General features: G+C 50.8%; 2 protein-coding genes and 1 non-coding gene across 3 annotated transcripts; 1 reads left to right on the forward strand and 2 right to left on the reverse strand.

Annotated features, from left to right (window-relative positions):
- The first annotated feature begins 25,035 nt into the window (after positions 1-25,035).
- Positions 25,036-62,290, forward strand: IRAG2 (inositol 1,4,5-triphosphate receptor associated 2). The gene is made up of 17 exons (XM_056134625.1): positions 25,036-25,059; positions 36,814-36,860; positions 36,949-37,007; positions 37,165-37,272; positions 41,432-41,508; positions 44,588-44,645; positions 45,932-45,980; positions 46,071-46,098; positions 46,735-46,875; positions 48,917-49,051; positions 54,149-54,296; positions 55,501-55,544; positions 58,589-58,651; positions 58,765-58,814; positions 59,917-60,018; positions 61,108-61,215; positions 62,017-62,290. The coding sequence occupies exons 1-17, from the start codon at positions 25,036-25,038 to the stop codon at positions 62,255-62,257; spliced, it is 1,482 nt and encodes a 493-aa protein (XP_055990600.1). The 3' UTR covers positions 62,258-62,290.
- Positions 52,444-52,550, reverse strand: LOC130042485 (U6 spliceosomal RNA). The gene has a single exon (XR_008795234.1). It is a non-coding gene; the product is annotated as a U6 spliceosomal RNA (small nuclear RNA).
- A 253-nt stretch (positions 62,291-62,543) lies between the features above and the next one.
- On the reverse strand, positions 62,544-104,439 carry DNAI7 (dynein axonemal intermediate chain 7). The gene is made up of 17 exons (XM_056134600.1): positions 104,316-104,439; positions 103,816-103,907; positions 101,465-101,566; positions 97,321-97,458; positions 95,022-95,168; positions 91,700-91,803; positions 89,458-89,734; positions 89,320-89,367; positions 88,880-88,894; positions 83,349-83,357; positions 78,250-78,289; positions 75,266-75,426; positions 74,223-74,379; positions 68,241-68,455; positions 65,978-66,145; positions 64,044-64,162; positions 62,544-62,817 (listed from the first exon to the last, which is right to left on the reverse strand). The coding sequence occupies exons 1-17, from the start codon at positions 104,437-104,439 to the stop codon at positions 62,544-62,546; spliced, it is 2,190 nt and encodes a 729-aa protein (XP_055990575.1).
- Positions 104,440-114,166: the final 9,727 nt, after the last annotated feature.

Here is a 114,166-nt window from a genome sequence, read left to right on the forward strand (position 1 = left end):
CAAAGAGATCATGTATATATATTTATTCAAAAGTGTATTTTGAATATATATTTTTGAATACATATCACTGTCACTGTCATCCTGTTGTTCGTTGATTTCTTCAAGCAGGCACCAGTAACGTCTCCATTCGTCCCTGCCCTGAGATTTTAGCAAATGCCACATTGGAGGCTCCTTCAGGGTCAGGGGAATGAGACCCACCATTATTACGAGGTTTTGGCATATGCCAAAATACGCCACGGGGAGCTTGCCAGACTCTGCTGTGAGGGCAGGATACACTTGGTTGCCTGTCGGGTTCTCCAAGAGTGAGAACTAGACAATAAGAGGTCTAATTCTTATTCTAGCATGCTTCCAGGAGATGGGTTTTATCGTCCCTGGGTCTTGGCTGTTGATGGAATAACACGGTGCAGGGGTAGTTGGCAGGTGTAATGCCTAGCTACTAGAAGATGGGGGATCTGGGTGGAGATGGCCCAGTCCTGATCCGAGCAGGCTTGGAGATCTCAGCCCCGAGTCCCGCACACCTGGGTTCCTCCGCTGGTTCCTTCATGCATGAGGCTTGTCCGAATACATAAAAAATATATTTTGAATACATAAAAATATATTTATTCAAAAATCTGGACAGTTCAGAATTGGTATCTGTTCAGGTTGGAATTTAGGGTCCCATAACAGCAGATACTGTTGAGATGGGAACGGCCACTTTATCTTCTGTTGCGTTTGTCATTTGTTTGTTTTTAACACTTAAAGGCTGGGATTTGTTTTCTGACTTTTCTTGTAGGCATCTAAATGTATCACAGGAGAGAAGCTAAATATTTACATGTTTGTGCTGAACAGCTTGGGAAGGCACTGAAAATATCTCGATAAAGTGTTTGTCAAGTTGATAGCTATTTTTAAGGAATTCAGGCTAGACTATTTTTGTGTCCAAAGAGAATTTCTTTGCAGGTGAAGATCATTTATTTGCATATAAGCAACCACTGCTTTATATATCTGACATGTTGTGTAACTGTGCATGAACTGACTTTTCTTTTTTTGAGTTAAAGACATTGGCTTCAGATGAGTTTTCAGAAGTGTTTTGCCCACCAAATCTGCATTGTAAAAACTCCAAAGGTGTGTGTATGGGGGGAGGGGTGTTGGAAATTTCCTAGAGTCAGAGGATAGAATTCTTTTAACAAAAAGGGATCTTAGAGGACATAGTGTTCAACCATGTACTTTTTCAGAGAACTCAAGCATATGAATGCCCAGTGAATTAATCAAGACCTGGGTTATTGTTGGAGGGCATGAAAATATTTATTAATAGAAAAGTTTGGTGCTGAGTCTATAGAATCCTCTGGCTTCCAGTTCCATACATCGTGTCATAGCAAACAGCTGCCAATTGAATCGGGGTAAATGAAGTCGCAGGAAATGGAGGATTGTCAAATGGAAAGAAGAATCTTATCTTTCCTTTCACTTCAATCTTGAGAGCCTGGAAATTTTGAAACTTGTGCATTCTGTAAATCACATGCTAACAGGATTGAACTATTTTGACCACTCTTTATAGAACTTCTGGTACTATACATGCGCATTGTTCATTTTTGAGGCCACACTGGTTCACAGCTACACATTGGTTTTAACTGTACAGCCTTATGGTTCTACCTGTGTCCACGCTCCATTGTGATCTTGACCTAAAATCTAATTTTACCTACCACCAAGAATTGATTTCTTTTATCTGATTTGCCCCTATATGCCTACTTTACCTAGGATTATTACCTGTTATCAGAATTCTGTTATCAGAATGCAAGAATCTCTTGTGGGTTGTTTTTTTTTTTGTTGTTGTTTGTTTTGTTTTTTTTTTTATTTGCTTTGTTTTTTCCTTATTCACAGGAGTAAAAACATACAGTTTTGGTTTTTCCACCTGGCTTCTTTAACTGAGCATTAAACCCCAAGTTCCATCTGTGTGTTGCAAATGGAAGGACTTCATCTTTTCTTAGAGCTGGGTAGTAGTGCATTGTGTGGCCATATTTTCTTTATCTACTCATCTGTATGTGGGCACTTAGGTTGTTTCCAGCTCATGGCTATTGTCAACGATGTTGACCTGGGCACAGATGTGCGTCATCTCCTTGAATGACTGTTTTGTATTTTTTTTTTGTGCAAATACCCAGAAATGAAATAACCAGGTCACCATCTAGCTCTCGTGTTGGATGGACTGATTTGTCATCCACAGTCATGTGCAAGTATCTCCTTCATTCTGTTTGCACCCTAACTCTTGTTTTTGTTGTTGTTGTTGTTGATTAGAACCGTGCTAACAGGCATGAGACGTTATTTCATTGCTGTTGAGGCTGGCCTCTTTCTGAGAACAAGGGAGGACAAGCTTTTCCCCCACGTGCCTTTTTGACTATATATATATATATATATATATATATATATATATAATATATATATGTATATATATATCTCCTTTGTAGAAGTATCTGTGAATATTTTTTATTTGGAGGGAGGGAGATTTGGAGGCTACAACTCAAGGAGTAGTTCCTGAGTGCAGAGCCAGGAGTAACCCTGAGCATTTCCGGGGGTGACCCAAAAAGAAAAAGAAAAAGAAAAAGAAAGAAAGAAAGAAAGAAAGAAAGAAAGAAAGAATATAGAATATTCTAATTTCCTCCAAACAGGGGAACCAGATGCCTCGGGAAGGTTCATGTCAGGAGGAACTCTTGAGAAATCGTTCTTTCCCTAAGAAGCAGGAAGCCCACACTTCCTCCGAGTGGCGAAGGCGTGGAGACGGGACCCTGCTTCCTCACTCAGCTACCACCACCACAGAGAGACTGTTGCATGGTACTCTCCTGCAACCGAGAACTCTCTGGAAAGAGGCTGTGCCAGTCTCATCTCTGAGTAAGCAAATCTCATGTACAATCCTGCCAGACACACGGCAGCCCAGCTGAGAGAGAGGAGGTGCTGTGTGGGGGGCAGGCGGAGTTGGACGGGATGCAGCATTTTGACATATGGATTTCAGTAACTCTCCCGAGATCACCCAGCTGGGAAGAAGTGGCAGATGGGATTCAGCCCTAACTATTATGTTCGACCTATTATTTCAATTACAAGTTGCCTACGATTTTTTTTAAAAACTAAAATATGATTTTAAAGTCTTGATTAAAAAAATACCCTGCTAATAATTGGGTAGGATAAATGTGTCTTGGCCTTGTTTGCTTTCTGTGATGGAGGGTCTGAACCCAGGGCCCCACACGTGCAAGACAGGTGCTCTGCTATGAGCCACCTGCTCACTCCAAACTCCTCATTAATGGGCCAATGTTGGTGGCTGCCTTTTAAAGGTAAAAAAGGGAAAGGCCCTCCCGTTGATCGTCGATTTGCTCGAGCGGGCCCAGTAACGTCTCCATTGGAGACTTGGTTGTTACTGTGTTTGGCATATCGAATACTCTCGGTAGCTTGCCGGGCTCTCCGAGAGGGGCAGAGGAATCAAACTCGGGTCGGCCATGTTGGCCGCTTGTAAGGTGAACGCCCTACCACTGTGCTATCACTCCAGCCCTTTTAGAGGTGATTTAAAAGACACAACGCCTGGGGCCAGAGAGATAGTACAGTGGGGAGAGCATTTGCCTTACACACAGTGAACCAGGTTTGACCCCCGAGGGTCCTAGCAGTCCAGAAGTCATACTTGAGTCCAGGGCCAGAGTAAGCCCTGATCACAGTTGACTGTGATTAGAAAACCAACCAACCAACCAACCGACCAACCAACCAACCAACCAACCAACCACACAAACAAAAACCCACAAAAATCAAACAAAGTCATAGAGAGGCTAAAATGATTGAACTCTGGGCTTTTACTAAGAAAAACAAAATGAGCAGTGTGTTTCATGGGCAGAAGGAATTCTACATTTGCTTTGATCTTATTTATTTATTTAGTTTGGGGGACACACTTGGCAGTGTTTAGGGAACCAAGTGGTACTGGGGATCAAACCTGGGCCTCACTGCATACAGTGAAAAAAATCTATGTTTCAGTAGTATAAGAAATAATAATTTTTTAATAGTGGTGAATCTTTTATTGAAACAATGAATCTAATCAAAGCAGATAGAGTGTTAACTAGAATTCATTTGCCTCACAGGGACGGGGAGGGGTGGGGGGTGGGGTTTTATTGGGGTTCTTCATGGTAAAAAATAAGTATTGGTAAAGGGAAATGTGTTTGATATTTGCATGACTGAGACCTAAACCTGAAAGCTTTGTAACCTTTCCCACAGTGATTCAGTAAATAAATAAAAAAAAAAGAAAGAAATATTCTCCACACTGTAAAAAAAAAAAAAGAAATAATAATTTTTAAAGATTTCTACTTGTATTGATTTACCTTTAGTTCACAACTCTTTTTAAAAAATTTTTAGATTTTATTTTCATAAAGTTGGCAGGAGCGATAGCACAGTGGTAGGGCATTTGCCTTGCGTGCAGCCAGCCTGGCTGAGTCGGGTTCAATTCCTCCATCTCTCTCGAGAGCCCGGCAAGCTACCGAGAGTATCTCGCCCACAGAGCAAGGCTTGGCAAGCTCCCCGTGACATATTCAATATGCCAAACACAGTAACAACAAGTCTCACGATGGAGATGTTACTGGGCCCGCTCAAGCAAATCAATGAACAACGGGAGGACTGTGACTATAAAGTTGTTCATAGTAATTGATTACGTTCAATATCTCAACACCAATCCCACCACTCTTATAACTTCCCACCACCATTATTTCGAATTTTCCCAACCTCCACCCAAGCCTGCCCCACAGGCAGATGCTAAATAATTTATTTTGTATTGCTTGTTATGAATAGTATGAGATGTCTCCAGCCAAGTACTACTGGGATTCTAAAGTTTTAAATATTTTAAATATTTGGGGTCTTGAGGCATCTCTGTGGTGTGTTGCTTTCTTCTGATCCAGAGATTTATAAATCTCTGGATCATGGCCGCTAATGTGCTTAAATGGCGCCCAGAGACAGTTCATGGGCATGACTGCCAGGAATCCGGAAGGGCAGGGAGATGGGGGAGGTCGCCTCTTTCTGACTCTGTGAAGTCTGGAGTTTTCAGTCACTGGAGTTTTCAGTCACTGGTCCCGCATACCTGGGTTTTTCAGCAGATTCATTCTTATGCATGGGGGTTTCGGGACGAGCCTGTGAAGGTCGACCATGAGTGTAGCAGCGATTGGGTTCTGGAGGCTGCTGGAGTTCATTTGGGGCAGGTGGAAGGACACACCTGCACCACCACCCCCCGCCAAGGTGCCCAGATGAAATCAGCCTAGTGTGAGGTGGGGAGATATCTCTGTGCCTTGCTGCTTTCTTCTGAGACTCATTTGTGAGTAGTTTACAGCTCATTTTAAATGTGGGGAGTAGAGTTTTATTCCGTACTTTGTCTAGAGACCACATTGCACCCATTGCCAAAGTTCTAATGGCATCTATAGGATCAGATTGATCCCTTCTGCACAGAGATCTCACCTCCTTCCCCTCCGCTGACCATCGGAGGGCACTACTGTGAAAGATGGACTTTCAGGGGCTGCCTGCTGGGAAGAGAAGGTGTTTGTCTGCTACAGGATACACAGGTTCTGTATCTGGATCTCACTGTGGTAATAATCACGCCGTACTTGTCATTGATAAAACTTTTAAGGAAGTTCTGTGCTAATATATTTTGGAATTTACATGAAATAAGTAAGGCCTACTCATGTAAATCTTAGATTTCAGAGTTGAAAACTTAGTAATATGAATGAGAAGAAGCATTTCATTATATTGTATTAAAGGGTTTTATTTTCCTTGTTTATGTAGGTTAAAATCATATAGCAATCACAAATTAGCTCTCACTGATTTATTTTCTGTTCATCCTACTTGCCATTTCTTACATTTTTGTTGGAACAAGTAATATAAAGTAAATTAGTTGTGTGCCGAAGAGGGCAGATGGGGGATGGAAGGGGAAATGAGGACACTGATGGAGGGAAAGTCACACAACTGTGGTGCTGGGACACTAAATACCTAAAACAACTGTAAAATGAACAACTTTGTAAATCACAGAGTTTGAATAAAAATAAATTTTTAAAAAGATATGCATGTTCTAATGCTGAAGGATGAAAAATTTGGATGAACCAATGAGAAGGGAAAGAGTGAAATGTTCTAGGAGGACTCAAGAAACACATCATCATTTTTTCTGGCTCTTTGGGTCATACCCAGTGATACTTGGGGATTACTCCTGGCTCTGCACTCAGGAGTCACTCCTGTGGTGTGACCATAAGGGATGCCAGAGATCAAATTTTGATTGGCTGCTTGAGAGGCAAATGCCCTACTACTGTACTATTGCTCTGGCCCCAGTACATCATTATCCTTACAGTGTCCACCAAGGGCCAGCTCTTTGCCGGCCTTTCCCCCACCTAAGTGATGGTGAGTTGAGGGAATAAGGCAGAAATTCCTGCTTTTGTGAAACTAACTTCTATTAGGGACGTTGACAATGAACATAATAAAATGATAACATCAGAGACTGGTGAGTGACAAGAAGTAAGTGAAAGCAGGATCGAAAGACAATGACAGAAACTGGTGACCCCAGTTTTAGAAGAAATGGTCAGGAAAGGCCTTTCTGAGAAGCGGTGGAGAGGACTACATGAAAGCACTTCCGAACTCAATGAAAACATTTCAGGGCCAATCTCAATGCTAAGATGGTCAACCAGATACTAGAAAACTGGGAAGCCAGGGAGGCAGTATGGTGGAACCCTGCTTACCTTCTGGTTCTGAGGCCCAGGGTTCACTCTCTGGCATCACAGAAGCAACATACCAGCAATTCAGTTTCAGAGTTAAACAGATCCTACACCATGACCAAGTGGGATTTGTCCCTGGCATGCAAAGATGTTTGACATACAAATCACTCAGTGTGATATGCTATACCCAGACACAAATGATCATCTTTATAAATGCAGAAAAAAAAGTAAAGTAAAGGCCCTCCCGTTGATCATCGATTTGCTTGAGCGGGCCCAGTAACGTCTCCATTGGAGACTTTGTTGTTACTGTGTTTGGCATATCGAATACGTCACGGGGAGCTTGCCAGGCTCTGCCGTGCAGGCGAGATACTCTTGGTAGCTTGCCGGGCTCTCCGAGAGGGGCGAAGGAATCAAACTCGGGTTGGCCATGTTGGTTGCGTGCAAGGAAAAATTCAGCATCCTATCCTGTAAAAAAAATCCCAATCTAGGAATGAAAAGAAACATAATAAAGGTGATATAAGAAAAGCCCACAATTCACATCCTACTCATGGTGAAAAGCATACAAGTATTTCTCTAAGACCAGGAACATGACAAGTATGCCCACTCTCTCCATTGCTATTAAACACAGTCTTCAAAATTCTAACCAGAGAAATTAGGCAAGAAAAAAGAAGACATCCACATCAGAAAGGAAGAAAAAAAATGATTTGTTTGTAGATGTCATAATCTGTCGTGTAGAATCTTAAAGATTCTATAAAAAGCTGTTGAAAGTAATAAATTCAGTTAAGTTGTAAATACAGACGGAACATATAGAATCATATTGCATTTCTATATACAATGAAACAGTCAAAAAGAAAATTAAATGAACAGTTTTATTTACTTTAGCACCCAATAGAACGAAAGAAATTCTGAGTGCCCAAAAACCAAATTCTGGATAAAGAAACCATGGTGCATCTACACAATGGAATATTACATAACCACCAGGAAAAATGAGGTCATGAAATTCACTTATAAATGGAAGTACATGGAGAGTATCATGCTGAGTGAAATGAGTCAGAGAGAGAGGGACAGACATAGAATGATTACTCTCCAAGTCCATCCATTTTTTTTTGGGTCACACCCAGTGTTGCACAGGGGTTATTCCTGGCTCATGCACTCAGGAATTACTCCTGGCGGTGCTGGGGGACCATATGGGATGCTGGGAATTGAACCTGGGTTGGCCGCGTGCAAGGCAAATACCCTACCTGCTGTGCTATCATGCCAGCCCCAAGTCCATCCATTTTTAAGTGAATTTCATGACTTCATTTTTTCCGGTGTCTGCCTAGTGTTCCATTGTGTAGAGGTACCATGGTTACCTACTATTATATATATATATATATATATATACACACATATGTATATACGTATATATATGTAGTATGAGACTAATACAGTAGAAAGACAGTAGAAACAAGGGCCAGGAGGACTGGCCTGAGGTTGGAAGCCTGCCTCAAGGGGTTGGGGAAGAGGGCACTAAGGATAGAGAAGGGACCACTATGACAATGAGAGTTGGAAATGGTCGCTCTGGAGCAGAACTGAGTGCTGAAAGTAGGAAAAGGAACAAACATGATAACATCTCAGTACCCCTGTTCACCTCTGACTCACTTCACTCAGCATGATACTCTCCATTTATAAGTGAATTTCATGGCCTCATTTTTCCTGGTGGTTGCGTAGTATTCCATTGCGTAGATGTACCATGGTTTCTTTATCCTGTTTTCAGGCACTCAGAACTTCTTTCATTCTCTCGGGTGCTAACGTAAATAAAATCATTCATTTAATTTCCTTTTTGACTTTTTCAATGTATGTAGAAATGCAATATGATTCTATATGTTTAGCCTGTGGGCTGGAGCGATAGCACAGCGGGTAGGGCGTTCGCCTTACAAGCGGCCAACATGGCCGACCCGAGTTCGATTCCTCTGCTCCTCTCGGAGAGCCCAGCAAGCTACCGAGAGTATGGGATATGCCAGACACAGTAACAACAAAGTCTCCAATGGAGACGTTACTGGGCCCGCTCGAGCAAATCGACGATCAACGGGAGGGCCTTATGTTTAGCCTGTATTTAGAACTTAGCTCAGTTCCTGTGTTGCAAACCAGAATGCCCAAAAGGGGAGAGAGAGAAAGAGAGAGAGAGAGAGAGAGAGAAGAAAAGTGTCTTCCATAGAGGCAGGCTGGGGAGGCAGAGGTTGGTGGGAGGGAAACCGAGGACATTGGTGGTGGAAAATGTACACTGGTGAAGGCACGGGTGTTGGAACATTGGATCCTTACATCATAGAAAAAAATCAATTAAAAATGGACAACATTTAGCACATGTTGTATTTGATATGCCAAACCCAGTAACAACAAGTCTCACAATGTTACTGGGCCCGCTTGAGCAAATCGATGAACAACGGGAAGACATTGACAGTGACAGTGTATAACTCCTAGGAACAAATATGGGGAAAAGGCTTTCTGACATTGCTCTTGGCAATAATTTCTTAGATAGCAAACCAAAAATGTAAGCAAAAATAGGGGCTGGAGCAATAGCACAGCGGGTAGGGCGTTTTCCTTGCACTCGGCTGACCCGGGTTTGATTCCCAGCATCCCATATGATCCCCTGAGCACTGCCAGGAGTAACTACTGAGTGCAGAGCCAGGAGTAACCCCTGTGCATGGCCGGGTGTGACCCAAAAAGCAAAAAAAAAAAGCAAAAATAGATTATTTTTTAAAATGTTAGTTATTTTAATGTAAACAAAAGCCACACTGTTGATACAGTTCTAGGGTTGAGATTGATTAGATAGAAAAGCTCCAATGCTAAAAATCAGTAAGTATAAAATAATCAAATTTCCCTATTATTAAAAAATCAATTTTTATGTGAAAATTGTTACATCTAATCACGGGGTTGTTAATTCCTTGTCTAAGACTTCATTAAGCTGTTTGTTACTAGTTGAGACTGCTGGGTTATTGGTTTTGCTAGTTGAGTTTAGTTGGTGTCTGCGTTACTTTCCCATCTATTTGATGAGCTCCGGCTTAAATTTCAGTATTGAGGAATTAATGTGCGGTCCAGAGACTTTGGGATCTATGGTCTGGGCCAATGCGGTGACACGTGATGGATATGGGAGGTGAGCAGGGTTAGTGACCTCAGGAAGATGAGGGAGGTGACTGGGGCTGGCTGCCCATCCCAACTCCAAGAAGACCCCAGAGTTCTCAGCCTGAGCACTGGGGTACTGAGATTACGTGCAGTTGTGGGGTACTGACGTTATAAACAAACATTTGCAAACCATCTATTTGATAAGGGTTTTTTCTAAATGCAAATATATGAAAAAAAAACTCTTAAAATGTAGTAACAATATTTTTTCTGCAGAGAATATTCCTAAAGCCATGGAGTTGAGCCCTTGGTGTGACTGCAGGGGTGGGTGTAGTTGTGGTGGCTTCAGCACGGTGGGCACTCAGCCCACCCACCTCCCAAAGGCTCCCTGGAGTTTTCAGACTTGAGGACCGGTATTTCCATGCGCTTTAGTTGTTCAACTGCATTCTCTGGGAGTCGGTAGAGCAGGGTCAGTGTGGGAGTCAATTTGGTGGTGACTGTCAAAAATAGGTCATTTTACATGGGGATAAAAAGTTTTTGTGCAGCAAAGGAATGAGAAGGTAAGCTGGAGAATAAAAACAAACATTTGCAAGCCATCTAATTGATAGTTTTTTTTAAAAAATGCAAACGTATGAAAAAAAAACTCTTAAAATGTAATAACATTTTTAAGTGGTTAAAAAAAAAAAGATCCGCGCCCTCCCCCACCATGTCTTCATGTTGAAGACAACATGATGTTAACAGTGTATGAAAATGCACAGAACGTCACTCCTCAGCGGCATGCAAATCAAAACCACAATGAGTCACTGGAACAGTGATGAATGAACCCCACCTGTGAGGAAGGGCACTCTCAGGGCAGGAGATGCCAACTGTTGGTGAGAACGTCAAGAAGTAGAAACTCTTGTGACTCTTAGTGGGGAGGCCAAACAGTGCAAGTGCTATGGAAAAAAGGATAGAGGTACCTCAAAAAAAAAGAAAAAAGAACAAACAACCCAGCATCCTAGCACCTCATGATTCAGCAATTCCATTTCTGGGTATATATTCAAAGGAATGAAAGAACAAATTGCAGAGAGATATTTACACACCCACACTGGTTGTTGTGTAATTCGCAATAGCCACACTCTCAGAGGCAACCTAAATGCTGGTGGAGTGATGCGGAAAGATGAGATCCACACTCATGGCGGGGTATTGGTCTTGCAGAGAAGTTCCGCTACCTGTATGACCCGGATGAATCTGGAGGTGATTTTGCCAGTGAGATAAACTGGTCACAGCAGGATGGGTACCACATCCTTCGCTCCAGGGAGAAATCCCAAGTGATCTCAAGGCAAGGGCTAGAGTGGTGGTTTCCAGAACCCAAGAGAAGAGTGATGAGAGGTTGCTGGAAGTTTCCAAGATGAGTTTCAGACTGTCCTATATAGCACTCTGGCTTGTTGCTAGCAACTCTGGAAAAGGTGTTAAGCTCTATATTCAACATTCTCACTGCATTTAGAAAGAACACTGACTCTGGGCGATTGAACTCTGTGCCGCAGAATGCTGGCTTTGCCTTTATTTCTATTTTGGGGGTGGTTCTGTCCTCTTCCTTGGTAATTTTTGGTCCACTGGGCTAGTGGTTCCACATGAGGGGCTGGAACATTGGGTGTGGTGCTGGTTGAGCCCTACAGTGCTGGGGTTATCAGGGTCGCCTCCAGGGGGACTCGGGGGAACCATGCGGTGCTGGGGACTAAACCAGGGTCCGCTCTATACAAGGCGTGTGTCGTCCCCTCTGCTGCCTGTCTGGTCCCCAGTGTTCATCTGTGTTCGGGGTTTGGTTTAGCCAATGGCCAGTCATTCTCAGCCACCGTCCAGGTCTGCAGTCAGGACTGATGGCGCCTTGCACTCTGGGGTCCTGTCCTGAAGGAATGTGGGGAACAGGCGGAAGGGGGACACTGGAGAGCATGGCCCTCCCTGCTCTGAAGCACCCCACGCCAGGGCATCCACTCGAGGAGGCCGCAGAGGGGTCTGCCAACAATCCTCAGAGACTGGGGGTTCTGGTGACAGCGGGGAACCGAGTAAGGACAGCTTCCTGCCAGGCCTGCGGGAGCCTGTTCAATTTTCATCTCCTCATTTATTTATTTATTTATTTTGCTTTTTGGGTCACACCTGGCAATGCACAGGGGTTCCTCCTGGCTCTGCGCTCAGGAATTACCCCTGGCGGTGCTCAGGGGACCATATGGGATGCTGGGAATCGAACCCGGGGTGGCCGCGTGCAAGGCAAATGCCCCACCGCTATGCTGTTCGTCTTCTCTTTATACGGTGACCGACAACCCTGAGGAGAAAACTGACCCCAGGAAAGTGGCGATCACCTGTGCTGCCTTCTGCCTCTGCCTCCCTTCCCTTCCTCCCCTCTGAAAGCTGAACTTACCCCCTGGTCTCAGCACAAGCGCCCCATGGCAGCTGGCAACCACCAGTGTGAACCAAGACAGAGGGTCCCCCCACCTGGGGAAAGCCCCCCCTGCCCTTCCATCAGCAGGTGGTCAGGAGGCACCTTCCTCTCTGTGGGTGTCAGATGGGCAGCTTTGACACAACTTCCCCGGCTGACACTGCATGACACCGACAGCTTGGGGGTCTCAACTCCGGACAGAAACAACCAGAAGCCACGAAGCAATGGCAGGAAGATGCTTCTTCTCAGCCCAGAAATCATTCCCGGGGAGGTGCTGGTCCCCAGGAAGCCCCCCGCACCCCCCACAACCCCAACCCTGCAGCTGGAGGAGGAGGTGGGGGCCAACAAGATGTTCCAGGAAGTGTGTGATGGCCTCAAAAAAAAAAAAAAACCACCAAGTCAACACAGAGGAGGAACCAGTCGGACCAAGAGGAACTGCGCGTGGAGCTCCCGGCAGCAGCGGAGGAAGTCAGGGGGAGTTGTCAGAGGCGGTGTCAACCGCGGCTGATGAAAGCCCTTTGCAGGGGAGGCTGGTGCTCAGCGGGGCTGGGGAAGAAGCTTCTCCGGGAGCTGCAGGGGGCTGCTGTGCTGCAGAGAGGCACCGGCTGCCCCAGCTGAGCTGCTGACCCCGCTGGGGCCGTCTGCAGGAAGCCCCTGCTGCCTCTGCTGGCCAGGAAGCAGAGCTTTGCAGCATCAGTTGGAGGAAGCCACTTCAGAAGCCCCAGCCCTCCCGGACTATAAATACCAAGGACCTGGCAGCCCAGGAGAGCACAGGAAAGTGAGTAGCGGCGCTGCCAGGGTATGTGCCCCAAGACCCACGCTGGTGCTGCCTTTACCTTTCCTGCGGCTGCTGGTGGCTGAGATCAGGCCCTCAGCCGCCCTGGGGCCGGGCCTCGGGTCCAGGAGGTGAAAGGACCGGCTGCATGTGCTTGCAAAATGGAACTGCAAAATGGAACGAAACTTCCCACTCTCCATCCAAGTCCAGGGGGTCACTGCATCGCTGCCTGCATGCACACACTGTCTGAATTTGTAGGCTGTTTGCTTCTTGGGTCCTGATTTTTTAGGAGCTAGTCGGGATCCAACATGTGGTGGGAAAACCCGATTTCTCTCTTGTGGAAGTCGTTATTTTCGGGCCAGGCAGAACACTTTTGAATTCATGTGTACTACTGGATAGGTGTATACAGTTATTTTTCAGTTACAATGTGGTGTTGATTTGGCTTTGAAAATGTGAATATTTGTCATTTTTCTGTAGTAGCTTAGCGTTGGCTAAGGATTTCAGTGAGAAGATGATTGTCAAATTACAGATGGCAGATTATTTATAAACTGAATGTGGACTAGAAATACAGTTTGGCCAAAAAAGAGAGAAAAAGGTAAAGCTTATCGATTTGACCATTTCTTAGCCAACTGTGTTTGTTCACCAGCTTCTTGTTTGCAGCAATGCAAAGGGCCCTTTTATAGAAAGTTATTGGTTTGACTAAAAGCTTATGGTAAGCGCAAGATGAAACTGTTCATCCTTGTTCATCCTTGTGTTTGTGTTGGATTTATTGTACCATTTCTACCATCTGAGAGAGCTAAGACCTGAAAAGGAATTGGCTAGTTTGAAAATCATAATGGCTATTCTACGTTTTATTATTTTTCTAAACCTGGTGGAACTTGTTGGTTTCCCATAATTCTGAGTATCAGCTTATCTTGATCAGCTTATCTTTATTGGACAACAAGAGGCGTGCTTTCATTACATGAACTGGTGTTAATTCTTAGGGCAGTGCAGGAGTTAGTGGAGGTGCTTTTGTGATTATGAATGTCCCTAATGAAACATAAGTAACAAGGCACTTCAAGCTTAAATTTTTGTTTGTTTGGGGGCCACGCCCAGTGATGCTCAGGGGTTACTCCTGGCTCTGCACTCACGAATCACTCCTGGCAGTGCTCAGGGGACCAGGTGAGATGCCGGGGATCGAACCTGGGTCAGTTGTGTGCAAGCCAGATGCTCTCGCTGCTGTACTTTCACACCAGCTCTGGCATTCAAACTTGGTTTAAAGTGTGTTTGCCCTAGACACTACATGGAGGACTCATTTTTTTTTGCTCCAGTTATATTTGTTTTTTGATTAAATAAGCTTTATGTGATGTGATTTTAGAAAATGAAGATATAATACTTCCCATCCCTAGATTTTCTGGTAGCATTTATATTTATTTTCTGATTTAATAAGTTTTATGTGACGTGATTTTAGAAAATGAAGATATATTACTTCCCATCCCTAGATTTTCTGGTAGCATCTCCTTTGAAGAATAGACTTTTGTAACTTATCCCCAGAGGTTATATTCTGGATATCAGGAACTTTTTGCTCTCTCTCTTCTTAATCCTAAGGTTGCCAGTGGCCCAAATTATTGGGGGAAAAAGCCATGAAATATCATAGGGTGGATGCCTCCTTCTTGCTTTGAGTTGCATGCAGTGTCCAACTTTATGAATTCACTTTTTCGGGTGTCTTTTACAGCCCAGAGAAGTCATACATATCCAAGTCTTGTCCCAGGTCCTTTACTTATCTAGATCTCCCAAATGGGGCCCTTCAAAAGCAACCTTTGGGAGGCAGCAGGAAATTTAGGTGGCATTTGTTTCCAAAATCTCCTAGAGAGCAGATTTTCCACAGAGGTTTTGTACAAAGTCACTGAGGCAGGAGGGTGATGGCACAAAGCAGGCTCACACATGCTAGCATCTCGGCCCCCACACGCTGCTCGAATTCTGAGTCAAGAAATTAAAATCCTGAAGTTCTTTTGGCCCTCCTGAGTCTTCCCGGGTAACTTAATAAATTCACTAAGTGCCTAACAAATGCTTTCTGCTGCATCTCCGATTCGTTAGCGAGTGGGGGTGTATTCCTTCCAAATGTTCTGAGATTGACAGGCCTCCCAGATTGGAAGGAGGCAGCTCTCCATGACAGTCGATTAGAGGGAAGGCTATTGATCAGGTTTTCAGGTGGGTCTAGACTGAGGTGCACAACGCTTGTCTCCCTGAGTGTTGACAATAGCAGAGTTGAGCTTCTTGGATCGTTACACCTTTTCGTTCTTTGACTTCTTGGGGGGTGGGGGTGGACTTGAGCCATACCTACTAGTATTCAAGACTTAAACCTGGCTCTGCACTCAGGAATCACTCCCCATGGGCCCAGGGGACCATATGGGATGCCAGGGATGGAAACTGAGGCAGCCACGTGCAAGGCACGTGCCATCCCCACGGCGCTGCCACTCTGTTCAATTCTTTGACTTCTTATTTTCATACTTATCTATGTATCCTGCAAACAACGGCAATGCTGGATGTATAAAAGAATGTTGACTTTTAAGAGGAACAAAAGAGCTGGAGATAGTGCAGGGATAAAGCGCTTGCATCGCTCATGACTGATTTGGGTTCTGTTCCAGGCATCAGATATAGTCCCTTGAGCCTCACCAAAGCAGAGTAAGCCCTGCGCACCAATGGGTATGGCCCCAAAACTGAACAAATGAAAATAAATAGAAAAATACTCACGGGCCACGGGCCTCCCGTCGTTCATCAGTTTGCTCGAGCGGGCCCAGTAACGTCTCCATCATGAGACTTATTGTTACTGTGTTTGGCATATCGAATACATCACGGGTAGCTTGCCAGGCTCTGCCGTGTGGGTGAGATACTCTCGGTAGCTTGCTGGGCTCTCTGAGAGGGGCGGAGGAATCGAACTTGGGTCGGCCATGTTGGCCGCTTGTAAGGCAAACGCCCTACCGCTGTGCTATCGCTCCAGAAAGATAATAAGTAAATAAACCACTGACCAAGCCATGACAGGACTGTGCTGAGTATTGCTACTCTGTAAGCATCCATCACTTTGCTGGAAACATGAGTTTGAGCTCAAAAAAATCTCAAAATGAAAGCTGGGTCTTTTTATGGTAAAAATCCCAGGTTCCAGCCCTGGCCTTCAGCCATATGATTTAAGGAGAGTGACTCAGGTTCTCAGTGACTTTATTTCTGCGGTGCTTCATGGAGTAGAAGCGCATTCCTCAGAGAGAATCGTGTGAATGAATAAGAACTTGATCCAGGAAGGGCATAAGCCACAGAGAATATAGGACCTAGGATGCTTCCAGGTGACCCTGATGCCATGCACAGTGCCACATATGGTCCTCTGAACACTGTTAGGGGTCACTTCTGAGCGAAAATCCAGGAATAGCCTTTGAGCACTGCAGGGTATGGCCAAGTCCTCCACCTGTCAACAAACTCACACACACACACACACACACACACACACATACACACCAGGAGTTCTTGGAAATAAGAGGTTATATATTTTAGCCACTGATGTGATTTATCAATATGATTATGAATCACCTCACTGTCACTGTCACTGTCCTCCCGTTATTCATCGATTTGCTCGAGCGGGCCCAGTAACGTCTCCATTGTGACACTTGTTACTGTGTTTGGCATATCGAATAAGCCACAGAGAGCTTGCCAGGCTTTGCCATGTGGGCAAGATACTCTCAGTAGCTTGCCGGGCTCTCCGAGAGGGATGGAGGAATCGAACCTGGGTCAGCCAGATCGGCCCCGTGCAAGGCAAATGCCCTACCCACTATGCTATTGCTCCAACCCTCATCACAATAAAACTAATCACCTCATCACAATAAAACTAATGCATGGGGCTCAGTGTCTTACCTAGGGTCAATGAGCAAATAAGTAAGGAGCCCAGAAAGAGTTCCCAGGAGTTGTCTCCTGCTTGTGTTTCTCCACACAACAACTAAACTTCCAGTGAGTGTTTGGGAAAACTCAGGACCTGCATGAGAAGGAAAGTTGCTGAACCATCTGGTCAACCTTCTCATTTTGCAGTCTGAAAGATTCAGACCCAGCAGAAAAAAAAAAAACGTAAAAAATTTCTTAGAAAACTTCAGGGAGCATGTGGTGACTCTAATGCACTGGTATCATGGACTGATATGACATCTGATATGCTGAACTAACATATGATATAATTAACAGGTAATATACCGGTTCTGTAAATGAACTTGTGGTTAACAGCTAGTGTACTGGTTACATGAACTAACGTGTAATGTAACTAACATCCAGCGTGCCTATTCTGTGAACTAACTAACATCTAATTTACATGAATCAACTGATCTAATTCAAACTGTCTTTCACTTTTCATCTCTTTTGACCATAGCTACCAGTAAATCTTCATTGAACCATATTTAGTAGGTGATCAATTATCTTTAAGAACCCTCAATATGCAGAGAAGTTTCTGTGTATGGTCATTCTTTGAATATTTGGATACTGTATCGGTACATGAACTTAGTGGTTTGGGAGGGAGCTCATGAGACCATCTTGCTGGGCATCCATTCTCGACACAGATTCCTATGCAGAAGGCCTGAGGGCTGGAGCTCCGTGTGCTGCAGCCAGAGCTGGGACTAAAGGGAAGTAACCAAGGAGAGGTTCAAGGGACTGAGTCATTTAAAGCTGGGAGGAGCAGAGAAAGGAGGAGGGCCGGGAAGAGAACCTTCCCAGCCGGTAATGGCTAAACCATGCTTGGCATCCGTATCTGCAGGGTCTCTTGCTAGCCCTGTTTGACTCGTAAACCTGCTTGTTATTCATGCTTGTCATTTCAGTCCCTTTCATTGACCGGCATAATGGCATCACGAAGTGCTCAGTGGTATGCACGCCCAACCAACCTGCCAATGGCACACAAAAGCACAGAGCTTGTACGACCCAGCAAGTTTCCTTGTGCCATTTCCCGCCTCTCCCTCCCCGGCCATGGGGAGCAGCCCATGCTCTGATTTTTATCTAGAGTTGAGTTGTGGGCACTTTCTGTCCACTTTATCTTGGCGGTAGCAAGAGTTTTTGAGACCCAGCGACGTAGAATTTATGGTGCATATCCTTTCGAGGGTGGGGTTGTGTTTCTTGGACAAGCATTCCACTATTTGATCTTTTTTTCCCATTATTGGAAAATTATTATAACTTGAGTTACTGAGTCAGGGGTTTTATGGAGGAAGTTCTGTGAAGAAAGGGATATGAGTCTTTGTGAGGGCATCTGATCAGAGGCAGTGGTTGGGGTTGCAACAAAGCCCTGTATGCAAGGCAGGTCCCTTAACCCGTGCTAGCCCTCTGACCCAGTCTCTCCCCCTTGCCTGTCTGTGTTTTAGGGCCACACCTGGGGATGCTCAGTGTGGCTTATTCCTGACTCTGTGCTAGGAATCACTCCTGGCGTGGCTCGGGGAAGCATATGAGGTTCTGGGGATTGAACCCAGGTGGGCTGCATGCCAGGCAAGTGCCCTCCCCGCTGTCCTTTCTATTCAGTTCCTCTTAGTCCTTATTTTTAATGCATTGTTGTAGACATGGCCATACATATATTATGTCACGAAAATCCCACTCTCTAGATACCAAGCACATCTGCTAGCCAGTAAGATTTTTTTTTCTTTTTGGGTCACACCCGGCAAAGCACAGGGGCTACTCCTGGCCCTGCACTCAGGAATTACTCCTGCCGGTGCTTGGGGGACCATATGGGATGCTGAGAATCGAACCCGGGTCGGTCGCGTGCAAGGCAAATGCTCTACCCACTATGCTCCAGGCCCTGTAGTTGATTTTCAACAGGCAACTAACTGTAGGGCTTTTTCCTGCAAACCTCCCGGGATAGTCATTCAGAAAGCTATTTTCTCTCTGCTTCCTCCCAAGTGCTGTATCTGACGCACCTGGTCCCATCCTGTTCTCCAGTGGCAGGAGTCAAGGATGCTGTGGGCACTGTCTTATTTGTTTCTGTGAGACCTAAATGCCTGTCCCCCGGCAGACTTCGCTCCGAACACAGAGAGGGGAATGCAAAGGAGCAGACAAATCAGCACCATCAGCCAGCTTGCTTTGCCTGCAGAAGCATATGGAAATGGTTGCTACAGTCACACCCAGCTGCTGTTGGCAGCCAGGTTCAGCGCCTGAAGGTTTTAGTGATGGACGTTTCTAAAACTCAAGATTATTTAGATGCAGGGGGAGTACATGGACAGGTCGGGTTTACACTAACTTGGTTTCTCCGAAAATGCAGGCTGAACTGGGCAGCTGGGAGCCTTCAGGAGTCCCCCACACCTTCAGAGACGCCGTGTGACCCCCCTGAGCACTGGAAGGAGAGCCTACCCCCATTCCCGTGGTGTGGCTGATGCTTCTGCTTCTCTGCTGCCCGGGGCTGCTGTAGTTGGCTTGTAGTTGTGCACTTCTAATTGCAGTGGGCTCACATGCATGCTTGCTGGGTCACACACGTAAGCTGGGTGGGGTCACACACCAGTTGGGGTGTGTTAGGTTCTGTGCCTTCTCTCTGTGCCGGGGACCCCAAAGAGCAGAGACACTGAGATCTCTCCTGCAGACTCCTGGGCTTGGGAGCTCTCCCCAGGCCTCTGGGACTCTGTTCTCTTTTTTCTTTTATATTTTTCTTTTCTTTTGGTTTTGTTTTATTTTGGGGCCATGACCGGGGATGGCCATAGAGAGTCATCACTCCTGGCTCTGTGCTCAGAGATCACTCCTGGTGGGGTTCAGGGGACCATATGTGGTGCCAGGGATTGAACCCTGGTAGGCAAATGTGCAGGACAGATACCCTACATGCTAAAATATCTCTCCAGAGGCTGGAGCAATAGCACAGCAGGTAGGGCGTTTGCCTTGTATGCGGCCGACCCGGGTTCGATTCCCAGCATCCCATATGGTCTCCTGAGCACCAACAAGGATAATTCCTGAGTGCAGAGCCAGGAGTGACCCCTGTGCATCGCCGGGTGTGACCCAAAAAGCCAAAAAAATAAAATTTCTCCAGTCCAAAGGCCTCTCTGTTCTTAACCCATTTAAATTATGAAAAAAAAAATTCTTAATGTACACTTAAATTTATACGTTTAAATTGAAATGTCACTAGTAAAAGCAAATCAAAGTAAATCTTAATAAAATCAATTTGATCAACTAAAATTAAATTTAAAAAATTTTATTGCCTTAAGTAGAACTAGTTCTAAAGTATCTTTCCTCCTGTTGGAGACTAGTAACACTATATCAAGTTTGGTTGAAAAGGATCATTAAAAATGCTACAAACTAGAATTTGAAGGAGGTAAGGCACTTGTCTTGCATGTGGCCAGCCTGGATTTGATCCCCAGCACCCTCAAATGTCTCCTGACCACCACCAAGAGTGATCCCTGAGCACAGAGCCGGGAGTAAGCCCTGAGTACTGCAGGTGTGGCCCCAAAATAAACAAAAATAGTAAAATAGAATTTGGTACTTTTTTGGACATATGCTAGCATTATTCACATGACTCAGAATTTCTTCATGATTTTGAGATATGAAACTGTTGAGCTTGAACATAAGCCCCAGATTTTGAAGTGTTTTGGATACCAGCGTATCTGCTGGTAATTTTCCTGGCTGCTGGTGATTAAAAAAAAAAAATAGTGGCGGCTATTAATATGCTCCATCTAGCAGAGCTTCCCACAGCCTTCGGCTTTTGTTTTTCAGCCTCTGTGGGCTGAGTAGACAGCAGAGCTGTGGGCCCACAGTCCTCGGGGGAGAGCGAGCACTGGCCACGTGAGCGAGAAGGCCTTGGGCATTTGCATCTATTTTGGTGGTTTGGAAACTGGGACCTGGTTTCTGGTTCTTGGCTCTGTGTCCAAGAATGAACCTGAGCTGTCAAACAGGTGCTTTGCAATGGTGGAGCTCAGCCTCCAACAGGGATTTCTTTGGCACCTCTCTCCTTGCAGAGAAAACTGGGAGTCACCGATGAGGTGACTTCGGTTAAGTTGAGGGATCTATCTATATATCTATCTGTGTTTTTGTTGTTGTTGTTGTTGCTTTTTGGGGTTTTTTTGGGGGGAGGGTCACACTGGTGACGCACAGGGGTTACTCCCCTGGCTCATGCACTCAGGAATTACTCCTGGCGGTGCTCAGGGGACCATACGGGATGCTGGGAATCGAACCCAGGTTGGCCGCATGCAAGACAAACGCCCTACCTGCTGTGCTATTGCTCCAGCCCTGTGTTTGGTGTTTGGGCTACACCAGCAGTGCCTCTGTACTAAGCGATGGCTCCTGGTGGAGATCGAGGGACCACAGGAGATGCTGGGAATCGAACCCTGGTTGGCCCTGCAAGGCCAACTGTTCGGCTACCTGGCCTGCTTAGACTCTAAGTTGAAAGTGAGTAAGTTTACAATGGTTAATAGTGAAACGAGCAACAGTGCAGTGGCTATGGTTTCATCCTGGTGTTCCATATGGCCCCAGGAGTGATCCCTCAGGCAGGGCCAGGAATCAGCCCTGAGCACCACTCAGGGCCCAGATGCAGAACCAAAAGAAGTGAAATGAATAGAGAAAGAGAAGGGGGTGACAGTGTGTCCCTCTCTCCTTCTCACTTCTCCTTCTAGCAGCCCTTGGGGCGGTCGGAGAGAAGGTAAGCTCAGGACAGCTCCACAGATGCCTGCAGGCACACGAGTGTCACTGCATGTGCTGACCCTGTGGAGGTGTCCAGGTCATGCCAGGGCTTGGAGCTAATTGGTGATGTCTCATTCTGTAGTTGGGGGGCCGTTGCCCAGGGATGCTGGCAGGGCTGGGGGCAGGATTCACTCAGGACCAAGATAAGATGGAAGCCAGGACTCCCACTTCAAAAACCTGTGCTTCAGGCTGTGTGAGCTAACTCGCCAACCCTCTGCGACACACTCTCTCTTATTATGAAGTTGAATAAACACCTTTGACGGCCCCAAGACGCTGCTAGGGTGGACATTGCTCATTGGGAAATAGTGGAGGAGGTCTCATAGGGAGATGGGTCTGGGAGGAGCCCTGGAGATGTTCTGCCATTAGTCATGGGCGCACCTCTGGGCCTGGATACCTCCTGCCAATTGCTCCGACTGTGGCCATCTTGCCCATATCTCCCAGAGACGGTCTTTCTCTCCCGTTTGGACTGGATCTGAGCTCTCTCCAGTTCAAGAGTTCGGGTCTGAGTTCCACCTGAGTTTTTCTTGCAACCCTCCTAGATCTCTCTCTCGTTCCCTTTGTGGATCTCTCGTTCCTGTTCACCACCAAGGCACAGAGTTTGAGAAACGGTTGGAGCTGGAGGAGGAGGAGGAGGAGGAGGCAGGATGGGGACACTCGCTTGGACCTGCTTCCGGGGCAGAGGGAGGCTTGGGCGTTCAAACAGAACAGCCAGCAGAAAACCCGGCCATGGGGGCTGGAGACAGGCCGTGTCTGGGTTGTTTGTGTAAGGTGTGCCCAATAAACCTTTAGACCCAAGCATACGCGCATCACACCCAAGGCGCCAGCAGAAGCCTGCTCTTTCACAGAAGTCTGCTGGATAAAGATCTGCTTCTTGGAAAGAAACACAGTTTCTTTAGCATAAGATTTTCACTGAACCCATCCCCCTCTCCCCGCCCCTCTTATTTCTTGACTGCTCTGAGGCCTGTTATCTCCCATCATCTTCTTCGGGCCTCGGCCTAATGATTAGAACACTGAGATATTTGGGTTTCCTGTTCCTGTTCAATGCGTTTCATCAGCAGAATAAGGAATGGGGACACTGGGGGTGGGAGGGGGAGAGGTTGACACTTAAAATGTGTTCCTGGGGCTGGAGAAATAGTACGGCAGGAGGGAGGGCATTTGCCTTGCGTCCAGGCAACCCAGGTTTGATCCCCAGCACCCCAGATGGTCCCCTGAGCTCTGCAGGATGGATCTCTGAGCACCTCTGTGGCTGGCACAAAGAGCACCACAAAAAGGGTTTCTTTAATGTGGACTGCGGGATAGAGCGGGCAGTGTTCCCATGCTTGTAGCTCTTCTTAGTCTTGTGGTCCATGTCTCCGACCTGCTTCCTTCTGAGAACACAGCCAGCTTCCTTCTCAGCAGGGCTGTCCCCGGGGGCAATCCCTCCCCACACCTACTGGCCCGCACTTGCCTTGATTCATAGCCTCGGTAAGAGCTACTGGTCAGTTGAAACGTTTGGACAAAAGAACAAAAGAACCGACTGTGCCCAGATAGGAAGTACCGCTCGGGGACTGGAGCAATAGTACAGTGGGTAGGGCTTTTGCCTTGCACGCGGTCAACCCGGGTTCAGTTGCCGGCATCCCACATGGTCCCCTGAGCACCACCAGGAGTAATTCTTGAGTGCAGAGCCAGGAGCAACCCCTGTGCATCTCTGGGTGTGACCCAAAAAGAAAAAAAAGTACAGCTTGCTGTAGGGCCATCATCAGGCAGCTGAAGGATGGATTCTACTTGAGGCGTGAATAGTGAGCCCACAGATACCAGCTCTCTGTCGGGGTCTCACACATGAACCCTGTCCCGAAGGCCAGGAGAACCCTGAAAAGAGAGTACTGAGAGGCAGTAGTGCTGTGTGGGGAAGAGAGGGAGCCCTTCTTTCCTCACAGCCCGGCCGATGAGAGAGTGGTCCCCAGGAGCAGATGCAAATCCTCAGTTAAAACACTGAGCTGTGATTTTCCGTCAGGGTGACAAGACCGTTTGCTCACAAGCTTTTGAAGTTTTCTCCCTGGTGTTTCACGGGTCATTTGAGGCGAGCAAAGATGGTTTTTGCTGTGGAGAGGCGGAGTCGCTGAGGAGTTTTATGGTGTTGAACTTACCTTTGGTATCGAGAGAGAGAGAGAGAGAGAGAGAGAGAGAGAGAGAGAGAGAAGTTATGTACATAGGGTCGGTGACTTAGCATAGCGGGTAAGGCACTGGCCTCGCTCTCAGACAACTGGGGTTCAATCCCTGGCATACACGGGGTGCCCCAAGAACCACCAGGAGTGATCCCTGAGCACAGAGCTAGGGGTAAGCCCTGAGGAACTTCAGTGTGACCCCCAAACAAAAGACAGTAGAAGACTGTGTGTATATATAACCATATATAAGTACTTTCTCTCTGTATACGCACTGAGACCAGTTTGAACCCGGCCTGTCTCACTCCTTCCTCTCTGCTGCAGGAGCCTCACAGCTGGACAGCAGGACAGGAGCCACGTGGAGATCTGCTGGCCTTCCCATGAGGAGCCGGCTGGGCCCAGGCTTCCCGTGACAGACTAGCCCCGGGGAGCAGAGATCATGGTGCTGCGGAAGTGACCGGAAGACCCAGGTGAGCTCCGAGAGTGGGTGGCTGGGACCGACAGGTCCAGAGAACCTCTTTCTGCCTTCACCTCCCATCCTATGCCCCTCATGGAAAAGGCACCATTTTTCACTGAACTCATTCGATGTTCTGGGGCCACACTCAGTAGTCCTTGGGGGGGAGGGGGGATTTATGCTGTACCCGGGGATCGAACCCACAGCCCCTCACAGGGGAGCCCTTCTTGCTCTGCCCTTTGAGCCTCTGTCTTGGTTCCCTCATGGACCCTTTGAACCAGTATCTGTTGTCTCCTTGCAGTGTAAGCACGTTCGGCTATGTCCCATGGGCCCTATGTCTTGTAGGTCCCCTCCAGCCGAGTTAACTCAGAGAGGTGTCACTCATATTCCTACGCCTTCGGGTCGATGGGTCCTCAGGAACCTGCCTGGGTCCTGCAACCCTCCCCCTTCCGGAGCTCCCGCGCTGGTTCCCTTCCCCAGTGCACAAGCTTCCTTGGAAACCCTCAGGCGAGTCATGCCCACCCCACCCCATCCAGATGCCCTTTCTGTATTCCAGGGAGGAAACCGGGCTTTGACTTGCAAATTCTATATTTTCCTATTTGCAGTGAACTCTGGGACTCTCCACGCTCCCCTGGAGGGGAGCTGGGAGCTGGAGAACTCTTGTGTTGTGTCTTACTGAGCTGTCAGCGTTGTAGGGGAGCTCTGAGGTTCAGGGCTAGGATGTGTGAGAGGGAGAGACCCCTCACCTGTAGTAAGTGGCTGTGTTTCCTCTCCAGGTGCCCTGGTCCCCCTAACAGTCTCCCCCAGGAGTGCATCTTCCAGGTCACGTGAAGATGGATGAGGACCCCAGGATGGAAGTGAGTTGGGGCCCCGTTTCAGTTCCATGTCTGGGGCCTCTTTTGAGAAATAGCTCTCTCGCTCTCTCTCCTCTCTCTCTGTCTCTTTGTCTCTTTCTGTGTCTTTCTCTCTCCCTCTCTCTCTCTGTCTCTGTATGTCTCTCTCTGTCTCTCTCCATCTCTCAGTCTCTGTATGTCTCTCTGTATCTCTCTCCATCTCTCTGTCTCTGTATGTCTCTCTGTATCTCTCTCCATCTCTCTGTCTCTGTCTCTCTGTTTGTCTCTCTCTGTCTCTCTCCACTTCTCTCTCCATCTGTCTCTCTGTCTCTGTCTCTCTCTTTTTGTCTCTATCTCTGTCTCTCTCTCCCTCTCCCTCTCTCCCCCCTCTCTTCTCTGTCTTTCTGTCTATCTCTGTCTGTCTGTCTGTCTGTCTGTCTCTCTCTCTCTCTCTCTCTCTCTCTCTCTCTCTCATCTGATACCAAAGGTAAGTTCAACATCATAAGACTCAGGAACTCAGGTACAAGAGAAATGTTAGACAGGAAAAATCAAAATCAAAATACTGTCACAGGGGACTTTCCACTCTGTAGGTAGGAGAGAGTGGAGGCTGGAAAGTTCTGGAGGATTCCATGAACATGCGCATCTCAGGCTGGAGAGGACTGCAGGTCTGGGCTGAAGGTCCAGTGAAGGTTAGGCCAGCGTTGCAGTGCTGGCCCCTTGCAAGCGGCCTCAGAGGCATGCCTGGCAGTGTGTGGATCCACACAACCCCGATTATTTATGTTTCCCACAAGAGTAGAAGTTAGAAGCACTCAAGAGCAGAGAAGGCCTTGAGAAGCCCTGAGGGCTGGGGTCCTCTGGCTCTCCATTCTGAGCTCCAATCCCAAGGCCGTCCCCCCCGCCCCCCCAAGCGGAGATGGTAGTTGGGCTGTGGTTGTGCCAATAATTGTCCTTCAGGACGGGCCTCTCTGAACCAGGGTTCACAGACCATTCAAGCGCCCAGGTAAAGGCGAAGTACTCCCAAGCACACTCTGTCAACACGTCATCTGGAACCTTTCCATCACCCTAGAAAGAAAACCCACACCTCAGGGTGGTCTCTCTATGTAGCCACCCAGAGCCTGTCACCAACAACTGTCTCTCTGTCTCTAGAGAGACATTCACTCAGGGTGACTGATATCAATGGGATTGTGGGACATGTGACCAGCCATCACTGGGTTCTCTCGCCTCCTGAGCGTTTTCAGGGTCACACTGGAGCATGGTATGGCCACACTGTTCCTATTCCTGACTGATATGGACTCCACTGGAAAAGGCTACACCATACTGGTTTGTCCCCACGTCAGTGGATATGGGCGCTGAGGATAGACATTGTTTTCACTTAGAAAAATCACAGAACTCAAACAATTTTTGTAGTGGTGTTGTGATGGGCAATGGCATGAAAGGCACATTTTATCCACCAGTCCTGCCACTGGAGTTCAAGATCCCTCCAGCACTGCCCCGATCCCCTGCCCCCAACCCCTTTGCCTCCTCAGACCCCACTGCTATTGATCCTGTCCTATGGACTATTGTTTCCACTGGGACTGTCCTTCATATCTTTATATGCTGCCTATGAGTGAATGGTAGTTTACCACAACACAGCCAGTCCCGTTAAAGTCACTCGGGCCTCTGTCCAGCTGGGGACAGTGGCAGAGAATGAGATGAACACACAAGGAAACAAAAAATTCCCAAGGACTTTCCAAGCTTTAGTGTCACCTGAGCAACCACAAGTGGCCTCACAGACTGGCCACTTATTCCGTGCACTGTCACTCCCAACCGGACTCCCAATATGTGAGCCACTGATTAAGTCAACAGAGACATTATTTAACTTTCCCACTTTCTTAAAACACCAGAGTCTACAAAGTTGTTCATGACGATTTGTTACAGACATTCGATATCCCAACTCCAGTCTCACCTCCACTGTCACCTTCTCTCTACAGCTGCCACCTACCCATCACCACTGTCTCCATTTTTCCAATCACCCCTCAAACTTGCCCCCACAGCAGGCCCACAGTCATTTATTTTATATTGCTTGGTACCACTAAAAGGTCAACGGAATGATCAAAAAAATTATTTCCATAGACATAAATTTGTGAAAATTGCTGTGTCTCATCATGGGGCCAGTATGTCCTTGTCTGCAGGGTTACTAAGCTGCTGTTGTGTGTTAAGCCTTCTGTGTTAATGCTTTTGTTGGTCAACATTGGTTGGCTCCTGCCTTAGATCCCATACAACCTGGTGTGTTACTACTGGGATGTCACTGTTGTAGAGTTTGAAATGTCATGAGGCCACAAATGCAGCCACATGCTCCAGAAAATCCAGAATATTTAACTGGGCAGTTAGATATTTAACTAGGCATGGCTGCTGGGTCTTCCGGAATTACAGGGAGGTGAGGGGAGGTCGCCCACCCTGAGTCCAAGAAGGCCTGGAATTTTCAGCCGCAAAGACCTGTGTACCTTGAGAGTTGACAGAGACATTAAGGACAGTTAACAAGCACATCAAAATTCAATGGGCACATTGCATAGCCAGCCAACAGGTATCCTTACAGCATAGAGTAAAGTCGTGGCAATTTCCCACTCCACTTTGCCTGTTTTCCTCTTGTCTAAAAGACCTTAACTGTTTCATTCTGCCCATGCAGGCTTGCCACCATGGTTTGACCATGACTTATTCTACTCTTTCCTGGGCTCGTTTGCTTGTCCCTTTATTCTCTAATATTTTTTCCCAAGGGACTATCCTGATGTCGAGGTTTTAATCAGGGGACAATTTCCCACAAGTAAGATCATTTAGTATTTGTCTTTTACTGGCTGGGTCTCTTTACTGAGCTCTGTCCAAGCTGCATTATTTCATCTTCTCACTGCTGTATAGTATTCTCCTATGCACACCTACCTCAAGTCCTTTATCCGCTCATCCACTGTTGGGCACCTGGGCAGATCTTGACTACTTAACTAGTGTTGTGAGGAACATGGGTGTGCATATGTCTTTCTGACTTAACGCTTTTGTGCCCTTGGGATGCGATGCCGGGAGTGGAATCACTGGGTCTCATGGAAATTCAGTTTGTTCTGAGGAGCCTCCAAGCTGTTTTCTAAAGAGAATGAAGCAGACCACAGAGCCACCAGCAGCGAGCAAGTGTCCCTTTCTCACCACATCCCCACCAGCACTTATTGTCGTGAGTCTTTGTCACTTAGACCACACTGGCGGGTGTGACCACCAGTAGGCAAGGCTATGCTGAACGTTTTGAGGAACTGGAAAAGAGGTTTCCCAGGTGACCGTCCCGTTGTTCAGTTGCGTGTGAGGCAGAGGTGTGAATCCCGAACCCCATACCTTCACCAGCACCTGTCCAGCTGGATTTCAACCATCATGGTGGCATGAAGTGGTAACTCCTTGTGATTTTCCTATCGGCAAGGTGTTGAGTGTGGGTTGTTGTCTGTCTTTCCTAGGGAAGCAGCTACCCACATTTCTCTGTCTATTCCCACTTCCTGTTTGTTGTTGTTGTTGTTGTTGCTGTGACCACGTCTGTGTGTGTGTGTGTGTCTAACCTTTGACTGTGGTGCTGGGTGGACACCGGGAATCCCAATGGGCAGCCTTGTAGGGGAAGGAGTGATCTTCGACAGAGCCTCGGTCCCAGCCCTGGCCCATGTAAAATGGTTTTCCTTGTCCCTTTTCCTTTTACCAAGTGTATCTACCTTGTCTGTCCTCGGAGACAGCCCTGTTGAGTAACTAAGAAGAGGCGAGAAAAAGGAAGCGAATCTCTTTCGCTGTGGTTCAGCTGGTCTTGTACAGCCTTAGTAAAGGAAGTTGAGCCTGGAAGTCCCCCGATGGAGGGTTATTAGGGACCCCCCCCCCGGTACCTGGCAGAAAGCATGTCAGTGGTGTGTGGGGTCCCTCACCCTGCTGGGAATCCCCTTCCCATGCTGAGAGAAGGGAACATCTACATTTGCGGGTGAGGCCAGAAGCTCAGAGAGGGACCAGGGGCTGCCCGGGGTCACTAGTCTCAGCAGATTCCAGGGCCCATTTGTTTATCAGACTTCAAAGAATGAACCTTCCTCGGACCCGACAGAAAGCAAAGGGGTAAAGGATCTGCCTGGCATGTTGTCGATCTTGGTTCAATCCCTGGCATCCCATGGTCACTGAGCACAGCTGGGTAACCGCCAGCACCTCAGGACCTGGCATGAACCACCCACCAGGTTGACCTGATTGCTGGGAGGGCTGGGAGGGCCCCCCTCTGTCCTCACCTCTCCGGGCCTCATCAGAAAAAAAAAAATTGAACCTCTCTGAGCTCCCCCCCCACCTGCCCCTTCTTACTGAGCCCCCGGGAGCTAGAAGGGTCACTGCAGAAGCACCTGAGAAAGGCACCCAGGAACACGGAGAGACTCAGCAGGAAGGGCCCTGCCTCTCATCCCTCCCTTCCCCACCCCCATGCCACGTGGCTCCCGGGCATAGCCAGGCATGGCCTGCAGGCCTTCCACGCTGCTGGGGTCACCCAAGAAGCCACCCTCGGGCCCTGGCATCAAACTGACTGTCCAGTTGGCTAAGGCTCGCTGTGGGGATGCCTGGACCTCCTAAGCTTGGGAAGCCCCCCAGTTTTTAAAAGAAACATGTCAAGGGGAAGCAATAGCACAGCGAGTAAGGCGTTTGCCTTGCACACGGCCGACCCGGGTTCAATCCCCAGTATCCCATATGGTCCCCTGAGCACTGCCAGGAGTAATTCCTGAATGCAAAGCCAGAAGTAACCCCTGAGCATCGCTGGGTGTGACCCCCCCAAAAAAAATAAATAAAAGAAACGTGTCCCCTCTGATGGGCACTTGGTCTTGCAGCCCCCCTGATGGTCTCTTCCTTAGCATTGGCCATTTTACAGTGTGATGTCCAGTCTCTTTGAGGGGCTGAGTTGGGAAAGGCACCATCTGAAGATGCTGGCCCTCGGATGTCATGCCACTAGGCGTGAGGAAGGGCCGTCTGCGGGCTGCGGAGCTGACTGACCGCTGGGTCCTCAGTCTTCCACGGGCGTGTCCCGTCACTCCCAGGGTGCGGTGTCCTCGGAGGGACCAGCTGTCCTCTCTTGCTATGCGGTTCCCATTCTTTATTTGTTCTGCATTGGGGTTACACCCAGCAGTGCTCAGGACTTCCTCTGGGCTCTAAGCTCAGGACCACTCCCTACAGAGACCGGGGAACCCGGGCCGTTCGGGTTAAAGGCAAGCGTCCTATCCACAGTGTGGTCACTCTGGCGTCCATCATGTTCTGGCTCCTCTCGAACCCTGATAATGGCATGGGGCCGGGCTCAGGGCATTTGTCCTGAAGCGAGCATGAAGCCTCTCTGGACTCCTTGCTCAACTTCCTCCAGAAAATCATTGTTACTTGGCTAACGCAAGAGCTGACTTTGGCAACATGAGTGTTGATCAGTCCACGGATTTCTGATCGGGATGGGTGTTGGTTTCTGCTGACAGACGCCTGGCCTCCAGCTGGTGAATGCGAGCAGTCAAGGTGACTTCAATTCGAAGACTTTTTTTTTCCTTATCATTACTGTTTATTTCTGTCAGACCATATAAAGTGATCAGGGTGGTTATTTGTATTACTATTATCCCTGTTTCCTTTTATATATTTATTTTACATTTTTATTAGTGAGACACCATGAGTTATAGTTGTAGACTTACACATTTTTGTGCTTGGGTTTCAATTATACAATGATCAAATACCCATCCCTCCACCAGTGCCCATTTCCCACCACCACGGATCCCAGTATCCCTCCCACCCCTCGAAGATGTTTTTTCATCTAAAATGGTTTTGTCTTTTTGTTTTGTTTTGTTTGGTCATACCCAGCAATGCTCAGGGGTTACTCCTGGGTCTGCACTCAGGAATTACCCCTGGCGGTGCTCAGGGGACCCTATGGGATGCTGGGAATTGAACCCAGGTCTGCCGTGTGCCAGGCAAACGCCCTCCCCGCTGTGCTATCACTCCAGCCCCAAAGGTTTTGTCTTTTAAAAAAACTGAGTCACCACAAATGACCGAGTGATTCATGATCGAATTTCAGGCATGCGACGACGTTCCTACACGCCTTCCCACACCAGCGTCCAACTTCCCTTGCCAACTCCCCGTTTCCCACCGTCACCGCTCCCCACCTCTGTGTCAGGCACCATTTTTCTTTTCCTTTGTTTAATTTTTCTTTGCGGCACAGTGACCGAGAGGGCATCACACGTGTCACTTTGCCGCCTTCCAGCTCGGTCTTTGTCCAGAGTGACCACTTCCCTCAATGATTATGGGAGTGGTCCCTTCTCTGACCTGTCCCCTCACCCTATAAAATGTGGCGGGAGGAAGCCAGGCCTCTCCCGGGTGAGGAAGCAATGCTACTGGGGCACTGTAGGACCAGGGATTGCTCAGGTCATTCCTGGGGTGCTTGGGGCCCTCCAGGCTGCTGCGACAATGCTTGGGCGGCCCCTATGGTACCAGGGATTGGAGCAGACATGTGCCATCCCTCTAGCCCAGAAAACATTTCTCTTTTGGTTTTGGGCCACAGTGTACAGTGCTCAGGGTTTATTTTTTACTCCTGGTTCAGTGCTCAGTCTTCACTCCTGAAAGGGCTTGGGGGACCACATGCGGTGGCAGGGATGGACCCCGGGTCCGCTACATGCAGAACATGTATTTTGCCCCCGCCCCGGGCTATTTCTTTGGCCCCCAATTTTTTAAATCTGAAAAGTCCAATTTCGTCTGAAAGATCAGAAACAACAGCGGGGAGCCGAGACCCCGCCTGTCAGAGGCAGAGAGAGAATGAATCAAGGAAAGAGCAAACACGGCCGAGAGTTAATCATGCCCGATGCGTGCCCTTCCTCGGGTTGTGAGTTATTGCTCCCTCCTTTGTTCCCTCCGTTGTTATCTGTCAGCTGAACTCGCGCTGCACGGGTGCCAGGGTGCCCAGCCTCTGCCCCGCCCTCCCGAGCCCGGCTCTGTTCCGCCCCACCCAGCCCTCGGCCGCTCCTGCCTGAAGGGAGCGGGCCGGCCCCCCGCCCCAGGGAACCATGCAGGGGGTCATGTGGGGAGCGACGGGACAGACACCCCCCCTCTCGGCCACTCGGGCATGAAGCGTGTTCCTCCACCGCAGCTGCATCCAAGTAAGTTGGCCCTGGCTGGGCTCTTTCTTGCTCCTCGTTCTTTTCTGCTGGTCCCCTGACCCAGGTACACCACCCACCCCTGCAGTTTCTTGGCTTCCCTTCATGGAAAGTGCTTCTAGTGGACGGTCTCGGTGCTGCCCACCTCTGGTCTCTCTGCTGTCTGTGCTCGGGGCCTGGGACCGAGCTCTGGTTAGAACAGGGCGACTTCCCAACTGGCAGAGAAGTGGTCAGTCTTGGCCCAGCCACCTCCTCCCTACGGCATGTGGAGACATCCTCACCTCCCACCCACAGTACAGAGACACCCTCACCTCCCTCCACAGTACATGGAGAGGCCCTCACCTCCCACCCAGAAACATAAAGACACCCTCACCTCCCACCCATGCATGTAGAGACACCCTCACCTCACCCCCCACGGCACATAGAGACACCCTCATCTCCCCGCATGGCACATAGGGACACCCTCATCTCCAACCGCAGCACGGGCACAGACAGCCTGGCAGGCTGCATCTCCACCTGTCATTCACTGTGACCTCCCCAACTTAACAAGACAGAAACTTCTGGACTAGAGATGGTCCGGCTGGTTGGGCACTTGCCTTGCACGTGGCCGGCCCCAGTTTGATCCCCAGTACCATGTATGGTGTCCAGACCTTCGCCCTTTAGTGATCCCTGAACACAGGCCAGTGCTGTCACATAAACAACAATGACGACAACACCCCTAGCACTGCTTTTGCCTGTGTATCTTCGGAAGAGGGAACAGCTGCTGTGAGCCAGAGTTGTCAACCTGCAGGGCTGTGGGCACGGTGCCTGGCCTTGTTCTCTCATCACCCGGCTTGATGGGTAGAGTTTGAGGAGTGATCCTGATGGCCGGCCTCCTCGCTGGCCCCCGATGGTGGGCATAAACCACTGCTGGCATGTCCTGCCTGCATGTTGGGGGCCCTTTCTGGAAGATTCACCCAGGAGGTCCTAGAGCAGAGAAGGGCCACAGAGAGCCCCCCAAAAGGTCCCCCTAGCCTCTGCTACAGAGGAAGGGCCTTCACATCTCTCCTTGTTATTTCCTCTTTATAATAAAGGGGATCTTCCCATTTCCCACCCGAACCCGGGGCTGTCGCAAGCTGGCACTGTTCACACCTCCCGTGAAGGTGTTCTTGGCTGCCCCTGGCCTCCACGCTCCCCGGAGAAGCCAAGTCTAGAGAAACCAGGTACTTCCTGCTCCCATCGGGACCCCAGTTTCATGGCGCAGGGAGCAAGGCCGACACCCTCATCCCTGCGTCTGGACACACAACCCCACGTGTTGGCCGCACGGAGACGGCGTGCTCGTTCCGGCCCAGTGAGAGCCGTTGTTTCCAGCCACACAGAGCAGCGAGTGTGGAGTGTGTGGAATGGGGCCTCATTTCTGAGTTGAGTACACTGCTGGGTCCCCCCCCGCCCCACCCCACCCCCAGGTGCTCAGGAGGGTCGTGGCCTTGCCCAGGTAGAGACTCTGTTCAATGCAAAGCCCAGGAGTGTGGAACTGTCTGGCCCTATGGTGCTGGGGGGTCATCAGAGTCCTCCAGCCATGCTGGACCTGGTGATGCTCAGGGGCTCAGCAATGCTTGGGGGACCCTACACGGGGTCGGGAATCCAGGTATCCAGGTTGGGTTAGCTGCATGCAAAGTACACGCCTTATCCTCTCTCTCTCTGTCTCTGTCTCTCTCTCTCTCGTCCTGATATTTTATTATTAATTAAGGATACTGATACTGATATTGTCCTCCCATTGTTCATCGATTTGCTCAAGCGGGCACCAGTAATGTCTCACAACAAATTGTGAGACTTGTTGTTACTGTGTTTGGCATAGCGAATACGTCACGGGGAGCTTGCCAGGCTCTGCCGTGCGGGCGAGATACTCTCGGTAGCTTGCCAGGATCTCCGAGAGGGGTGGAGGAATTGAACTCGGGTTGGCCATATTGGCCGCTTGCAAGGCAAACGCCCTACCACTGTGCTATCGCTCCAGCCCATTAATTAAGGAATGAATGCTTATTTTTTTTTTTTGGCTTTTTGGGTCACACCCGGTGGCGGTGCTCAGGGGTTACTCCTGGCGGTGCTCAGGGGACTATATGGGATGCTGGGCATCAAACCCAGGTCAGCTGCGTGCAAGGCAAATGCCTGCCCACTGTACTATAATGCTCCAGCCCCCTAAATGCTTCATTTGTCATGAAGATAATGAAACTTACTTATTACCTATTTTCATAGCTTTCTCTCATAAGGGCTAGATGGATAAATGAAATAAAATGTGTAGTGATTCCGAACATGCTCTAGCGAACTATCTTAAATGTGGGATCAGCCTCAGATACCTGTTAGAACAGAAGCTGCAGAACTGCATACAGTCTTGCCTGTGGCTGACCTGGCGTTGATCCCATGTGGTTCCCTGAGCACTGCCAGGAGGAATTCCCGAGTACAGAGCCAGGAGTGAGCCCTGCACATCGCCGGGTATGGCCCAACTCCCGCCGCCCCTCCCCTCCAGTAGAAAATGCATTTCTCTTCTGAACCCGCTTCAAAGAGGACCCCAGTGTCCTGCACTGGCGCGCCTTTGCTGCTGGCCGTCATGAGTTTGATCCCGCCTCTGAGCACCTGGGGACAAGGGCTGTGATTCTGGGCGTGTGCAGGCTCACGTCTGCCCTTGAGTGCTGAGGCGGCGGTGAGGGTTGTAGACAGAGGAGCCAATGGGAGAAACGCTGGGGCACCTGTGGTCTGGGCCGGGCAGGAAGGCTGAGGGGGCTGGGGAGATCGAGAGAGAGAGAGAGAGAGAGAGAGAGAGAGAGCGCGAGAGAGAGAGCGTATGGTGGAGGGCAGTGTCTGCGGCTGCATGTTTGGGGGTTTTCTAACAGCCTGACAACGGCTCTGTTGAAGTTTCCTGCCCGTCCAAGAGCCTGGCTTGAAGGCTGTGGCTCGGCCCCTGCCGGGGAGCCTGGGTCAGGGGTGCCCTGGACAGCCTCTGCGAATTCTGAACCTGATGCATGACCTGAGCGTCTCCCTAGGGAGGAACCAACCAGGCTGGGTTGGGGGCAAGTCACAAGTTCTGTGGCTTTTGAAATTCTCAAATATCTTCATTTTTATGCATGATCTGCATGTGTAGGTTTTTTTAAAAATATATATGCACAGGATTTCTGTTTTAACAATTACCTTTTTATTTATTTTTATTTAATTGTTATTAGTGAAACACCATGAGTTACAGTTGTAGACTTACAAATTTTTGTGCTTGGGTTTCAATTATACAATGATAAAATACCCATCCCTCCACCAGTGCCCATTTTCCACCACCACGGGTTCCAGTATCCCTCCCACCCCCCATTCCCCCATCCCACCCTGCCTATGTAGCAGGGCATTCCCCTCTGTTCTCTCTCTCCTTTTGGGTGTTGTGGTTTGCAAAAGAGGCATTGAGTGGCAATCATGTTTGGTCTATAGTCTACTTTCAGCACGCTTCTCCCATCCTGGGAGGATCCTCCCAACACCCTTTATTTGGTGCTCCTTTCTCTACCTGAGCTCCCTTTTCCCCTAGCATGTGTGGCCGGCCTCCAACCCATGGAGCAAACCTCCTGGTACTAATCTGGCCACTCTTGGGTGTTAGTCTCCTATTTTGTTACTTTATAACAATTACCTTTTAATTCATTTTCTTAAGTAAAAGTAAAAATCAACCTAGAAGGACATTAGGGGTAGGAAGGGCAACTGTGATGCCTGAACACAGGTCCTGCGTGTGCGAACCCGACTCCACGCTGGGCAGGAGAGAAAGACCAATCATTAAAAAGGCGCCTTGCTCAGAGTGGCCAGCCCTGCCATGGGACACACCCTGTTTTCATCCCCTATGGTCCCCTGAGCACCACCAGGAGTGATCTCTGAGCACCTCTAGGAGTAAACCCTGACCACCTTCAGGTGGGACCAACCCCCCTACCCAAATAGACTAAATTAAAAAGTACCTATGACCTTTCCCCAAATTCAAAAACTATTTTTTTTAATATTTTCCCAAAATTCAAAAAGTATTTTTTTTGGGAACCTGAAGAAAGGAACTGGTCTGTCCGACAGCCAAGGAGCCCGTGACAGTCACAAAGTTCACGTGTGGGGACGTGTGAGGACAGGTTAGGGGCAGGGTCTTGTTCAGCTCGTTTGAACCCCAAGTTCTTGCCGCTGCCTTCGAGGTAATCTCCCAAATCTCCGAGAGAGCAGGATTAGCATGATATATGCCATGTCGAGCTAGACAATCGAGGGCCATTTAAATATCACTGGGTCAACAGTTTCAGGCTGAGTCACATTTCCAGAAATAGAAAGGTTGGGTCAAGCCCATGCAAAATGGGGGCCAGCTCAAGAGAACTTGACTGCATGTATGGAATAAACTCTCCCTGCCCTTTAGGTTTAGAATTTTTATCAGGTTTTCTTTAAATATCAGGCTGGAAGGATACTTAACACTGGATTTGCGGGGTCATGCCCACTTGCCAGGGCTGTATAGACGGCGACCTAGCCCCTCTCTCTCCTCATTTCCATCTTGGCTCCCAGAGAGCAAAGTCAACACCAGTCCATTTACATGCGTTTGAAAATACTCGCTTCAAACAAACCCTCTCTGGGATAGAAAATGTCAAATTGTTGATCTTGTTTCTCGCTCTCTTTTTCTCTCTTCCTTAAGGAGAATGGCGGGGAGCCCGCGGCTTCTGAGAGCGCCCTGCCATCCAGGTTTGCCTCTTGGGTGCAGTTTGTCCTTGTGTTGGGTTGGCTTTTAGGAGAATTCTTGGGGCCCAAGACTCTTGTACTCTCTCTGCAGGGAGCCCTCCACGGTGCCTGCACCATCTTCCTCCATAGAGGGCGTTGTCCCTGCCACTGGTGAGTACCCCTCAGCGTGCTGCCAGGACTCTGTGTGTGTGTGTGTGTGTGTGTGTGTGTGTGTGTGTGTGTGTGTACGTGCGCCAATCAAAGGCACGTAGGCAAATCCTCCTTTTGCAAAGTATTCAGGCAGCAGCGAGTTTCTTCCTGTTGCTAGGCTCAGGATCAGAAACTTTGAATATGGCATCTGGTGACCTTGATCGTAAATCACTCGGCGGTGAGAAACAGACTTCGAGATCAGCGGCGGCTGAGACAGAGATCAGAGGTAAGCTGCCGGGCTGGCTCAGTTTCCATCTGAAACCACCCCAGACGCGGGTTTAACTGGCTGGGTCGCTCAGTGGGAGACGGCGTTGGGGAACAAGGTATCCAAGCGCTGAGGGTCTCCGTCCAGCCTCCCAGGTGAGAATGTTAGCATCCCCCCTGAAGCTTTATTGTATTAATATTAATGTTAATATTGATGGGCTGGAATGATAGCACAGCAGGTAAGGCATTTGCCTTGCACACAGCTGACCTGGCTGACCCGGGTTCGATTCCTCTGCCCCTCTCGGAGAGCCCGGCAAGCTACTGAGAGTATCTTGCCCACACGGCAAAGCCTGGCAAGCTCCCCGTGACGTATTTGATATGCCAAAAAACAGTAACAACAAGTCTCACAATTTGTTGTGAGATGTTGCTGGTGCCCACTCAAGCAAATTGATGAACAACGGGAGGACAGTGCAGTTAATATCGATGGATGCATGTATTCTCTGGGTCTCCATCCAGCCTCACAGATGAGAATGTTAGCATCCCCCCTGAAGCTATATTGTATTAATATTAATGCTAATATTGATGGATGCATGTATTCTCTGGTGACAACAACAAAAAAAGTGAGTGGGAGTGTGGCTGGTTCTCAGCTGGTGGTCGGGAAGAGTCTCCTGCCTTGTAAAGTCTCAGAATCCATCAGCGCCTGTTCCCAGGTGGGGGACACTGCCCTCTGGTGGGTAGGGGGGTACGGAGCCACAGCGGGTGGGGAGCAGCCTCTGGTGCCACCGAATGACATTTCCTGTTTGTTCGTTTTGGGTTTTTTTTTTCCAAAGATGGATTTTGAGCTGGAGAGATAGTACAGGGGTCAAGGCGTTTGCCTGAAGCCCATCTGGGTTAGATCCCTGGCATAGGGTCCCCCAAGCCAGGCCAGGAGTGATCCCTGAGCACCACTGGGTGTGGCCCCAAACTCAAACCAACCAAACTCAAAAAAGCAGCTGTCCAGGTTCTGATCTTCTTCCTGACAAGGGGAACACAGACCCGGTAAGTCGGGAACCCCTGAAGCAGGAGGGCCGGGAGAGCACGGTGACCCGAGAACCAGGGGCTCAGAGCCTCCCTGCGCACCCACCCCAAAGCCATGCCAGGGAAATGCACCTGAGTTCTCATACTGGGCGTCGGGAGGGGCTGGAGCCATAGCACAGCGGCATTTGCCTGGCATGCGATCGACCCGGGTTCGATCCCCAGCATCCCATATGGTCCGCTGAGCTCCACCAGGGGTAATTCCTGAGTGCAGAGCCAGGAGAAACCCCTGAGCATCGCTGGATGTGACCCAAAAAGCAAAAACAAACAAACACAAACAACAATAACAAAAACCTGGTTGTTGAGAATTGAGATCCAGGCACTAAGGCAGATGTGCCGAGCTGTGGAAACGGAGCCCATCACTGAAGCAAACGCCTCACGCTGCCCGGATGGAAATCACGTCCAGAGCCCTTTCTCACGAGCCCCAGACAAAGACGCAAAACCGGCTCGCCACCCCTCCCTCGACAGCGGCCAGGAGGGCAACATTTCCATGCGTGTCTGGGGGAAATTTAGTTATTTGGTTTTGGGGGCTATTCCTTCTGGTGCTCGGGGGTTCCTCCTGGCTCTGCACTCAGGGATCACTCTGGGCAGTGCTCAAGGGAGACCACATAGGGTCCCGGTGATAGAACCCAGGTCAGCCCATGCCCTGGACTAGCTCTTTATCTCCTGGACTGTCTCTTTTGCCCTACTTAAATGGTTGTAATTATGTGGAGGAAAATGTGTCCCTGGCAGCCCTAATATTAAACATTTCTAGCTTGAGACCCAGCAGCTCGGCTTCTGTGAATTTATTCTGGATCTGCATATTTATAATTGCATGCTGTCAAGTCTCTTTACTGCAGCATTCTCTGTGATACAAAAATATTGATGCCAGTTCACTCTTCGTAGAAGAGTTAATAATCAGTAGTTTTATTGGCATAAAATGAAATATGGAACATATCTTAGGGAACTTTTCTCTTGTAATCATATCGGAGAATTGTTTTTTTTTTTTTTGGTTTTGTTTTAGAGTCACATCTGGTGGTGCTCAGGGCTGACTCCTGGCTCCCCATTAGAGGGATCACTTTTGGCAGGACTTGGGGGCCACATGGGGAACCAGAGATTGAAGCCCATTTGCCTCTGTACAAGGCTGCATACAACTTAACCCCTGTACTATTTCTCTGTCCTCAAGGAGCTATTTATTAAGAGAGAAAAGGTGCACATTTTATGAAAACTGGAAGGATAGGGAAGGGTTTTTTTTTTTTTGCTTTTTGGGGTTATACCTGGTGATGCACAGAGGTTCCTCCTGACTCTGAACTCAGGAATTACTCCTGGCCGTGCCCGGGGGACCGTATGGGAAGCTGGGAATCGAACCTGGGTTGGCCACGTGTAAGGCAAATGCCCTACCTGCTGTTCTATCACTCCAGCCCCAGATAGGGAAGTTTTTAAGTGAACATAAAATGTCTCTAGTAGGGGAAACAAAAATGATCAACATTGTCTGTAGGGTGCCTGAATGGGAAGAGAATTTTCACCATAGACATGTACTCTGTTTTATGAACCATATGATTTTTCAATAATGGGTCCTAAATTTTAAAGCACTGTAATACTGTCCTCCCATTGCTCATCAGTTTGCTTGAGCGGGCCCAGTAATATTGTGAGACTTCTTGTTACTGTGTTTGGCATATACAACTAAAAGAAAATGTCTGTAGGGAAAAGTTGTTTCTCTTCAAGAGAGATATGAACATGGTTACCAGTTTATTCTTTTCGGATTGTTGTTGGGGGTGGGGGTGGGCATACCAGACAGTGTCAGGGCTCGCTCCTGGCTCTGTGCTCAGAAATTTCTCAGGGACCACTTCGTGGGGACTATACAGGACTCCAGGGACTGAACCCAGGTTGGCTGTGTGCAAAGCAAGCTCCCTACCACTGTGCTAGCACGCTAGCCCCACGCCAGTTTATTCTTATGTTCTTATAAAATGTGTGAACTAAAAATAATAAATAAATAAAATGCCTCCTTTAATGACCATTTTCTTTAAAAGAGAGAGAAAAAAACAAAAAAGAAGTCAGGGGGCAGCTCAGGCCTCCCCGTACCGGCTTCCATCCCGGGTACCTCTGACCTCCTCACCCAAGGACCACCAGGTGTGGCCCCACAACAATAGCAAAAATCACAAAATAAGAGCAGAACCTGCCCCTGGCTGCTGGCCGCTGTGCTGACCTTCTGGCCCTTGCATTCACCTGTGTCCTTCTGGGGCTGGTGAAGGAGACCCCGGGAGCCGGCCGGGCAGGAAGGACCAGCAGGACCGGAAGCGGTTCCTTCTTGAGGGGCGTTTCCCGTGGGGCAGAGGCTGATTGGGAGGGGCTCGTGCTCTGGTACCCACCTTGACTTCATCATTCATACACACCCGTGTGTCAAGGTAACAAAAAGCCACTAACATCCCAAAGGCACGTCCGTCCTTCCCTGAGTCTCCCTAATTCCACTCATTCCGTTTCCTAAAAGAACACAAAGTCCCCTCCGAAAGGGACTGGAGAGGGCCCGGGGCGTGGAAGGAACATCGATGCCGGGAAGCCTGTGTCAGAGGAAGGTGGCAGCCAGCTGCCACTTGGTGGGAACATTCTTGCCCCCTCCCTTTCCCTCTGGCCTTTTAAGGAAAATCCTGATTCTGGGTTGTGGTGGTCTGGTGCAGGGTCCCAAGAGGTGCTCAGAAGTCCTGGGGCCCTCCAGGGCCACTCCTAGGGAGTGCTGGGAATCGAACCGGGTTGGTGTCTGCTGTACTTTCCCCAGCCCCTAGAGAAACTCTCTTCTGAATCCAGCCACCAACCACAGGACCTTCTAGGGCTCAGCGCCCCTGGAGGGGCAGAAGTGGAGCATCAGAACCACGAATGGGAGCAGCCACGAGACCCAAAGTATCGTTAAAAAAAAAAAAAAGTCATTTGGCCCCGTGGTGTATTCCATATGCCAAACACAGTAACAACAAGTCTCACGATGGAGACATTACTGGGTCCGCTCGGGCAAACCGATGAACAATGGGAGGACAGTGACAGTGACAGTCCCCCAGGGGCCTTTGCCATGACCCTTTGTGCGTCCCCTCCCCCTCTTCCTCCCCACCCCCCTGACGCGCCGGCTTCCTTTCTCACAGGCTGCAGTCCAGCGTCCAACGACGGCCGTGCCCTCCCGGTCTCCTCCGAGAGCGAGGCGGCAGCCACATCACCTCAGGTGAGGACACACGGGCACAGGCCAGGAAAGGTCCCAGCTTCTGGCTGAGTCTCAGCTGCGGGAGCCCCTCGCACCTTGCCCAGACGCTGGGCCTGGAGAGAGAGCGAGAGCCGGAGCACTTGGTTGCTGCCGCCCCATTGGGTTCCCAGCATTGGCCGCAGTGACCCCTGAGCACAGAGCCAGGAGTAACCCTGAGCAGCCGTGGCCCAAACACTGCACCCCTCACCCCCAATTCCCCTTCAAGAAAGCCTTTCAACAATACTAGGGGGTTCATCGGATGTTTCTTTAGTCTTTTTGGGTCACACCCGGCGATGCACAGGGGTTCCTCTTAGCTCTGAACTCAGGAATTACTCCTGGTGGTGCTCAGGGGACAATATGGGATGCTGGGAATCGAACCTGGGTTGGCCACATGCAAGGCAAATGCCCTACCCACTGTGTCATCACTCTTGCCCCACCTTAGTCATTTTTTGATAAAGCTTTGGGGTCACACCCAGTAGTGTTGGGTGGGAGTGGGGCGGAGAGGGTCTCCTGTGTGCCCAGCACAGAGTAGCCGGCAGGCCCGTGGAACTGTGTCCATATGTCGAAGTACCCTTGACTTGTTCAAGGTCATTTCATGCAATCAGAGCCAGAACTGGCTGATAGCAAACAGGTTATTCTTGCTCCCCTTGGCTCATTCAATTGTTCGTTCATTCATTGGCCCATGTGCGCATCAAAGGCCTACAGGGAATGAGTTCTTCAGTGTGGCTGGACAAGTGTTTCCAAGGACGAGTCATCCCATCCGTGAGAGGCGGCCCTCTTTGTCTTAAAAAGACGCTCAAGTTAGAGGAGAGAAACATTTACTCAGTGATGGAAATACTCAGGCAGGAAGAACCATGCCGGCCAGGCAGGGAAAGGTGTGGGGGCCATTTTCCCACCTGACCAACCTCCGTCAATTTTATACGGAGGGCGGCTGACTTAGTTTGGCTCCTTGTGGGTTCTGTTTTGCAAGCGTCACAGAGTGTCAATGTTTGTTTCCGGGGTCCACGTCATCGCACTAGGCCCACCACCGAAGTACCCGACCCTGCCACCACCAACCCCTTCCTCTGTGGTGTGGTCAGCATTCATCCCTTGTTTTCAGCACACGCCGTCCCCTCCCTCACCATGTCTCTGAGTTTCCTCATTTCCTCGCCCACCGTGAGGTCACTCTCTAGCTGTCTTTCTCCTTCAGACTTATTTCCCTTCAGTGACCCCCTGTGCCATCCATTCATCTTTCCTTTGAGGTGCGTGATGCCCCCACAACGCTTCTACCCACCCAGCTGCCTGGCACGTGGGTTGTTTCTGGATCCAGGTTGTGACTCTCTGTGAGGCTGGTTGTCGCTGCCATCAGAGTAGACCCACAGTAGCAGAGTGCTGGGTCACCCGGGAGGGTGAGACATCTCCACCCCGCTTTCCCACGCAGTCTCATTTGCATTCCCGTTAGCAGTATGTGGCAGCTTCTTCTACTGCCTGCCCCCACCAGCGCTGGATGTTTCTAGATTTTTCTAGATAGTCTGTTTCCAGGCCCTGAAAATGGACCTTCGAGATACCTCGGCGAGGTTGGTGGTGGGAGTTGGCTGTGCTGGGCCAGGCAGGTTCCTCAGGGTGCTGTGTGGTGCAGTGGTCACCCGCGGGAGGCGAGACCCCGCCCCCCCCGGGCTGCTCTGGGGATGCTGGGACAGCAAAGATAGGCAGAGGCGGGGAGGTTGAGGCTGGTTGAGACCTCACAGAGGGGGGTGAGGTGGGGTTCAGAAAACCTGAGACTTTTTCACTGGCCTTTGTAACGTTTGACCAAAATCTTTTTTGATGCGCTATCCACAGGGCGATGATGAAGGAATGTTGTCTTAGACTTATTGTTTATGGAATCTTCCTGAGAGCGTTGAATATTTATTTATTTATTTATTATTTATTTATTTATTTATTAATAGTTATTCCTGGGCTGAAGCGATAGCACAGTGGTAGGGCATCTGCCTTGCGCGCGGTCAGCCTGATTGAGCCAGGTTCGACTCCTCCGCCCCTCTTGGAGAGTTTGGCAAGCTACTGAGAGTATCTTGCCCGCGCAGCATGGCAAGCTCCCCATGACGTATTCGATATGCCAAACACAGTAACAAGTGTCACAATGGAGACGTTACTGGGCCCACTCGAGCAAATCGATGAACAACGGGAGGACAGTGACAGTGACAGTGACAATAGTGATTCCTATAAAGTTGTGGTATACCTTTTGCTTTTCCCGGGACACTGCCTAGATGCAGACTTCCCTTGCTATCCCAAAGTGGGGCGCTCCTATCAAGGCTGATGTGAGAGGTTCTTTGGGGTCTGAGAATGCTAACAGGCTGGGGCTCTGACCCAACTCACAGAGCAGGTGCCCAGTGTGGGTTGAAGCCCGGAGCTCAATTCCCAGCCCCTCCCTCCCCGGCTCCCCAGGGTGTGTCAGAAGGAGCCCAGGTGGCCCCGAGCATCTTCAGGAATGACCCTGGCAGCGCCCTTCAGTGGTTCCACGGCCTCTTTGTGGCCTCTTAGGAAAAGTCAGATGAACCATTTTGCACAGGAATCAATGGTAGCGGCACGCCTGACCCCCCACTTAGGAAATCACATGCAGTGAGTTTCAGCTTTGGATAGCGGGGGGCACGGTGTGGGTCGGCGAGCAGCCCAGTAGAACACCGTCTCAGAGTCTGCTTGCCCGTCCGAGATTCAGGAGGAGGCTGCAGCCCTGCTGATGCTCGGCCCTCCCCCACCGGCCCCCCAGCCCAGACGGGTGTCCGTGTCACGCTGTCTCCTTCTGCCAGCGAGGACTTACTTTCATCTCTCTTCTCTGGGGATGAACGTTGCCGACAGAACTTGAGTCCCATTTTCGGTCTCTGGTGGCTTTTCTGTCCTCCAGGCCTAGACTGGAGGCCCAGCCCTGGCCAGGCCTGTTTTCCCCGATGCCCCTGGGGACAGCCGCCTGCTGGCTGGGCAGGCCGGGGTAGGCAGGGACAGGAAGTGGGAACAGCAGCTCCCGAAAGATTTCTGTTCTCCGCACAGCCATAAAACGTTTGGAAAAAAATGGTTTTTATGGTTTTAGGAAGCCCAAGCGGAGCCTGGAACAATGGAGGAACCGAAAAAAGAAAGTGTGGTAGGAGGTAATGCCCGTTCTCCCCGCCCGGCCCCTGCACCCGTGGGAACTCGGCCCTGCGCTTCTGGGGGGTTTTCCCAAGGGCTGCGATGGCGCCTGCCAATCGGGTGTTTCTGTCTGTAAAGAACTGGTGTCACGGCCCTGGGGTCACCTGCAGAGACTGTCGGGTCCCTGAGGATCCAAGTGACTCGGGCCCTGTGGGAACTTGGATCTGTGCCAGCCCTGGCGGGGTGGGCACAAAGTCTAAGCTCTGCTTAGTGACCACTGTCATCTCTCCCCCGAGTGAACAAGCCAGAGAGAAGCAAGAACTCTAATTGGCTGCCCTCCCCGCCGAGCCTCCTTTATTTTATTTTATTTTATTTTATTTTATTCAATTTTTGCTTTTTGGGTTACACCCAACTCTGCTCAGGGGTTCCTCCTGGCTCTGCACTCAGGAACTACTTCTGGTGGTGCTTGGTGGGGGGGGGGACCATATGGGATGCTGGGAATCAAACCCAGGTGGGCCGCATGCAAGGCAAATGCCCTACCCACTGTACTATTGCTCTGGCCCATGGAGCCTCCTTCAGATGGGCTAGCGGGTTCAAGGCAGGCTTTGGGCTACCGGCTTGTGGACCCACCAAAACTTTGTAGAGTTCACACACTTCAAGTCACAGCCTGGTCATCAGCATAGCAGGAGGAATGAGTCACGGGGACAGAAGAATAACCTATCGGGGGGGAACACTTGCCCGGAGTCACCCCCCAGCACCACATACGGTCCCCTGAGCCCACCAGGAGGGAGCCCTGAGTGCAGAGTCAGGAGTCAGCTCCGAGTACTGCTGGCTGTGGCCCTCCAAAACAGGAAAGAATGAGCACACACACACACACACACACACACACACACACACACACACACAAACAAGTCCACCATGGAGGAAACGCTCAATGCCAAGTTTGAGGGCCTGGTTGTTGCTGCTACAATCCCCCTCCTCCCGCCCCCGGGGCTGGGCTCACTTCCGCTTCTAGCAAAGCCGGATCCCATGCCCAGTCAGCTGCAAGGGAGGGTGTGCGTGCCGCCCTGGCCTCTGGCACCCTCACGTTTCACACTGGCCACTGGCCACGTGTGAGCCTGAGGATGAAAGGTCACTGCCATCCTGCCCCCCAGGTTGTATTTTCCTGATGACGGCCTTCCTGCTGGTTAACGTCTCGGCCCGATTTCAATAAAGTGCCTTTGTGAAGGGCGAGGGCGGGTGGCATTCCACGCGGGCAGCTGGGACCCTGATCAACCAAACAACACATGTCACTGTCTTTCCCCAGACCCCGCCATCTCCCCTGCCAAGTCGGTTAACTTCAAGCCAAGTGACAAGTAAGTCCCCCTCCCAGGAGCGAGCGAGCGGGTTTTTTTTTTTTCTACCCAACAGCATTGCATTGCAATAAATCCCTTCTTATCTTGCAGCACCTCTGTGAATGAGAAGGAGGTGGAGGTGAGTCTGTTTTCCCCTTTAATTTGGAAGACGGTGTTTCGGGGGCGGGGTGGGGGGGGCTGGACTTGTGTTCTGTATGTGGAAAACCCAGGCTGGATCCCTGGCACTGCACGGACCCCTGAAGACCACCCGGTGAGCCCTGAGTTCTGAGTCACATGTTGCCACCAAGTATGGTCTGAAAACAGAAGAGAAAAACAAAAACGTTTTCTCAGACCCAGCTGTCAGTAGACCCCACTTTCGTTCAGTTGGTGCCTCTTGTCTTGGTGGCTGTGCAGTGTCAGGGGGCATCCTGTGTTGCTCAGACTGGCTCTGCACCCAGGAGTCACTCCTGGCCGGGCTCAGGGATCTCTCTAGGGGCTAGGGATCAAACCCAGGTCCCTGGAGGCAAGGCAGGTGCCTTACCCACTCTGCTAGCTCACTATCTCTCACCCTTACTTCTACTATTTTTTTTTTAATTTGGGCTACACCCAGCAGTGCTCAGAGCTCACTCCCAGTCCTGTACTCAGGGATCACTCCTGGCAGGCCTCAGGGGACCCTGTGTGGCGTCAGGGATTGAACCCAGGTCGGCCAGGCACAAGGCAAGCTCCCCACCCATTGTACTATCTCTCCGGCCCCTGTGTTTTATTTTGACAACAGGCCGAGTTTCTCAGATTATCTCTGGGCTTTAAGTGTGACGGGTTCACTTTGGAGAAAAGAGTGAAGCTTGAGGAAAGAGCCCGCGACCTGGCCGAAGAAAATCTGAAGAAGGAGATCACCAACTGCTTGGCGCTCCTAGGGGTGAGTGGTGGCACGGGTCTCTGAAGACCGTCTTATCAGCTTACCCTGCTCCTTCTAGCTCTAGTTAAACATTGTTTTATTATGACTTTTTTAAAATTATGGGATGTAATAAATCTCGTTAAATGCTTTTCCACATCAATTTGAATAATCGGGTCATTTTTGCCCTTTCTTCAGTGAGTTAGACTGGCCAGTTCTCACCTTTGAAACTTCCTTGAGTTCCAAGAGTGAGCCGTTTGCTAGTATTTTATGAGGATTTTTACATTTTTTTATTATTCATATCTGATTTTAGCCTATTTTTTTGGTATCATGTCTTTTTGGTTTTTTGGGAGGGGTGAATTTGGGAGTAGTCTCTGAGCACTACCAGAGACTACTCCCACTTCTGTGCTCAGGAGTAATCCTAAGCAGTGCTCAAAGAACCCCATGCACTGTTGGCTTAGTTGCATGCAAAGAAATTGCCCTAATCCTTGTACTTACTCCTCATTCTCACAAATTTGCTGGCTGTTAAAATTTTGTTTATTTGTTTTTAGACCACCCCGAGCAGTGCTCAGGGCTTACTCCTGCTCGATACTCATGGTTTGCTCCTGGCAGGCTCAGGGGATCACACAGGGTATCAGGGATTGAACCCAGGTCGGCTGTGTGCAAGGCAAGCTCCCTATAACAACCATCATCTCCTTGTCCCTTCCCCAGTGAAGGTGATTGTTTAACCATGGGTAGTAAAGTCCACGTCTAGTGATGCCCTTTCCAGTAGGTGACCAAGAGTCCAGCCACACCGCAGACACGTCTGTCTCAGAAGTGGCTACTACTTGTTGGGCACCTAATAGGTGATAACACATTTCCAGAGCTTACTTCTTCTATCGTAGTATCCCTGTCTCTGGGTGATGGAATCAGAAACAGCAAATCACTACGATTGGCATTGGAAACATTCCTACAATAGCTGTACAATGTACAATCAGTGTTTTTGTTGTCAGAACATACGTTTTTCTTTAATGATATACAAAATAATGATACCTCCCACCAATATTTTTGGTATTTTAGATCTGGGCAGGTCTAATACATTGGCTCGTGACCACACACCTAACAAGCCATCATTTGTTGGCATCCAAATTTGCTGTTCTTGCCTCCCTCCCTGCTCTGCTGAGAAGGCTGTTTCCCCTTCCGGGGAGCCGTCATTTGGGATCCGGGCACAAACTCGAGAGAAATGGGCTTACGGCAAAGAAGTGCACCCACCTCTCCAAGCCACATCAGACTCTATCCCCAGTGGAACATCGAGTAAAATTATCAGGACCATATCTAAACTGCAGCATAATTTTTGCAGCCGTTCTTCAAAGTTCAAACTCACAGAGTTCATGAATGCCATCCCTAAGCGTAACCTCATTTTTTTTTGCTTTTTGGGTCACACCCGGTGATGCTCAGGGGTTCCTCCTGGCGCATGCACTCAGGAATTACTCCTGGCAATGCTTGGGGTCCATATGGGATGCTGGGAATCAAACCTGGATAGGCAGCATGCAAGGCAAACGCCCTACCCGCTGTGCTATCGCTCCGGCAAAACTCGATGAAGATTTTTTTTCTTTTTTTTTTTTGGGGAGGGGTCACACCTGGAGATGCACAGGGGTTACTCCTGGCTCTGTACTCAGGAATTACCCCTGGCGGTGCTCGGGGGACCCTATGGGATGCTGGGGATCGAACCTGGGTCGGCAGCATACAAGGCAAAAACCTTACCTGCTATCACTCCAGCCCCCTAAGTGTGACCTCTTAAGGAGCATCCATGAGGCAGACCCCAGCCTCCTGCTTTGAGAAGAAACATGTTTAATGTATTTGGAAGAGGGGCCCATCTGGGGAGGAAGCAAGGGTGGAGATTGGCCGTACAAGGTACTGCGGCCGCCTGCTTGGTTTACAGCACAAGCAGCGTAGAGGGTCCTTATGCAGCTTCCTTCATTAGGGGTCCGGCAGCTGCTTTGCACCCTCCCTGGAGATCACTGACAATGTCCTGTCCTGTGTGTCTCTGCGGGTGTGGGAATTGCTGACCGGACTCTCTGTGCAGTCCTTAGCGCCGCTTTGTGAAGATGACCACCAGGCCCAGGAGATCGTCACGAAGCTGGAGAAGAGCATCGGGTTCCTCAGACAGTGCACGGAGCGGGTGGCCAGTCGGGCAGAGATGCTCGGGGCCATCAATCAGGTAATTGATCCCCGTTTCTCCCAGTCACGCTAACCGAGGCACTTATTTTCCTGGAGATGAAGGATTTTTTTTTTGTAGGAGAAAGTTTGAAAGGAACGCTTTTGGTATAAGACAGTCTTTTTAATACGGGAAAAAAAATTGAAAATACAAATGTAAATAAAATCTCTATCACTAGCCAGTGGTAGTTATTGTAAAAATTTTGTGGTGTTCTTTTCTTTTAAATTTTACTTTAAATTTTAAATCACCGTGATTTAAAAAGTCGTTCACAGTAGCTGTTTCAGGCATTCAGTGTCCCATGACCACCAGTGTGACCTAATCTCCACCAATGTCCCCAGTTTTCCTTCCAACCCAACCTGCCCTCTTAGACACATAGCAAATTCACTTTCTATGGCTTGCTCCAACAAAATGGAGAGAAACAGCAAATAGAACGATGAGAAAATAAATCAGTAAAAACCAATTTGTGATTGCTAAAATCTACTTTTCTCGAGCACTCACGCAATGGACTTTTTTTCATCCATAATTAATTCCCATGTGGTTATAAATATGTACACCATGATATTTTTTTAGTATCCTATATTGGTTCAATAGATCACAAATGATGCAAGCACTCCTCTATACATGATCAGTCTAGAACGTTTCTCTGCTGCACTCTACACCATCGAGAATAAACAGCCTATGTGTGCCTCTTCGCTGTATTATTCATAGAAAAAAATTTTAAATTCCTTTGAGGGCAGTTAGGGAATCTTTCATTGTTTCCCTCCAAATCCAAACAAACTTGTCACAATGTATTTCCTGAGAGGCCATTTTCCTGCTGTGGTCTGATGGTCGGTTACCCACAAGTATCCTAGTTCCTCTTTGAACCGCTTCCTAGAAGCTGATGTTGGTGCTGCCCTAAGGGTGGAGATGTGCACAATAAAATCAGGTTGTTGCTGAGGCCCGTTTCCTGCGTTTCCACAGCAACAGGCTGCCCTTCCTGAGTGCTGAGGAAAGAGCTGCTTCCACTGTCCCTCCGTGCCTTGCGGTCAGTTCTGGAGGGTCCTTGCAGGAAGTGCACCCCTGTCTGCCCGCCCTCCTTCTCTCTTCTTCCCTAGCCAAACCCTGTCTTCATGGCCCCGGGCCAGGCCCCTGCACCTGCCCTCGCATCTACTCCTCTTGCTGCTGGTGCAAATCCACTCTCTGCCTGGCACCCTGGAAGCGGTCCAGCCCAGCCAACGCGAGCTCTTCCTCCTCCGTGTCCGGCCTCCGGTGCCCCCATGGCCTTAACCCCCACTCTGGTCTTCTGAGAAGATCTCCCTGGCGCCAAGTGCAGCCCACATCCCCAACAGTCTCGGGGCTGGAGGAATCCCTGCAAAACACTCCCTGGCCCAAATGTCTTCCAGAGCTTCCCCTGTTGTTATTTTTTTTCTTTTGGGTCACACCCAGGGATGCTCAGGGGTTACTCCTGGCTCTGCACTCAGGAATTACTCCTGGCAGTGCTGGTGGGGAGGGACCATATGGGATGCTGGGAATTGAACCGGGGTCTGCCTCATGCAAGGCAGACACCCTCCCCACTGTGCTATCGCTCCAGCCCCTCCCTGCTGTTTGCAGAGGACCCAAACCCTTCCAAACAGGCCACCTCTCAACCCCTGCCCGCATGCCTCGTGCTGTTGACGCATCACAGGACCCCTTCCTTCTCTGTTCCCACTAGACTCCCTCCCCCAACTTCCCCGACAGCCTGGAGGGGCGCGCTCCCCACGGCACCTCTGACCCCCCGCCCCCCGCTGTTGCTCTCTCCCCACTTCCCCCCAGAATAAACATGGCATAAAGGCAGGGCCTGGTGGGGCCCACTGCTCTGGCCCCTGAGCACTGGTCACCCAACACACAGCAGGGATCGGTCAGTGCTTGCCTGAAGAGAGCGTGACCCCCCCAGCTCAGAACCCAGCAGCGGAGAGAGGCGTCAGCCGGGAAGGCTCTGTCTGCCAAGGACCCTCTAGAAAGTGAAGAGAACCTGCCCCCTGCCGAGGGAGAGTGGGGGGATTATGGAGAAGGACCCGGCAACTGAACAACAGAAAGACAAAGCCAACGGGCCTGGTGCTTGGTTGGACGTTTTCCCAAGGAAGATCTCCAAATACACGACAAGATGCTTGATCATTTTACAAACCCAGCTAGTAAGGTGGCACCGTGTCAGTCCAGGGATGGATGGCGTAAAGAAGGAAACTGGTGTTGCTGAGGCTGTCGAGGAGCTGTGATCATGGAATGAAGGTCCTAGGCCCTGAGGGGAACAGAGTGAGGGTGACACCACAGCAGCCTCGGAGGTGTGGCCAGGGCCACGCCCAGGGCGTCCAGAGCAGACACGGCACCAGGGACAGCGTTGGCTTCTTTGCACAAATTCATCCGGCGTTTCGTCACTGTGTTTTGCCAGGATTGTCATTTGCGTGGTGGCGATTTACGTATCTCTGCACCACTTTCAGCCTCTCCCGACGGCCCCTGTCCCGCAGTACTAAGCATCGGATTCTTCTCGGACCATCTCGGACACGCTTACGTGGACACTCCTGTCACTTGTGCTTCCCTCGTCCCTCCTCCTCCCCCCCCCCCAATTGTGGTGGAAATTCTCACCCAGGAACTTCCTGAGGGGGAAAGTGCAGGAGGGAGCCCTTTTGAGATGTTTCTGGAATAGTCTTCAGGGCCATGCTCAGTGGCGACCCGGGCTGGATCCAGGCAAGAGACGTTTCCTGGAGCACCTTACTTGCTTTGCTTCCTTTTTGCTAAACTTCTAGGGTTGCCATCAAAATCTGAAGCCATTCTGATTCTTGACCTTTTTTTCCCTATTTTCTCCCTTCTTCCCCAGGTGGATTATCACCCACTGAGTGGATTTTTAATTTTTTTTAATTGAGTAATTTCTTTTTTTCTTTTTGGGTCACACTGTCCTCCTGTTGTTCATCTATCTGCTTGAACGGGCACCAGTAATGTCTCACAACAAATTGTGAGACTTATTGCTACTGTGTTTGGCATATCGAATACATCACGGGGAGCTTGCCAGGCTTTGCCGTGCGGGCGAGGTAGCTTACTGGGCTCTCTGAGAGGGGTGGAGAAATAGAACCTGGATCGGCCATGTCAGCTGCGTGCAAGGCAAACGCCTTACCTGCTGTGCTATCGCTCCAGCCCTAGCCCACACCCCGCGATGCTCAGGGGTTACTCCTGGCCTTGCACTCAGGAATCACTCCTGGTGGTGCTCGGGGGATGCTGGGAATCGAACCCAGCTCAGCCGTGTGCAAGGCAAATGCCCTGCCTGCTGTACTATCGCTCTAGCCCCTTGAGTGATGTTTTTAAGATGCTAATATATTCTTTTTTAAAAAAACTTTTATTAGTGAGACACCATGAGGTACAGTTGTAGACTTACAAATTTTTGTGCTAAAAATATGGAATGCTTCACGAATTTGCGTGTCATCCTTGCGCAGGGGCCATGCTAATCTTCTCTGTATTGTTCCAGTTTTAGTATATGTGCTGCCAAAGTGAGCACAAGATGCTAATATATTCTTGAATTATTTTCTGTTTTACATTTAGCGCTTTTTTTTGGTAGAGCTATACTTGACAGTGCTCAGGGATTACTCCTAGCTCTGTGCTCAGGGATTACTCCTGGCAGGGCTCAGGGGTGCTGGGGTGGCACCTGGGTCAGCCACGTGCAAGGCAAGCTCCTTAACCCTGTGCTCTCTGGCCTCTTTTCTGAAATGCCGGATACTTTCCTGAAATTCGTCTTCTTTGGATATTGGCTCTCCTGGACTTGCTCCTTTCTGTGTCTTTTTATGTCGTTCCCGCCCTAACTTCAGAGAGAGCCCCACAAACTCGACCCCCTCCCATCCTGCTCTCCCACACTCCCACGTCTGAGTTCTGGCTCGGGTTCAGACAGCTGTTACTCCACAGCTGTTTGCCTCTGCAGACACCCTGGGAACCCGGGGCGGCTCCTCTTGACTTTGCCCTCCGTTTTCTTTGTGCTTCTGGGTTTGGATTTTCTGCTCCCGCAGCGGGGAGTGACAGGGACTGTGTGCCTCCAACTCCGAGCCTGTGCCCGGCTCTTTCACTGGGGGCAGCTTCAAGGTTGATCGTTTGGGGGCTGGGGCGATAGTACAGTGGGAGGGCGTTTGCCTTGCACACGGCTGACCCGGGTTCGATTCCCAGCATCCCATATGGTCCTCTGAGCACCACCAGGTACAATTCCAAAGTGCAGAGCCAGGAATAACCCCTGTGCATCACCGGGTGTGACCCAAAAAAGCAAATTAAAAAAAAACAGTTTGATTGTTTTAGGGCTTTCATTTTTGGATGGTTCATGTCCCAGAGGAAACTTCCCGGCCTCCTGGCCTTGAGTGTGAAAGCGACATTCACCGTGTCCGGGAACTGGAGGATGTGACGGCTGGGATATGGGCCCAGATGACGGATTCCTTGTTCCCGTTTGTTTGAGGGCTACACCCGGTGGTACTCAGGGCTTTCTCCTGATTCTGTGCTCAGGGATCATTCCTGGCAGGCTCAGGAAAAACAGATGGGGCTCCAGGGATTGAAGTGGGGTCAGCCGTGTGCAAGGCCAGTGCCCTCCCTGCTATCCCGTCGCTCCAGCCCCGGATTCCAAAGCGGACAGGCTGCTTCTGTCTGTCCCTGTCTGCACGGCCACTCGCCGACCGCATCCCTATCCCAGCCCACGGACCAGCTTCCATTTCTCTAGAACCCAGCACTCACCGTACACCAGCACGGCAGAGAGAGAGTCGCCTGGCTGGCCTGAAAAGGAGCCAACATGCCTTTGACCCAGATTTGTAAAAGCGTTTTCGCTGCTTCCCTGTCGGCTCCCAGAGGAGCCCCAGGTCGCAGAGTCTTTGGAGTTTTGGGGGCAGCAAACCCACTGCCCAGGGATTAGCCTTGCAGCCATTCGTCACCAGAGCTCCGACTAGCCAGAATCCTGTCCCCACCCTCCCCTCTTCTGCCCTGCTTCCCTCTGGGTCCACGCGTGTGTCCCAGGCCTCTTTGTCATTGGGTGTCCCGCGGGGGCAGCGGGGATCTGTGAGCGCCCTCTTTGCGGTGGGCACCGCAGGAGGCACGTCCACGGACAACCGTTTTTTGCTCCCTCTCCAGGAGAGCCGGGTCAGCAAGGCCGTGGAAGTGATGATCCAGCACGTGGAGAACCTCAAGAGGATGTACGCCAAGGAGCACTCCGAGCTGGAGGAGCTCAAGCAGGTCCTCCTGCGAAACGAAAGGTCGTTCAACCCTCTGGAAAACGAAGGTGAGGAAAGGGAGAGCGCCCGCGGGTCTCTAACTCGGCCTCGTTTCTCTGGTGTCTTCAGACGAAGCACTGCGCACGGGGCAGGATCGTACAGTGGGTAGGGAGCTTGCCTTGCACGCAGCCCACTCTGGTTCGTACCCTGGGGCCACATAGGGTCCCCCAAGCACCTCCCGGGTGCTCCCCCAAGCACAGAGCCAGGCTCAGCACCTCATTGTTGCAGGTGACTCCCACTCCCTCCCCCTCCCCCCCAAATAGAATGAGCCTTAGGTTCAGGTTATATTAAAAAAAAAACTGTCACTGTCCTCCCGTTGTTCATCGATTTGCTCGAGCGGGTGCCGTAACGTCTCCATTGTGAGACTTGTTGTTACTGTGTTTGGCATATTGAATACGTCACGGGGAGCTTGCCAGGCTTTGCTGTGCGAGCGAGATACTCTTGAGAGCTTGCCGGGCTTTCTGAGAGAGGGGCAGAGGAATTGAACCTGGCTCTGCCGGGCTGACTGTGTGCAAGGCAAACGCCCTACTGCTGTACTATTGCTTTAAAACAAACAAACAAACAAAAACAGGATCTTAGTGTTACTAGGATGAACACAAGTAACACATCAGCTGAAAAACAGGTTGGAAGACAAGGGATTTTCAGAAATGACCTGCAGCCCTATTTAGCTTGCTGAGATGAGAATAAATGTCTTTTATTTATTTTGGTTTTGGGGGCCATCCCTGGCAGTGCTCAGGGGTTCTTCCTGGCTCTGCACTCAGGAATTACTCCTGGTGGTGCTTGGGGGACCATATGGGATGCTGGGAATTGAACCCGGGTCGGTCAGCCCGTGCAAGGCAAACGCCGTCCCCACGGGACTGTCGCTCTGGCCCCAAGAATGAAAGTCTTAACTGGACTCACTGAGGTGAGCTGAGCAGCCTCCCACTGGCCAGTGGAGTGACCGCACTCATTGGCTTTGCGTTCCTCTAAGAAATAATCCCGGTGCAGTGAGTTTAGAGGGTTTAGCATGCAGAGAGACATAAGACGCCATCCAAAGTATCTTAACCTAAAGCTGGAAATAGTCTGATAACAGGCCTGGGAACTGGCTGGGTTGGAGCACTGTGGGGTGAGACTCACTCCCTGCGGTGCGGCCCCCAGCCCGCAAAGGCAACGTTAGCTTCTTCCCTGTGGGATGTGGCCCTAATCCGTGCAAATGTTTTTCTTTCTCTTTAGAAGACTGCCAGCTTAAAAAGCGTTCGTCTTCCCTAAACTCCAAGGTAACTGCTAATCCGCGTAGCACGTTTGGATCCAATGATCCAGGAGAGGCGACTTCGCCGTCACTCAGAGCTCGGCTCGGCTCTGCGGGGGAAACGCGGGCATGCAAGCGTGTTTATAAGTGTGGGCCTGCAGAATCCCTGCCGTATTGCATGTCAAATAAAATTACTGAACAGGGAGAGAGGGGGTCAAGACTGGCTTCCTCTCCCCACCAGACCTGGACAGAGGCAGCCGGACAGTGAGGGCAGCTTTGCAGAACCCGTGAGAACATTCCCCCACGCTTAAGCTTTCAGCCCCCAGCCTCATCACACAGGGTCACAGCCCAGGGAAAAGAGAAGAAACAGCTCTGCATTCTCTCTGTCTCTCTCATCTCTCTCTCTCTCTCTCATCTCTCTCTGGGTCTCTGTCTCTCTATCTCTGTCTCTCTCTGTTTCTCTGTCTCTCTCCCTCCCTTCCTCCCCCCTCCCTTCCTCCCTTCCTCCCTCTCTCCCTCCGTTTCTCTCTCTGCACTTCCTAGAAGTCTCATGTAACATTTTCCTTTTTCTCCTCTGGTCAGAAATAAAACTAGGGAAATACAGTTTTTATTCTAGAAAGTTTGGGTAAACCCTGTCACTGTCACTGTCCTCCCATTGTTCATTGATTTGCTTGAGCAGGCCCAGTAGCATTTCCATTGTGACACTTCTTACTGCGTTTGGCATACCGAATATGTCACAGGGAGCTTGCCAGGCTTTGCCATGCGGGCAAGATAATTCTCGGTAGTTTGCCGGGGTCTCCAAGGGGGCGGAGGAATCGAACCCGGGTCAGCCAGGCTCGCCACGTGCAAGGCAAACGCCCTACCGCTGTGCTATTGCTCTAGCCCTAAGGATTTGTAATTACTCAACAAGAAGTGGGAGAACAGGATGCTGAAAGGCAGCCAGCAGCCTTGGCATCAAGTTGAAAATGAGGCTCTCGTAGAATTTCTACGTGGGATCTGAGTGAGCGACTTTCAAATCATTCCATCCCGCCCTTTTTCCACAGATGGGCACAGTCACATCCGCAGAATTTAAGCAGTTGTGATCCCGTAGGAGTGGAACCCTCATCAAACCCAGGGCTCTTGGTCTACAGTGTCCTTGCTATTGCTGTTGTTGTTTGGGGGGGGGGGGCTCCCAAGTGGTGCTTAGGGGTCCCCAGGGTCATTCCTGGTGATATTTAGCCAACCACACAGGTCAGTTCTCAGGCCTGAGGGTGTGGTAATGCTCAATCCTTGTGGTCTTGAGGTCTGCCAGGGGCAAACTCAGGGGGGGTCAGGGGACTCTAGGTCACTCCCGGCCATGCTCAGGAGGCCACGCAGTGCTGGAGCGGAAACTCACTTGAGTGAATGCAGGGTATGTGCTAATGCCAGTCCAATATGCTATTTATTGTTAATCTTGGTTGGGGGGGCACACCTGGTAGTACTCAGGGCTTACTCGTGGCTCTGTGCTCAGGAATAGAAACTGGATCAGTGTGTACAAGGCAAGAGCCTTATCTGCGGTTCTGTCTCACTGACCCTCCAGTATGTTATTTTTGATGTTCAACCTAAGAATCAAATTAGGGATGATGGTTTTTTTTTTAAAAAGATTCACATAAAATCTTCCCTACACTTAAGATATTTGTTTCCTGAAGTAAAACTTACTTGAACTGATAATAATATGGCACTTCCCGGTGCAAAAATCAAGGCAGCTGTATAAACACATCTATTCCTCAGAACCTACACAGGCCAGGGAGACAGCCCGGAGCTGGGATGCACGGTTTGCTTGTGGGAGCCCCGGGTGTGATCCTTAGAACCACAAGGTCACCCAAGCACCTTCCGGAGCGAACCCCATGCACAGAATTCAGAGTATGCCAAGCGCTGCTGGGGCTGACACAGGAGAATCAAACAAACAAAAATCATGTTCATCCTTATGTGTTTTGTTTGGGGCCACAAGCAGTGCCTGCAAGGGCTCTGTGCTCGGTGGCGGCTGTTCCTGGCCTGGCCAGGGACTGATCCTTGAATGTATTAAAAGGGGGAAAAATTGAGGCGGAGAGAAGTATAAGCACAACCACCTGGTTATTTCTTCTTGTGCTGGAGGGAAATCTAAGCTTAATTGGTGGCAGAAGAGAAAAGACAAATCAATTTGGCCGCATTAACCGTGAGGCTCCAGGCTGCCAGGAATGAAAATGTTAGGGAACACGTTAATGAATAAAAATGTTACGGAAAAATGCTCGTGCTGCCGTTAACTAGGAAAAGATTTTTCTCCCGGAAATAGGAACAAAATTAATAAGAGCAAAGATCATAAACTCCTCAGAGTGGATACCAGTGGTTTAACACCGAGAGACAACCTTCAGCGCCACTGTTAGCCAAACCTAACAGTAGTTGAATAAAGCTATTGAAGTAGCGAATGAAGTTGAGACCTTATATTCCTTATTTGATGGGCACAAATTCATGGTCATCCCATGCTGGGAAAGGTTAACTGGATTTGTTGACTACTTCCGGACAGAAATTTTGCAGTAATGAGGCCTTTGAAAAATAAGATTACTCGGGGCTGAATGGATAGTACAGCGGGGAGGGCGTTTGCCTTGAATGCAGCCGACGGAGGTTCGATCCCCGGCATCCCATATGGTCCCTCAAGCACCGCCAGGAGTGATTCCTGAGTGCAGAGCCAGGAGGAACCCCTGAGCATCGCTGGGTGTGACCCAAAAAGCCAAAGAAAAAAAAAGTTTACTAGAGCAAGGGCTCTGGATGTGAACCAGGAGTTCTGCAGCCCCCCAAGTTCCATCCCCAACACCTACATGGCCCCCAGTACGATTCACAGTTTTACTATGCCCAGGCAGCACCGAATTTCAGGACCTGAGCATTGAACCATCACTTTGGCACCCAGGCATCCAATTCACCAGGAGTGGCCCCGGGGTCCCCTGAGGCTCCCCCCAAAGATAAAGCGGGTCTCCTGTTTAAGGCATCCAAGGCCCCGTGCCTGGGTGTCAGGACAGCGAGTCTGACAGACGGCGGGAACCGAGGAGGATCTCAATGTCTCTCTCTGCCCCCGGACAGCCCTCTTCTCTCCGGAGAGTGACCATTGCCACTTTACCCAGGGGCATTGGCAGCGTGGGGACGGTAAGCAGAGTCGCGAGTATCCTTCGCCAGAAAGCAAATTTGTTGTCCGCTGATCAAATAGCACGCTCACTCCAGCTCTGTTCTCTTGTTTCCTTCACACCTGCGTCTTGAAGGTGGCCGGGATGGAGGGCAATGACCGATTTGGCCGGAGGTCGAGCAGCTGGTGAGTCTCACGTCCCTGCAACTCACAGAGAACCTTCCCTGGGTTCCAAGCAGGCGAAAGCAAATACATGACATGGAGCAAGTGGTAGTCGTGTTTGATTTGTACATGACCAGGAGGTGTTTCGGAAGGTGTTCCGGAAGGATGAAGCAAGTATTACCGCGCCTGGGCCAAGGACAAAAATCAGAATCCAGAGTACATTCATGAGATTTGTTTTGGAGCCACACCTGGCAATGCTCAGGGGTTACTCCTGGCTCTGCGCTCGGGAACTACTCCTGGCAGTGCCTGGGGGACCAGATGGGATGCTGGGGATCAAATCCGGGTCTGCCTCATGCAAGGCACATGCCCCCCCCCACTCCCCGCACTGCCCCTACGGTCCCCTCTTTAGAACTTGGTATTTTTTTTTATTAGTGAGACACCATGAAGCACAGTTGTAGACTTACAAATTTTGTGCTTGGGTTTCAATTATACAATGATCAAATACCCATCCCTCCACCAGTGCCCATTTCCCACCACCACGGGTCCCAGCATCCCTCCCACCCCCCATCCCCCCATCCCACCCTGCCTCTGTGGCAGGGCATTCCCTTTTGTTCTCTCTCTCCTCTTGGGTGTTGTGGTCTGCAAAAGAGGCATTGAGTGGCAATTATGTTTGGTCCATAGTCTACATTCAGCATGCTTCTCCCATCCTGGGAGGATCCTCCCAACATTCTTTATTTGGTGCTCCCTTCTCTATCTGAGCTCCCTTTCCCCCTAGCCTGTGTGGGTGGCCTCCAAGTCATGGAGCAAAATTCCTGGTACTAATCTCGGCCACTCTTCGGTGTTAGTCTCCTATTTTGCTACTTTATGTTCCCCAGATGAATGCAATCTTTCTATGTCTGTCCCTCTCTTTCTGACTCATTTCGCTTAACATGATACTTGTATGTAAATTTCATGACTTCATCTTTCTAACAGCTACGTAGTACTTCATTGTGTAGATGTACCAAAGTTTCTTTAACCAGTCATCTGTAGAACTCAGTATGTTTTGTGTAGATCTCAGTAGGAGGAAAGGGATCTGCTACCGGGCAGGGGTGCTTGTGATGTGACGGTGGCTGTGATCTTTACTTAGGCGCATTTTGGGGTCCAAGCAGAGCGAACACCGCCCCTCACTGCAGCGATTCATCAGCACCTACTCCTGGGCCGATGCTGAGGAAGAAAAGGGCGAACTCAGGTAGGTGGAGCCGGGTGGGTGGGAATCGCTCTGGGCTTGTGCGGGCTCTGGAGAACGTTAGCCCTGAGAACTTCAGGTTCTAGCCCTGCCCTTAGAAACACGCCCAGAAGTTGGCCGGGCCTGGGCAGCTGGTTCCCAGGGGTGGATGGAAAGGGCACCAGGGCACCCAAGTCAAAGGGAACGGTGGGTGCCCGTGCACTGTTCCCACAGAGAGCATGGGAGGCACAGCTACATAGTGGCCCCCGGCCCCTGGCTCCAGATGAAAGGACTTCTCCAAAGCAGGGAGCAGCCGGACGGGGCCTCACCTGTTTAGTGGTCAGGGCTCTACCTGAAGAGGGCGGGGCCATACCTGCAGTGGGCGGGACTCTACCTACAGAGGGCGGGGCCTCGCCTGCAGTGGGCGGGACTCTACTTGCAGAGGGCGGGGCCTCACCTGCAGTGGGCGGGACTCTACTTGCAGAGGGCGGGGCCTCACCTGCAGTGGGCGGGACTCTACTTGCAGAGGGCGGAGCTCCAATTACAGGGGCGAGACCTTACCTGCACAGGTGGGGCTCTTCTTGCAGAGGGCGGGGCTCTATCTGAAGAGGGCGTGGCTCTACAGGCAGAGGACATGGCCCCACCTGCAGAGGGCGTGGCCCCGCATGTTTCAATCACACAGAGTCCCCATGTACCTCATACACATCATTCCCTTCTGTGTTCAGGAAATAGCCCTGGGGGCTGTAGCCTGGGCTGGAAACACATCTCTCCCCAGCTTCTAGTACCCCAATTTCTGCAACAATCACTGTATTTCTAAGCAGAGAAAGTGACTTTTTAGACCTAAGTTCCAAAAGACGGTTAAATGTAAATTTTGGTGATTCAGCTTCCAAGACTTTTATCCACTCTTTGGAAAGCAACACAAACATATAGCAAGCCTTGTCAGGAGTACAGTAACACTTACCCCTGTTGACAGAAACAGCTCATCAGGGATACAGTAACACTGAATCCTGTTCTATAGAAACAGCTTGTTGGGGATACAGTAACACTTACCCTGTTCTGTAGAAACAGCTCGTCCTTGTTTTCCAACGTTCCTAAACAGTCCGTTCTTTATAGACTTAAAGATGACCCCGAACCACCCGGAGAAGAAGCTGCAGAAGGAGACAGAAGGCCAAGTCTTGGCGAGAAGAGACATGACCCGCCCAAGTGGGATGTGTGGGCCGTGTGAGTGGTCTGTGTGCCGGGCAGGGGAGAGGCAGGGGCAGCAGTCTAGATGCCTGGAGGTGGGCACAGCCTCCCGTGGCCTGCAGGGCTCACTCCTCACCCTCTCTTGTAGGAAGTGCATTCTGGGTGGTCACCTGGCTCCAGGACCGAGTCCCCTGGCTCCAGTCCCCACTGAGTGCCTGGGTGACCTGGATAAAGGTCCTTGCTTTCAAGGCCTGACTGTTCCACCTGTGAAACGAGGTTGAGGAAAGCCTGGGTTGTCCGTAGGACTGGGTAGGGGGGAGCACAGCTCAGGGCTGGAGTGTTCGCCTGGGTGCGGAGGGTCTGAGGCCCCCTCCACAGTTCGTCCCAGCGCTGCTGGGCCTGAGAACCACAGGAGTGGCCCGTCCTGAGCCCTGCTTGGGACACACACCTCCTCGCCTGCTCCTGCAGTATCTCAGCCAATGCTTTGCTGTCATGATTAACAGGGGATGCTGGTGAATGCTGATACGGATCCCCTGGGGGGGGGGGGCACACCGGCTGTGGCTTAATTAACACAGACCACAGCACTGGTGTTAGGCGGAGCCACTTAAAAATAGCTTCTGTGGCAGTTCGTCATGCTTTTACTTGTTCTAGGAAGATAAGCCACCAGAACTGGTTGAAAGCGCGAGAAAGGCTTCTGGGTCGGGGCTAAAGGGCACCTTCTCACAGTCTCGCCACGGCATGTGGCTTCTTACTTTCTAAACGCCGGGCGGCGGGGGTCGGGGGTGGTGGCAGGTGCAGGGACCACGGAGCCGACTCTGAGCTTGTGCGTGTCTCCAGCCAGGACAGGCTCACGTCCTGGGCGGCCCAGCTCAAGACTTCCGTCTGCAACGCCAAGGCCCCCTGGCTCTCCGTGGCCCTCATCGTCCTGTTTGCAGCTCTGGTCAGCTTCCTGATGGGCCGGTTCTTCCAGAAATCCGTGGACGCCGCTCCCACGCAGGACGGGGACTCGTGGATGTCTCTGGAGCATCTCCTGTGGCCGTTTACAAGACTCCAGCCCCAGGGGCCGCCCCCCGTGTGAGGGCAGCGCGGACCCTGGTCCTTAAGGTCTCCCTCCACCCCCGCCCCGGCCCCTGTGGTCCATCACTGTCCCTCTGCCGGGTCCCCTCCCAGCACACCCGCCCCGGGAAGGCCCTGCCTGCCTGCGGGCCTCTCGGCGGAGAGAGATTATTGTTTTTAAACTTTTATAGAAATAAAAATAGTATGAGAGCGCCGGTAAGATGGCTTTAATCTCCCTCGCCACATTCTTTGGCAACACCTGGAGTTGGTGCAGGGCTGAGCCTCCCCGCTGGGGCCGCCCGCCGGGACTAAGAGTAGCTGAGTGGGCGAGTGGACAGCAGCATGTAGCAAACGGTGTCCACGAACAGGGTGCTGGAGTTCCTGATGTTGTCCAGGGCAGCGGGCGAGGCCACGCCCGTGATCATGTGGTACAGGGTCGAGTGGAACTCCGAGCCCTCCTGGGGCTGCTCCGAGAAGTCCTCGCTGTACTCGCTGATGTGCAGCCTCTGGGCGCGGTCACCCGTGAACATGATGATCATGCAGTCGATGTCCTGGATCGATTCCTCCTCGGGGATGTGCTCCCTGGCCTGAGGGGAGGGAGGAGGGGCCGGCACTCAGAGGGAGCATGACTCTGACAGGAGGAAGGTGTGGGCCTTGAGGCCGCCCCGGGGTGCCCCAGGATTATTGCATGAGAAGAGGGTGAAGGGGATGAAGGCTGAGAAGTGCTGAGGGCCGGTACATGGCAGGAAGCCGGTGCGTTTTTTACCCAGGGGGCTATATGCTGGACCCCAGAACCCAGGCCCAGCTGGAGGCCAGGGCCTCTCCAAAGGAAGCATGCTTTGGGTCCCATTTGGGCATGGAGCTGAGCCCAGTGTGTTCAGTTTATCCAAAGGACTTTCCTGCTTTAGGTACTGGGCCCAGAGCAAAAAGGCAAGCAGCTGACTGATTATCTGTAAGAAGCTTAGATTCCTCAGAGAGCGGGGTGGGGGAGAGGGGAAGAGAGATGGGGCTGGAGCGATAGCACAGTAGGTAGGGCATTTGCCTTGCACTAGGGGTTCGATTCCCAGCATCCCATATGGTCCCCCGAGCACCGCCAGGAGTGATTCCTGAGTGCAGAGCCAGGAGGAACCCCTGTGCATTTCCAGGTATGATCCAAAAAGAATAAAAAAAAAAAAAGGAGCATGTATTCAGGCAGAGGATACTAACACTAGGTTAAAAAAAATACTTGTTTAGACTCACTCAAACACTCTCGGCCAGCAATTAGGACATGCCAAGGCACCTCCTTACAGTGGAGTGGAAGAGCCTGGGAGAGGGTTTGAGTCCTGGACCCACGGAGGGCAGGAGGATGACTCTGGGCTGACTTGGTGGTGGTGGAAGAAGCTTCCTCGGGTGCGAGGGCTCAGAGCTCCGTCTTGAATAATATCCTCCCACTGCCCCCCCCCTCCCCCCGCACCTCACTTTAAGAGGAAAACCATGATTGGTTGCATCTAGCTTCTGAGTCCCTTACTTTTGCATGGAGGACAAAGTCACTTTGGGGATTTGGGTTTTTTTTTTTTTGAGCGATAGCACAGTGGGTAGGGCATTTGCCTTGCAAGCGGCCAACATGGCCTACCTAAGTTTGATTCCTCCGCCCCTCTCGGAGAGCCCGGCAAGCTACCGAGAGTATCTCGCCCGCACGGCAGAGCCTGGCAAGCTCCCCGTGACGTATTCGATAAGCCAAACACAGTAACAAGTCTCACAACGGAGACGTTACTGGGCCCGCTCGAGCAAATCGATGAACAACCGGAGGACAGTGCTACAGTGCATACGATACCTTAAATATAACTTTTCTGGAGTCACTGTGTATATTCCATCTGCTCCAGCCGAACGCGAAGGCAGAACTCAGCAGGGCCATTTGTTGGTAAGTCTTCATCTCCACCATGGGACTCTGCCAGAGTGAAGCACATAGGGGCAGAGAGACAGCACAGCAGGTAAGGTACTCGCCCTGCATGTGGATTTGATCCCCGACACCCCAAATCCCCAAATCCTACCAGGGGTGACCCATGAGCACAAAGCCAGGAGCAAGCCCTGAGCACTGCCCAGTGTGGCCCCCAAACCAAAGGCCAAGCCCAAAGCAGACAGACTTGCTCTGTGGCCCCTTGCCCGCTGCTCTCTCCACCCGGCTTCTCCAGGGTCTGTTTGCAGCCCCCAGGGCAGATCACCGGGGTCCTCACCGGGCCCCTGCCAGCCACACGCGGACCTCGCTCCCTTTGTGGTGGCGCCTTGTGCCCTCTTAGGGGCTTCCCTTGGGTCTGTGGGGCCTGAGTCCCCAGACACATGGCCGCGTGGTGCCTCTCAGCCTTCCAGATGAGAGTGTAAGCCCCCAGGAACTGGTCATTCGCCAGGGCGTCCTGGAACAAGGCACAGGAAGGGGCCACAACAGCGTGAGAGTGAGCCAAGGCTTCTGGAGGAGGAGCATGACCTGACACACAGCATTAGTACAGCACGTAAAAAATTTATTTTTTTAATTTTGGTTTTTTGGGGCTGCACCGGCAGTGCTTGGGGCTTACTCCTGGCTCTGCGCTCAGGGATCACTCCTGGTGGTTTCAGGGGACCATATGGGGTGCGGGAATCAAACTTAGGTTGGCTGTATGCTAGGCGAGTGCCCTCCCCGCTAGACAATCGCTCCAGTTCCTCATAGAGCACTTTATTTATTTATTTATTTATTTATTTATTTATTTGCTTTTTGGGTCACACCCGGCTATGCTCAGGGGTTACTCCTGGCTCTGAACTCAGGAAATACTCCCGGTAGCGCTTGGGGAAACCATATGGGATGCTGGGAATCGAACCCGGGTGGGCCGCGTGCAAGGCAAACACCCACCCCACTGTGCTATGGCTCCAGCCCCTCCCAGCTAGTCCCTCCCTCCCCCAAGTCCATTCTCATCAATGATTTTTCAAGAGTCTTTTGGGCCTCTTACCTGCACTGCCATTTTCTGGAATTTTAAAAACATATCTGACCTCCCAACTCAACACGCCTCTTAAAGTTCAGAGTCATGTCGGGTTCCTTTGCCTCCTAATTGCCTACAAGGCTTCTGCTCTGTTCTGGGAGTAGGCTCAGTGCTAGACCCTCAGGGCTGACTAAGGGACATTCTCGCCTCCAGGTCAGTGAGCAGAAGCCCAAAGGGCCACAGGCAGCAGTGGCAGCTCACCAAGACCCAAAGGCCAAGCCAGAGCCATAGTACAATGGGGAGGGCGTTTGCCTTGCACGCGGCTGACCTGGGTTCAATTCCCAGCATCCCATATAGTCCCCCAAGCACTCCCACGAGTCATTCCAGAGTGCAGAGCCAGGAGTAACCCCTGAGCATCACTGGGTGTGACCCAAAAATCAGAAGAAAAAAAAAAGGACCCAGAGGCCGTGGGATTTCTCTGCTCCTCCTGTGGCCTGAGCTGCTGTGTTTGGGGACATGCTGAGTCACCAGCGTCTTAAGAAACCGCGAAGCTGTCTAACGTGGGAGAAGGGGGAACGGGGAGATGGTTCCCTCGGTGACTGGAACTCCCGACTTCAGGCCCACCCTAGGCCCACTCTCTGGGGCCCCACGGTGCAGCTGAGGGGCCCTGATGTGGGGTCTCGCCTCTTGTTTCCCTCCCTCCCCTCGAAGCCTGGGCTGACCGGAGAAGGACAGTGTAAGCTGTCCGCAGAGTCAGAGGCGTCCTCTCCTCGCCTCTGAAGGCGCAGCACACTCGGGGTGGGGGTCACGCTTACCTTATAGTTTATAAGGACGTAGAAGTGAGAGTGTCCAGAGGGGAAAATGTTCAGTCCGGCTTTTTTTAAGGCAAGAATGAAAGAAATGGGCGTCATCCATTTTCCTTCTAGGAAAGTGAAGTCCTGGTTGTTATGTAAGTTGAGGGACGCTAACAGACAGAGGTTGTCCTAGTTTTCAGAAAAGAAGGTTTTTCTATGAGTCAGAGAAACTCATTATCATTCTGGGGCAGGCCTGGTCTGAAAGTTCCGGCACCAAGTCTGCCCCGAACTCGAGCGGTTTCCTCCTTGGGGTTTCAAGCAAAGAGGCGAACTAAAGCATCTCCCTGGGGGCTGGAGCGATAGCACAGCGGGGAGGGCGCTCGCCTTGCACGCGGCCAACCTGGGTTCGATTCCCAGCATCCCATATGGTTCCCCAAGCACTGTCAGGAGTAATTCCTGAGTGCAGAGCCAGGAGTAACCCCTGTGCATTGCTGGTGTGACCCAAAAAGCCAAAAAGCCCCACTCCCCCCCAAAAAAGAAAAAAATAAATAAAGCATCTCCCTGGACCATTTCATTGTAGGCGCTTGGAATATTTTCTACTCACATTCTATCGAATGGGATGCAGCGATAGCACAGCGGGTAGGGCATTTGCCTTGCAAGCAGCCAACATGGCTGACCCGGGTTCGATCCCTTTGTCCCTCTCGGAGAGCCCGGCAAGCTACCAAGAGTATCTCGCCCGCACAGCAGAGCCTGGCAAGCTCCCCATGACATACTCGATATGCCAAACACAGTTAACAACAAGTCTCATGATGGAGACGTTACTGGGCCCACTCGAGCAAATCGATGAACAACAGGAGGACCAGGACCTTGACCGTGACCATGAAATTCTATCGAATTACAACAGCTATTTGCTAGGCAGCAGGGGGTGGGGGGCGGGAGATGGGAGTCACAGGCAATCGTGCTCAGGGTTTATTCCTGGCTCTGCAGTCAGGAGTCTCTCCAGACGGGTTCAGGGGACCATATGGGGTGCTGGGGGTCAAACCCAGGTTGGCTTTGTTGCAAGGCAAGTGATGTACAGGCTGTATTATTGCTCCAGCCCCTCAGGTGATAACTTTTAAGAATCACGCTTGGATGTTCAAATTTTAGTTGTAAGAAAAATCATCATGTTTGAACTTAACAATATAAAATTATTGTTGAGTTTAAAGGTTTGCAAGGGGCTGATGGAAGGTGTCGAGGTGATTTCACCTCTCTGGTGTGGGTTTTTTGTTTTGTTTTGTTTTGTTTTGTTTGCTTTTTGGGTCACACCTGATGATGCTCAGGGGTTACTTCTGGCTCTGCACTCAGGAATTATCTCTGGGGGTGTGCAGGGGACCAGAAGGGATGCTGGGGATTGAACCTGGGTTGGCTGCGTGCAAGAAAAATGCCCTACCCACTGTACTATCCTCCAGCCCATGGTGTGGTTTTAAAAGCAAAATCTGACAGTCTGGTGAACCTGCACATTCACAAGGAATTTCAGGCTCTTTCGTTGTTTTGCTGAGTTGGGGGACAACGGCCCACTGCACTCAGGGCCTACGCTTGGCTCTGGTGAGGGCTCACTCCCAGAGATGCTTGCAGGGCAGAGCAGAACCAGGAGATTGAAGGCAGTCAGCACCTTAAGCCCTCTGTCTCTCCAGCCTTGAAGCGACTAGAGTGAGGTCCCTCTCAGACACCCTAAAATCCACTCATTTCAGCATTTCAAGGACACGTTCAATGATTGATTTATAACTTTACCATGTGCTAAAAATATCATTGTAAATCAGTTTTAGAACATTTCATTTGCATACTCACACCTGCCCCCTGCCCCACCCCCCAGCAAAGACCCTTCATCACATTTCCCAGCCTCAACCCTACGCAACCAGGTCCACTTGGTGCCTCAGTGGTTCAGGCTGAGTTGCAACGCCATGCCACTGGAGAGCAGCGTCCAGCACGGGGGCAAAGACCAGGAGCGTCTTGCAAAGTGGATGACCAACTCTGGAAACCACTGCCCGGACAGTGGCTGGCGGCTTCCCTCACTGACCTAGTCTTGGCTACTTCAGCAGAGCCCCCAAACCCAATAAAACAAGAGCACGGAGTCCCCCTTCCCCCGGGCCATTGCCCATTAACGCTTCGCCTAGCATGAGAGCACAAGGTAAAATTGAAATGTACGTATTGGACGTTTGAGGGCATAACGCGGCATGTGGGACCTCCTGCCCTCACCGGTACCCCCAGAAGCTTCCTGATACGGGGGGGTCTCGGGGTCACGTACCTTGATGTGGATCTGAATCTTGGCAAACACTGTCTTCACAGTGAAAAGCGCCTGGTTCAGGTCGAGGGGCACGAGTTCCCAGTACTGGAAGGGCATGTTGATGTGCGTGTCCTGGATCAAAGTGATGGGGCCGAAGGTGTCCAGGCTGAAGGACACGAGCCTGCCCTCTGGGTTGTAGGTGGTGTGGCTGATGCCGTCCGTCTTCCAGTGTTTGACTTTATGAAAGATACAAAGAAAGTTTGGTTTTTACTGACACAAAGCATCTGCTGGAAGAAGCCCCCCGCCCCGCCCCAGTACTGGTGGGTGGACAGATTTGCCACCTACAATAGAAGCTCCAGAGACCAACGTGTCTGGGAGCGGCTCATGCCAGTGGGAGTACATCCCAGCTGGGCTCAGAGCTTTGGGATGAAAGAAATGTGGGGTTCACACTGACCTTGCCCCCGGTCACGATCTCCCTTCCCCAAGGACAAGCCACACCCCAGGCCTGTCTGCATGCTGGTCTTTCTTCCTGGAGTAGTTGGTCTCGACTGAAGTATACAGTTACTTGATTTATTTGACTGTAGTTTAGGTCACAGGTTACGATAGTATTAAAGCTTATGGAGCTGGTGTGCAAATTACTGCACCCCCCGCCACCAAGGCACGGTGCCCCTTCCCTTCCCTTCCCTACCCTTGTCACCTCCAGTCTCACCCTCACTGCCACCCCCGCACCCCCCACAACTGATCAGCTTTGCAGTCCAAGGCCGAGGGTTGGTCTGTTCCCTTGACTCCTGTCTCAATAATGTGAAATTTACCCTCGCTGGTGGGGGCAGCCCTCCCCGGAATTCGGCACTAATCAGCCTCTCCCGACGCACCCACTGCTCCGTCACAGTTTAGTCCCACCCACAGCCCCTGGTGACTGCTCGTGAATACTTCCCCAACTCCAGGAAAACAGAGATGCTCTGTCTTCTCTGGGTGTCTCCTATCACGCAATGGGGTAACCATGGTCGGTCCCTTGTGTTCTTCAGACTCCGCAAAACAGTGCGGTTTGAAAATGGGCCCCAGAAGATGATCCATGATAGAACACCCAGAGACTCCAGCACAAACCGTCTGCAGTGGCACAGTAAAGCGGCAGCCTCAAAAATGAAAACAGGGAATTCTGCTGCGTACCCATGGGCGTGCAGGCATGTGCGCGCACTCACACACACGTACGCACACTGCACATGCACACACACTCACATGTGCACACACATGCACTTTTCACACACACGCACATGCACGCATAACACGCGTACCCTCACATACACACACGCACACACATATACACACAAACGCACACACTTGCACACGAACACACTCACACGTGCATGCACACACATGCGCTTTCACACACATGCACATGCTCGCATACACACATGCACACACTCATATACACACACACACTCACATACACACACACACACTCATACACACAGGCACACACTCACACACACGCAAATACTCACATACACACACTCACATACACACACGCACACACTCACATACACACACGCACACACTCATACACACACGCACACTCACATACACACATTCACACACATATACTCATGCACATAAACTCATGCACACGAACACACTCACATGCACACACACATGCGCGTTCACACAATGCACGTGCATGCATACACACGCACATTCACATACACACACGCACGCACACACTCACATACACACACGCACACACTCACATACACACACGCACACACTCACATACACACATGCACACACATATACTCACGCACATAAACTCATGCACACGAACACACTCACATGTGCACACATATGCGCGTTCACACACATGCACATGCATGCATACACACGGACACTCACATACACACATGCACACACTAACATACACCCCTGCACACATATGGACACACGCACGTAAACTCACACACATGCACATGAACACACGCTTGCACACACCTGCATACACACTCACATGCGCGCACACATATACACACGTGCACACACTTACACATAAGCACACACTCACATGCACACACATGTACACACATGCACTCACACACGTGCACACGTACACGCACACATGCGTGCGCACACACATGCACGCACATGGGTCTCCCCAGAAGGACTCAGGCATGACCCCAGTCATGTTCCACCAGTGGTACAGCCTGACTCTTCGCCTATGTGTGGCAGGGCTCCAGGGGCCCTGAGATACATGGACATGAAAGGAAACAAATCCAGACGTGTTTCTATCCGCAAGCCCTCCGTACAAGAGAATGCAGGGAGAGAATCCCATTTCCTACCGCACCAAAAAAATGAATTGGATACCTAGGAATAAATAAAGCCGAATTAATGAAAGGTTTGTACATTGAAAGCTCTAAGAGCTGCTGAAAGAAATAGAAGAGATCAAGAAATGAACAGATAATCTTGACTCACGGACAGAGAGGGGAAGAATTATTCCCTAATGCAGCCTTCAGATTCAGTGTCATCTATCAGAGTTCCAATGACTTTTATTACAGAAATACAACCAAGAGCTCACAAACTTTGGAATTTCAAAAGATCCCAATTGTCCAGATAATCCTGGAAATTAAACAAGACCAAAATGGAGTTTTCACACTCACCTCAAACTACTGCAGACCGGTAGTAACAAACAGTACAGTATTGGAATAGAGAGTGGCAGATCCCTCGACCAAACCAAAAGTGCAGGGAAAAAACAGGAACATGAATAAATACCGTCAGACAAAGCATACAAGAGTATTCAATGGAGCAAGAAGTCTTCTCAACATACCAGCTGGGAAAAATGGATGGCCACATGCAAAAGAATGAAACTAGCCACATTTGGGGACAGAAATTATACGTGGGCTCAGACTTCAACATAAATCTTGAAAGCATAAAATACATAGAAACAGGATGTATGTACCATGTTACTCTTTGCCATTGGCCTTAAATTCAACTGCAACTGCGACTTAAAGACAAAAGCAACACAGAAAGCAGGACTGCTGCACCCCACTATACACATTCAGCTCAGCCAAAGCTCTGCATTCCCTCTGAACAGCGGAATTCTGCATAAGAGTGATCATGCAAACAAACAAACAAACAAACACCAAACTCCTGAATAAAGGAGATTTTTGCATAGCCTACAGCATATAAAGGCAATATCTAAACTATATTTTTTAAAAATAAAAAGCTCGACAAGCCAAACAACAACAACAACAAAAACCACCCAACGAAAAAAAGAAGAGCCAGGATGGGAAGCAATGTAAAGACTTGTCCTCTGTGTCTTTATCTAGAGTGTGAAAAGCGCTGATTAAAAGAATCACCAAGGCCCGGAGCTCTGCGCTCCACAGTGTCACTAGCATTCACCTGTACCTGGAAACTGCCGAGTGCCACAGATGGGTAACGGGACCACGGGAAATCGTGGATGCTACTAGCAGGCACATCAAGTGCCATGGCACCTCAAAAATGGAAAACCAACATATGAAGGTCACAGAGAGTGAAACCAATTTTCCATTCACCTCAGCGACTCTACTCCTAAGTTTGGATAACACTTTACTGCTCCCGCCGGGAGCTTAAGGTTGATTGAGCCACTCCTACAACAGAGCAACTGAGGCACAACTAATAATCCTATATCGCTTTTCTCTTTCCTTTACGTCACTTGTATGGTAAATTTAGCAATGTCCTTTCTGTATAGACACAGGAAGACAATTGATGCTATGCTATGTAACCTGGGAGTCAATTGACTCCAAAATAATATCTACTCCTGGGCGTCCGTATTTACTTGACTCAAGTCTCAGTTGCCCTTAGTTCCTACCACTCCAAGAGCAGGGTCCCGATGAAAGACTGATGGACCCAGTGCAAGCTGTGAGCTACCCTGGCATCGAAATGGGCCAGGCCCCAAGTGCCATGATCACTGTATCACTGTCATCCTGTTGGTCATCGATTGCCTCGAGCAGGCCCCAGTAACGTCTCCTTCATCCTAGCCCTGAGATTTTAAAAAGTACCACATTCGAGGCTCTTTCAGGATCAGGAGAATGAGACCCATCATTGTTACTGGTTTTTGGCATACTGAATACACCACGGGGAGTTTGCCAGACTCTGCTACTTTCGGTAGCCTGCCAGGTTCTCCAGAGTAAGACCTAGATAATAAGATGTTGCGCGGCCGCAAATGCGGCCACGTGCTTCCGGGAACAGGGTTTTATAGTCTCTGAGTCTTGGCCGTTGATGGGATTACACAATGCTGGGGACTGTTGGTGGGTGTTAAAGACCACATACTGGAAGATGGGGATCTGGGTGGAGGAGGCCCCAGTCCCAACCTGAGCAGGGTTGGAGATCTACGCCCCAGGTCCCGCACACCTAGGTTCCTCTGCCGGTTCCTTCATGCGTGAGGCTCGTCTGAACGTGTGGAGAGTGGTTTTAAGCATGGCTGTGGCTGGAACCGGAGGTCTTCAGCTGCCGGGGTTCGGCCATGATACTTAACTATAAGAGCACAACCATGACACACCTCCAGACAGAGACTCGCGTGTGGAGGTTGGTGGCCCTGGCGTCCATCCTCTGAGCTTGGGCAGATGCTCTGGCTGGACCCAAGCCTGGTCCACTCGAGTCATGGTCTGAGGCAGCACTTCCTGTGCCGGCTCTGGGTTTCCCTGCCAGCCTCTGCTCGAATGCGAGATGCAGAAGCAGCCTCTCCCAGAACTCTGTCCTCAGGTGTGGGGTCAGTGACAGCTGCCCGCACCCAGGACATTGACCACACCCAGGATGCTGACCACTCCTTGGACCGCCCGGGAGAATCACAACTCGGGTGTTGCCTGGAAGTCAAGACTTTGGCCAGAAATAAGCTATGACTGGGAGAGATCCCCCCCCAGGTGGGGGGACAAACAGTCCAGCCCAGAACTGCTGGCCTTGGTCACCTGGAGCCCTGGGCCTCAGCACCAGGCCCATCTCCCGCCTCGGTTCAGGAAACAAACACTCACTTGGCCCTACTGGCTTTTGACTCTCTACCCGCCTAAGTTCTGCAATCAAATTCCTCCCCCGCCCCCCCACACTGTGTGGCGGCCACAAACCCAGAGCCCAGAAGGGTGGGGGAGTTCCCCCGCACCTCCTACTCCCAATCCCGTATGGGGGGGGCATCTGATAAGCCCTCCCTCCCCAGAGGCCTCTGTCTCTTTCCCCTCAGTGCCTCTCTGCTCCATGCAGGGACCCAGCCCTCTTAAATCTTAAATTCAGCGAAATAGATATGACTGTGTCAACACAATAAGTAACTCATAATTCCTTGATTTTCCCGTAATCAGGCAAATCATTTTCATTGCCCATGATAAAAGTAAACCATTGTCTAGAGATAAATTCTCCAAGAGTTAGTGTTTCCCAGCAAAACAGGTTCCCCATGGTTTGGGAGGGCGAGAAGGAAAAGGATTCATGATCCTTCTAGGTCTTTGTCTGAGTTGGCACTGGAAATCAAAGAAAACCAACTTGATCGATGCACAGACCATCGTGAACCCTGAACCCTCATCTTGTCTGACCTCCGGAACTCAGCAGGGTCAGGCAGGTTTGGGGTTTGAACTTGAATCCCCCCAAGTCCCCAGGGAGACTGTCTGGCCCACTGTATATCCCTCTAGCCCCAGAATCAAGTTATAATGACAATCTGAGTTATTTTAGGGAGCATGTAGGCTTTTTCCTTTACGATTGTATCTGGACACACACACACACACACACACACACACACACACACACACACACACACACACATTTAACTCATAATGGTGCACAGTATAATAACTATCCAGATAGCCCCCTTCAGGAAGGAAGTTACAAAACTCAGCCAAATCTTAAGCCTGGATCCCTGTTCATGTCTCTGGTGAGCAGAGGAAACGAAGCGGATTGTGAGATGGGGCCTTGGGCGCGTCATCACACCTGTGGTTGGGGGTCTCATGCTCCCCCCGCAGTGTCGGACACTCAGCCAAGGAGGAAGAAGCACTGCTGTACCTTGAGGGTCCCACCTTGCCACCTGGGGATTCTCAAAGAAGATGACATTTTTGTGGACCTCCAGCGTGACCTCAATGGGCGGGAAGGCGTTTTCTACGTCAACCTCTTCCGTGGCTTCTGGTGGGTAGATGTATTTCTGTAATCCTTCCTGGAGCACCTTTTCAAAGGGACCAAAAGTAGCACTGACTTAGCAGCTGACTAATCCGAGATACAAACGTCACCAGTACAGTTACTCTTTTCTGCTTGTTTGGTTCTTTTGGCGGGGGACTCACAGCCAGCATGCTCATGGTTAAATCCTGACTCTGCACTCAGGGATCACTCCTGGTGGACTCGGGGGACCCTAAAGGGACCCGGGGATAGAACCCAGGTTGGCTGTGTGCAAGGAGACACTGCATCGAACGCGCTATACTATACTCTGCCCCTGCACAGTTCTTAACAAGCACTATGATTCACTTCCGCTTCGCTATACATTAACAAAACATCACACCAATATTTTTTTAATCATAAAGAATCAGAGTTCAAAGGTAATCACGGTGCTCTGGGATCCCCGCAGGCCTGGTTCTGTCCTGCGACTCCCCCGTCACCTCCAAGCCACAGGGCTGGGGGGCGGGGAGGCCCCCCACAGCTGGACAGAGGCACAGCGAGCCTCGGAGGGAGACCTCATTTGAAGGTCACTCTGACCCAGTCTCAACGGAAGGCACCACGCTTCAAGTTCAAGGTGACGTGCGATCCAGGTGCGAGCCGCCTGGGTTAGGTCCTGGTCCTTAATTTTGTTCACTTCCTCCAACACACTTTTGTTTCTGCAGATGCCCCTGGCTTGTATGGAGTTTGTGTTTGTGTTTGGTTTGGGGCTCACGCACTGGTGCTCAGGGACTACTTCCTGCTCGGTGCTTGGGGGGTCACTTCCAAAGGTACTGGGGGCAGGGCAGGGGCGAATTCAAGTCTGCCCAGCTTCCTGGGGTTCCGTCACTCGGAACAGAGTGCAAGAGTGAGGAAAGAGGGCAGCGGTGAGCTGTGTGTGTGTGTGTGGGGGGGGCACTCACCCGCACGATCACCCAGCCCTTCACTGGTTTACACTGAGGAGGCAGTTCCAGAACGTCCAGGTGGTACACACCGCCCAGGGTGGAGAACTGGCACAGGTCGACCTCGTCGTCTTCAAAGATTTCAGGCTTGTCCTGCACGTTCTCCAGCATCTTCAGCTGCGCTGCAGGGAGAGGAAGGCCAGTACACATCTGAGTCCTCATTTTTTATTATTATTATTACTACTATTATTGGGCTGGAGTGATAGCACAGCGGGTAGGGCATTTGCCCTGCACGCGGCCGACCTGGGTTCAATTCCTCCGTCCCTTTTGGAGAGCCCGTCAAGCTACTGAGTGTATCCCGCCCGCACGGCAGAGCCTGGCAAGCTCCCCGTGACATATTCGATATGCCAAACACAGTCACAACAAGTCTCACCATGGAGACGTTACTGGTGCCCCCTCGAGAAAATCGATGAATAGCGGGAGGACAGTGCTATACTACTACTACTACTACTACTACTACTACTACTACTACTACTACTACTATTCATGTTTTCTTAGGAGGGAAACAGGAGGAAATTCCTACACTGCTAAAGGAAGTTTTTACTTCACTAGATGGTACGATTTTTTTGTTTGTTTTTCAGGAAGAATCTGGACAAATTTTTAAAAAGTAGTACAGTGAGGAGGGCCGCCGGCTCTGTCCAGGGCAGAAGCTGTGCCCCTCCCCTGCCCCCAGCACCTTTGGAAGTGACCCTCAAGCACCGGGCAGTAAGTAGGCCCTGAGCACCAGTGGGTGAGCCCCAAGCCAAACCCAAACACAAAATCCAAACAAGCCTGGGCGTCGGCAGAAACAAAAGTGTGTTGGAGAAAGTGAACAAGAACGCAGCTCCAGAAAACATGCTCTGAATGATGTGGGAAAGAGAGTCCTCAAGAAGGAGGAGAGACGAGAGAAGAGACGGATGAGAAGCAGCGGGCCCGGGCCGCTGTGCGTCAGTGGTGGGGGCAGAGCGGCGGAGCTGAGTGTCCAAGCCACAGAGCCGACGGCTGAAAGCAGGAGCCCAGACTCAAGCCAACTAAAGCGACGCCCACCGAGAGGGCAGTCGAGAGGGCAAGTGGGGTGGAGGGGTTGGGGGTGGAACCCTGGGAACGGGGGTGGAGCGAACCTGGCCCTGAGCTGGGGTCGGGGCTGCAACGTGGGAGGCCGAAGACCCAACGGTGAGTGACTGCAAACCACGGTGCTTCACCGTGAGACTTGTTGTCCACAAAGTAAAATTTCATTTCACGTTGACATGAAATTGGTGGCGGTGGCAAGAAGGGACTAGAAAGGAGGCGGTGACGAAGTCCAATCTCAGATGGAAGGGTTAAGAAATTCAACATCCCTGTTGTCCTGACCTTTTCCCAGACTGTCAGAGTTGGCAAGATGAGACGGCGAGATAAGACTAGACAAGATTCAGAAAGGTGTGTGTGCTGTGTGGATGCGTGTGTGTATGTGTGTGTTGTGTGTATGTGTGTGTTGTGTGTGTATGTGTGTGTTGTGTGTGTTGTGCATGTATGTGTCTGTATGTGTCTGTGTTGTGTGTGTGCATGTGTGTATGTGTGTGTTGTATGTGTTGTGTGTGTTGTGCGTATGTGTCTGTGTTGTGCGTGTATGTGTGTGTATGTGTCTGTGTTGTGTGTGTGCATGTGTGTGTTGTATGTGTTGTGTGTTTGTGTGTGTGCACATGTGTGTGCTGTGTGTGCATTGTGTTTGCATATACACATGTGTATGTGTGTGCTGTGTTTTCATGTGTGTATGTGTGTGTATGTGTATTATATGTGTGCATGTGTGTATGTGTGCATATGTGTCTGTGTTGTGTGTGTGCATGTGTGTATGTGTGTGCATGTGTATATGTGTGTGCGTGTGTGCATGTGTGTGCACCCGTGTGTGTGTGTGTTTGTGTGCACGCGTGTACAGCATTGGGTGGGGGTGGGGGTCCGGTGTCTGGGTGCTGGGGAAGGTCAGCTACAGGGGTGGCTCCTCACTGCCACCCTCCGAGGCCGCACTTCTGTGTGGCCTGACCCGGCTAATCCCACGGGAGGTCAGCAGTGCATGTGACAGGCGCGAATAAGCCACTTCTGTAGGATGCGTGGCACCTTCCAAGTCCGTGTGGAAGACTGTTCAAGAACGATAAAGCCTGCCAGGTGAGACAAATAATTTCTACAAAAGCATGAGTATAATAGGACGCTATGGTTTTAATGAGACAGAGTGTACACAAAGTAGCATTGTACGATGAACCGTTCATAGATTTACTCGAGCGGGCCCAGTAACATCTCCATCGTGAGACTTGTTGGTACTGTGTTTGGCATATCAGATACGTCACGGGCAGCTTGCCAGGCTCTGTGCTGTGCGGGTGGGATATTCTCAATAGCTTGACGGGCTCTCCGAGAGGGACAGAGGAACTGAACCCAGGTCGGCCGCGTGCCAGGCTTTGCCGTGCAGGCGAGATACTCTCGGTAGCTTGCCGGGCTCTCCGAGAGGGGCAGAGGAATCAAACCTGGCTCAGCCGGGCCGGCTGCACACAAGGCAAAATGCCCTACCACTGTGCTATGGCTCCAGCCCATTGTTGTACACAAAGTAAAAAAGAAAAGAAAAAAAGGGGGAGGCTTCCACAACGGATCCTCATAACATCAAAGAAATCACACTCAGTGTGTGTGTGTGTGTGTGTGTGTGTGTGTGTGTGTTTGGGGTCACACCCAGCAATGCTCAGGGATTATTCCTGGCTCTGCACTCAGGAATCATTCCAGGCAGTGCTTGGGGGACCATCTGGGATGCTAGGAATCGAACCCAGGTCAGCCGCGTGCAAGGCAAATGCCCTCCCTGCTGTGCTATCACTCCAGCTCCACAATTCACACTCTTAAGCCATTTTGGCAACATCTGGATTTGTTGGTGTCACGATGACCCCACATTGGTGGACAGACAGAATACTCTGATGAAGCTGAGACTGAGGGCCGGAGGAATGAGGAGATACCTGCCGAGACCCTTTGACTTAGCAGCGCCATCTCCAGCTCCTGTGTGAGGTCGTCTTCCTCCACTGTCGGCTGAGGAAACAGGACAGGGAAGGGGGTCAGGCTCCGCCACCCACGCCCAGGGCCCCCCACTGACACCCGCTCTGGCCTCAAGCCGGACGCACGAATGCTGTTCAACCAGCAGCCCCAGGGGACGTGTCCCACAGGACGCGGCAGAGCAGGAGTGAGCCCCGTGACGCGGCCACGGAAGGAGGGTTTGCGTTTGCATCTCGGTCTTTACTATGTTGCTGGACTGTGGCCATCAGCTCTGAGAGAGTGATTCTGAAGACTGACGGCTCCTTGCCTGGTGGGGTGGGGGTGGGCGAGTTGGGGGTTGGGGGAGATCCTGCAAGAGTTACTCAGCGTGTTCTGTGCTCGACCCAGCAGTGCCAGGGGCCCAGGACCAGGCTCAGGGCCTGGTGCATGCCGATTTGGGGTGTCCCCTGATGGACAACTCCCCTGAGGGACAACGTGTGACCGTGACCAACACTTTCCTGAGGGACAGTGTGTGAGCGTGCGGGACACCCCATTCCAGCCCCCTCAGGGACCTTCCCCGGCCCCCGCTTTGGGGTCTGCTTCTCAGGGACCATCTCCTGAAGGAGACCTGGGTAGAGGCCCTCAGTTCTAGAACATTCTTCTCAATCTGCCACCAACTCACCGCTGTGCCCTTGGGCATGCGTCCTCACCTCTGGGCAGTGGCCGGGTGGCATTTCCGCCCCTCTCTGGGTGCCACACAGAGGCCACCTGGCAGTGGCATGCGAGGCTGCTATCTCTCTGGACAAACAGGGAAAGAAGCCTGTGGAGGTCAGGCCCACGGGCCAGGTCCTGTGATGGCGGCACCCTGGGGGGTGTGACTGAGAAGGAGATGTAAGCAGGCAAGTGTAACCCTGTGGGACTCTCCCCTGTGAGACAGTGTGACTGTGAGGGACTCTCCCCTTAGGGAAAGTATGTAACCATGAGGGACATTCCTCTGAGAGACAGTGTATGACCATGAGGGACAATGTGTGACCGTGAGAGACACTTCCCTGAGGGACAGTGTGTGACCTTGAGGGACACTCCCTTCAGGGACAATGTGTGAGTATGAGGGACACTCCCCTGAGGGGCAGCTTGTGACCGTAAGGGACATTCCCCTGAGAGAAGTGTGAGACCGTGAGGGACACACCCCTGAGAGACAGTGTGTAAGCGTGAGGGATACTCCCCTGAGGGACAGTGTGTGACCTTGAGGAACACTCCCTTCAGGGGCAACGTGTGAGTGTGAGGGACACTCCCCTGACGGACAGTATGTGACCATGAGGGACACACCCCTGAGAGACAGCATATAACTGTGAGAGACACACTCCTGAGGGACAACGTGTGACCATGAGGGACTCTCCTCTGAGAGAGACAGTATGTGACCATGAGGAACACTCCTGAGGGACAGTGTGTGACCATGAGGGACACACCCCTGAGAGAGAGTATGTGACTGTGAGGGACTATCCCCTGAGGGACAGTGTGTGACTGTGAGGGACACTTCCCTGAGGGACACTTACAGAAGTACAGAGTGTGCGGCTGCTCTTGGGAACCAGGTGACACCCAGCGAGTCCCTGACCTCGGACCCCAGTTTTCTTCCTGTCAGAACCTTCTGCCAGAACTCTGGTACCCAGAGGAGAAGGACAGAGAAGGGAGGAATCAAGGAAGAAGAGGAGAACGGGAGGTCGTGGGCGACAGGGAAAGGGCTTCAGTCATACAGTCATGGTACAGCCAATACCCAAAACAAACTCAACAACACTGAAAATGAGATCTAAGCTGCAACCACCACAACTTTGGAATGTTGGAATGTGTCTGTTATGGGGACCCTAGGAGGGAGGGGCCACGAAATATGGGAACTCTGTTGGAGGGAAGCTGCCACTAGTGGTGCGACTGGTGTGGAAATAGTATATGCCCCAAACTCAGCTATCAATAACATTGTATACCACAGTATACAAAGACGACTGCTGGACTAGAGCCATTACCAACTGGATTCCACAGGATGTCAAAAGACTGTGTGGCCGCCCACCTACAAGATGGTCAGACTTCTTCGTCAAGACCCTGAATGATCGGTTTGAGGCTCTTTGTGTTCCTAGAATGAACAGATGCCATTGGGCTACACTAGCACATGACAGGGACAAATGGAGACATTACTGGTGCCCACTCGAGCAAATCGATGAATAACAGGAAGTCAAGTGATCAAGTAATCAAGTGACCACAGTTCTTTAATTATTCTTTTTTTAAATTTAGGGGTGGAGGAATTTTATGTGTGGCTTGAAGGCCAGCCACACATGCTAGGGGGAAAGGGAGCTCAGATAAAGAAGGGGACAACAAATAAAGGTGTTGGGAGGATCCTCCCAGGATGGGAGAAGCATGCTGAAAGTAGACTATAGACTGAACATGTTTGCCACTCAGTGCCTCTTCTGCAAACCACAGCACCCAAAAGGAAAGAGAGAACAAAGGGGAGTGTCCTGCCACAGAAGCAGGGGGGGATGGGGGGGATGGGGGGTGGGAGGGATACTGGGATCCATGGTGGTGGGAAATGGGCACTGGTGGAGGGACGGGTATTTGATCATTGTATAACTGAAACCCAAGCACAAAAATTTGTAAGACTACAGCTGTACTTCATGGTGTCTCACTAATAAAAATTTAAAAAAAATTTAGGGGTGGGCTGGCGTGATAGCACAGCAGGTAGGGTGTTTGCCTTGCATGCAGCCGACCAGGGTTTGATTCCCAGCATCCCATATGGTCCCCTGAGCACCACCAGGAGTAATTCCTGAATGCAGAACCAGGAGGAACCCTTGTGAATCGCCGGGTGTGACCCAAAAAGCAGAAAAAAAAATTTAGGGGAGGGAGCGAGAATGCAGCCGGGAGGGCTCTTGCCTGCAGGCTGCCAACCCGGGTTCGATCCCCGGCATCCCCTCTGGTTCCCTGAGCACTGCCAGGGGTAATTCCTGAGTGCAGTTTGAGGAGTAACTCTGAGCATTGCTGGGTGTGCCCCTCCAAATTTAAAGGACCTCCTGGTCTGGTAGGGAAGTTGGTGAGGAGATGGGGTACCCCGGGGGGGGGTGCTGCAGGTGACCGGGAAACAGGCCATTCTGCAAGGATGGGGTTGGGGGAGCCAGGGTGGCTGCTATGGCAAACCTGGAGAGAGAACTCGGCCCTTCGCCAACAGGCAGGACGACAGTCCGAGAGCATGAAGGCAGAAAGGCGGGGAGCAGAGAGGGTCCTCAGACCTCCGGGTGGCAGGGAGGCTGCGGGGAGGTCAGAGGGGTATGCTCAGAGCTGAGGCTACAGAGAGGAGGGGGGTGGGGGAGGGGAGCTCACGGGGTACTGGGAGACTCTTCCTGGCACAGTCAGTGCTGGGGTTGGGCCCATCGTGATTTGAACCAGCTCCTACCCCCCCCAAACATCGTAAAAATACACTCATATTTACACCAGATACGGGTAGGGCGTTTGCCTTGCATGCGGCCTACATGGTCGATCCGAGTTCGATTCCTCCACCCCTCTCGGAGAGCCCAGCAAGCTACCGAGAGTATCTCTCCCGCACAGCAAAGCCTGGCAAGCTCCCCGTGATGTAATCGATATGTCAAACACAGTAACAAGTCTCACCATGTTACTGGGCCCGTTTCAGCAAATCGATGAGCATTGGGAGGACAGTGACAGTGACAGTGACAGGTACCCTTACTGTTATCTTTGATGTTGGTTTTGAGTATCTTAAAGACAGAGATTATTTGTAACTTCTTCCACAGAAGCTCAGAGACCCATATGCTATATCACACATGCCCCACAGATCACTAAACTATTTCTGGAGATGATTATTGTTTTATGATACTGACCATAAGCTTGATTTCTATCAAAAGTTTGCAAACTGTACTAATTGGGAAGACGGAACTGCCCAGTGCTTACAGTATTACAGGATTGTCAAGATAAAATTTGGTATTAAGAGCCCTCTAGTGACAGAGTTCTTAAGGGAAGGAAAAGAGGGTCAGAGCCGTAGCACAGCGGGGAGGGCACTCACCTTGCAAGTGGCAGACCCGGGTTCTATTCCTGGCACCCCACAGGGTCCCCCTGAGCACCTATGGGTGTGGCCCCCAAACAAACAGACAAAAAAGGAGAGCTCTTCTGCATCATCTTCTAAATCTAAGAGATTCGATGCTAAACTAACAAAGTACTAAATATCTGTAATTTGTGGTACCATCCCAGGCTACATATCAAGTACGACCCCAGTACTATGAGTCAGAAATTCCTGATCTCTGTCTTTGGATTCCTCTCCAAACCCAACAGAAAGATGATAAGAAATGTAATATTTATACGAAAATGTGCCAACCTTAAGTTGTCAGTCTAAGCAGTTCACCCCATGTGACCCCAGTGACCCCCCCACGTGGGCACTGCTGTGGCCCCTGCCCAGCTGGGCCTGCTGGGATCATAAGACTACCATCTCACTTCTTGGAGGTGTAGCCTGGCTCTTTCATTGGCTCTCGGTGAAAATTCCCACCACAAAACAGGAAGAAAGCGGGCAGGGAGAAGGCCGGGGTTAGATGCCTCGCTGATGCCACCAGCCAATCAGAGAGCTAATCCCTGTCCTTCCCAAGCTCTTCCAAATGCGCAGCTGTGGCAGAAACACTCCCAGGTTCACTCCCAAGGTCAACATAACCCTGACGCCCGTATCAGACACGACAATTCCCTGTCCTTGAACACAGGCAGAAAAAGCCCTCAGCAAAAAGCAGTGTGCTTTCTGTGTAATAACAGGACAGTAACAGCTAGTCATCACTAAAACCCAAACCCAAACACCACTAGACAAAGCAGGGAGGACACGACATTGTTAGGGCGCGGATCGTGATCTCCCTTTAACGACAAAGAGACTCCAGAGACTGCAAACAGCAAGCAAGGTTTATTGTAAGACTGGCTAGCCAGGGTCAAGCCGCCTACACAGACACGCAGGTCAGTTAGGTGAGGCAAGACCCCGAACTTCTTCAAAGGGGATCTTATATAGGTCTTCACTGGCCGTTACAGCAAAGCCCGCGCATTTCATAGCCAATAGATTTGTAACAACATATGCTTTCTTAACCAATCCAATTAAGGGCACATCACGTCTTAGCCTATAGTTTAAAGATCAGCATTTTGCGTCGGTGCTTAGGAACTGACAGGTTTTTAAGGCAGTCCTGGGTCTTGCAACATGGGTCTTGTGAGAGACATCCGGTTATCTGGTCTGACCCCCACCCTTCGAGGACCTGTATCTGAATTCCTTGCTCAGGGGCAGAAAAACCAGTTATTTTGCAGTGCAGGCTCCTACAAAGCGGATCTGAAAAAGCTTATCTAGACCTGTTCCTTGAAAAACGAGTTATTTTGCAATGCAGGTTCCTATTAAGCTAAGTTAAATTCATTCTGGTGGTAGTCCATTTTGGGCCTGTCCCTCACAGCCATACTCCAACCAGAGAGAGGTCATAGCTGACACTCAACAGCGAGAGCAGGAAGCTTCTCCTTGGAGGCCATCGCCAGTGCTATGATGCCCGTGTCGCCACTTTATTCCTACGAGGTCCCGGAAAACATGACCACAGCACTTGGGGTGGGGATAGCACACAAACCAAAAAGGAGAATGTGAAACTAGCTGCAGGCAATACATTGATGCAGAAAATTCTAGGCCAGAGACAATACAATGGATGAGATGCTTGCTCGCCTTGCACGTGGCTGAACCGGGTTCCATCCCTGGCAACACAATAAGGTCCCCTGAGCTCCACCAGGAGTGACCCCTGAGCACAGAACCAGGAGTAAGCCCTGAATACCATTGGTATGGCCCCTAAACCACTCAGAGAAAAAAGCAAGTGCTCCGGCCCTTTGAGTCATCTCCCGGGCCCGTCAGCTGAATTTTCATATATTAACAGTGACCCATCAAAAAGGGTTTTGGGGGGCTGGAGCGATAGCACAGCGGGGAGGGCATTTGCCTTGCACGCGGCTGACCCGGGTTCGATTCCCAGCATCCCATAGGGTCCCCTGAGTACCACCTGAGTGCAGAGCTAGGAATAACCCCTGAGCATCACTGGGGGGTGACCCAAAAAGCGACACACACACACACACACACACACACACACACGGAATCAAGAGCCTGGAAGTACCCCATACTTGAATGGTGAACTCATTCATTTGGAAAACGAGACAAGAAAATACAACAGGGGGGTTGTGGGTGGGTTCAGGGAGAGAAACAATCCAGTATCTTTCATGAATGCTGGGGATGTTGGACAGGCACGAGCAGAGCATGAGCCTGACTCTTCCACCAACCTGAAGCCTTCAACCAGCAGAGAAAGCAGAGCAGGAAGCTCTTCAGTAACTTTTTTGTTTTTCACTAAATGCAACGCAAGCATTTGGGGCCAGAGCAATAGTACAGCAGTGTACAGCAGGTAGGGCATTTGCCTTGCATGCAGCCGACCTGGGTTCCAGCCCCAGCGTCTCATACGATTCCCTGAATCCCACCAGGAGTCATCCCTGAATGCAAAGCTGGGAGTAAGCCCTGAGCACCACCACGTATGGCCCCCAAACCCAAAGAAAAAAAAAACAAAGGCAACAAAAGCAAAACCCGACATTGGAACCACACGAGCTTGTCATTGGTCCCAACGTTGGTTTTTGCCTCAGTTGCCTTTGTCTGTTTTAGCCTGGAGGGTGTGAAAGACACTTGCATGCACACTACCCCCGCCTGGGGCCACCCGGACCCCTGTGGGAAACTAGCAGCCTCTTGTGAAATTGGGGGTTCCTTCTGTTTGCTTAAATAAAGTGGGTTTGTGGGTGCAGAACCTGAGTGATTTTTTTTTTCAATTTTTATTAATGAAACACCAAGAGGTACAGTTGTGGACTTACAAGTTTTCGTGCTTGGGTTTCAGTTATACAATAATCGAGTACCCATCCCTCCACCAGTGCCCATTTTCCACCACCACGGATCCCAGTATCCCTCCCACCCCCCCACCCCTCCCATCCCACCCTGCTTCTGTGGCAGGGCATTCCCTTTTGTTCTCTCTCCTATTGGGTCCTGTGGTTTGCAAGAGAGGCATTGAGTGGCAATCATGTTCGGTCTGTAGTCTACTTTCCGCATGCTTCACCCATCCTGGGAGGATCCTCCCAACACCCTTTATTTGGTGCTCCCTTCTCTATCTGAGCTCCCTTTTCCCCTAGCCTGTGTGGCTGGCCTCCAAGCCATGGAGTGAACCTCCTGGTACCTATCTCGGCTATTCTTGGGTGTTAGTCTCTTATTTTTGTTACCTTATGTTCCCCAGATGATTGCAATCTTTCTATATCTGTCCCTTTGAGTGATTTTTTTAAAGGGAGTGGCAGGACAAATAAGTTTAGGAACATCTGGGTTAATATCTAAAATGAGTGAGGTGGGGGTAGGGTGTCTGGAGCAACGGATCAGGAGATCAGGGAGCTTGCCTTGCAGGTGGGTGATCCCGGCCTGGGTCCCCAGCAACATAAATGGTCCCCCAGCCCACCAGGGGGGATCTGTGATCCCAGGTCCAGGAGAAACCTCTAAGCACTGCCAGGTGTGGCTTAAAATGAAACCAAACCAAAATAATAATAATGAAAATTAAAATGGGCTAAAGGATCCGAAGACACATATTTCCAAGGAAAACACACAGATGAGCATGGAAAAATGACCAGACAGGCAACACCTCTAAATCGTCAAGAAAACAGATCAAAACGACAAGGCCCTCAGCTTTCACAGCGAGAGAGGCAGGGAGCAAGAAGACACCGCGCAGCAGGGAGGTGAGGGCGTGGGAGCAGTTTCTGGGGACGATCTTAGTTTTAAAGAAGTTTCCATCATACAATCATACATCCTGCAAATTGCCTTTCAAGCTAATGGGCTTAAAACTGAGCTTTCTTTCCCCCCCTTTTTTTTTCTGGGTGTGGGGGTGGGGTCACACCCAGGGGTGCTCAGAGTTGACTCCTGGCTCTGCACTCAGGAATTATTCCTGGTGGTGCTCGGGGGAGCATATGGGATGCCGGGGATCGAACCCGGGTCGGCCATGCCCAAGGCAAGCGCCCTCCCGGCTATCCCGTCACTCTGGTCCCTCAGCTTTCTTCTCAACTGCCCATTTAAACCATGTTAAGACCAAGGTCATTAACTCAACCCCTGCCCCCACCCCTCATAGAGGTAAAGGGACACCTAACAACGGACAGGGCTCGGAGGCTGAGCACCTCCAGGGTGCGGAGAAGGAGGAGAATCCAACATACTGAGCCCTTCCAGAAAGCTGATATGAGACCTAAGAAGCAAAATCCCAATTTATTTTATTTGTTGTATTTTTTTTCTTTTTGGGTCACACCTGGCAATGCACAGGGGTTACTCCTGGCTCTGCACTCAGGAGTTACTCCTGGCGGTGCTCAGGGGACCATATGGGATGCTGGGAATCGAACCCGGGTCGGCTGCATGCAAGGTAAACACCCTACCCTCTGTGCTATTGCTCCAGTGCTCCCCAATTTATTTTAATACAATCATTTTACTCCAAAAATATTCCGTGTGTGTGTGTGTGTGTGTGTTGGGGGGAGGTGCAGGGGATGGAACCCAGGACTTACCACGAAGCATGTGCTATTCCAAGCCACATCCCCGCACCTTCAGGAATTTTTAAGCTATTCTGGGGGAAGGCATTTCTCTAGCAGTGCTCAGGGGGCCCAGAGGCCACTTCCTGTGACCCTCGGACACCCAGGCCAGTGGCTGACTGCACAGGCCCCAGAAAGTGGGAGCTGGCGGTTCCAAGGGCCCCCCCAGTGGTACAGGGGCCTCTGGAGCTGTATGTGGGGATGCTCAGGGGACCGTAGGGTGCTGGGAACACAGGGGTGGGCTCAGGCCACATCTCTGCCCCTCCTTGTATAGGATCCCGGCCCACGTGACACAAATCACATAATCCCCATCACTCTAAATACCAGTTTGATCCAGGATTTCGCTCCCGGTAAGCCCCTTAGAGTTTTACATCATGGTGCCAGTACTCTACATACCGTCCTTCACAGGACAGTCATGCTCTAAATACCATCCTTCACGTGGATCTGCATACTCTAAATATTATCCCTCATAGGGACCGCCATGCTCTAAATACCATTCTTCATACAGACCATCATGCTCCAAACACGATCTGCCATACGGACCACCATTCTCTAAGTACCATCCCTCACACGGACCGTCATGCTCTAAATACCATCCTTCACACGGACCATCATGCTATATGATCTAATATCACATGCTGCTATAGTATTTTATGCGGGAATTTCCCCTCCCCTCTGCTTCCCATCCTAGGGTTCAGAGCCCGAGTTCCTTCTGAGCAGTTAGTGGGTTTGCTTTGGCTACTTGTATTTCGAGCAAGAAAGAAACCATCTGCTGTCTTTCACCTCTAGGCTTCACGTGGCATCCTCATCTCATGCTCCAGCCATGTTGTCACAAAAGGCACAATTTGGCTGGAGTGATAGTACAGTGGGTAGGGTGTTTGCCTTGCACGCGGCCCACCTGGTCAACACAGGTTTGATTCCTCCGCCCCTCTTGGAGAGCCTGGCAAGCTACCGAGAGAATCTCGCCCGCATGGCGAAGTCTGGCAAGCTCCCCGTGACGTATTCGATATGCCAAACACAGTAACAACAAGTCTCACAATGGAGACGTTACTGGGCCCGCTTGAGCAAATCGATGAACAACAGGAGGGCAGTAACAGTGACAGTGACAAGGAAGCTTGGTGGCAGGTGTGGGGAGCTGTCAGCACTTGGAGGGGCGTGGCACCAGGGAGTGTGTGGGCTGTGTGGTATTGGAAGCCAAAAGGAAGTCGATAGGACTTTAATTTGAAGTCTAAGGAAACTGCTGTATTGGGAGAAAATTGGAAACTAACAATTATGTTCTTAGAGTATCTAGCAATTTCTATCCTGATATCAAATTTATATTCTATCCAACTCTTAACCCTAACTGTGTTTAAAGATGATAAAAAGCAAGGACTGGAGAGCTAGTTAGGGCACTTGCCTTCCACACAGCTAACCAGGGTTCGATCCCAGGTGCCACATCTGGTTCCTGAAACACTGCAAGGTGCAATCCTGGAGCATGGAGCCAGAAGTAAGGCCTGAAGTAGCTTAAACTCTCCTCCCCCCCCCCAAAAAAAAAATCAAACAAAATACAAAGAAGACCTGTAGGTGACCTTTTGCCACCAGTTTGGGGGCCAGAGAGATAGCACAGCGGGTAAGACGCAAGCCTTGCATACTGCCAACCCAGGTTCGATCCCTGGCACCACCTTTGGTGTTCCAGCACTGCCAGGAATGATCCCTGAGCATAGAGCCAGGCATAATCCCGGAGCACAGTAGTTGTGAGTCCCCCAACCCCCAAATCATTGTTTTTTTTTGGTTTTTGGGTCACACCCGGCGAGGCATAGAGGTTACTCCTGGCTCTGCACTCAGTACTTACTCCTGGCAGTGCTCAGGGGACCATATGGGATGCTGGGAATCGAACCCAGGTCTGTCGCATGCAAGGCAAACGCCCTACCCGCTGGGCTATCACTCCAGCCCCCAAATAAATATTTTGGGGAAAAAAAAGATAAAGCAATAAACCATGATATCTTAAGCACCTGTACGAAAAACTATTTTTGGTTCTTCCTAAAAATGCAAATTCTCTGTGGCTAAAAATCAACAAATAGAGGCAAAACCAAAAAGAATTTTAAAGGCCACGGAAAGCCCAGACCCGGCCCACCATTGCTGAATCCTGAGAAAGCCTATCCCAATGCCCCAGAGGCCGTTTCCTCTGGCCCAGGGGCGGATGGGATGGAAATGGAGGAGAGGGACCAGCGGCCAGCCGGCCGGAGTCTGTGGTCCCTGGAGACCGGGAACACTGGTTGGTGCTTTGCACAGCTCCATTGAGAGCTGTGTTGCCACCGTGCAGGGAGAAAGCCTGGGGAAAGCTTCTCTGGGGCCAACTGGTGAGAGCATCACCCCGCATCCCTCCCCAGATGCTCCCGGGGACGCCGGGAAGGGCCAGGCTGGACCACTGCCCTCCGTTCCCCGCGCTGTCGGGGACCTACCACTTGCAGGCTGCTCTCGGGCCTGGGCATCTCCTGCACCTCCAGCGGCACCTCGGCGTCCTCATCCTGGGCCGACAGCAGGTCCTCGGCGGGGCTCTCCACCAGGCTGTCCCAGGCCTCGGGCTCTGAGCTGCCCGCGACCTCGGGTTCGGGGCTGCCCGGCGCCTCCGACTCGGGGCTGCCCGCGGCCTCTGGCTTGGGGCTGCCCGCCAGCTCGGCCACCACGCTGCCCGCCGCCTTCACCCCTGTGTCCTCTTTGCTGGGCTCCGGGGCGCGGTCGGAGGCGGCGGCCACAGTGGGCAGCGGGGACACATGGTCGAAGTGGGTGTGCAGGAGCCGGAGGGCGATGTCGCTGGTGGCTAACACCCTGGGGATCTCGAAGCCGATCTCTGTGCCACAGAACCGGATGCTGCGCTGCCTGTGAGACAAACACCCACCTGAGGCTCCGGGAAGCCTTGGTCCCGTGGCCAGTGGCCAGCTGGCGACTTGGTGCATGTGGTCATGCTCGGTGCTCTCCGTAGTCCCCTGGACTGGTGGCCAGTGGTACCTCCCCATCACTCTTATGCTCTTGTGAGTCTCACTCCACCCCTCCCCCGCCACCAAGGTCCCTCTCCCATCTCTGGTGGCTCCTTCCTGCCTCATATCTGGGACCTGCTTCCCACCCACCCTCCCTCCACGGCACTCAGACTCTTGTCCCCGCTTGCTCTGCCTGGACATTGTCATTTCTGTGGCCTCCATTCTGGCCACGGGGACAAAACGACGCTTGGGGATACCGCATATCCATCTGTGGGCCCAACAGACGCACCACACAGGCCACGTGGAGGGTGCTGTGATTAGACGCACAAGAGGCCACTTGACAGAATCAGCTTGAGTCCACTTCTCAGGACACGCCTGACACTGTCTGTGGTAAGGACCATGTCTCCTGAGCAGGGGAGGGTGTAGAAGCGGCCCTGACTGGGCTCTGGGTGTAGTTTCACGTCCCAAGAACCTGCGGTCCCCTCACAGCTTAGAACCACTGATCTACCCAGGTGACCCCCAGGTAAGCCTCAGAGCTCAGTTTCCTCCGTGCCCTGGGCGGCGAGGCTCTCTCAGAGGAACCTGAGTCCCACCCTGAAGAGCCATCCTACCAACCCACTCTCCACCCTCATCAGAGCCAAAGCAAGCGCCTCTGACTCAGAGACCCCCGCGTCTGCTCTTCCATCCGGGGTTAGCACAGAACCCCTTGCTGTCACTCTGTGCTTTGGAAGCAGCACAGCCTGGTTCCCTGGACTCTTCTCTGTACGTGACATATTTTACAGTGAATCACGCTCATATTAGCATGCTGTCTCTGATGAGACTTAAACCACAGGATATTTTTTTAATTAATGAATGAAGCTTGGAAAATATGCTGTTCCTTTATCTCCCCCTCGTCCCTCCCTTTCTCCCTCTCCCTCTCTTTCTTTCTCCCTCCCTCTCTCTCCTGCCCTCTCTTTCTCTTTCCCTCCTTCCCTCCCTTTTCCTCTCTCTCTCTTTCCCTCCTTCTCTCTCTCCCTCTCTCTTTCTCCCTCCCTCTCTCTTTCTCTTTTCCTCCTTCCCTCCCTCTCTCTCCCTCCATCTCTCTCTCCCTCCTTCCCTCCTTTCTTCCCTCTCCTCTCTCTCTCTCTCTCTCTCTCTTTCATTTGTTTGTTTTTGTTTGGGGGTCACACCTGGCAGTGCTCAGGGCTTACTCCTAGCTCTGTGCTCAGGGATCACTGCTGGTGGAGTTCAGGGGACCCCACGGGGTGCTGGGGATCAAACAAGGGGCTGTCCACATACAAGGCAAGAGCCCTCCCCTCCTCTGACTCCGCTGTTCATTTCTTTTTACTAAACAGCCAAATTAAAGCCTAGTTTCCCGCGCTGTCCCACCACCCGTCTTCTCAGAGCTAAGACCAGAATCTCGGCTCCTCCCACCCCCAAGCTCGCCACGGCCCTGCTTCACTGAATCTGAAACACTGAAGACCAGGCAACACTAGTGATGGAGAATTCACGGCTCACGCTGCCGCTGCTCTCAGAAAGATGTCTCGGTGACGAGAGCACTGGGGAAGGAAGGAGCACTAACATCTCCCGAGAATGTAGGAAACACCCGAGTTTGAACAGCTGGATGTGGCTCAATGACGAGTTGCAGCACCTGGACCAGGGTATTAACGGGGTGGAGGAGGTAAAGTGGATGAGAAAAGGACCTGTTACCTGTCCATGCGTTTCTGAGCTGGACACTCAGCATGCCGTCACCTGCACCCAACCCACGAGCCAATGAGCTCACGCTTCTGCTGAGGACAGGCAGTCCTGTGCCCAGGATCATCTCCATCCGTGCCTGCCGTGTCCACACCTGCCCGCCCCCGCCCGCACCCCGTCGCCCAGGGCCTACCTTGGGTTCTTCTTGAGGTTCGCCCAGACGTAGACAGTGATGCTTTCCGCTTGGATGACTTTTTCCATGTTTCCACTGTCCGGGTCTGCTAAGGTGCTGGCTTGCTGTCGGGGAAGGAAAGGCCTCTCAGAGCTCAGTGCTCACTCCCTGCCTGAGTCAGCGGGGTGAGAAATCGGGTCCGTCAAAACGACAATCCAAGCAGAATTGATTTGGGGGATATTCTCTTCATTGCAAAGACCTTCTGCTTCTCCTCTTCCTCTCCGGGTCCCCCGAGATGTCTCGGGGCCAAAGTTCTCAGGATCTTAGGGAGCACTTGGGATCGCTCTTCTCGAACCCTCTCGATGGCAATGCTATTGTCATGTTTTTCGTTTTCAAACATGCTTTGTTCTCTGTAGCTCAGTAAATGTAGGTTATGCAAGGACAGGAAACAGTACAGAGGGGAGGGAGCTGGCCCTAGCACCCCATAAGGATCCCTGAGCCCTGCCAGGAGTGATCCCTGAGCACTGAGCTAGGAGTGAGCCCCGAGAGCCTCTGGGTATGTCCCCCCTAAAATGTAGATATGCAGTCAAACCGTTTTATTATGAATTTTTTTTCTTTTTGGGCCACACCCAGCAATGCTCAGGGGTTTTTCCTGGTTCTGCACTCAGGAATTACTCCTGGTGGTGCTTGGGGGGCCATATGGGATGCCGGGGATTGAACCCGGGTTGGCCGCGTGCAAGGCAAACGCCCTACCCGCTGTACTCTCTCTCCGGCCCCTATTATGAATTTTTAATTGCCTGTATAAAACTGAGGGAAGTAGACAAAGGAAGAAAGTGAAGAGACAGCACCTGGGTAATAAAAATAAGCCGAATATCTTCCAGAGCACCATGGATGAGAATGAAAGAGGCAAAGACAGAAACAGAATTGAAAGGCAAAACTTAAAAAAAAAGACTTTTAAAAATTAAAAGGTGCAAAACAGTCTCCCTCCCCTCTGCACTGCGGTCACTTTCCCTGCCCTGCGCTCCAAGCACACGTTTGTCTCACTTGTTCCTGGTCGATTCTTCCTCGGTAAAACCAAGCGAGGATGTGGGGAGAAAGGTGCTCTTATTCATTGTTAGTGGGAATGCCAGCTGGTCCAGCCATTTTGGAAAACAATGAGGACATTCCTCCAAAAACTAGAAACTGAGCTCCCATATGACACAGCAATACCACTTCTGGGAATATATCCAGGAGATGCCCAAAAAAAAGGGGAGGGATGGAGAAGGGATCACCAAGTCAATGATGGTTGGAGGGATCGCTTGGGATGGGAGATGCGTGCTGAAAGTAGACTAAGGACCAAACACGATACCCTCTCAGTATCTATATTGCAAACCATGATGCCCCAAAGTAGAGAGGGAGTAAGAAGGAAGGTGCCTGCCACAGAGGCAGGGGCTGGGATGGGGTGGGGGTGGTGGGAGGGACATGGTACATTGGTGGTGGAGGGATGGGTGCTCAATACCACTTCTGAATATATACCCAGGAGATGCAAAATGCACACTGGTGGAGGGATGGGTGCTCAATCATTGTATGGCTGAAATGTAACCATGAAAGTTTGTAACTGTATCTCACGGTGATTCAATAAAAATTAAAAAAAATTTTTTTTAAGTCTGCTTCCAGTTCCACTGCCAGTCAACATCACTGCATTCCCAATCTTCCTTCTTTATGTAAAATGTAGCATTATTTCCCCCCAGAAGTCTTTGTTAATAGTTATAATACAGTCTCTGGAAAGAAAGATGATGGCCGCACGGGAGCCTTGTGGACAGCAGGTTTGAGCCGGGGTTGGGGGCGGCAGGAGCCTCATGGGAAGGGGGGCGTTCTGGGCCGTCCTTCACGCCCGACCGAGGTCACCAGCTGCCCCCCACGAGCGGCTCTCCGGCACGGCCACGACTCCAGAGCACAGAAACCAATCTCTTAACTATCTAACTCTTAATAGAAATACTTCCAGCGTTAATAAGTAAAATAGCAGAAATCCAAAACATCATTTTATTCTTAAACCCAGCTGTAGAAAGCAAATCATTTCACAATGCTGTTTCAGCATATCTGATTGTGGGGGGTGGGTCGTAAACTCTAAACAATAATTGTACATCTTCTATCGAAACAATCTATCTAGTCAAAGTAGATAGAGTATTAACTAGAACTCATCTGCCTCACAGGAATTGGGAGGGGTGGGAGGTGGGGGTCTTATTGGGGTTCGCGGTTAAAAATAAGTGTTGGTAAAGGGAAATGTGTTTGATACTTACATGACTGAGACCTAAACCCGAAAGCTCTGTAACTTTTCCCACAGTGATTCAATAAAGAAATAAATTATAAAAAAATAGTTATAATACATTTCCTGACTTGCCTATTCTTACAAAAATCTAAGAACCCGAAGGATTATTGTGTGGAAATTACCACTAACGACAAACTTAGTGACATTCAAACCTTCACTCAAGCTTTTATTGTATTTTCTCCCCCAGAATTTTCTTGAACCAAATCAGCAAACACAAACAAACAACAACAAAAACAAGAGGCAAAAAAATCAAAAGGTATGAGAGGTCCCAAGCTTTATTTTCCAATTAAAAGCCAGAAAAAAAAACCCTATAAATTAAACTGTTATGGTGGTGCCAGAGAGAGAGTACAGTGGGTAAGGTCCATGCCTTGCACACAGTTGATCCTGGCTTATCTTGGGCCCCTGAGCTGGACCAGGAATGAGCCCTGAGCACAGAGCCAGGAATGAGCCCTGAGCACAGAGCCAGGGGTCAGCCCTGAGCACAGAGCCAGGGTTCGGCCCTGAGCACAGCCAGGTATAGCCCAAAGCTAGACAAAAAAGGATATAATATTAGGGAAAAGTTGAGTATAGATGGGGTGGAATATATTATGAAACTATTGTTTCCTTGGGTGTAATAATGTCTTTGAAGTCATTTGAATATAATCATTATTGTGTCTGTTACTTTATCTAGTGTGACTCTCCAACCCAGGGTGCTTTGGGTATTTATTTTCATTGTGGCCCAAATACAGGGGTTCAGGACCACCCCCCCATAAAGCAGGCGACTTTGGTACGGGATTACTTGTTGTTGTTGTTGTTTATTTTTATTTTTTTTCTTTTTGGGTCACACCCGGCAATGGACAGGGGTTACCTCCTGGCTCTGCACTCAGGAATTACCCCTGGCAGTGCTCAGGGGACCATATGGGATGCTGGGAATCGAACCCGGGTCTGCCGCGTGCAAGGCAAATGCCCTACCCTCTGTGCTATTGCTCCAGCCCCTATAGAATAGCTTTTTAACTCCTGCGAAAGTTAAGAACAAACGCGGAATCTCACACTTACTCTGAGAAGTATTTCCGTGGCTCGATTAAACTTCAGGAAAAGGAGGTCTTGCAGCTCAAGAATCGATCCTTTGTACTGCATTATACTTTTGTTTTGCAAATCAAATGGTGGCGTCTCGAGTAAGATTAGTGTCAATTTATCGATTAGCTGGAACGCGAAAGAATATTCACCTCAGTCCTCGGAACAAATTGTCAGCAGAAACTATGAAAAGGGGGACAGTCCATCATTCTTAAACTAGGGAGCACACCTTGCCCTAGCAAAGCATGTTAAAAGCCATCTTTGCATTTATTCTAAAATTTAAAAATCAAGTTTTCTCCCAAGCCTCAGAACTCTCAGTGATGAGCACTGGAGCCTCTGAAGAAGCTCGGCTGGTCTTACCCGAGGCGGTGAGCCGGGCTCAGTGAGAAAACCAGACAGGGAGAGACATGAGGAGGAAGAGGAGATGCAGCACTGTTTCCAGCGCACAGAAGGGGAAACTGAGGCACGACTGGTGGCGCCCTATGGAGCTTAGACGCCCCCAGTCACCCCATCAGAGCTGTGCAGGTGCAGACAGGAAACCAGGAGCTCCCGGACAGGCAGGGGTTGGGCACAGGGAAGCACTGTCCCAAGCCGAGGCAGGGCCCAGCTGACCGCACACAAGCCCACCACCTCCAAACTGCAGCCTCCTTCACCTGGCTATAGCCCCCGTTTGACTGGGCCCCCACACGACTAGAGCCTCCTCCTTCTGACTACAATCCCCCAAGGGCCCACACACGACTGCAGCCTCCTCCTTCTGACTACACTCCCCCATCTAACAGCAGACTCCGAGAGCAGGGCAGGGTGTCGGCCCGTGGCCAAGATGTGCTCTGGGTCCCAGTGGGATGTGTGGGTGTCCCAGACCCAAGGACCCACACCCTTAGCACGGCATCTCTCCGCCAGCCCCCTCTCTCCCCTGGGCCTCCTGCTCGTGTATTTTTTGCCCCTGGTGCTCTGTGGCACCTTCCCTCCTCCCCCCTCCCTCCTCCCCCTCTCCCCTCCCCCTCCCCCTCCCCTCCTCCTCCTCCTCCTCCTCCTCTCTGCTCTGTGCTCAGGTCAGTTTTCCCACCCGACCTCTGGCCTGTCTGTGGTGAGAGATGCACAGCGGAGGCCATCTGCCTGCCCTTCACTAAGCAACAAGGATGTGAGCGAGTCCTACACTCTCTCTGCAGAGCCCATTCGGGGACCCCCAGCCATCACAAGTCTCTGGTCCAGGGGCCCGTGTCCTGCAGACACCGTGCTGACCAGCCGGGCTCAGGGCCGGTGGGAGCTGCAGACCTCAAGGCCTGAGCACTTTCACTCTTTCTGATTCCCTACCCCAGGACACCCCCCCGCCTCCGGCTTTTGAGCCAATGGATGTAACTGCCCTTGTGTGATCGTTTTTTACCAGCATTTCTAAGTGTATTGAGGAAGGGCAGCTCCTCGGGCTAGCAGCTCTCTCCTGCTCAACAAATGAAGGAAAGAATATTCGCCTTCATCTTTGCACTTTCTGTGGCCCAGGGCACATAGCTCCGTAGCACTGTCCTCCCGTTGTTCATTGATTTGCTCGAGCGGGCACCAGTAACGTCTCCATGGTGAGACTTGTTGTTACTGTGTTTGGCATATCGAATATGTCTCGGGGAGCTTGCCAGGCTCTGCCATGTGGGCGGGATACTCTCGGTAGCTTGCCGGGCTTTCAGAGAGGGATGGAGGAATCGAACACAAGTCGGCCACATGCAAGGCAAACGCCCTACCCACTGTGCTATCACTTCACGCCGTAATGTACCTTAAAACATGTGTGTGCTGAACCCCTGAATCGTGCCTGATTCCAACTACAGATAAAAGCACTCTCTTTCCATCCCCACCCCCCACCCCCCAGCCCCAAGCCCTTACATGAAGAAGAAATTCAATGATCTTCTGATCATAACTGGAGGCACACATAATGAGTGAACATTTATGTTATACTCACTTTATCTATGTTTTTTCAAAAAATGGGCAAACATTTTTCTCCATAGCTCAAGCAGCAGCTGTAGGTTTTTTTTTTTTAATTATTTTTGCTTTCTGGGTCACACCCGGTGATGCACAGGGGTTACTCCTGGCTCTGCACTCAGGAATCACTCCTGGCGGTGCTTGGGGGACCATATTCTGGGAATCGAACCCGGGTCGGCCTCATGCAAGGCAAATGCCCTCCCCGCTGTGCTATCGCTCCAGCCCTGAAGCTGTGTTTTTAACTGCGAACGTGGTCCTGGTTGGCCTCTCTGGCGTCGGAAGGAGAGCAGCTGTGGCGGGAAGCGGAAGTACTCACACTCAGCACTTGGTCACTCTTCTGGATCACCTGCTCAAAGGTCTCGTTGGTCTCCTCTCTCCACAAGCTGATGTACGTGTTGATTTCCTGGGCAACTGTGGGGTCGGGGTGCCCGTCACACTGAAGATAGTGTTTCCACTGGGGGGGGGGAGAAGGAGACAGAGGGGCCCACCGTGAAAGGCCCCTTTGACAGGCCTGGATTCTCCCAGCCCAGTCTTCAAGGTAGGCAAAACAAAACACCCGAGAAACCAGCTGTGATTCTCCAGGTCCCAGGGGGAGCTCGGGGCTGGAGCACCGTCCTTGCAAGCATGAGGCCAAGAGTTTGGGCCTTGGCGTCTCACAACGGCTGTGCGACAGACTGACTCAGCAAATTACACGCTGCCCACAATTATTCTTCCCGTCATTTGGGGAGGACAGAGAGTAGCCCGGGTTTTCCCCCTCAGCATCTTCCAAGGGGGTCACGCTACAAAAAGTCAGCCCCAGCACAGCAAGAAGACTAGAAAACCCATGGGGGAAACATGTAGAAGCCCACCAAGTTCAATGAGTGCAAAGAATATCACCGAGGCCTAAACAACATCAGGAAATCCTCAGACTGTCTTTAGCAACGCTGTGATGAGGATATTCAATGAGTTCAAAGAAACAAGAGCACGAGTAGCCAGCAAAGCACAGCAAAGTGTAAGAAATGACATGAAAAAAATCGACTACAGTCAGAAATGCCAGAAATTAAGAACGTGGTAGGATATATATATATATATATATATATATATATATATATATATATGACCCGCACTTACTGGGAATTCCTCGTTCATGGGGAATAATTGCAATCCCCGATCCCCATCACGAATGGGGTTCAACGGGTTACCCGCGCCTGCCGGCGTAGGGTAGGCACACGCTGAGCCAGTCAGTGTAGCGCGCGTGCAGCCCGGGACATCTAAGGGCATCACAGACCTGTTATTGCTCAATCTCGGGTGGCTGAACGCCACTTGTCCCTCTAAGAAGTTGGGGGACACCGACCTCTCGGGGGTCACGTAACTAGTTAGCATGCCAGAGTCTCGTTCGTTATCGGAATTAACCAGACAAATCGCTCCACCAACTAAGAACGGCCATGCACCACCACCCACGGAATCGAGAAAGAGCACACACACACACACACACACACACACACACACATATCAACAGAAGCTCCGAACAGCAGAATAACAGCAGCTAAGCAAAAGATCAAGGAGCTTCAAGATAAAAGGTGGAAAAGACTCTGGAAAGAAATGAACAGCATGCCAGAGAACTACCAGCTCAAGAGGAACAATATAAGAATCACTGGAGTCTCTGAAAAACAGGAAGGCAGATGTGATGTGATTAGTTAAAGAAATCTCAAAAAGAACTTCCCAGAGTTAAGGATCCCAGGCACCGAGATGCAAGAGGTCGAAAGGATCCTAGTAGAAGACAGACCCAATTAGGAAAACTCTGAGACACTCTGTCCTCAGAATGACAAAATCCAAAGAGAGAGACAGAATCCTGAAAGCAGCGAGGTCAAAAAAGGAACTTCATTGCAAAGGAAAGCCCGCATGGACGATGTCCATTAGATTAAGCTCTGTGATCCCAAGGAGTACAGAGAGATAAGTTATAAAAACTTGATGAAACGAACACTTTGAGGATACTCTATGCAGGGGCTAGAGCGATGGTACAGTGGGTGGGTGTTTGCCTTGCATGTGGCATACCCAGATTTAGTCCCTGGAACCCCCAGATGCTCCTCTGAACATGCCAGGAGTAATCCCTGAGTGCGGAGTCAGGAGTAAGCCCTGAATACTGCCAAGTGTGACCTAACACCCCCCCCCCCCCCACACACACACACACAAATACTCTCTTCAGCTGTATTATCTGTCTGATTTGAAGGACCAATACAGCACTTCATGGACAGGCTACAGATTAGGGAATTCAGAGTCTTGAAATCAGTTTTGCAAGGAGCACTAAAAGACCTTCTCTAAAGGGGAGGACAAACTTCCCAAAACGTGGCACTGAGTAGGCATATGGCTATCCTCTACTAGATTAAGAAAGGCCTGCTCACTATTAGCTTGCTAAGGGATTTTATACCTTTTTAATAACAAATTAACATCTTACATTGGCCAACATCACTTAACAATCTGCACTGTCCTCCCGTTGTTCGTCGAGTTGCTCGAACGGGCCCAGTAACGTCTCCATTGTGAGACTTCTTGTTACTGTGTTTGGCATATCGAATACGTCACGGGGAGTTTGCCGGGCTCTCCAAGAGGGGCGGAGGAATCGAACCCGGATCAACCCCGGGTTGGCTGTGTGCAAGGCAGACACCCTACCGCTGTGCCATTGCTCCAGCCCGTCATTTTTCATAGTGGGAAAAACTCTTTCTAAAGAGATGAAAAAGGAATTGGCCCTTTGTGCTTCAGGTTTACACAACTTGATGGATTTAGCCAAACACACATCAATCACCACAAGTTGATTTTTATTGATTTATGTCTGATATTCCACCTGCCATTTCTTGAAGTTTTATTGGAGCAAGTAATAAGAAGTAAATTTGTTACATGCCTGCCAAGTGGGTGGGCTGGGGATGGGAGGGACTCTGGGTACCTTGGTGGAGGGAGGAGTCACTGGTGCTTGGGTTGGTGTTGAAACATTATATGCCTGAAACAACTCTATTATGAACAGCTTTGTAAATCACAGTGTCTTAATAAAAACAAAGAAAAAAATGATGACTTTAGCTACTTGATCCTCTTTGTAAAACAACGAAATTCCTTATTATCAAGCTTTACTAATTCGGATAAAATTTAAGCTTTACTAATTCAGATAAAAATTTCTACTTATTGCCAAATACTTATTTTTAAAATTGCTATCGAATTGGTCTGGTTTTGCTTTCCTTTGAGGGGGGAACACCCAGTGGTGCTCAGGGGTTACTCCTGGCAGTGCTTGGGGGTCCATATAGCATGCAGAATCTAATCTAGATGGGGCACATGCAAGGCAAGTGCCTTACCCCTTGCACTATCTTCCTGAACCCCATTTTCCCTTTTAAAAAAATTCTGGGGCAGAGAACTTTGGGTCATACCAGAGGAGCTCAGGGCTTATTCCTGGCTCTGCACTCAGTGATCATTCCTGGTAGTGCTTAGAGAACCATCTGAGGTGCCAGGGATGGAACGTGGGTCAGCCTCATGCAAGGCCAGCGCCCTAATATCATCTGCTCTATCTCTCTGGCCCTTGCTCTTCTTCTTTTTTCTTTTTTTTGCTTTTTGGGTCACACCCGGCGATGCACAGAGGTTACGCCTGCCTTATGCACTCAGGAATCACTCCTGGCGGTGCTCAGGGGACCATATGGGATGTTGGGAATTGAATCTGGTTCGGTCACGTGCAAGGCAAACGCCCTGCCCACTGTGCCATCACTCCAGCCCCTCCTTCTTAATTACATGGTTTCTGTATTTACTGACAAGGGTTGGCACTTGGGGTCATTTCTACTATTCAAGTGGTTAATAGCTGTTAAGGATCATTTTAGTATGAATTACTTCTGTCATCTGTGCAAACACTCCCCTAGTAATTATATCACCGTTTTTTTTTTTGCTTAAAATTGTTGACTAATCATATTTTACTCTAATATCAGTATTCCTTATTTTCTCTTATAACCACCTATTCTGTTTCCAAAGTTAGGGTATTTTGAGCAATACTGGGTTTCCACAAGCTCAGAGCTTTTCTGTTTCAAGATAATTTCTTCAGCATCAATGTCCCCAAATCATGTCAAAGGACAGAAATGTTTCAAAGATCTTATTACGCACAAATGACTTTCCAAAGCTACCTCAATTCACTTTGATATTGGCCACAGGAGGGAAAGATTTGTTAAGAGATTTCGAATGAGCAAATTTAAAGTTTCCTGGAATTGAGAATATTAAACTCCAACTTCTGCTTGTGGTACAAAGGTATTCACTAAAAGTAAATAAAAATGCAATTAGTCTGGGGCCTGGAGAAACAGCACAGCAGTTAAGGCAGCCAAACTGGATTCGACCCTCAGCTCCACGGATGTGTTCTTTCAGGAATGAACCTTGAGCACACAACAAGAAATAAGCCCTGAACGCCCCTGGACAAGGCCCCAAACACACCAAAACCATGAGATCTAATTAATTCGTCTCACCTGAGAAAGCAGTTGAACTTCTCGTTTCATTTGCTCTGCCTCGGTAAAGCACATCTCCAGCAAGGAAAGTTCTGCGGCCTCCTCGTTTTTCCTGTCAAGGTCCTAAGGTGTGAGACAAAAGGCATTGCATCTGTCCCTGAACATGGGACCGTTCCCCTAAGTAGCATCTAAAATTTACCCAACATGGGGGTAGATAGTATAGCAGGGAGGGCATTTGCCTTGCACGCAGCCAACCCGAGTTCGATTCCCAGCATCCCATGTGGTTCCCTGAGCACCGCCAGGAGTAATTCCTGAGTGCACAGCCAGGAGGAACCCCTGCGCATTGCCGGGTATGACACAAAAATACAAAAATAAATAAATAAAACTTAGATGACAGAATATCTTGTTTTGAAACTGACAATGAACTTATTTTGAGAGTAACAATGCCCCCAAGTTTCCTTTGAAATGGTGGTTTGGCCAGTGGGGGGAGGGGGGGATGCTCCGACACTTATGGAATCAGGTGTGATGGACTTCCTTAAGACTGACTTTCCCTGTTGGCCTCCATCACCCCGAAACCCGCTAAACTCCCCACCCCCCGCAGAGCTAGTACTAAATAGAGACCAGAGAACAGGTCTTTCATGGTCTGTGTAGGAAATGGGGAGTGTGCGAAGGCCTTTTGTCTCAATGTCAAGGGCAGGGAAATAAACACTGGAGCAAACATTTGACTATTCCAGCTGACGTGCTCTCACAAAGAAGTGAACTGGCTATATCCTTTCCAGGGGACAATGCAAGCCATCTGCTTCCAGCAATAAAATTCAAGCTTTCTAATCAAAATTCAAAGTTTAGAAAACTGGCATCCACCTGTGAACCAGACAGTCCCCCCAGCCCTTAAACTCTTCTAGGAATTGACTGGAGATACCAGTAGAGGTGACTTTTTTAATTTTAACTGTAATAACATAGCCTCAACCTTGGTGGTGGTGGGGCAGGGGTTTTAGGGGATAATTTTTTTTTTTTTGCTCTGGGTCACACTCAGTGTTGCACAGGGGTTACTCCTGGCTCTGCACTCAGGAATTACTCCTGGTGGTGCTTGGGGGACCCTATGGGATGCCGGGGATTGAACCCAGGTTGGCCACGTGCAAGGCAAATGCCTACCCGCTGTACTATCACTCCGGCCCCTGGAGGATAATTTGAGGAGCACACATTCCTAAACCACCACCGCAGCCGGACACTGCAAAACCATGCATGGGTGCAAGGCCAGTTCACTGCATGGAGCAGACCAAGCTTTCTGGGCCATGGTGTGGGAACTTCCGGTTGCTTTCAGATTCCACAGTTTGGGGTAGGCATGAAAGGAGGCTGGGCCGGAGAGACAGTGCAGCAGCTGGGCACCTGCCCAGCATCCTGCTAACCCCGGCTCAGTCCCTAGCTCTGTCTTTATCCCCCCCCCCACACCCCACCAATGGCCACTCTTGAGCACACAGCTAGGACTAACCCCAGAGCACTGTGGGGTGTGTCTCTCCAAGAAGATGACCCACAATATCCACAGTTCACTGAGAGCAGAGCCCAGAGGAGATAGCCCAGAGGGCTGGTGTATTAAGCGGGAGCCCTAGTGTGGTCCCTTACGACCCCCAAACGAAAAGACACAATTATCTGAAGACAGTCTTCCCACTACGAATCTGCTTTTCTCCAAATATTCAGCGAGAACAACACATGGCCCTGGCGGGCTACGACTCCAGTTCCTTCAGTTAGGTCAGGCATCACAGAGACGTTTAAAATCAGACAATTCTACTCATTCCCCCCCCCCCCCAACGAAACACACACAGAAACTTGTCTTTTTTTTTCCCCTTTAAAATGAGCAACTGCATTTCCTTTTGACAATAATGAAGTCTACACATGTACTGAGCGTTTGCACTGGTTTCCACTGCCACTGGGGTTGGCACTGGCTGCAGCCCATATAAGCAGAGCGCCTGGGGAGAACCCTGCACTTCAATTGCCAACATTGTATTGGTGCCTTGCAAACAGTGTCAAAAGGTGTCAGAACTAGGGTTCTAGAACATCCTGGAGGAAAAAAAGAGTTCAAAAAGAAGGGAAGAATCTGAATTTCGGGGATCCTGTTAAATTCTCTGCAAAACTGGTTGGGGTGAGAGTGGCTGAGAGTTGGTCTGCACCTCGATGTCCACACAGAGTTGCTTCTCTGTGCCTCAGTTTCCTCGTCAGAGCCACAAGTGCCAACCGTCAGGGTTATACTGCCACGGCCAGGACGGACTGCATGGAGCCCACTGGCTCCGGCCAAGGCTGAGGGACAGTGAAGGGCCTCACAGAGGGGACGTCCACGGAACGCGCCTCCCGTCAGCACATCTTGGAAGTTTACTTACTTTGTCTTCAAGTTTTTCCCATTTCTCTTGCTCAAGGCGTTTCTTCTCGAGCCTTTCCACCTCTTCTCTTTCTTTCCTCAAACGTTCCTCCTCTAAAGAACAGAAAACCATTTCTCTGGGACTGAACCGCTCGACTCTTAAGCCCTCAGAACTGCTTCTGAGAATTCCAAAGTGAGGCGAGGGGCAGGTGGGAGCTTTCCGACATACATGCCACAGCCTTTATTCCGGGAGGCGGAATCGGGAAAAGTGTCAGAGGTTTTCGAAAAAGGAAATGAGTCTTGGACACAGGCTCACGGATTGGTATCTCCCTCCTCTTCTTGGATCCTTCTCTGATTACTGGAAGCCCTCTCCTGGGCTCATCTGTGCAGGAAATGGGCCACTGCTGGCCTTGTCCTATAACTCCCCTCACTCCCACCTTGTCCTGTTACCTCCCAACACACACACACACACACACACACACACACACACACACACACACACACTCCCGCTCTGCTCTCTACCTTCTTCTTTCAGCCGTCTCTCCTCCTCCTCCTGCAGCATCTTCAGCCGCTGCGCTTTGGAGATCTTCTTCTTCCCATCAGCCTTCTTGGGGGCCTCGTAAGGTACAAAGAGCAGTGAGCACATGCTCCGGAGGAGCTCACCGACTCAGCTCCCTCAAACGGTCATCAGGACCGACCCTGCTTGCTTCCGGGAAACCTCCTCCACGCATTCCATCAAGCCCCCTACTGTGGGCAGAGCCCGGGCCCCCTGCGCATGCCGGCTGGTGGTGGGCACAGAGGCGAGTTGGGGGGGAAAAAGACACACGCAAGTCCAGCTCAGGACGTTCCCATCAGCAACGCTACGTCTTCAAAGGGATGCTAAGCCAAACTTTTTTCTCAGCTGTCCAGGCGAAAAGAAACTATCTGCCCAAACTGCAACCTTGCTCTAGAAATTCAAGGTGTTACAATGAGCGGATGGGAGGGGCAGGATTCTGTCAGCCACGGCAGGGGGCGCCCCTCCCAGCAGATGTTCACAGGGTTACAGACTTGGTGACACAACAGCATATGCTCAAGATTTCAGCCACAGGCAGGCCCTCCCTAGAGCGGGAAGTGCTAGCACCAGGCAGGGGCTCAGGGGGGACGCTGGTGGGCCAAGTTCAGGGGCACCTCCTGGACACTGAACAAGACCTGCAGGGTGGAATGCCCAGGAAGGCACCCCCTCCTTGGCCTCTCCTGTGCACTGGCAGGATGGAGGGGGAACTGACAGGGCTCCTTCAGACGACGCCCATGTAAGAAAGAGGGGGATGAGGAAACCCACGGCATCCCGTACAAGAGGGACAGACAGACACATAGACAGCGGGCACTGAACAGGGCACGCAGGAGCCCACAGAAGGCTGGCGATGCGGCCACAGCTGTTGGGTCCACGCTGCTACAGATGCACCAAGTGAATCTCGGTGTGTGGGAACCACCAGCACCTTCTCTCTCTGGCCCGCCGAGGACACAGCGCCTGGACAAGGCATCACAGGGCTGGGCCAGCTCCTGATGCTGCAGGAAGCTCCACAGAACCTTCAACCCGTGTGGGCATCTCCCACTGCCCCCCAGCCCAGCTCACCCACCACTGCCCCCGGGTGTCCCCACTGCCCTGGTATCCTCTGCAAGGCTGGGCGAGACAGCCTATGGCTGTCAGAGCAGCTACCCACACGGTCAGCTCCCCACAACTACTGTGAGGTCCTCACAGCTCTATCCCAGACACTCAGGACCCTGACACATCTCCCGGGCACACCGCGCAGGTGACAGGGACATCCCCGCTGGCCCTGGCCAGGTCCGCCCTCCTCTGGGCCTGCCACTCCTCTCTTCCTGGTCCTCTGCACCTCCCGGTCAGCCCTTCCGGCCATACCGGACACCTCAGGCTCCTCAGACCTCTGGGCTGACCAGCCGCACCCTGGGTCCCCCGGAGCGAGCACCTGAGCAATTTTAGGTTCTCTGTGTGTAAAGATTACAAGCTCCTGACCTCACAGGGCCCATGTGAGAAGTAAGTTCATACAAGATGTTCTCAGGTTATGACAGGCCAGGCTAGGCGATTCCACTAGTGAGGAAGGAAGCTGTGAGCATGGCGGGGATGGACACCTCTGGCCGCCTTCTGCCCCTGCAGCCCTCAGGGAAGGCAGAGATGGAGTGGGGCCCATCAGGGCTGGGAGAGGTAAACTGAGGACAGTGTGGGTTGCCCATGGCAGTTGCTACTGAGAATGGCCCACAGATGCCCTGGACATGACATCCCCAGGGGGTCAAGGACCCATGATTATCCAGGCAAGAAGGGAATCGAGTTCTGATATGAACATGTTTGGAAGTGTTCAGTCTGAAAAAACGTTCAGGATCTGACAAAGTATGTCCGTGAGAAAGATCTGGTTAATCACCAAGAGGACGATCTGTTTTACACTATAAACCTACAACATGAGGAGAGAGAAAAGGCTCTCTAGACATCCATTATGGAACTTGAATGTCTAAAAATTGGTACCAAAAAAACATAAAGAATGAATTATCTTACCACACTAACCACTTAAGGGCATATTATCTTATGGTATTATTTTATCATATTATCTTAAACTTTTGTGTATAACATACAAAAGTAGATGAAAGTCTTCTAATCCAACACTTTCCAGAGAACCAGTAATTTAAAGGCTTCAAGTCTAGACACAAGTGAAAAGTAAAGGGTATATTTAAAGGCTGCGTGTGTGCACGCATGAAACTGAAAATATCCCGTCAAATTTAAAATCTGTCCTGTTATAATAAAGGATTAGCCCCATGATTTAAAGAGTATTCATGTCTGAAAAGTAAGCTGAGTGAACTCCATAAATTGTTACGATCTCAAAAACTGTTTAGAATTTCTGTCTACATTATCAGTGCTTATAAAAATTATTTTGAGAAAATAATGCCTACTTACCTTTTTTGCCTTGGGACCCTAAAAGTTGGGAAAACAAAAAGTAAATCTGAAAAATAATTCAAATTTTTTTTTTTTAACAAAAGCATGACAGTGTCAGGTGCTAAAACAAGGAAATAAGAAGAAACTGAATAAAGGAGCTCACTGGATCATCCTTGCAACTTTTCAGCCAAAACTTACCTCAAAATAACTATTTGTTTGCTGTGTGGTTTCTGGGCCCACCTGACCATGTTTGGGGCTTCCTCCTGGCTCTGTACCCAGGGATCACTCCTGGATGGGCTTGGGGGACCATATGAGGTAACGGGGACAGAGCCTGGGTAAGCCACATGCAAGGCAAGTGCCTTACCCACACTGTATGGTCTCTATGGCCCCCCAAAGAGCTAGTCTTTTTTATTTTTATTTTTTAGAAATTCAGAGAAACATTATTTATTTTTTTTCTTTTTGAATCACACCCAGCAATGTTCAGGGGTTACACGTGGCTTTGCACTCAGGAATTACTCCTGGCGGTGCTTGGGGGACCATATGGGATGCTGAGGATTAAACCCAGGTCGGCCACATGCAAGGCAAACGCCCTACCTGCTGTACTATCACTCCAGTCCCAAGAACTAATCATTTTAAAAAGAATCTAGGAAGCAGAGTATGTGGAGGCCGTACAGGCTTGTAAGTGATTAGTTACAAGTTCGAACCCCTGGTGTCCCACATGCACCTCACAGGAGCCCGGCAGCTCTGCTGTCCCTCTGCAGTTTCCAGTGCTGCAGGTACTGTCCAGCCACACTGCTGCCAGGTGTGTGTGTGTCTGTCTGAGCACTGAAAAGACTTGTGAGCACACAGGGACACCGAGGCACTCTCTGGCAAGCACCACAACCAGACCTTGTGTGCCTGAACCGAGACCACGACCCCTAGAATGTGCCATGATGAAAGGAGAGCAATCATCAGCGAGCCTCAGGGAGCACCACTGCTGAGATGTGTGAGCACCACCTGGCAAGCGTGTGAGCCCTGAGCCCTGGTCACTGCAGTAACAACAAGAAGAGGGTGGAGGGAGGGAACACACACACAAACACACACACACACACACACACACACGGTACAGAGCTCAGATATAACTGCAAGCGACTCATGGAGAAACCAGGGAGTTCAGCCCCTGAAACATCTTTGGAATCAATTTTACACGATTTCTTAGGCAATTAAGCTTAGTGAAATGCCCAAGCACAGAGTAGAGGACCACTGAGGAAGGTACTAATTTACAGGGTTCCAAAGAGCAATAAGTCATTGATCTGTGATTAGCTCTACTGGCAAGTTTGAAGGTGTGCAGAGAGTCGCCTTAGAAAGATCTTTCTAGCCAGGAGATATCACAGAGGCAAGCACCACAATAGGAACTTGTGAGGGGAGGTACTGACCTTGCTCACGGACCACCTAGGTCTCATCCCCTAACTGCTTACAATGCCCCAAACCCTGCCAGGCGTGATCCCTGAGCATCGCCAGGTATAGCCCCAACCCACCCTCCAACCCTCCCCAAAACATCCTATCAAATTAGACTATTGGCATCAGAGAAAGACAACTAGTTAAAGTAGACAAAGCTTTGGTTAAAAAAAAAAAAAGATTCTTCTCCCCAATGTCTCTTAAAACATATCTCCTGTTAGAAATTATTTTGATAAGGACAGTATTTTCAATAAATCTTCACTATTACAAACACTTTTCAAGAACACTGTGCATGTTTTTCTCACATACCCATTATATTTCTGGTAAGAAACTCGCAGCAACTCAAATAACTACATCGTCCACTTCCCACATCTGAAGCTCCCAGGAAAAGTTCTGGTGGGGGCCACATGCTATGTCTGAAAGAGTCATGCTAAAGTCAACGCAGAGTAGGTGAGACCTCGGAGAGAGACAGAACTCACTAATTTATTCAGGGCTGATGTATTAATATTTTTACACCAGGCACTAAGAGATGCTGGAGGCCGTCTGAAAGGGCCTAGAAAGACTAGCCTAGTTTCAATGCCTGAATTCTACATTGTGATTTGATTTGCTATCGATGAATAGTTGGTACTCTTCTGTCCTGAAGTGCTGTGAGCAGAACGTGTGAATGGCACCGCTTCTCCTTCTGAGAGTGATGTTTGAAACAAGGGCGAGTTGTCCTTCTTCATGAGGACTTCTAACCTGGAGTGGGCTGGGTGCCCTCCTTGCCAACCTGCCAGTCCTGAGAACTATCTGGACAACAGTTCACAGGTTCAGGGGGTAAAAGACCCTGACGGGGGGCCGGAGAGTGAGTACAGTAGGCCTGGTGCTGGCCTTGCCTATGGCTGAGCGGGGTTCAAACCCTGGCACCCCATAGGGCCCCCTGAGCACTGTCAGGTGAGCCCTGAGTGTGGATCTAGGAGTGATCCCTGAGCACAGCTCGGTATGGTTCAAAACCAAACAAAAATACAACAGAAAAAAGGAATCTCTGGTAATGCTTGTAAAAATGCCCTTTCCTGGGCTGAAAGGGGAATCGCGTCTCCCTCCCCACCCTAATGAGGTACATGTGGGGCTAACTCAGGCCCCCTTGAAACTCTGCCCTTTGCCACAGCCCTTAGGATAGGAACATTGGTCTTTATTTGGGAGTGAGCTTGTTGCTGCCGTCAGAGCCAAGTAAACTCAGGGGCACGTTGGAAGGGAGTTGGCCTCTAGTCCCAGAATAGTGTCCACATGACACGGGACACAGAGTGGACAAGATCGGCCCGGGCAGATCTCCCGGAGGGGAGGCAGGTACGCTGTCATAAACTGAGACACCAAGGAGTCAGGGGGTGGGGGTTGACAGTGGGATGGGAATATTTCTCTCCCTAGGGGCTACAGAGCAGAGTCCCCGGCAGCTGGATCTAGAACCATGATCCAAAGACTCCCATTGACAGCAGAGCTGTTCCCACAGGTGACTCCCTGAGCACCGGAAATTTCTATACAGATCTGGGTTTGCAGGTGTGTAGACTAGGTGCACAAATCGATCATTTACTGGCAATAAGCCACCCATTCTTTTTTTTTTTTTTTTTTGCCTTTTTGGGTCACACCCAGTGATGCTCAGGGGTTATTACTGGCTCTGCACTCAGGAATTACTCCTGGCGGTGCTCAGGGGACCGTATGGGATGCTGGGGATCGAACCCAGGTCAGCCATGTGCAAGGCAAATGCCCTACCCACTGTGCTATTGCTCCGGCCCCCCACCCGTTCATTTTAAAATAAATCCCCATGTTCAGGGACTAGTATTAAGGCACTCGGTAGGAACACGGCAGATTTGGAATCTGCTTGTGCCCGGAATCTGCATATTCCTGGCCAGAAGCAAATGTCCTAGGGAGCACCTGTGAGAATCTTTGTGAGACATCCAAGTAGAGCCTTCTGTGCCCATTAAGAAAGAATAAATAGCTGCTTAGTGGTCCTGAAAGCAGTTTAAAGCCAGTTCACTTTCTCTTCCCCGCCCCAGGTGCTCTCTACAACACCCCATTCCTTCCTTCCCACTACTTCTAGCAAAGTAATAGTCATACTTTAAAACACACCCTGAAAGCTTCTTCCTCTCCCAAGCAGGGGGTGGGGGACCCCAACTTAATCGTTTCCAAGGCCCTGTTTCTCCACTGGAGATACTTCAGTCGGAGCTGCTCTAATGATGTCCCTGCTGAATGTCCCCCGGCTGCCCTCTTAGCCAGGATGGCCCCTCACCTCTTTACACCTGGCTTCGAACCCCAAGCCAAACACAGAGAATGCACTTCATATACTCCCTTAATAAGTTGAATAATTAAGCACATTTCTGACTTACTTTTTTTTTTCTGGGGGAAGCATTGGGGTGAGGGAATACCGGAGGTGCTCAGGGATCACTCCTACAGGCCTGGGGGAAACACCTGCCACATCTGGTCAAAAGCAAGGCGGGTGCCTTACACACCGTACTATTTCTCTGGCCCTATGTTCACACTTTTTGTGCCATTTTTCCTGGGACAGAAGATGGACTGGCATTGGAAGAACAGTTTTAAAATGTGTGTGTGTGTGTGTGTGTGTGTATTTATAAACTTTGTTTGTGTGTGTGTGTGTGTATATTTATAAACTTTGTTTTGGGGGCTACACCTGGATGTGTTCAGGGATTACTCAAGGTAGGGCTCCCAGGATCATATTTTGGTGCCCAGGATTAAACCGCGGTTGGCTGCGCGCAATGCAAGCGCTTTTAGTACCTACCTGAACCCTTTCTCGAGTTTTAATCAGAGAAGATGGGAACCACTTTTAAGAAAAGGGCAGGAGAGACAATGGAAAGAGAGGGCCTGAGGAGTGCAGAGAAGCAAACAGGAAGAGCATTCATCCCTAACAAAGTCAGGGCAAAGGCCCCTGAATCACAATTTCAGTTCTGGCAAAGAGATCATCGAGTAGGAGAACTTTACAAAGTTCTAAAGCTCAGAAGCGTAAAGTTCAAAGACTGAACTCTACAAAGCAGTTGTAAAACGCAACAGCTACTAATTAACTGCAAACGAGGCGCCAACACACTACCTCCAGACAAGATGCAGTCTTTTTGCTTTTTTTTTTTTTTTTGCTTTTTGGGTCACACCCAGCCATGCTCAGGGGTTACTCCTGGCGGAGCTCCGGGGACCATATGGGATGCTGGGAATCGAACCAGAGTCAGCAGCATGCAAGGCAAACGCCCTACACGTTGTGCTATCTCTCCAGCCCAGTTTTTTTTTTTTGCTTTTTTTTTTTTTTTTTAAAAAAAAGCAACCCAATGGGCAGGTGCTCGAGTTCCCGGACTGCGGCTGATCCGGGAGCCGAGCAGAGTGCAGGAGCAGGGGGACCTGGGGCCGCGCTGGCCACGCGGGGGTGACCAGCAGAGCCCCGGGAACCCGGGCAGGCTCTGAGGACACGTCGGGGCTCAGCTCCTGCACCCGCGCCCCCGCCAGCCCCAGTCCCGCTCACCATGCCGAGTCCGAGCCTCCTGCGAGCGGCCCCGCACCCTCCGAGCCCAGACGCCCCCAGGGAGAACGCGTCCGCGTTGTCAGGGCAACAGGCCCCGCCCACCACGCAGCAGGTCCCGCCCACCACCTACGCGCCGCGGGACCGAGTGCGCAAGTCCGGAAAGGCTCGGGCCCGCGCAGTCGCACTGGGCACTTCCGGCCGTCGCTCCGCGTCGCTCCGCCCCTCTCCCCCCCGCTCGGAGGCTTTACGCCCTGCGGAGTCGCGACGTCGCGGGCTTTTACGGCCGGAAGTTGCCGGAAAGCGCGGCGCGAGGTCGCGGCGGCCGGCGGGGGCGCTGCGTCGGCTTCCGGATCGCGGGGTCGGCAGGCGGTGAAGTATGCGGGGGGCTGCGGGCGGGGTCGGGCCCCGCGGGGCGGGGGGCGGCGCAGACCCCTGTGGCCCCGCGCGCCCTCGCGGCGGGACTTGGGGGGCGGATTTGCGCTCCGTCCTTTCGGGGCGCCCCCCTTGACCCTGTGCCCGGAGGTCACGACGCGGGGCGAGGGGCAGGGCGCGGGCAGGGCGCGTGCCCACTGGACCGTCTCCCCAGCCCCGGGGCACGGACCGTTCGCAGGGCAGACCCCCTGCCCGGCCGTGCTCGCGGGGGGCGCGGCCACCCCCTGGTTAAGCCGGTGAGTGTCTGGCAGGAGCGAGGAGCGGGGTTCAGGTCCTGGCCTTGCAGGAGGCCCAGCACCCCCCCCAGGGGGGCTCCCCGAAGTCTGGGCCAAAGGGGCGTTTCGGGCGCCCGCGCCCCCCGGGGAACGGCCAGAGCCGCCTCTCCCCGCCCCCACCTCCTCGAACCCGGCCCCGGAGGCTCCTGCAGGATGGTTTCAGCCCTGACCCGGGCAGTGACAACTGCACCGCCCTTCTTTGCCGCATCCTTGGTGCCCTCTGAAGGTCACGGGTGCTGGACGGCCCTGGGCACCACGACCCGCAGCCAGTGGACACATCAGCTAACCCGGAGCCTGTAGGGTTTTTTTTTTTTTTTTTTGCTTTTGGGGTCACACCCGGCGATGCTCAGGGGTACTCCTGGCTCTGCACTCAGGAATCACTCCTGGCGGTGCTCAGGGGACCCTATGGGATGCTGGGAACCGAACCCGGGTCGGGCGCGTGCAAGGCAAACGCCCTACCCGCTGTGCTATTGCTCCAGCCCCCGCCTGTAGGGATTTTTATTCTCAGCCCGTTTCTCACGCCCCACCGACACCCACCCCTGGCTCCCCGCTCCCCGAGGCCGGGAAGCCTGTTCCTGTCCGTGGGGCCCTTCCTGCAAGGCAGGTGCCTGCCTGCCCTCCCCCGGGCTCGGGCCCAGGCCAAGGAGCCTCCTGGCTGCTGCACGGAAAGCCCACCGCTGGCAAACGCAACGGAGGAGCCAGCACAGGGAAGAGAAATGCCATGCTTTGTATAAATTGCCATGGCAAAGAAGGAGAAATCCCCGCCACACAGCTTCCTTTTGTTGTTAGGCAGATTCCTTATCAATATTTGGTAAAGGGGCAACAGCTAAAAAAAAAAAAATTATGCCATAGCCCTAAAAGCTTTCTAGGTTGTGAATAAACAAAGCTCTGCATTCTCTCGGGAGTTAAGCAGGCTGTAATGGGCGTTTTGAAATCATACCTATGTGGATTTCTAGTTTAAAAGCACATAGTTCTTGGGCTCGAGAGAGCTACGTCACATGCAGGAGGCCTGGGTTCAGTCCTTGGGTGCTGAACCCCAACAGGAGTGACCCCCAAACCGAAAAGAAAAACCGACATGGTCTTTGAAAGTCCACACTGAAGAGAGATTCAGGCTGTCTCCCCCTCCCGTTCTGAAAAAGGAAATTAGTTATTAATATACTGGGTTAAATCAACTTGCCAATTCCATCCCAGACTTCACAGTGTCTTTGGTAAAGGGACATAAAGATAGGTCGGAAGCGGAGAAATGTCAACAACAAAACCTTGGAAGCTGCCAAGAGGTTCAGCGATGTGACTTCACACAGCAGCAAAGCCAGTTTCTAAAGCACAAAGGGCCCAAGAGCAGGGCAGTGGGGCGCTGTTGTCAGGTGCAGACGGCAGCAAGTGAAAGCAGAGTGACAGAAAGGGGCTGCGCCCAGTGGGTTCGTTGCTGGACAAGATGGACAGGACTGTGGACGGCGCGGCCTCCAGTTTCGGACGCACAAGCACCCTGGAAGCAGTCTTTGAGTCTGATGCTGACTGCAACCCCCCCCCCCCCCCCCATCCCTCTTCCTCGGATGCTGCCAACAGGCCAGTCCTCAGGTTGAAGTTGTTCGGGGCCAGAGGACTCAAGTGACCTGACTCCTGATCTTCTCCAGGGGGCTGGCCTGCCCCGTTCCAGAGCTCCTAAGACGCACTGCTGCCCTTTGGGTGGGTGGATAGCAGAAAGCTCAGAGCAGACTTGGCAGATGCAGAAAAACAATTTGGAGGGAAACAAGTTCCAGAGACCTGATACTAATTCAAGAGAAAAAAATGTTCTGCTCATTACAGGAATTTG

Source organism: Sorex fumeus, unplaced genomic scaffold (genome assembly GCF_029834395.1).
Source record: "Sorex fumeus unplaced genomic scaffold, SorFum_2.1 ptg000100l, whole genome shotgun sequence".
In the NCBI taxonomy this organism is placed as follows: Eukaryota; Metazoa; Chordata; class Mammalia; order Eulipotyphla; family Soricidae; genus Sorex; species Sorex fumeus.

Bases quoted from the DNA above. Each gene is read 5' to 3' on its own strand.
- IRAG2 (XM_056134625.1), top strand. From the start codon at position 25,036: ATGGATGAGGACCCCAGGATGGAA. The intron at 46,876-48,916 runs GTGAGTGGTGGC...CTCTCTGTGCAG, and splicing joins ACTGCTTGGCGCTCCTAGGG to TCCTTAGCGCCGCTTTGTGA. The intron at 61,216-62,016 runs GTGAGTGGTCTG...GCGTGTCTCCAG, and splicing joins AAGTGGGATGTGTGGGCCGT to CCAGGACAGGCTCACGTCCT.
- DNAI7 (XM_056134600.1), bottom strand. From the start codon at position 104,439: ATGTGCTCACTGCTCTTTGTACCTTACGAGGCCCCCAAGAAGGCTGAT. The intron at 75,427-78,249 runs GTATCTCCTCAT...CTCTCCCTGCAG, and splicing joins AAGTCAAAGGGTCTCGGCAG to CGCAGCTGAAGATGCTGGAG. The intron at 66,146-68,240 runs GTACGTGACCCC...TCTGAAAACTAG, and splicing joins AGATTCAGATCCACATCAAG to GACAACCTCTGTCTGTTAGC.